General features: G+C 27.5%; 13 protein-coding genes and 1 long non-coding RNA gene across 18 annotated transcripts in view; 8 read left to right on the top strand and 6 right to left on the bottom strand.

The window, feature by feature from the left end:
• Positions 1-3,441, top strand: part of LOC127276701 (vasopressin V1a receptor-like) — a 6,919-nt gene extending 3,478 nt beyond the window's left edge. The window contains exons 3-6 of the mRNA XM_051297311.1: positions 341-435; positions 1,013-1,311; positions 2,196-2,342; positions 3,151-3,441. Coding sequence (XP_051153268.1) covers positions 341-435; positions 1,013-1,311; positions 2,196-2,342; positions 3,151-3,278 — 669 coding nt within the window. The 3' untranslated portion in view covers positions 3,279-3,441. The remainder of the gene's footprint in view (positions 1-340; positions 436-1,012; positions 1,312-2,195; positions 2,343-3,150) is intronic.
• The window catches only part of LOC127276712 (uncharacterized), a 152,258-nt gene extending 115,956 nt beyond the window's left edge, over positions 1-36,302 (bottom strand). The window contains exons 1-4 of the long non-coding RNA XR_007842242.1: positions 36,158-36,302; positions 35,396-35,614; positions 34,158-34,461; positions 6,077-6,170 (exon numbers count right to left, since the gene is read on the bottom strand). This is a non-coding gene — a long non-coding RNA (uncharacterized LOC127276712). The remainder of the gene's footprint in view (positions 1-6,076; positions 6,171-34,157; positions 34,462-35,395; positions 35,615-36,157) is intronic.
• Positions 4,595-9,923, top strand: LOC127276703 (uncharacterized). The gene is made up of 4 exons (XM_051297314.1): positions 4,595-4,833; positions 5,886-6,024; positions 6,434-6,631; positions 9,318-9,923. The coding sequence occupies exons 1-4, from the start codon at positions 4,786-4,788 to the stop codon at positions 9,761-9,763; spliced, it is 831 nt and encodes a 276-aa protein (XP_051153271.1). The 5' UTR covers positions 4,595-4,785; the 3' UTR covers positions 9,764-9,923.
• On the bottom strand, positions 7,467-9,103 carry LOC127276699 (putative mediator of RNA polymerase II transcription subunit 24). The gene is made up of 2 exons (XM_051297309.1): positions 8,925-9,103; positions 7,467-8,788 (listed from the first exon to the last, which is right to left on the bottom strand). The coding sequence occupies exons 1-2, from the start codon at positions 8,947-8,949 to the stop codon at positions 7,653-7,655; spliced, it is 1,161 nt and encodes a 386-aa protein (XP_051153266.1). The 5' UTR covers positions 8,950-9,103; the 3' UTR covers positions 7,467-7,652.
• LOC127276700 (RAB6A-GEF complex partner protein 2) lies at positions 10,235-12,316 on the bottom strand. The gene is made up of 6 exons (XM_051297310.1): positions 12,058-12,316; positions 11,616-11,737; positions 11,396-11,503; positions 11,160-11,309; positions 10,982-11,094; positions 10,235-10,829 (listed from the first exon to the last, which is right to left on the bottom strand). The coding sequence occupies exons 1-6, from the start codon at positions 12,177-12,179 to the stop codon at positions 10,299-10,301; spliced, it is 1,146 nt and encodes a 381-aa protein (XP_051153267.1). The 5' UTR covers positions 12,180-12,316; the 3' UTR covers positions 10,235-10,298.
• Positions 12,446-20,113, top strand: LOC127276690 (variant-silencing SET domain-containing protein-like). Its single transcript, XM_051297293.1, has 8 exons — positions 12,446-12,602; positions 13,057-13,632; positions 14,104-15,120; positions 15,205-16,668; positions 16,729-17,484; positions 17,574-17,696; positions 17,805-17,903; positions 18,008-20,113. Exons 1-8 carry the CDS (start codon positions 12,536-12,538, stop codon positions 19,978-19,980), a joined length of 6,075 nt encoding a protein of 2,024 aa, XP_051153250.1. The 5' UTR covers positions 12,446-12,535; the 3' UTR covers positions 19,981-20,113.
• Positions 20,455-26,635, top strand: LOC127276705 (deoxynucleotidyltransferase terminal-interacting protein 2). 4 transcript variants are annotated; one of them, XR_007842239.1, is made up of 5 exons: positions 20,455-20,640; positions 20,981-21,655; positions 23,847-24,139; positions 25,311-25,501; positions 26,197-26,635. XR_007842239.1 is itself a non-coding variant. In XM_051297316.1 (3 exons), the coding sequence occupies exons 1-2, from the start codon at positions 20,547-20,549 to the stop codon at positions 21,634-21,636; spliced, it is 750 nt and encodes a 249-aa protein (XP_051153273.1). In that variant the 5' UTR covers positions 20,455-20,546; the 3' UTR covers positions 21,637-21,655; positions 23,847-24,609. The 4 variants fall into 4 exon arrangements, 3 of the variants coding, with proteins under 3 accessions (XP_051153273.1, XP_051153274.1, XP_051153272.1); XM_051297316.1 differs by lacking the exons at positions 25,311-25,501; positions 26,197-26,635 and having other exon boundaries at positions 23,847-24,609; XM_051297317.1 differs by lacking the exons at positions 23,847-24,139; positions 25,311-25,501; positions 26,197-26,635 and adding an exon at positions 21,934-22,038.
• Positions 21,651-23,594, bottom strand: LOC127276706 (estradiol 17-beta-dehydrogenase 8). The gene is made up of 4 exons (XM_051297319.1): positions 23,271-23,594; positions 23,056-23,172; positions 22,428-22,803; positions 21,651-21,998 (listed from the first exon to the last, which is right to left on the bottom strand). The coding sequence occupies exons 1-4, from the start codon at positions 23,308-23,310 to the stop codon at positions 21,785-21,787; spliced, it is 747 nt and encodes a 248-aa protein (XP_051153276.1). The 5' UTR covers positions 23,311-23,594; the 3' UTR covers positions 21,651-21,784.
• LOC127276695 (raf homolog serine/threonine-protein kinase Raf) lies at positions 26,793-33,305 on the top strand. Its single transcript, XM_051297304.1, has 3 exons — positions 26,793-26,935; positions 28,170-28,376; positions 29,244-33,305. The coding sequence occupies exons 1-3, from the start codon at positions 26,913-26,915 to the stop codon at positions 31,309-31,311; spliced, it is 2,298 nt and encodes a 765-aa protein (XP_051153261.1). The 5' UTR covers positions 26,793-26,912; the 3' UTR covers positions 31,312-33,305.
• A 6,107-nt stretch (positions 36,303-42,409) lies between the features above and the next one.
• On the bottom strand, positions 42,410-71,495 carry LOC127276702 (uncharacterized). Of its 2 annotated transcripts, XM_051297313.1 has the most exons (5): positions 71,059-71,495; positions 64,174-65,461; positions 46,285-46,456; positions 45,626-45,683; positions 42,410-44,801 (listed from the first exon to the last, which is right to left on the bottom strand). In XM_051297313.1, the coding sequence occupies exons 2-5, from the start codon at positions 64,259-64,261 to the stop codon at positions 44,118-44,120; spliced, it is 1,002 nt and encodes a 333-aa protein (XP_051153270.1). In that variant the 5' UTR covers positions 64,262-65,461; positions 71,059-71,495; the 3' UTR covers positions 42,410-44,117. The 2 variants fall into 2 exon arrangements, with proteins under 2 accessions (XP_051153270.1, XP_051153269.1); XM_051297312.1 differs by lacking the exons at positions 64,174-65,461; positions 71,059-71,495 and adding an exon at positions 58,717-59,249.
• A 1,800-nt stretch (positions 71,496-73,295) lies between these two features.
• Positions 73,296-86,180, top strand: LOC127276689 (DNA-dependent protein kinase catalytic subunit-like). Its single transcript, XM_051297292.1, has 11 exons — positions 73,296-73,475; positions 73,646-73,990; positions 74,218-74,786; positions 74,849-75,027; positions 75,098-75,342; positions 75,410-77,688; positions 77,752-82,197; positions 82,267-84,597; positions 84,703-85,393; positions 85,479-85,690; positions 85,751-86,180. The coding sequence occupies exons 1-11, from the start codon at positions 73,352-73,354 to the stop codon at positions 85,826-85,828; spliced, it is 11,499 nt and encodes a 3,832-aa protein (XP_051153249.1). The 5' UTR covers positions 73,296-73,351; the 3' UTR covers positions 85,829-86,180.
• Positions 86,181-86,282: 102 nt separating this feature from the next.
• On the top strand, positions 86,283-88,882 carry LOC127276696 (ATP-binding cassette sub-family F member 1). Its single transcript, XM_051297305.1, has 5 exons — positions 86,283-86,893; positions 86,978-87,203; positions 87,287-87,932; positions 88,009-88,187; positions 88,276-88,882. The coding sequence occupies exons 1-5, from the start codon at positions 86,547-86,549 to the stop codon at positions 88,768-88,770; spliced, it is 1,893 nt and encodes a 630-aa protein (XP_051153262.1). The 5' UTR covers positions 86,283-86,546; the 3' UTR covers positions 88,771-88,882.
• Positions 88,883-89,384: 502 nt separating this feature from the next.
• LOC127276691 (protein transport protein Sec31A) lies at positions 89,385-96,189 on the top strand. The gene is made up of 13 exons (XM_051297295.1): positions 89,385-89,526; positions 89,995-90,205; positions 90,525-90,945; positions 91,135-91,380; positions 91,491-91,784; positions 91,862-92,230; positions 92,314-92,437; positions 92,519-92,824; positions 92,920-93,977; positions 94,828-94,902; positions 94,990-95,274; positions 95,365-95,436; positions 95,724-96,189. Exons 2-13 carry the CDS (start codon positions 90,003-90,005, stop codon positions 95,910-95,912), a joined length of 3,642 nt encoding a protein of 1,213 aa, XP_051153252.1. The 5' UTR covers positions 89,385-89,526; positions 89,995-90,002; the 3' UTR covers positions 95,913-96,189.
• Positions 96,190-97,023: 834 nt separating this feature from the next.
• LOC127276697 (integrator complex subunit 10) lies at positions 97,024-100,454 on the bottom strand. The gene is made up of 8 exons (XM_051297306.1): positions 100,160-100,454; positions 99,934-100,001; positions 99,622-99,865; positions 98,843-99,350; positions 97,989-98,305; positions 97,666-97,830; positions 97,343-97,601; positions 97,024-97,239 (listed from the first exon to the last, which is right to left on the bottom strand). The coding sequence occupies exons 1-8, from the start codon at positions 100,310-100,312 to the stop codon at positions 97,073-97,075; spliced, it is 1,881 nt and encodes a 626-aa protein (XP_051153263.1). The 5' UTR covers positions 100,313-100,454; the 3' UTR covers positions 97,024-97,072.
• Positions 100,455-138,763: the final 38,309 nt, after the last annotated feature.

Below are 138,763 nucleotides of genomic sequence, written 5' to 3' on the forward strand. Positions count from 1 at the left end.
ATAAATAATTAAATAAGAATTAGTTTATATAAATAATAGGCTTAATTGAAATTAGGCTAAATAAGAATTAGAATGAATCAAAATGTCGGATCCAATATGGCGGACATTTTTTAAAATTCGTCAGATTCACTTAAAATTTGTTAGTCGGGGATTTTCGGGGTCGCTGATTACGAATATGATAGCAGATTTTCAAAATTCAAAATGTCGAATCCAATATGGCGGAAATTTTTTTTAAAAATCTATCGGATTGACTTGAAAATTGGTACTTAGAGGTTTTTTGGGATCCCTAATTACAAAATATGATTCTAAATTTTCAAACTATTTCTTTAACCTTTTACAGATTTTTATATTTTCATATCAATTAATTTCACCAGGAGTTTGGGATTGTTGGGCTACATTTACAGTGCCTTATGGACAAGAAGCCTATGTCACATGGTCAGTCATAAAATTTAAAATTATTCAAAAATTAATTAATTTTTTTACAAATATGACAAAAAAAAATTCGTTTCAACTAAATATGAATTATTTGTAGAGAATCTAACGGAAAATCTCTTCTCAAAGAAAAAATATTTAAATAAAAATTTTTGAAAATTATAATCATTCAGTACGTTAAGATACAAACAAATATTTATCTCTTTCTCTCTTTTTTTCAATCTCGTAAAAATCTGTGTGTGGGGAAAAACGTTTTTCTCCCATGTTAGAAAAAATACAATTTCCATTAAAATTATTTTTATTTCATTATTTCCTTACGTATAGAGAAAAAATCTTTTCTGCATATATTTTAACGTGAGTTTTCATTTGATTATTTTTCGCAAAAAAAATTCTTTTTTTTCTTTTTTGATATTCCTTTTACTCAACGAAGGGATTCAAGTAATTTTCTCTCTCGCTCTCTCTTTGCACGTTATATATATATTTCTACACACTAGGATATGATATAATAAACCATCGTTCCATTTCCGTTTCTATATATATATATATATATATATATATATATTTTCTGTTTCACAAACAGGTACAGCATTTCTGTTTTTCTACTTCCATTCACTGTTTTAGTCTATACATATACAGGAATTTGCATTGGAGTTTGGAAAAACAGTGGAGTATCGGACCCATTAGAAATTGGATATAAAAAAAATTCGAATATTATTAAAAAAAAACAAAGTCCATTAATAACAAAAGCGAGGGTAAATACGATGAAGCAAACAATAGTTGTTGTTACTCTATATTTTTTAACTTGGAGTCCATTTATTGGCTGTGAACTATGGATGGCTTGGGATCCAGTAAGAGCCTCAAATTCTTCCATTTTCGATGGTAAACAATATTTTGAGTAAAAATTCGTTTAAAAAGAAATTATTGAGAAAAATTATTAAAAGAAAAATTCTAACCATTTATTTATTACAATTATTAATAAATAATAAATTTTTTATTCTTTTATTGTTATTTAATTATATTTATATCTGTTGTATTTTTTTGAATATGAATTTTTTTTTAACAAATTTGAAATATATTGACATTGTATACAATAACTGATTAAGTCAATAATAATGATTATAAATGATAAACTAGAATTACTGTTGAAAGAAATAAATCTTTACTTATAGAGATGCATTAGCATTTATGTAAATCAATAACAATTGGTTGAATTATTAATTATTATTATGTCTCCATAAGTCAATTTTTATAACAACAGAGCATACAAAAGTTACAATTTTTTTTTAATTTCTTTTTTTTTACGAAAAAAAATTCTATTTCAAAAGAGAATAAAAAATGAAAAATGTCTCATAAACAAGTGATTATATCTTTTTTTTTTTTAATTTCTTACAATTGAAAAGTTGAAACATTACTGCTTATCAAGTGTTTTAATATTAATATTCATTATTATTAATTATTAATTTATAATCGTCGATTCAATAATATAAGTTTATTGAATTAAAAATCTTTAAACAAAAAAAAAAGATTTCTTTTTAAACGATTTTTTTTTATTTTTCAAAATTTTTAAAAAACCAAAAGATCAAATAATTGCAATTTTTGGAACAATAATTGGAAAATAAATTCAGAAGAAAGAAAATAAAAAATACCTAACCAACAATTAAAAGTAGACATAAAATTAAAATTTTCCCAAAAAAAATTATTTTTCAACTTTATATCCGAAGTAAGAAGAAAATATAAAAAAAATTTCGTTTTTTTTTTGACAGGTCCATTATTTACTGTTCTTTCACTATTAAGCTGTCTGACGAGTTGTGTAAATCCATGGATATACATAGCATTTAATTCTGAACTGCGAATCCTCTTATTAAATTTTCTACGGAAAATAACAAGACATAAATATTCACCAACGTCAGGTATAATTGAAATCAATTTAAAAAAATATGTTAACTTTTTTTATTTAATATTCCAGTTTACCTTCAAAATCAATATATATGATTTTATGTAAAAAGAAATGAAAATTAAAAAAAACATTTCCCAATAAATTTTCCCCGGCTGAAAATATTTTTATTTTTATATTTTAAAAAATTTTGTTTAGATATAATTTTTTTATGCATATTAAAATTCTCCTTTATACAAAATGGAAGTACAAATTAAAAATATACTACAATATGTGAATGTAATAAATTAATAATACAATTATGCAAAAAAAACTTTTATTACAATCATTGCCTTATTAATGTAAATTAATTAAAAGACACACTTAATTGGCCTACTTCTCTCATTGAAAATGAGAAACAAAACTTTTGAATTCAATAAAATTATCTTTGATATTAAATAATATTAAACAAATTATTTAATTGGAATATAAATCAAAGAATTTAAGAATGAAGTTATGTAACTAATTAAAAAAGTTTTATATTATATTATTTTATAATTAGTTATTTTATAATTGATTTATAATTAGTTGTATAATTCCTGAATAATTTAAATAATTATTAAATTCTTGAAATTAGTTATTAATTAATAAAAAAATTTAATTAAATCCAAAAATTTTTATCTTTAATTAATTTCTTTTTTTAAAATTCTATTTAAAAATTAATTAATTAATAATTTAATAATACACAATTATACATTATTGATTAATTAATTGACTAAAATTTTATATTTCACGTATATTTAATAAATAATAAGAGGATAATTTTAATGATAAATTATTTTCAGATGATAATTCAAAAATTGGACATTCAAATGAACCCTCAACAACGTCCTCATTGATCTCAAAAGTATCAACGTGTCCAACTACGGTAAAGCCAATTTACACGGAAGTAAGGGAACGAAATATTTCATAATTTTATTTTTAAATATATGTGAAAAATAGTCAACAAAAATAGTTTTACTTAGAAATAATGAGTTTATAATTTATTTAATTATTTATAAACAAAAAATAGAGATATGACGAAATTGAATATTTATTAATTTTTTAATAAATAAATTGAAATTGAATATAAATAACTTAATTTATTTTCATTTAGGTATACTGCCCCTCGAATTTATTATTTTAAATTTATCTTCAATTTTTTAACAATTTTTTCATAAAAGAAAAAAAGGAAAGTAAAACATAAATGAAAAATATAAAATATATTTATTTGATTATAAAATATAATATATATATATTTAAATTAAAAATTTATTTTATTTATTTAATTAATACTATACTACTGGACAATTTATTTATTAAAATAAATAAAATAAATTCAAAATATTTAAATATATAAAAAATATATTTTATATTAATATTAATATTTATTTATTATCATAATCAATTCTATTTTTTAAAAAAAATTAGTCTGCTTTAGGGAAACAATGAATTATTCTCTTATATTATTATCATTATGATTATTCGTATATATTAAAAAAACATTTGAATACAAAAGCCTTTGAAGATCATTTCTCTATAAACTAACAAAACTTGGTCACTTTGCCATTTATGTTTTTTTTTTCATTTTTTTTTCTTCTTTAGTTTGCCCCGTTTTACATTCCTTTACAGTTCTACTCATTAGTATTTCTATCGAATGTACCTCTATTATATTCCATCGTTTGTATTATCCATTTTTATCCCGATATCCCCAGCGACTCTCATATTTATGTTAATATTTTTCCGTCAGTTGTGACCCCTCGTAATTTCCCCCCTTTCCCTTCCACAATCTCTCTAAAAAATATTCTATAAGCTGAATATATATTAAACAATTAAATTAATAATTAAATTATTATTTATTATTGTTTATTTATTTATTATTTATTTATTAATTATTATTTATTTTTTATTTATTATTTATTATTTATTATTTTTTTATTATTTATATTTATATTGATATTGATTATTATTATCAATTAATTGAATTAAAAGTAATTGAGAATAATAATTGAAAAAATTATTTAAAAAAACTTTTTACTGCAAATATTATATTGTAGAAAATTTGATTAAAAATATATTAAAATTGACAATTGCATAGAATTAGATAATTCAAACTTTGATATGTGCGTGAAAAAAAATTAAAATAATTAAAGACACGTCCCTGTATTGAAGATGAGTAAGGTAAGTAATAAATATATAGATATATATATAAATTATGAGAACCTCTGTCAGAACACCTGAATACTTAATAAACGGATAAAATGAACATTATTAAAGTCTATTTGTGACCGATCCACATCTCTTCCGAGGCCAAGTTCTTTAGTCACACGTGACATTTTACCAGAAGTGCATGGGGTCTCCCCCATAAGAGATCATCAAAGATCAAAAATTCACGGATAAAGTGTACACAGGAATTTTCAATTTTTTTTTTTTTTTTGATAATGGACATAAAACAAGAGGAATACCAAAGGAAATATTGCAAAAAAGAGGTACCAGATTGATACAAAAAATTTAAATAATTAAAAAAGAATCCGACTAAAAATTTTAATTAATTTTTTTTTAAATTATCTATTTCTCGATTAATAAACTTTTTACTAAAATAACATTTTTCCTAAAATAAAAAAAGAAATCAAAACTTAAAATGCAAATTAATTTTCGATACCATTAATCGAAAAATCGATGTTAATATAAACCGTTGATGTGTGAGAAAAAGAGAGAAAGAGAGAAAGATATTTATTATAATTAATCAGTTTTTAAATTAGAGCACTAAATTATTAGTATTTCCATTACTGGATTCAATTTTGATATTAAAAAAAAAATTGTATTTTTATTAAATATTCAACCAGAAATTAAATAAATATAATAATTTTATTTTTAAAATCCATCAAAAGATGAAATTATAAAAAATTTAAATTTAAATTGACATTATTTTACATTTTCTTTTCTTCAATTTGATTATATATAAAATATTCAAAACTTCGATTAACCATTTTGGATTTTTTTTATGACGTCTACAATAATGACGTGATCACGTTTCTTTGAACAAAAAAAAATATATATCTCACTTATTAAAATATTTTCAACTTTTCCATATCGTTTAAAAAAAATTCCGGAAATTATTCTTCAAATCTGAATTATAATTCAAATTTTAATTATAATTCAGATTTATTTCAATAAAAATTTAGAATAAAACTTAAATTAAAATTCCATTTTAAAGATAATTAATTAATTAATTAATTAATTAACAATAATAATTTATAAAAAAGAAAAAAAACGCGTGTGAAATAATTTTTCTTAAAATAGTATATTATTAATTGTAGAATAATAATAATTAATAATTTATTAATAATAAATAATTATAATAATACAGGTAATATTATAATTGTAATAATTATTAATTATTAATAAATTATTAATAATTTTTATTTTTTCAAAATGAAATCAAAATTTAATTTTCCATATTTTCCTACTTTTCCCTGAATGGAAATTTTTTAAATTTCATCTAAATTCTATCCTATAATAATTTTTAATTCTATTCAAGTCGGACAAAGAGAGCAATGACGAGGAATATTCTCAACCCCGAGTTTTGCTTGATCTCGACGAAAATTCCAAACATCAACAAATTTTACAGCAGGATTTAAGTTCTTCCTCAAGTCATTATGCGGAGGATCCGCGACCAGGTGAGAAAAAAAAAGAAATTTAAGAAAATCAAAATAAAAAAATTAAACTCACATTAATATGAAGAATCCAGAATCCTGTGTACTTCAAGATAAGATACCTTCTTCTTTGAAGAACACGTGACATCAAAAGCCATCGAGAATAAAATCTGCAAAAAAAATAAATAATTAAAATTAGTTAAAATTTTATAAGATTTTTATTTAGTATTTATTTTGTACTGAAACATAAAATTAGAATAAGCTGAAAATAATTTCAAAAAAATTAAAAATTTTGTTGTCACATCAAAAAATAATTTTTTCTCGATTCAAAAACTCCTTCCTCCATTTAAAAAAAATACCTTTGGAATTTATCATTTTAAAGGGGGAAAAAAAAATGAAAAATTAATTTAAAAAATTCTTTTCTTTTTACAAGACCAATATACGAGTAGAAAACAGTTCTTGAGAAGACGTTGGCACGAATCAGACTTTGAACAACGTTCACAAACTTCAGAAGGAGTGGTTGTAATAAGAGTACCTGAACCTGAAGTGGTGGAAACTCCGTCTAATTTAGAGTTGCTTCACCAAACAAGTATTAAACCTGTGCATCGTGAAGCTTCACAAACTGAGAAAGGTAAGTAGCTTATATTCTGCGTCAATATCTAATTAGGCAAAATGAAAATAAAATTTCCATTCGACAAATTTTCAATTTTCAATAATAAAAAAAACCTTGTAGCAAATAGAATTCATTTCAAACAAAAAAGCCCGAAAAAATAATATAAATTACCGCAAAAAAAAAAATTAATTTACTTTTAAATTTATAAAAATTTTATTTTAATTTAGCAACTATTTATAAATTATTCAAAAATTTATTTTTATAATATTAAAAATATGTTTTAATTTTCAAAATGAAAATTCTTCAAATAAATGCATTGCAAGTTTAAATTGAGCAACGAACATGGTAATTGGACTAATTAAAATCCTAATTAAATTGAAGTTAATTATAAAAAAAAGCGCATAATTTAATTTCACCCGAGGAACGTTTTCGAAACCAATTTTCCATGTAATAAAAATAAAAAATTATTAAACATACAAAATATTTTAACTAACATATGTTACTGACAAAGAAAAACAATTTGGAAAATTCAATGCGACATGAAACATAATAATTAAATATAAATTACTTTCAGCCGATCATAATAATATATTATTTGAATTGTTTTCATAATACAATAAAATTCACATTTAACTAATAATTTTCATGCAAATGACAATATTTCTCTCTAAATTAAATTTTTAAAAAAAGAAAATTTTGCGGAGGCAAATAATTTTCTTTATTAAATTCAATTGATCGCATCAAATAATAATTATTTTATAAATTAATTTCAATTTATTTATTAATATAACTAATTGCATTATTTTATATTGTAAAAATTTTATTTATATTTTTATTTATAAATTTTTGTATCTATTAATTTTTTATTTTTTAATTATATTTTAAATAATTTTAAAATATTATATTATTTTTTTATTTAAAAAATTGAAATATTTTCATTGATTATATAATAATGGAGTATATAATTTGAATAAAAAAAAAATATATTTTACTTTCGGACTTAAAAAAAGAATCTCATTATATATCTTCTTTCTCTCTCTTAATAAAAAGGACTGCTACTCTGTCGGGTTTTCAATTTCTCAGCTAGTTTCTTTCTGAATCGTGCATTTTCCTCCTCGAGAATTCTCATTCTCATTGCCTGTTCTAAAATAATGGCTCGCAAATTTTCATCCTGGGTCAATTGAATCAAATCAAAGAAAAGTTTCTCCTCTTTTCCTAACATAATTCTTGTATTAGTTCGAGCATCATTATTATCATCATCATCAAAAGAGTTTAAAATCTTTTTATTATTAGCGGATATTAATTTTACACTATTTTTTTTTCTATCACCTTTGCCATTATTTTTTTCCTCATCATCATCAACATTAGTATTATTATTATTATTATTATAATTTGACGTACTTGTTCCAATAGTAAAAAATTTTTCCTTCATATTATTTGAAGATTTACGCGATGTATTTTTACCCAATAATTGGAGAAAAAAATCAACAATAAATTGACGAAAAAAATTTCGCCACCATGAATTTTTTTTTTCATTATCATCAGCATTATTATCATTTTGAAAATTAAAATTTTTATTATTTGACAATGCAATAAATTTATTATGATCGGAAAAATTTTCTTGCAATGATAAGAAATTATAATTAACATGAAAATTAGAAGAAATTTCACTCTCTAATTCCTGTGAAGAAATTTTCATTTCCTTTGAAGAAAATTTATCCCTTGAATATAGTTTATCATGTGAAGAAATTTTTTCTTCCGATGAAATTTTATTGATTGAGGATAATTTACGATTATGTGAAATTTTATTATTGTTTAATGATATTTTACGATGAGAAGAAGAAATTTCATGTTTAATTTCATTATGAAGAGAATGTTGAGAATTTACAATTAAATCAGTTTGAATTTCTTGACTTTTCTTTTCAATTTTATTTGATATTATTGTACTATCGGAATTTAAACGTTCATTATAAGTGATAACGGCAATTTCTTCTGATTGTTGATTAAAAATAATTTTTCCCAATTTTCTCGAATTTGTCATATTTTCCGATGAGTGATCCAATTTTTTTCTCGATTCCGAAATCAGATGTCTTGGAATTATTCTCATTATTGACATTTTTTTACGTATATGTGGAGGATAATAGCAAAAATAACAAGCTTCGTTTAATCGGACACCTAATCATTAAATGATTAAAATTTTTTATATTAATTAATTATCATTTTAATTGACTTTAGTATAATAATTAATAATAATTATAATTAATTAATTTATATTGTTAATTAATTTATTTTTTATGTCAAAAAAAATAACCTTTTCGACTTGTTTTCATAGTCATTATTCTCTCGTCTTAAAATCCTGGTGTTTAAAAAACAACCCCAAATTTGAGGCATGATTTTCTTTACTAATCAATTTTTTATTTTCAAATATCATCATGTATCAAAAAAAAATTCTAATTAAAAATTCGTTTAACTAAATTTTAATGTCGAGTCAAATAAATTAAATTGTCATTTGTTTTTCCAGAAAAATTTTCTTTACAAAAAGAACAAATTTTTTTGCATAAAGAGAAAACTCTTTTATGAAAAACAATAAAAATTAATTGATATTATTTATTATTTTTATTATTATTATTAGAAATAAAAAATAATTTTCCTGATTTAAAAAAAGTAAAAATTCACATGAAAATTTTCTTTTTTTTTTTTGCAGATTACAAGAAATCAGCATGCGATCGTGAGAGAACACGAATGAAAGATATGAATCGTGCTTTTGAATTGTTGAGATCGAAATTGCCGATTTGCAAGCCACCAGGTAAAAAATTATCAAAGATCGAATCATTGAGACACGCGATACAATACATCAGACATTTGCAAAGTCTCTTGGAACCTCAATGCACCTACATTCCAAACATTCCAGACAGATCTAGTTACTATGGTGGAGCGCCGACAACGACAACGTCAATGACATCGACAAACAACTCGACCTTTGAGTCTGCACAGCATCCAAATAGATGGGAATCTTTTGCCTACTATCGTTACGATTATCATGCTCCTTTTACCACCCTTCAAACGCCCGCTTTACCACCACCAATACCATCTCGCCTTTTACATCACGAACAAGATATTCACCACTATCGTTATGATCCACATTCCTAATATATATAAATTTTTTGCCATATATAATATACCAATATGAATAAAAAAAAAATTCAAATATTTTTAAGAAGAAAATTCAATTTATGTTACCAAAGAATTATAATAATAATTATAATACAAGTTTATAAAACTGAGGAGCCTCACACATTAAAAAGAAATTATTATACTTTGAAATAAATAAAATATTAAATAATTAATTTGTGTAAATTTTTATATTTATAAAACCTTAATCTTCGCCTGGAACAGCGATAAGTTTCTCTGGAATAGCAAAAACTTTCGCTGGTTTAGTGAAACACATCGCTGTTCTAGATAAATAAACCGAGGCCTGCATTAAGCAGAAATTTTATTAAGTCAATTTTTATTTTAATCGACTTTTTATTGAGCCGAATTATTACGAAGTATAATTACGAATTGGTCATAAAAAAAATAAGAAAATTAAGAAATATATTTTTAAAAAATAACAAAAGAAAATTCTGTAAAGTTATTTTATTATCAATTTGAATAAAATATATATATATATGTATTATAATCAAGACTAGATAACAGTATTGTATTTCGTTTGTTGAGCAATATTTGGCGGACTTGCTGTTGGATGTATATGAAGTGGTAAATCCCAAATCATTGTTTCAACATCGAGTGTTGTTGGTCCCTGCCAATTTATTGTATTTTCATTGGGCATTTCAACTAATTTTGTCGTGGTGACAAATTCAAAATGTAAACGCCATTTCAATGTCATTAAATCGGTACTAAAGTCAGGCGTCACATGAAGTGGTATTGGCAATACGAGCTGTGAATATTTCAAACCAATGCAAACCTCATGATGTTTATTGTAACTGACTAATGTTGGTAATGAATTTTTACCACGTCGATATTTTTCCATGACAATCTCTTCTGATTGTAATGAAACTGACACCTGAGCACAAGAAACAGTTGCATTTGAAAAATCAAATGTCCCAACAATATCCTCGCCAAGTTTATAGGAATTTTTAAAAAGACAAAAACGAACAACACGTCCACGTCCATTTGTTATATTGTAGAAATTTGGACTTCGTCTCGCCGTCAAATTCTAAAATGAAAAAGTTATCGTTTCAATTAAATTTACTATCAAAAGATTTATAATAATTAAAATTTTTATTAATTACTATTTATATTAATTAATATGTATAATAATTAATATTTAGTATTAATTAATATTTTTTTTGTAAATTATTCAATTACCTGAAGAATTTGTAACGCAATGTCCAATGGCGTTTCTCTGTTTTGTGTTTCCATAAATGGATTATTTGGACTTAAATCTACACTATCATTACATGGAGTTATTTCGGATAATTCTAAAACAAATATAAAACATATTTTGTAAATTTTATAAATATATTATAAAAGAAAAGATACTTACCACTTAATGAAAGAACTCTAAATGGTATTCTGAGTAATTTAATTGCTGTATTAACGCGTTGAGTACCGACTGTAATTTTATAAGAGTATTTAACAGCTTGCCCTCGATACGAAGGAGGTGCTTCATTCGGTATTGTTTCCCGATAAATATCTGCAATTTAAAAATGTAAATTTCAATTAAAAAAATAATAAAATAAAAAATCATTATTATCAGGCAAAATTTAGGAAACTACTTACAAGTTTTATTTTCGCCAGGTGATAATCGGAGATCACAGAATAATATTTTAGGTTTTGTATTCATAACAGCGTGACCATTATCATGTTGCCATGGAGCAAATGTTGTATCTTTAAATATTTAATTTTATTTGTTAATTAATTTAATTAACTGTGATAATTAAGTATTTCTAATCATAAAAATTATGAAAAGAAAAAAAGTAATTAAAAAAAAAATACTTACTGGCATTTATTGCGGCCAATTGAGAGGTCGTGTTTAATTTTTCTGTTAAAACCACTTTTCCATTTGCTGTACATTGACAGTGAATTTGGGCACTCGCCCATGCTAAACTTTCAAATACATCACTGGAAAAAATAAAGTAATTAATTTTTATTAAAAAAAAATTAGATCGTCATTCATGTTTAAGAATTAAAATAACAACGTTCAATTAAGTTATTTAACCAAATATTTAATAATTGGTAAAAGAAAATCTTTGTGGTAATAAATATTTTTATCAAGTTAATAATATCGTTATCCCTTTAAAACATTATATAAATAAACAAAAAATGTAAATAAAAAAAACCTTTAAAAGTAAACATAACCTCTAAGTGAATATTTTTTATATAAACAAAAACATTACTATAAAGTTATAATTAAAATTATTAATTAAAATTCTAACACTTACCTGTGACTTTGTGAAATTTGATGAATTGGATTATGAGGATTGCTAAATGTCACTAAACACTCCACCATTTCACCCGAAAAATAAACGGGCCCTCTTATTAATTTTGCTGTTATTTCAATCATAATTGCACAAGCGATGATAATTACTAAGTAAAATATTCACTATTTTTTGTCAACTTGTCATTATTTTATATTTCAATTAATTAATTATTGAAGAAAAGAAAACATATGTTTATAATTTCTTTTTTTGACATCAAAACACACATTTGACAGGTGTGATCAGCTGTTATGTGAAGTTAGTAATTATCATTTATCGATGAAAATAACGATACGATAGTTTTCGATTAATATCGAATGTTTGATGTGAAGTTGGTGACATTTTAGATAAAAGTTTGGTTATGAACTATATTTACATATATTTCGCAACGAGAAAAATAATAATTATTTATTATATATGTAATTGAATTTTTCATTAAAAAATGAATAATGAAACAGATATTAATTCTGTTTTAAAGTCATCTACCGTGTCATGCATTACTATCGAAGGTAAATCATTACTGAATTACGAAATAAAAAATTTGCATATAATGATAATTTTTTTTGGTTTTTATCACCTGTAAATCATATTAATATACGAAAAAGAATATTTTTTTAAATACTTATTTAAATGTATTTTTTAAATAATAATAATTTTCCAAACTATTGCAAATTTGTGTGCAATTTATATTTTTCTGCAAAATTTGAGGTTAAGTTGACATAATTCTATTATGGCGCATTAATGACAAAAAAAAGATTGTAAAACCCAGTTTTTTTTTGTAAAATTTTTATACTCTTCGGAAAATTTAAAATTATAATTATTATTTATTTAGATCTTTTATTTAATTAATTAATATGGCTTCAAAAATGTCTTCAATTATTATTATTATTTTTTTTAAATCATTTAATTTATTTTGCATACGAGGGAAAAATTTATTTTTTGTTCTAATTTTTTTTTAACCAGATGACAGCGACGAAATAGAAGTAATAGATCTCGATGATGAAATTGAGAATGATGTGAAAACTTATTCATTCCATGAAAACAATGCTTCGAATACATTTATTGATATATTAGATACACAATCTAATATTGAAGATAATAATTTACATCCCTTAGATGATCCTCTAGTAACTGAATCAAATGAAAATAATGAAGAAAAAACAAAAGACAATAATGATATCGATGACGAAGATAATAATGATGTTGATGAAGATAATGATTGCGAGAATGATGCAAATCAATTCAAATCACGTATTTCATTATGTTTACATAAATGTTATTTAAAAGTATCTGAGATTGATCGAAAGGAAGCATATAATGAATTTCGTACAAGAAAAACGCAGGATTTAAAATTTCAATTAATGAACGAATTAATTGAAACTGAATTTAAAACAACGAGTAATCGTCATTATTCAAGATTTTTTCTCAGCACAAGAGCAGAACGTAAAAATGTTTGTAAAATGTGTTTCATGTGTTGTATGCATATGACAAGGGATTTTCTCAATTTGTATTTTCGATATAAATTTAAATACAGCAAACGTAAGTATCAAAAGAAGAAAAATTTAATTTTCAAATTTCGAAAATAATTTTTTCTTTCTGATTTATTAATCAGGATAGCCACAAGTCACGGAAGTTAGGGAGATAAAAAAATATTTATAGGAAATTGAAAAAATTATTGGAATTTCAATTTATCCAAATTTTTGATTAATTTAAGTTTCAATGTATCAAAAATTCAATAATGCCTTAAATTACCTGAGTAGTCTGAATGCAATTGGAGATTTTGGTATAAGTCAGCTCAACTCACCTGAAACATATAAAAAAAAAATACAAATTAGTTATATTGCACGTTAATTAATTTAAGTTTAAAATTATTAGATTTCTATTAAATTAAATAACATTGGTTTGTTAGGAAAAATTTTTTTATGTCAGGGAAATTGAAAAATATTATTCTTACGGCAACTCTAATTATTTCTATTTTTTATTAATGGATTTTTCGTTTTCTTTTTTTAGAAATGAAGAAAGCAAATTGTGCCGTCAATAATTCAGGTTCAAATGAAGAGTTTAATGAATTGAAAAATTTAGTAACAACAATTAATATTATTGATGAGGAAAATCTTGACGAGGATGACACTGCATTGAGGGAGAAAATATTAAAACTTGGTTGGATGAGAATTCCTGATTGTAAAAATATGTGTTCAACAGGTGTATCAAAGGAAGAGCAAAAGAAAATTTTCGTCTCTTATTGGTTTAAATCAACAAGAGAAGAGAGATATAAATTTATCTCAGACATGACAGATGTTTCATATAAGAATTCAAAAATTACATTTTCCTATCATCTTTATACAAATATGGGAATTGTTAATGTTTGTCGATCTTGTTTTTCAATTGCTCTTAATGAACAACATTCATTTATTCATCAAGCATTGCAAATAAAATGTTTTAAATTACAATTATCAAATACAATTGAAATATCGAAAAATGAGACATCGGAAAAAATTATTGATTTGGATATGGAAATTAATCAGGAAGATAAAAAAGAATTGACAGATAAAAATAATCATGAATTAAAAATAATTGATATGGAAAAAGAATTAAAAGACATAAACGAAAAGAATGATGATAATGATGATAATAATGAGGAGGATAATTTTGATGATATATTTGAGACAATGGAAAATTTAAAATATGCATGTGTTAACAATTATTTAGAGGATAAATATAATATAAGATTATCAGCGCGTGGTTGTGGTTGTTATTTAAATATAACAAGAGACACTAGTAAACGTAGTTTTTATTTATTTTGGAATAAAAAATTAACATCGAGAATCAATTATATCATTGAATTAACTGAATTACCAAAAAATTCATGGAAAATACCAAAATTAGCTTTACAACGTGCAAAATTTTTATTTTTCAGTACACGTGGAAAACCACGTCGTATTTGTAAAATTTGCTTTCTTTCTGTTCTTGATATTTCAAAAATATTTTTGGATTCAGTTGTGGAGGAAAAAATCAAAAGAGTAAGGGGTAAGTCAATTAATATATTGAAAAATATAATATAAATTATAATTTAAATGTATTAATTTTAATTTCTTTTTTTTATTTCTGCAGAAAATGTTACCTATGTGAAACAAGTAGTTGAAGAATCAAGAAATTTTCAAACAATATTAAAAAATGACAAAGTCATTGAAAGTAAATTATCAAAAGGTTGGCGACGCTTGGAAAATTGTAAACATAATTGTGTCACAAGAATAAGTGTAAACGATCAGGAAAATATATTTAATTCCTATTGGCTGAATTCAACACCTGAATCAAGATATGAATTTATTGATTCAATGGTGGTAAGTGTAAAGAAAAAAAAAGTTTTTTGGAATGCATTTTATCTCAATACAAGTAAAGGTAGAGAGAGAGTATGTAGAAGTTGTTTTCGTTTAGTTATTAATGAATCGCAAGTATTTATGTTGGATGCTTTACAAAGAAAACCACGAATTGTTGAACCTGAACTTGAATTTAATGAAAATCATCTTCAAAATGTTAATGCCACAGAGTTTGAAATTGACGATAATAATTGTCATTCCACAACTTCGGTAAATAATGACAATGAGGATGATGGTGATGATAACGAAGATGATGTTGAAGTTGATATCGAAGATGATAACGAAGATGATAATGATGATGATAATTATAACAATGAGAATGAAGATAATGATGATTCGACAATTACAAAACGTTTTCATCAGCCTCCTTTTGAAATATTACTCAACGAATGGACACCATTGAAACCATGTTCACGTGGTTGTAATTTATTAATAACAGATGATAGACAAAAAGAAATTTTCGTATCCTATTGGAAAGATACAACAAATAAAATGAGAACAAAATTTATACTCGAAATGGTTGATGTTAAACCAACGCTATCATATCGTAGTCACACACCATCAAATAGACGTTACCATACATTTTTCTATTTTTATGTAAACACAACAATGAGAATGCAAAAAGTTTGTAAACTTTGCTTTAAAACTGTTCTTCTAATAAGTCATAGTTTTATAAAAAAAATTCTCGATGACATTTACTTTTCCATTATTGTAAAATCGAAAAATAAGAATGAAAATAATGATGATGATGATGATGATGATTATGATGATTATAATAGTACATTGATAAGTCAACATTTACAACCAGAACACAATGAAGAGACAATGAATAAAATGTATTATTTAAATGAAAAATTTTGTAAATGCCCAACAAAACAAAGACACAATTGGAGTCCATTGCTTCCTTGTATCAATAATTGTCATTTAAAATTAACCGACAATGAACAGAGAAATATTTTCCTCACTTATTGGGAAAAGAAATCATTTGATTCACGTTTTAATTTCATTAATGGTCGTACGGAACTTATTCTTCATGAAAATTGTGATAAATTAAATAAAATGATATTTCGTACTGGATATTATTTTGTCACACATCAAGGTCGTCAGAAATTTTGCAAATATTGCTTTTATCATATTCTCGATGTGTCCGAAACCTTTATGTCCGCTATTTTTCATCAAAAACTTTACAAAATGATAGGTAAGTTATTTTAAAACAAATTGAAAATTATTTTACTAATTCATTTTTTTTCGTTTACAGAACTCAGTATAATTCCTCTAAATTCAAATATGACATTTGTATTTTACGAAGACGAAATACTTCAACCACGAACATTAGAAACAAATGAAATGGAAAATCAAATTACATGCGATAATTGTATTGCACATTGTGAAATAAAAATGAGACAAGGTGTTTCATTACTAAAAAATTGTTATAAAAAATGTTGCAAGAAATTAACAAAAAACGATAGGAATCGAATTTTTTATGATTATTATTGTCAGGATAAAAGTATTGATGCACGTGAGAAATTTATTTGCGATATGATTAAAAATATAACAATTTCATTTAATAAAAAAACAAATTGCGTTGATGATTATAATTATGAAAATAAAATGGAATTTTGTCTTCATACTGAAAATGGAATTGTTACAATTTGTCAATCATGTTTTACAAGACTTATTAATGAATCATTTGAATTCATTGTAAATACTGTAAAAAATAAAATGAACAAATATGGCGTTCAGTTGAAATTAAAAAATAAACAAATGATTTCTTCTTCTTCTTGTCAAAAACAAAAAAAGATAAAATCTGATGAATCCAAATTGGAAAGTGCTGTAAATCATGTTGAGCAAATAATGGTATTGAATTCTTTTGTAAAAAATGATGACAACGAATTCGAAGATAATGATTCATTAAATGTTAAACAAGAAGTAATTGAAAACACAAATTTAAATCCAATTTCTATTAATGAAGTTGTATTAAAAATGGAATGTACAGATGAAATTAATATTCCGGGTAAGTTTAAATTTTAAATTATAATTTTTCATTATGTATGAATTAATAAATTTGAGATAATAATTTACTTCTTTATTTTCTCAATTTAGATGAAGATGTGGAGATGAAAAGCAATTCAGAAAATAATGCAAATCAAGAAAATGTGAATGAAACAAATTTTTCGAATTATTGTATTGCAAAAATGGAAAGTCAAGAAGAAGATACTGTCACAGGTTAGTTTCACAATTATATAGATGCATTTAAAAACTAAATTTTTGTGTTTAATTTAAAAATTTCGATTTTAATTAATGTGAATAAGTAAATTTTAATTTTATTTTTAGATAAGAAAGAAGAGCTTGAAATTTTTAATTTAAAAAGTAATTCAAGTCAAGAAAGTATTAAAATAAAAACAGAATGTGAAGAAGAAAATAATATTTTAGGTGAGTTTTTCTTTTTAACATTAATTCTAATTTATTTATACGAAAATTATAGTCTCATATTTTATTTATTCAATTTGCATTAAAATTATTAACATTTTTTTTAGATAAAGATTCGAAGAGCCCTTTAAATCAATTAACAGAATCATCATTATCGCCTTTAAAAAGAAAATCAAGTCAAATTTCCATCGAGAATAATGAACCATTTCTTGGATTATCAATAATAAAAGAAGAAGTTGATCTTGAAAATGACATTGAATTGGAAACAGAAAAATACACAGGTCCACCGGAAAAAATTGCCAAAATCATTTCAAATAATAATTCAAATATCAATAACACCAAAGAACAATTAAATATTCAAATACCAACAATTAAACAAGAGCCAAAAACAAAAGAACAGAAAACAAATGAGAAAAACGAAACAACAAATAAACCAAAAAAAAAACGTGTAACTAAAAAGAAAATTGATAAAGAGGAATTAAAATTAATGCCAAGAATGAAGATACCAATTGTTAATTTTCGTCTGAAATCAAGACGAGAAAAATTCATTGAACAAGAATTGGAAAAGATATTACAAAAATATGGTAAAGAAACAGTAATTGAAAAAAATATTCTTTCAACATGTGAAGATCCATCAGAAGATGATATAAAAAAATTTCATGAACATTTAAACAAATTTCCACTCTGTGAAAGTTATCATTATAATGATAAAAGTTTAGAAAAATATTTACCAATGGGTTTAACAACAAAAATAATGTACGATCTTTATAAACAAGAAATGACACAGCCAATTAGTAATATTTGGTATAATAAATTATTAGAGAAAACTAATTTAAAATTTCGTTCATCATTTTTAACAAAATGTAATGTATGTAGCGCAGCTGCAATTCAATATAAAGTAGCGCGTGATTTAAGTGAGAAAAGTAAAATAAATTCACATCGCACGGCACATTTAATTGATTCCGAAGAAGCAAATAATGAACAATCATTAGATGAGAGTAATACAAAAAATGAAAAACAACTTCTCGTCTGTTCTTTTGGTTTTCAACAAAGTTTACCAACACCTTATCTCACTGAACCAAATTCCTACTATAAACAACGTCTCTGGACCTATAATTTCACAATACGCAATCAATGTTCAAAAAAAGATGAGAAAGTACGTAAATTTTATTTATGGAATGAAAATGAAGGTAAACGAACAATTAATGAAATTGCCTCCTGTTTATATTTATATTTAAAAAATTTACCATCACGCATAACAAAAGTTATTTTCTACTCCACATGCAATGAGGATACAATGAGTAAAAATCTTGCCGCAATGTTTTTATATTCAGTAATAAATCATGAACAACTCGAAAGTGTTGAACATAAATTTTTAATAGCCGGACATTCACAAATTGAAGTGAACCTCGGTAGTAAAAATGTACAGGAAATAATAAATTATCATCAGAATAAAATTCATGAACCAAACGATTGGTACGTGGCATTTCGAAAATATATGCAAGATTCAGAATGTGAAATAAAAACGCGAAATAATTTTTATAATTTCAATATTATTCGCGATGAAATTTTTCCCAATAATCATGAATTTATTAATGAGAAAAATGTCAAATGTCTACGTTATACAAAACAGGGAATTTTTTATAAAACCGGATGGTCATCAACTAATCGTTTTCAAATGATTAATTTAAATGATTCACTGCAACATCTTAGGACAATGAAATTGGAAATTTTGCCAAGAGCATCAATTAGCGAAGAGAAAAAAATGGATCTTTTGTCATTGATACCATTTCTAAGGGCAAAAACAGACAATTTTTATAAACAATTATTATACGATGAATTAGATTTAAAAAATTCGGAAATTACCGAAAAATGTCAAAAGACATCTGGTTCAACAAATGAAAAATGTGAAGAAATTAAAACAAAGAAGAAAAAGGAAAACTCAATGGTCAAAAATAAAAAATGTGATGAAAATGATGATATTGAGGAAATTTGTATTATAGAAAACAAAATTCAACGAGAAGAAAAAACTACTAATAAATTTGAATTAGTTTTAATTAAAGAAGAAGAATTCGAATAAAGTTAAATGAGAAAATACGAAATAATATATTTAAGAAAAAACCAACTGTAATTGTTACTTGTAAATTAAAGTCAAACTTCTTTCAGTGTGTATTTAATTAAAAATGTTTCGATTAAAATAATTTTTATTTAAACTATGATGTTTTAATTAAAAAATTATAGATAAGTTTTATATTTACATTATTATTTTGTTAATTATTTAATTTTTTTCAATAATTTTTAAAATCCAAAATAAAAAAAAAAAATTCAAATAAAGGCGCGAGAAAAACAGCGATATATCGAATCGATGTTCTAATGGCGCACTCACACCTTTTTTGGCTGCCTGCCTGCCTGCAGGTTACCATGGCAACGCACGAGTGTGAGTGAGACAGAAAATTTGAATATTCAAATTTTTAAATTTTCTGTCGCACTCACTCTCATGCGTTGCCATGGTAACCTGCAGGCAGCCAAAAAGGTGTGAGAGCGCCTTAATAATAACTTCACATCGTATTGTCAGTCAATGTGTTTTGCATTATAATTTTCAAATGTTAATTTAAAAGGTGCTAATTAATTTATAAGAAAAACACAATGGATATAATAATTGATACAAAAGGTCAAGATGATCTTAAAGAAAAAACAAAATTAGTGGAGAGCGATGATGATCTTGATTACGACGGAATTGGTAAGTTCATCAAACGAAAAAAAATTATAGGTTATGTTTACCACATGTTTCTTTTATAAAAGTCAATATTTTCAAGAAAAAAAGCATATTTCTCTACAAATAAATATTTTAATTAATTTTCCACACTTATATTTTAAGAAAATAATTTTTTTTTCAATCAAGAAGTATTTTTATTTTCTAATTTATAAAAATGGTTTTCATCTTAAAATTATAAACAACCCATTAAATCAATGTTTCCAATATTTTTTTTTAAAATATAAACGCATATTTTCATATACCTCAAAAAATTAACATTCTTTTCCGCTATTATAATTCTCAGTAATTTAAAACAAATTTTCAGAATTTGATCCAACGAGGATAAAATTACACACCCGTAAGGCAAAAAAAGCGAAAATAAATCCGGCAAAAGATTTTGATCTCGATGAATTTGAAAGAGACATGGGTTGGACGAATGAAAGGCGAAAACAACCGTTAAATGTAACAAATGTTGAGGAAATGTTACAAGAAATGGATCCATTAAAAAAAATACTCAAAAAATCGTCAATAAAACCTGGTTTTGAAAAATTAAAAAAAATACCCGGTTACGATGTAAGCGATAAAAAATTAAAAGAAAGACGTAAACGACAACGTGACAAAACAAAAGGAAAACAATGGTTCAATTTACCAGCAACACCAATGACCGAGGAAGTAAAACGTGATCTTGAAATAATTCAAATGAGATCGGCTCTCGATCCAAAACAATTCTACAAGAGAAATGATATGAAAACATTACCAAAATATTTTCAAATTGGCAAAGTTATCGATTCACCATTGGATTATTATAGTGGTCGTATGACAAACAAAGAACGTAAACGTACAATTGTCGATGAATTAATGGCAGATGCAGAATTTGCCAAATATAATAAACGAAAATATAAAGAAATTATTGAGGAGAAAAATAAACGTAATTACAAGGCACATCGACACGCAAAACGACTCAAGGGAAAGAAAAAATAGTTTTTTTTTTTAAATTTTGGTATAGTATTTAAAAATAATTTCTATATTTCAATTCGTTGTTATATTTTATATTATAAGTATACAAAAAAAAAAAAATATTCCCCAAAACAATGTATAAAATTATATCCACTAAATATAATATTTAAATTTAAAGTCCACCAGTAACTTCAATGCTTGTTCCATTAACATAGGAACTTCTGTCCGATGCTAAAAATGTTATAACTTCCCCAACTTCCTCTGGTTTCCCTGTTCTTTTTAATGGAATCATACCAATAAACATTTCTTTCACTTTATCAGGAACACTAGCAATCATTGGAGTTTCAATAAATGCAGGAAGAATTGCGTTCACCCTAATACCAAACCTGAAATAATTTTAGACAAATAAAGAGCGAGATAAAACTATTTTTATAATTTTTTTTTTTTTTTTTCATTTTTCGAAGCGATTTTTTAATACTTTGTAAATTTAATTAATCAGGGATCACAGGTCATTTCAATTTATTCGATAAATCTATTTCAGTTTCAATTTGAAATTTAATTTATCTAAATTTTGATTGATTTAAGTTTCAATTTATTTAAAATTCAATTTACCTAAATTTAAAAATATTAATTTTCAATTAATCCAAATTTGAATTTATACAAATTAGTTATTTTTCACATTAATTTAACTTTTAATTTTTTATTACCTTTTTTTGGTAAAAAATAATCTTTTCACCTATTTTTAAAAAAAGGCACTATGATCACTGTAAATTAATTAAATTTTAAAAGTATTTTTCTCTTTTTTTTCTAATTACATTCCAAATTCCATGGCAGCTGTTCTTGTTAGAGCGACAACACCGGCTTTCGATGCCGCATAATTACATTGTCCCATATTTCCTATTTTGCCAATAATCGACGATATATTAATTATTGATGCGCCATTAGAAACACCGGCTTCAATCATTTGATTAGCAGCAATTTTACATGTGCTAAAAGTGCCTTTTAAATTTACTTTCAGCACTTCATCGAAATCATCAACATTCATTTTCAAAAGGAAATTGTCACGTGTTATACCAGCAGAATTAACAACAACAGTTGGTGGTTTTGAAAAATGATTTACACATTTTTTAAATGCATTTTCTATACTTTCTGTATTACTGACGTCAATTTCCATTGCCAAATGTCCTGAACCTAAATTTAATTTCACGAAAAATTTAAATAAACTGATTTAGTTCTAAAATAATTAGAAAAAATCGTATAAGCCTAAAAATCATCCCTTAAAATTTACAATCAGAAATTAAAATACTTTTTAAAATTATCATTAAATTCTAATTATTTTAATTATTTAATCTAAATTGTTGTAATTTAAAAATTTTAAGTATTCTAATATTTAATTTATAATTTAATTGACAACCCTCTGGCAAAAAGCTAACGAAATCAAACCTTCTAAAAACGATGCAGTTTGTTCGGCGGCTTTTAAATTTTTATCAGTTGCAATGACTTTTGCTCCCTCCCTAGCCAAAATACGACACGTGGCTTTTCCAATGCCACTACCGGCACCTAAAAAATATACCACAAAATTCAATGTCAACTATTCGAAACGAAATTTATGCTAACAAAAAAATTCCACAAAAAAAAAAAACAATAATGAAAATAACCTGTGACAAAAGCGATCTTTCCTGCTACAATTTTCGACATCGTTATTTTTAACAATAATACGGACTTTATAATGTATATATGTAGATATAAATAATGACGATCACAAAAATTAAAAGACAGAAAATAAAAATTTAATGAAGAATTAACAAAATAATCATCCAAAGAAATTACTTTTCTATTTCACTTAAGTAGAAATTAAACGTGATTAAATATTCGTTATTTTTTTAAATCCACCTGTTTTTATTCACTGAAAAAAAGACCGAAGCAGACCAAAGTACACTATACAACCTTAAGGCAAATCTTCACTTAAAACTTTTCTCCCACTCAAAACTAAATCGAAAACGAAAATTAAAACAATCTCCTGATTAAAATTAAACAAAAAATTTAAAAATTGCAAAATTTACTATTTAAATAGCAAATGTGTTTAAAATTTTTTTTTTAATTATTTAAAAAAATATATTTTTATACTATCTCAATTTGAAAGAAATTGAGAAAAGGTTACAAAAAAATAATTAGCAATTTTTTTTCTCCAATTTTGTATAAAAATCTCTTTCTAATATGAATTTTGTTTTTAGATTTACTGCTCCAAAATTCGCAAAGTTGAGGAATCACCTTAAAAGGGAAAAGATCTCTTTCTCTCTCTCACTCTCATCCAGCGTAACCCTTAGCAACGATATCATCTGCGCGTTATATACTGACGTCAAAGCCGACAGTACTGACGTCAAGGAATGCAACGTGAGTGGTCATGTTTACAGAAAAATTGAACTTGAGTTATTCGCTTCATAGCGCGACGATTGGAAGGATATATAATTCGAGACGACGCAACTAGTGGAATAATGATTTTATATATTGACGAAAGTGAGATGAGGTATGAGAAGAACTAATAAAAAAAAAAATGTCTACACCGATTTACTAATTTATATGCGACGACAATTGAAATTCTCCCTTAAAAAAAAGTAAATAATTTTTTTTTTAAAGAAATAGAAAAACAAAATAAAAAAAGTAGATCCTCGAGGAATTTATTAAAAAAAAGAAAACTCCGAAAAGAGTTCTCTCATCTGTAAAAGGTTAAACGTGACGTAATTTAGCCCGCGCACAGAGAAAAAGAAAGAAAGTCTTCACAATTACCATAGAATTTAATATCTGAGACTTTAGTCCTGGTGAAAATAGTAATAAATGTAAAAAAAAATTAGAGTAGATTCTTTTTAGAGAGAACATTTATAAAGGATCCATTTTTTTAGAATGTAATTATATTATCTTTTTTTTCACTATTATTTTACTTTATATATAAATGTAATGCAATACCTATAAATAATAATAAATTAAAATTTTATTAAATTCGCTTTTAATTTAAATTTTAAATATAAATTATTTAAAAATTTCTATAGAAAAATTTTTTGACGAAGATACAAAAGAATAAAAAATAATTAATTCAGTTGAAAAAAAATTTCCATATTTTATATAAAAAAAGAACATAAGATAAATAATATTTTATATATGTTAATTAAATACGTTTTGAATATCGCTATTGAATAATTAACAAGTAGCAAGTAATGTCACGTGACACTTTTTACTTTTGTAACAAGACGCGGGTAATTTTAACTAAAGAATTTACTATAAATATATATTTGACAAAGTAGTGACGATCAATTATACAATGGCAAATTGTAAAGAATATTTAAATACGAATATTGACTTCTTTTATAAAAAAAATTCATTTAAAACAAAATTTTTCATCTAGGTATATTGTTTAAAAAAAAAAATAAAAAGGGGGTTCTCGAACCCGAAAACATGTGACTGTGATCGTAATCCGTGAAATCGGAGTTGCGCATTCGAAAGTAAATTTCTCAACAACGTAACTATTTAAAGAAAATTTGGGAGTCTTTTTCAAAAATAAAATTAAAAAGAGAAATAAATAATCCAATTTTTTAAGATAATGAAAATAGTAAAATAAAATTGCAAATTTCATACATAAATAAATACCGCAAAAATTTTGTATAATTAGATATGTATAGTAAGTCAAATTTTATATTTTGTAGATTTTTGGAGGCGATATGATATTTTTTCAATGTGATCAAATATGAGTTAAGAAATAATAAACTTAAATGAATTAAGAAGAGTCAATACAAGATTGGAAACTATTTTCGAAAAAATAAAGTCTTAATTATGAAATTTTAAAAAACCAAATTTCTTCTCGCAATTTTAAATGAAATACGTACCAATTAATAAGGTGAGTATTACGGATAAATTATTCAATTTCGTTTCATTTAATAAATCATTTTTATATTTAATTTAATAATTATTAACAGAATTATTCTTTTTTAAATAATATAAATTTGTAGAAAAAAATTTTATTTTAAAATTTTATTTGCATTTATTATTGATTTTGAAAACATTTTGTAAAAAAATTAATTAATTTTATTAAATATTAATAATAATAATTTACTAATTAATTATTATTACAAATATTTATTTATAGATTTACAGGGGCTTAAAATACTTTGGTACAAAGTATTTAAAAATATAATAAAAGTAAACAAAACATTTTTCAATTTTCAAAACATTTTCACAAACAAGTAAAAATTTATTGATGATTAATTACAATTGTCTTATTTTAATTAATTTAAAATAATAATTATTTTAAATTAATTAAAATAAAATGATTAATCATCAATAAATTTTCACTTGTTTGTTATTCAGCCTTTTTTAAATTATATTATTGTTAAGTACTTTGTACCAAAGGGTTTTAAGCCCTCGTAAATCTATCAATAAATAAATAGTGGATCAAATCGATTTTCATCAGAATTAATTATTCGTGAGAAGAAAGTAGCTATTTCATAATTCGAAATACCCTAAATACCCTAAATTAATAAAAATCTATTTTTATTTTTATATAAATAATAAAAGAAATCAATTTTTTTCCAGAGTGATGAATTTTCGGAGCATCAAATAAAAGAAACAAAAATCAAGATAATAGAAAAATATTTATATCCTTCTTTGGATAATCGAAGAAAAAAATAATTCTCCTGTCTGAATAATAATAATATAATCGACGTTTTTTGTGCTCGCGAAAAAGAGAGAAAGAGAAAGAGAGAGAGAAAAAACGTCCCTGCTATCACAATTGAATATCTACGGCACTGACCTCGTCCTCGGCTCTCTCTCTCGGCATCTCGTGCCAGTTTTCGTTCGGTAGCTCTCCGAGAGAACCAGGTAAGGAGGCATATCGAAGACCTAGTGCATGTGTCACCGATGAGAATATTAACTGACGAGCGTGCAAATGAATTTCGCGCGTACAAAAATTGCGGCATATAAAAAAATTCTTCACTAAATCTACTTTATAAAAAAAGAAAAAAAAAAGACAAAATCCTATAATCACAATATAGGGATCTTTATACAGAGAGAGAGAAAGAGAGATAGAGAGAGAGAAAGAGGGACGAAAAAAAGGAAGACAACAGTGTTTTAAAATACGGTGAGCGTCTTTTGATGTGTGTATATATACATATATTGTATATATCGTTTAGATATCAAGCGACAACAGATTGATTTGAGGGTCAACCGGCTCTGGCAGCACCGGTTACAGGAGTAATTTGAGTACCGCAAACGAGGAGACACAAAATCAGGATGTTCTATCCTTCAGGAAGATGGCCGTGATCGGCGAATCCAGGTATATTTAGAAAAAAAATTAAAATCAAAAAAGAATTCATATCTATTGTCTTCGAATCTTCCTTTTTTTGAACAATTAACTTTTTTTGTTCCAATCGGTGTTGGGGCAATTTTTTATTCAAGGATATTCATCTTGCAAATTTACTTCCTTTCTTTCATCACCAATTTATTATTAGCAGTGTGGCTTTCTTTTGCCTTTCCATTTTTCGAATAAACAAAGGGGTCAAAGAGAGAAAGAAAGATTTTGGAAATTCCGTCTGTGACAAATATAAATTTGTAATTTAAAATAATTATATTAGAATTTTTCTAACGCTATGTAAACGATATTTTTATTAGTTTTAAATATTAAATTTATTTCAAATTAATTTATATTTTCATAACATATTTTATTAAATATTTAATAAGTATTTATTAAATAATAATAAAAATTGTTTTTTATTAATTAATTGTAAATTGTTTAATGATTTTGTAATTAAAGAATCGGAGTAAAAATTATAAGAATAAATAATAAAAATACTATTCTACGAATTTTGATTAAATCCAAATAATTTGTTTTTACGTAAAAATAAATCTAATCTTTAAACAATGACTTTTTCAAAATAACTCGGATAGAAATTTTAAACTATTTGAGAGAAGAAATAAATGTTTGAAGAGAGAATGGAAATTTCGAAATTGGCAAATTTTTTTTGTTTTGTTGTCTATATTATAATCAAGGAGAAAAATGCTGACAAAGCAACTTGTCAATCCTTTCTAAATTAAATGTTACTTTCTGTCAGAAACTTGATCTTTGAAAATGTAAATAATACAATCTGTTTACTGGCCTTTAAATGATTATCAATAAAACTTATATTTATAGATAGCACACAACGTAAAATGTCAGAATAATGTAAAATGTTAATTATACACTGTATATATAAAATTACCTACACTTAATTACAATATAATGCCTATATATAGTTATTTTTATCAAACTAAATTAATTTTACAATATTATAACCGTTTTCCTTATTTTATAAAATGAATATTTTTAATATTATTATTTTATTAAATTACTTTCTTTAATAAAAAAAATTAAATAATAATAATTATTATTATTAGATTATTATTAATTTTTAAATTAATTTATTTAAATTTTCTTCCTTTAATTAATTAATTTTGTTTTACTCAATTTCTGCTTTTATTGAATAATTAGTTTTAAAAATTATGAAAATAAAGGAAAATTTTTTATTCAACAGGTTTCGGCCAGTAGTCCACGTGAAAGAACAAAAAGAAATTCATTGTCGTAAAAATAAAGGAATTACAAATATATCCTCGCCGTACCGTCATCATAGGAAAAGAAAGAGTCGATCGGCTCTCGAGAGCACGATGTCGTGTTCGCGAAGTGCTGATCAAAGTGAACTCAGTGATCCAGAGGATGGATGCTTGGAAACTGATCCTCTGAGGTGATTTTTTTTTAATTTCTTAAGAATTTCTTTCTTTACTTCGTAATTTTTTTTTTTTTTTTAATATTATTTTCCATTTCTTTTTTATTTATCTCAGAAATTCCTCTAAAAAATTGTTCAAAGTAGAAAATACCTGTTCTTGACAGACAGAGATTGTCTATATTTAAAAGAAGTATCATGAAATTAATTTTATAATTTTCATTAAATTCATTAGAATAATAATTGAATTTGAATAAATTTTTATAAATTTAGGAAGAAATTTAATTTAAATTAATTTAAATTATAATTAATATTTTATTAATAATTTACATTTCTCTTTGAAAATCAAATCTTTTTAATAGACTTATTCAAAGTAGAAAATACCTTTCTTTGTCAGACTCATTTTTAAAAATTCTACGAAATTTAAGATTCTAATTTAAATTAAAATAAAAAAGAAAACAAATTAATTTTTTTTTCAAGTGTAAAATAAGGAAAATTGATTCAAATAAAAATATAAAAATCTTTTTTTTTATCTTTTACTGTCAAATTGTTTTTAACTGAATTCATAAGATTATGGAGATTGTAAAATGATAAGATGTTTCGATAATTGAGGAATGTATTATAATTTTAATGGTTAATATAGGAATTTAAAAAAATTAAATAAAAATAATTAAAATTAATTAATTAATTTTTCCAATGAAATTTTTTTTAAATTGTTGATCATGTGAATTTCACCGTCGTTGTAATAATAGAAAAAAATCCCTAGAATATTTGTCGAAATTATCGATAACTGAATGAAAATGTCTAATATAATTTTGTGTAATAAATAAAAAATCTCATTCGAATATTAAAGAAAGAAAATACTAATTATATTATTAAAATCAACAGATACGAACTGCGCAATATCCAGAGCGTGATTCACGTGATGCGTCAAAATATTGAAGCGCTCAATAACAGATTTGCTGGTTTTCAAGATCCACCTTCAATCTACCTAACAGAATATCAAGAACTCACCAGTAAATTACACGAATTGGAATCCAAACAACAAAAGTTAAATGAACTGCTCAATTCGACAATTACAACAACAACAACAATTGAAGTTCCTGTACAAATAGATAACGATTCACATTCATCAAATAAATTTCGTACACCACGAACACCATTAAAATCACTATTACGAGCTTATCTACCAAATCAACAACGTACAAGTGTACAAGTACGTGAGGGTCTTTCATTAAAAAATGCTCTCGCAAAAGCAATGAAATTAAGAAATTTAACAACCGAAATGTGTATGGTTTACATTGTAAGTACAAATGATTCAAAACATGCAATACCATGGGACACGGATATATCATCACTCGAATGTGATGAAATATCAGTTGAAATACATGACAAATTTCCCATAGCCACATCGATATCACATAATTTTGTTCGTAAAACATTTTTTTCCCTCGCTTTTTGTGAATGTTGTCGTAAATTATTATTTCAAGGATTTTATTGTCGCACGTGTAATTATCGTTTTCATCAACGTTGCGCCGGTGGTGTGCCAGCACTATGTCATCAAACAAGAATGCAAGATACATATTATCAAGTATTACTTGCAAATAATCCAGAGACAACTGCTGGAATATTACAATTACCATCGGGTTATGGTTTATCGACAACAATGGCTACTTCCAGGAGTACTAGGCAACCTAGACTACTTGGACAACAGGATCGATCAAGCTCTGCGCCTAATGTCTGTTTTAATATGGTAAAACCAGGAATTGGTGGTGAACATATTAATTTAGACGATTATTCAAGGTCCCAGTGTCTTAGCCGACCTGTTGGCACAGCCCAGAATCCCATGTCTCCTGCAAGTAGCCCAACAAAACACAGTCAATCAACACAAGCAAGTCCAACAAGTACATTAAGGCCAAAACGTCCACGTGCAAGATCAGCTGATGAATCATCGAAAAATTTATTAGCGCCACGTGAATCAATTGAAGATTGGAAAATACCGGCTGAAGAAATTCTCGTTGGACCGCGTATTGGTTCGGGATCATTTGGAACTGTTTATAAAGCACATTGGCATGGACCAGTTGCTGTTAAAACTTTAAATGTAAAAATACCCACAGCTGGACAATTACAGGCATTTAAAAATGAAGTTGCAGTATTGAGAAAAACACGTCACGTTAATATACTTTTATTTATGGGTTGTGTTAGTGAACCGCAATTAGCTATTGTGACACAATGGTGTGAGGGTTCATCGCTCTATAAACATTTACATGTTTTTGAATCACGTTTTTTACTATTAACATTAATTGAAATTGGTCGACAAACAGCGCAAGGAATGGATTATTTACATGCAAAAAATATCATACATCGTGATTTAAAGAGTAATAATATTTTTCTACATGACGATTTAACGGTAAAAATTGGTGATTTTGGCCTTGCTACGGCAAAAACAAGATGGTCGGGTTCATTACAATATCATCAGCCAACGGGTTCGATTTTGTGGATGGCACCCGAAGTTATAAGAATGCAAGAAGAAAATCCTTATAGTTTTCAATCAGATGTTTATGCATTTGGTATTGTTCTATTTGAATTATTAGCCGGACAATTGCCATATTCGCATATTAATAATAAAGATCAAATTCTCTTTATGGTTGGAAGGGGTTATTTACGGCCGGATTTAAATAAATTACGTTCTGACACGCCAAAAGCATTGAGAAGATTGACTGAGGATTGCATTAAATTCTCGCGAGATGAGAGACCGATATTTCGGCAGATCTTGGCAAGCCTAGAAGCACTCCTAAGGGGACTTCCTAAGATTACTAGATCTACCTCGGAACCAAATCTTAATAGAACACAATTGCAATCAGACGATTTTCTCTATACTTGTGCATCGCCAAAAACACCAGTTAATTTTCAATTTGGTGGTTTTCCATTTTATCCAAGTGGAGGAAACATTTAAAGCAAACATTTTATCAGACTGTCAATTTTTTTGAGAATTTAGAAAAAGAAAACGATGAAACATAAATTTTAGATGAAAATTATGTATAGGATTTTAATTTTCGATAATTATTCGCACTTTGATTAATGACTGCTTGAAATTGTAAAGCAATTTTTTTTTATTTCGATAATTAACGAAAATGTCAGTGTGTATATAATTGACACCGATAAAAAAAAATTGTTTAAACATCATAATTAAATTCATTTCACGAATTGGGACAGATTCTCACACATTTTATTTTGAATAATAAAAAAAAACTTTTATATCGAAGATAAATTAAATAATTATAAATTGAGGACAATTTCAAATTAAAAATAGAATATTTTTGATTTTGTTATAATATAAATTTAACAAAAAATGTTGTAATTTTACTACCATTAATTTTTATTAATAAAATAAAAATAAATTATTTAAAAAATTCAATTCCTATAAATTTAATTATTTGTAAAATTCAATTTACGATTAAATTATTTTTAAATTTATTTTTAATTTATAATTCTTTAATTAACAGATTTTTTTAAAATGTTTATTCAAAATAAAAATCGTGAGAATGTTTTATCCCTTCATGAACGACAAAAAAAAATATCTCTCAAAATAAAACTATGACCAAGTGGATCGAAAATCAATTTTAAATTTTAATATTTGTATATTTTGATAATTATTTTGTATTTAATCTCAAAATTTGAGATATTTGTATTCATTATAGCGAATGAAATTTATTTTTAGAAAATAGTCTATTTAAAAAACAAATTTTATCCAAAATTAATAATTAAGAAAAAATTAATTCAATTTTAATAAAAATTTCACGAAATTTAATAAATATTTGGATAAATTTTAATTCGATTAAGTTTAACGGAAATTAAACTAAATTTCCGATATTAAAAATTGAAAAATAAAGAATTTCTGTATATAATTCATTAAAGAATTTTGTAATCAATTTTACAAATTTGTGAATTTATTTTAAACAAATAATTAAGTTGAAGACAAATTATCAGCTTTTTAGAAATAGCTTTTAATTTGAAAATTTGTAATTACTAGAATTGTGACGAGAATAAAAAATAATTCAAATTATATTTATAAATATTATAGAAAATTGTGACTTGAAAATATTGATAATAAATTTATCATTTTCCGTTATGAATAAACAAGAAGTCCTTATTTATAAATTTAAAAGTGGAGGAATTTTCGATCTACTTTTTAATAACTTGATTCTAACTTTCTATTTTTCATATCTACACTTTTTCCAACAACAAAAAAAAAAAAAAAACCATTTTCTTCTTGTAATAATAACTGCACATAAACACACAACAGTATGTGAGTAAAAAAAAATATCTCATCACTTTTTAAAATCCTTCAAAAGGATGTAAAATTGTAATAACTTAAAATTGCTAGAACTTATTCGCGTCGGCCTTTAATTAAAATTACAAAATGTACATTTTTTTTAATCCAAATTTTTATATTTATTCCGTATTATAATTTCATTCATTTTTTTGTGAATTTTACTAATTACTGCCGGTAAATGAAAGTTGCGATTTATTCAAATCAATAATGTAAAAAATAATTCGATATTTCGAGAAAATTTAGTTAATGTTATTAATTGTAACTCGATTCATTTAAATATTATTTTTTTTATAATATAAAATATTTAATTAATTTTTTCCATTGAAAATTAATTGAATATTATTTTTAAAGAATTTTATTTTAATGTTTCTAATTGAAATTTTGAAATAGGAAAGTTTGTATACAAATCTAAAATACATACTAAGATTGAAGGAGAGTGTGTGTGTATATATTATATGTATTTATAAACATAAATGTAGTTAGAAACTTTTTGCCCGTATTACAAAAAAAAGAGAAAACGTTGAAACTCAAAAAAAAGGAAAAAAAATAACCCGAATATGATGAGAAAATTTTAAATGATTTCGAAGAAATTTCTGTTTAAGATAAATTTATGTCACAGTTTTAAATCTTTTTACAAATTACACGAAATATTTGTCAAAATTTAATATATCATTTAAAATCGGTAAATTATTATTTTTTTTTTTTTAAAAAAAAGAACGGTTGTAAACTTAACAAAATGTCCATGAACGATTTATTATGAAAGTGAGTTAAAAATATTTATGCTCAATCACTTTTTTTCATCACTTATATCATTTAGACAATAATTTCAATTTTATCTATTGTAATATGAAAATTTCAAGCATTTACCAAAACTTAAATGTCTTAAATTATTGTTCTTATATGTATTTGTTCCTTGTAATTTGGATATAATTAAAAAGAAAAAAAAATTGATTATCTGGATTAAAAAAGAGAATTGTAATTATATGTAGTTATTATTGTTGCATTTTCGTGATATAGTCGTTCATAAAAAATTGTTCAAGTGGGTGGACTTAAAAAAAAAATGTGTTTGTCATTGACAAAAAAAATATGTATTATGCACAAAATTCAACAAATCTTGTGAAACAAAAGAGTTTTTCGAAAGTTAATATTAAAGAAAAAAAAAACCTAATAATGAAAAATGTGTTATTTTATAACCATCCCTTTATTATTAGCATTATTTTTAATGCCAAACAATTTAGTTTGCTTTTCAGAATTTGGAGGAAAATTCCCTGATTTTAATAAAAAATTTTCCTAACTTATAAAATTTTTTGACCTTTCAATTAACGTGTCAACACTGTTACAACCAATAAAAAATGGAAATTCTTAAAAAATATAAGTGTGGAAAATCTATTTATTATAAAACTGAATAAATTTAATTTTATGATTAAATAATTAAATAGATTAAATTTAATTTTAATTAAACTCACCATTTCGTAGATTTATGTAGACTTCTCGCAGATGGGCAGCTGTTCTTCACATCAATTTCTGTGTGTTTCCTTTCTATTGTAAACTCCTTCGACATTGAATTTTGCACTTCACATTATTTCACTGCACAAGAATGATAATCTTCAAGTCATTTTTCCCCAGAGATCCCTCCTCTAGATTGAAATCCAAATTGGAAATTTGAAAAATAATCCTTACAAGGAGACCGAGTTTTAATGACTTGAATTTCTCATATATCGCGGAGGGTGGATTTTCTGGCTAATAGTGCTGTTCACCAGTTAGGGGAAGCTGCAAAATAATAATTTATACAATACAAAATTATAATTATTATTGTAATTAAACAGATTTTTTTGTAAATTTGTATAAATAAATTATTACTTTTAATAAAATTAAATTTATTATTGTTTATATACATTTATTAAATTAAATTATATAGTACTCAAATTTTACTGTTATTAATTTTTAGAAAAAATATTAAGAACAATGCATGAATTTTAATAATAAAATAATATTATAATAATAGAATAAATTATTATTTAAATATTTGAAATAAAGTATGAGGTAGATTAATTATTTAATATCATTAACATAATGAATACTGTATAAATAAATATGCATTATTGAAATTGTATTTAATATTAAAATTGCATGTGAGGATTAGAAACAATTATCTTTTATTAAAATAAACGCAGGTAATTAATAATTGTTTCAAGTTTCTTTCGATCCCAACCTTAAATTGTATTTTGAAAATAGAGCAAAATCTTTCAAGTTATTATATAAAAAATAATAAATTTAAAAAATTAATATTAGTAATATTTCTACAATTTTATAAAACAATTATAACCTAGAAATGCAGTTACTATATATAAATAAATAATTATATAAAATCCAAAAGAATAATTTTATTATTATTTATATTTGTTTTTATTAATATTTATTATTTTATTTTTTTAATTTATTATTATTATTATATTATTAATTGATTAAATAATTACTTATTTTTATTAAAGAAATAAATTAATATAATTAACATAATTAATATATAATAAATTGTATTTAACCTCAAAATTGTATGTGCGAGGATTAGAAATATATTTATTTCAATTGTTTGTTTTTTTTTCCCTAACCTCAAATTTTCTTTTGAAAATAAAGCAAAATTTATCCACTTGATATAAAAATTCTTATTTAAAAATATTTAATTATCAAATTAATAATTACTCACCATTTTATTATATTCCCTTGAAAGAAGAGTACCAACCACGGCAGGATGATAATCTACAAGTCACTTTTCCCCGGAGATCCCTCCTCTAGATTATAATCCAAATTGCAAATTTGAAAAATAATCCTTACAAGGAGACCGAGTTTTAATGACTTGAATTTCTCATATACCGGAAGTTGGATTTTCAGGCAAACTGGCAAACAGAACACCACATGAGGGAAGCTGAAAAGAAAAAAAATTTATAGTCAAACTATATTATTTTATGCGCAAAAAATCACGAAAAAAAATTAATACATTTTTTTCAAGGTTATTTAATCGCCGCCATCTTGTGAAATATTTGTCATTGTTATAAATCTCAACAATCGACAAATTTTCAACAAACAATTTTTTGAAAAATCTTGAAAATGAGTAAAAAGTAGAAATGCACTGATTAGTTGAATGCATTTTAGCCGCGAAAACGAAATGCATTGTGTTGCCCTATAGTGTATGTTCATTGAACAACTGTTTGCTCTTATATTACCTACCGGAAATGGCTTTCCCATCGGTCGCCTGAGAAATATTGCAGGAATCTTGCTTTGAAGTACGTAGTATTATTATCGACTGCTCATCATTGCTTTGTAAAGATGGTAATACTGATGAGAGAATTATGTTCAATGAACTGACGATGAAGGGCAATACAAGCTATTTTATTTTCGCGCTCATATTGTATTCTTCCAATTATTGCATTATCACTGTTAATAATTGTAAATAATTCATATTTTATACCTGTTTCGTTGTATTTCTTGGTGTAAAAGGACTTCTTTTTTCTTTTGTCCTTGAATTCTCCTCATCTATTGCTAAAAAATGGGGCATATCGATGATGCAAAGCTAAAAATTATTGAAAAAAAAATTTGTTGAAGCGACACAGATCTTGCCTTCAAAACATCCAAGCAGGATCTAAGCGCGCGCTTGCTTGCTTTTTAAAACCTCTTTATTTATCAAATTAAATACAGTAATATAATAAGAAAATATACATAATTTATAGATTTAAATTCTGCACCTGTTAGTTTATAAACTTATCAGAATATTTATATTTAGCTTAGTTTACACTTATTATAGAGTTCCTAAAGATAATTCTTATTTCATGAATTCTTATATTGGTAAAAAGGTCCATTGTAAAAAACCCATTAGATGATTATTATATAAATAAAATCTAAAGAATCAACAGTTATTAAAATATTAAATACAATAAAAAAGCTTACTAACTAATCTAAGCGCGCGCTGCGGGGAGTCTACTTTTTATACTAGGGCTCCGGCTGCCGTGCGCTGATTGGACGGGGCACTCGCTGCTGCAGCTAAGCGCCCGGCCAATCAGAGCACGGCAGCCGACGTCTATAAATATATGTGATTTTTCTCCCACCACTTCAGTGAGCAGTAGACTCTTCTAGACGCAAGATCTGCGCTGCTTAAAGAAATTTTTTTTTAAGCTTTTATCAATTGTTGGCACTGGTCTACCACTAAAGGAAGCTAATCGTAAACACATCTCTATTTCTTTTCTACTTCAGCATCATTATATGGTTAAAAAAAAGAATTATATGTAAAATATATTGGTTATTGTTTCAGCTTTCCCTCACTTGGTGGACAACACTCTATTTAATAGAAAATCCAACTTCCGGTATATGAGAAATACAAGTCATTAAAACTCGGTCTCCTTGTAAGGATTATTTTCCAAATTTGCAATTTGGATTATAATCTAGAGGAGGGATCTCCGGGGAAAAGTGACAGGTAGATTATCATCCGGCCGAGGTTGGTTTTCCTATTCGTTGGAGGGAATTAATTAAAATGGTGAGTATATATATATGAATTTTATACAATTATTTTCAGATATAGTACAATTTGAGGTTAGGGGAAAAAAATACAACAATCGAAAAAAATATTTTTAATCCTCACATGCAATTGTGAGATGAAATGCAATTTAATAAATACAAATTAGAATAAAAAAAAAACTTTATATTAAATTGTACGTAAATATTATGTATTTTTTGTGCTTATATTAACAGCACTTCATAATAATTATGATAATTAGCATTATAATAATTCTATTATTAAAATTTTTATAAAAAATATATATTTTATAATTTTTTTTATTAACGGCTTTATTTTAAACGACAAATTAGAGTAAAATTCTAGTTGGTAATTCAGGCATTTACATTATCAATTCTATAAACGGCCGATAGGTGTCAGAACAGAACATTTTCTTTTAACCGAGACTTGCTGCATTCAGCCAATCAGAGTATTTCTTTTCATGTCGTTACATTGTTGTCAAAAGTTTTACGAAGCTTATATCGGCTCTTATTTTTTACATATTTCTTCCAAATATAGTGAGTTTTCTTTAAAAAGTTTTGTGACTTGATTGTTTTTTTAATGTGGGGCAAATAACAATTAATATCCAGCTAGATTATTTTCGACAAAGTGTGTCATAATCGCCAGTGTTTTCTTTTTCATTGTTGCAACAACATTGTCTTCATATGTTCTCAAAAGTGAAAAAATTGAAACAATTTACATCAAATTATTATAATTGAATCATTGTGCTATGATTTTACATAGTATTAATATTTTTAGGTTAGGATTCTTATTGCCAAGTTGCATATTGTTAAATAGTTACGATTCATTATTCGCAACAATGAAATTTGTTCCAAAGTGACAATGTGTCAAAAATGTATTCATTTATTTTTTCCACTTTTCAAATAAATTAATATAATTGTATTGATATTTTGTTTCAGTTCCCTCGTGTTGGTGATCAATATTTTTGCTAAAAATCCAAATTACGGAAACAAAATATGAAATTTGAGTCATTTTGACCCGGTCTCCTTAAAAAAAGGTTAATTTCCAGATTCTAACCTAGATTTTAACCCAGAGGAGGGATCTCCGGAGACAAGTGTCTTAAAGCTCATTATCTTGTTAGGAATTTTCTTCATTGGAGGGTATTAATTAAAATTGTAAGTATTTATTATGTCAATAAAATAATTTTTGAAATATATATGTAAATTGTGATATTAATTGATAATTACAAGTATTGTTGATTTTTTTCTATAAAGTAATATATAACCGAAAAGAAAATTAAATTTAATAAAATATATGGCAATTATTAACTTAACCTTCAATTTAATTGTCTTTGTTTAATTTTAAGGATTTATTTTTATTTCTATAATAAACAATTTGAGGTTAGGACATAAAAAAATAATTAAACAATTTAAATAAGAAGAAAAATTATTAACTGGAATTTTAGAAAACTGCAATTTCAATTAAATTAAATTTTAATTAAAAATAAAAATCCTCAACACATTATTTTGAATAAGAGGATATTTTGATGGAAAAAATTTACTATTATGATAAATATCTAATTCTAGATATATATTCAATTAAATCGGTTTTATGAATAATATTATTAATTAATATTTTATTAATTATTATTATTATTAATCAAAATTAATATTTTTTAAATTTGAAATTTACTTTCATTTATTTTATAATTTGTTATTTTTATTAAAAACTCAATATCATTTCAAATTGAATTATTTTAAAAACTACAGTTTATTGAAATTTTTTCTATTGTTAATTAAGTATTGTTTTTTGTGTTTTTCAGAGCCAACCTAGACAGAAGAGAAAATTAAATATAAAAAAAACAAAGTCTCACTCTAAATTTTATTTGTTTTGAGTTAGTGCGCGATTTAAAATCGTCTTGTTTTATTTAAGTATTGATCAGTTTTTTATTTTAAAAAGTTGTCTAATTTAGAAGATGCTTTCTAATAATTAAACAGTGTTGTGGATTCGTTACAATTTACAAGTAACTACACTTATTTATTTTTTTCAATTTTTTGCAAAGTTTAAAAGTTTGGTTTTTCTTTTTGTTTTCTTATTTTAAAGATAGCTTTTGAAATATAAAAGTATAACATTGTTTTAATTATAATTAAATTTTTGAATAATCTACACTGAAAAAAACAATTTATTTGATTCAAATACTCGATTACTTGAGTATTATCAAATAAATATTTATTTGAACCAAATAATTTTTAATTTAATTAAATAAATTGTATTTGAAACAAATACCATTTAATTGACTTAAATAATAATTATTTGATACAAATAAATATTTATTTGATAAATAGTCAAGTAATCGAGTATTTGAATCAAATAAATTATTTTTTTCAGTGTAATACAGATTAACTAATAATTATTGTAAATTGTTAATAATTATTATAATTGTTACTTTTAAAAATTGTCAATCTATTAAATTTTTTATAATTATAATTTTTAACAGAATTATTATGAAATTATAATTATAAAATAAATTTTTAGAGAGAACAAAATCAATAAGATTTATTATGTTACATATGTAATTTATTACTACTCAGCACTTAAATAATTTAATTAAATTTAGAGTCTGTGCGCGTTTAAAAATTTACAAATAAAATTTAGTGAAAGTTGTGTGTGCTATGCTTTGGAGTTGGAAAGCAACGTCAAATATAGAATATTCAGGACAGGAAGGATGAAGGATCGAGGATTTTCAAGAGGAAAAGCGTCTGACTAAATGCTGTTTTCACTACTTGACTGTAAAATAGGAGGAGGAGGAGGATCTATGAGCAATGCTGCTTTAGCTCTTCAACAAATTTACAACGTGGGAATTGTTGGTTAGTTTTTTTTTTTAATTTAAACAATATAGTGACACAACTGGCACAAATAATTTAATTCATTTCGATAGTAAATTACATAATTAATTTAATTATTATGTATTTCTTATTTTGCTCCTTTTAGAGTCGATCCGAAGCCTGATTTTAATTTATTGTTATATTTCGTATATATTTTTTTAAATATATATGAAATATTTTTAAATATAATTAATACAAACAAAAGCCATTATCTATAAACTAAGTCACACTATTTTGGACCCTTTTTCGATTGCGCTCAGCCCCTCCCGCCGACATAAAAAATTAAACCCTATCTTTCCCGGGAAAGTTGATCCCCCCTTACCCCCTTTTTAATAGGATGACATGGTTTATAGGAAGTGCCTTTAAATTTTTGTATTTCCGGTTTAAAAATAATTTTTTTTCTTTTAGAAAAATTGTCATTTTCTATAAATTCAAAAAAATTAAAATTTGTGCCAGTTTTAAAATTTTATTCGCAATGTATTTTATGTTTTGTTTATATATTTTTGTTTTCTTTTAAAGTAAATTAATTTTCTCTTATTAAAAATTATAAATTAAATTATAAAATTTTTCTTTCTTTATATTAATTAAATCATATTTGTTATATTTTGGCTAAATTTTTCTTCTTTAATCATATTTTAAATTTCACTACTTAAGAAATTAAAAATTCAGATTTTTCATTAATAAATGTAAATTTTTTACTTAATGACAATTTAAATTTTAATAATTTATCTTTTCTTTCAGCTGTGTGGCATGCAATAATATTGATTAGTGTATGTGTGTTGATGCGTTTTAGTAAAAAAGATTTTTTTAGATATAGCTAGGGAGGAAAAAACTTTTTTTGTGTATGAAAGAGGTAAATTTTATTCGTATTAAATATAGCTATAGGTAGGAAAATCGTGAATTTTTTTTGATATGCAATGTGTGAGTCTTAATTTTTTTTGTGTCACTATATTGTTCTCTTTAAAATTTGAATCAGCAATAAATATTATTTGCTGATTGAAAATTCAAAGAGTTTACATATTATATAGTTAAATGTTTTTCTTTTCCAGTAGGTAGGATGTTTAATTATTTTTCTTTTTCTTTCAGTTCAATCATTGTGATGAGAAATTGAATATTAAATAATGTTTTAAAAAATGTTTTAAATTATTCTTTTTTTTTGTCTAAATTTATCGTTTTTGTGTTGCAATGTGCCATTTAAGCACTGAAAAAAATTTATTTGTTTCAAATAATCGGTTACTTAACTATTATCAAATAAATATTTCCTTGAATCAAATAATTTTTATATTTGAGTTAATTAGACTGAGTTTGAAATAATTTTTTATATTTAAAACAAAAATACCATTTAATTGAGTTAAAAAATAATTATTTTCAAATATTTCTTTGATAATAGTCAAGTAATCGATTATTTGTATCAAATAAATTTTTTTTGAATGTCGGTAAATTTTTGTAAGCATTCGATTTTTGTTTTTTTTCAATTAATTTTTTTTTAATTAATTGAATTTAACTAAAAACTTACTTTGATAAATTTTAATATACAATATTCGGTAAAAAATATATATTTTTAAAGCCATGACCCAATTTAAATAATTGAAGTTAGGTCCATGTACTTACCCCTATACATGCATAGAAATATGCAGGTGTATAAATGCGATTACGATACTATCATAAGGACTTCGGGCCATCCGGATCTCGTTAGCGAAGTATTCAATTGGATTATGTGTAGTCGACAAATACTTGTACTTTTACAAAAGTTTGAAATCAGTTTTAACTGACGTATTTTATTTATAATCTCTTTAAAAATTTATTATTTAAATTTTTCTGCCTGGAAATTATGATTATTATTTCTAACTAAAAAATTTACTAAATTAAAGTTATAATTCTATATACTGAAAAAAAATCCATTCAAATATTCCGTTATTTGATTATTATAAATATTTACTTGAACCAAATAATTATTATTTGTGTCAATTAAATTGTATTTGTGTTTCAAATACGGAAATTATTGGACAATTTATTTAATTCAAATAAAAATTATTTAGTTAAAGTAAATATTTATTTTATAATAATCGAGTAACCGATTATTTGAATCAAATAAATTATTTTTTCACTGTATATTATAAATTGTTAACAAGAAAAAAATTTGAATTTCAAAAAAAGGTACAAATTTTTTTCCCTTTAAAATTAAAATTTTTTTTTACTCTTTTTTGGGTCAATAAATAAAAATTCTGTTTTTTCATTTTAGGAGAAATGATGAATTTTTATTTACAAAAGAAAAAAAAAGAATGAAACGAATTCGTTTCAACGAGACGAAAAACATATTACAGTCAGATATAGTTAAAATAATAAAGCAATTTTAATGGTTTCGACAGCTTAATGAATTGTAACATGAAATATAAAACTCTCGTATCATCAACTAGCTATATATATATATGTATATATATTATTAATATTGAATATGGTCAACATATAAATATACAGTCATCACGTTAATTTAACGAATTCGTACAATATAGATATACAGCGATTCTATACACAATTTTATTAGGACCTCTAGATCTTTAATTTGTTTATCGGTCACTTAAAACATACAGATTTTTATATTTATTATATTTATATATATATATTTATAATTCCTCATATGTAGTCCCAGGTACCTCGCTAATCAATACAATTTTATATTTACATAAAATCTTTTCACGGTAATACTCTCGATATTTTTTCTTTTTTTTTTTTTTTTGCTTTTTCCTTATGAAAAATTTTTTTATATGAAGATTTCATCTCCGTCGTTTGTAATAAAATTAAGAAAAAAAACTTATACTAAGAAAAAAAGGTAACAAAAAGAAAAGGAAATCCCGCATATAGTAAAACGCAAACATTGAAAACTTTCTACATATAAATTATTATAATTTAAAAAATTATCGCTTTGGCACTTATACCGTTTGAAGGTTTTAGCCTAAATGCCCCATAAAGAATTTTTGTGAGAGACGGATTTTTACCTATTTAGAGTGATGAATTTGAAAATTTCATAGAGAATTATTGAAATTTTCATATTTTATTTTTAAAAGATGGTAGAAAAGATGATTTTTGAACACTTTTAGTTTAGAATTTCTCAGTCTAATATAATATGCAAATTAAAATGAAAGGAATTATGTATTCCTTTTATTTTTAATTAAAAAATCACAGTTAAAAATTAAAATTTTTTTTTTTTGTACCATTTTACAAATCAGTCTCTTTTTCAATGTTTTAAATTTCAAAAGTCGTTTTCGTTAAATTGAAAGTACAAAAAAAACTACTTTAATAAAAATTAATTTCATTGAATTAAAAATAATTAATCCTTGGTCAAATTTACAATTGTCTCTAAAATTTTTTGTAGCATGATTTACAAAAATTTTCTTTTCGATTTAAAATTTTTTTTACGGAGAAAAATAGATATTAATATCTCAATTTTTATTAATTTTTTGAAATTGATGATTTTGATGTAAATAGAATTTATGTCTCTAAAGAAGGAATGACGGTCTAACAGACCGGGAGTGTATTATAATACGTGATGTTTTTCGCGCATAGCTGTTTAATTGTTATATCTATTGTTCTCTGTGTGTTTTTTTATGAATCGAAAGATATTATTAATATAGTAAAAGCGTGACTGACAAATATATATTCGACTTTCTGTCTCAATATATTTAAAAATAGAAAGAGTTGCTCCAGGTGTTAAATCCGTCTCTCTGTATTTGCCTTAGGCCTTCCCTTTATACATATATATTTCAGAGAACGTCATTTTCTCTTTTCGCTCTTCTCTTATATATCCTTAGGAACATTATTAATCCCTGGAATTCTGAGTAATTCCGTCTCTCTCTCTCTTCTTTCTCACTCTCTCTTCTCCCCATTCCCACCGACTAACCCAAAAAAAGTCATTCTTCTTTCGGAAGCTGATCATTCGGAGATCCTGGAGGATTGAAAATTCCCCCGAGAGCTTCTTCAGTGGTTTTTTTTTTTATTAGTATTTTTCAGTCTTATCACGTGGTTCTGGCCCGCGCTGGTCACGTCATTTGAGCCGCATTGAAGTCCCTTTTTCTCGGTGCAGGAAAATGTTTTGAATTGGCAATTTGAAATTGTTGAACGTAGGGATTATTTTTACCACCTGGTGAACCATAATGCGTTGGAATGGAAACCATGCCAGTTTGTTGTAAATATTGTTCACGATAGAGATTTTGTTGTGTGACAAAATCACCATTTAATGAACTCGGCATATGCGAATATTGTTGTGTTGCTTTGGTAATTTTTGGCATTTGATGATGATGATAATTGTTGTCCCTAGTATTGTAATCATGATGATAGCGTTGATTAATTGGCGACATTCCAGGTGGTGTCATACTTTTTAAACTTTGCGTTGGACTTTGACTAATTGATTCAAGAACGTGTCGTGGCATATTTGGCGATGCCGATGAATGTGTCTCCTGAAGACCGTCTATACGATTTGCTGTCATATAAACAGGTGCACTCTCAGGACGACCACCAATTATATTTCTCATTCCCTCACGATCCTTGGCACTTAGACTTTGTCGAGGTGTATACATGATGGTTGTGTGATTTTTTATTGTTGTTACATTCTTCATGTCGGCAATGTTCGAACATGAAATACTGGCCAGTTCCCAGCGACGGAGCAAGCCAGTTATTCGATCCGCTGATGCTGATGCATCGATACTCTCGTCATAGTCTGGTCCCTGTAAAGAAAATTCAATATTTCTATTAATTAGGTCGTTTATTTTTCTTATGAATTCTTTAGTAGAATTCTCATATTTAACAGAACTAATTTTAAGTGATTCGAATTTTTAAATGTCAGAATTTTCAATTTATCGAATCTATTTGTCCGAATTTTTATTTACACGAATTATTATTTAATAGAATTCATAAAACGTCGAATTTTTTATTTGTCCGAAACTGCAAATGGCCGAAAATTAATTGACAGAAAGATTTCGGCGCGAATTTTAAAATTAACCAATCACAATTTTCTTAATAATTTACGATTGGTCAATTTTAATAATCGCGCCAAAATCTTATTGTCGATTATTTTTCGGTCATTTGCAGTTTCGGACAAATAAAAAATTCGACGTTTTATGAATTCTATTAAATAATAATTCGTGTAAATAAAAATTCGAACAAATGGAAATTCAATCAATAATAGAAATTATTCTAAAAAAAAATTTTTTAAAACAAAAAGAAGTTAAAAATATATTTTAGAACGTTAACTCTGTGGTTCTGTGATTATGAAAATAAATTAGGTATTCGTCTGACGTGTTTCGTTCTTGGAAGACTAACACTGTAGACTTTAGATTTAGTCAAAATTAGCAAAGAACGGTCAAGTACGACTGGTATGTATATTTGAACATGTGGTAGAAAATGACACGTACATATCTCTCGACAAGTTGACAAGGATATAAATAAATTTTTTTTTTAAATTTAATTTTAAAATTAAAATTTTTAATTTAATGGAATATATTTTTAATTTAATGGAATATATTTTTAATTTTTCTTTTCTTCAACTTACATTTTCAATTTTTTCGTCAAGCATCTTGAAAAAGTCCAATTGACTAGAAGATATCTCTCTGTAAATAAAAAAAAAGAACATTGTTAAAATATTTATAAAAAATTAAAACTATATTTCGAATAAATTAATTAATATTAGTAAGAACTTAATATTAATTAATAATATAATATTTTTAGAAATTTATTTTTATTGAATAAAAATGCGGAGGTTAATTATTTATTTACTGAATTCATAATAAATTCACAGGTCTTTAGACAAGAACAAGATTTTTAAATGGTTTCTTAATTAAAAAAATAAGAAAAGAATTTAATTAGAGACTTTAAATAGTGAGGTAATTATAGAGTCGGAAATGTAATGAGTTTCATTATTAGTAGTTGGCACTTTGTGCATTTAAAAAAAAAAACTTGAAATTTAATAGGTTTACAAAAAATCAAAGCTCCCGGTGAAAAATGAATGACAACAAAAGCAAAGTATTAATTATAAAAATCGTATTTTCTTTCGAGAAATCATTTTATTTGTACAATAATTTTTGAGGGGAATTTATATTTTATTTTTGAATAAAATATTTATTAACTTTTAATTCTATTGAATATAGTTGGCTCAATGATTTTTCATTAATTACCTTTACTAATGGCTGAGAGAATCGTAAGTGAACTTACGCTTGTTGTAGCAAAGGGCCACTTCCAGGTCCTCCTGATTTCTTCTTTGCCTGTGATTTGATGTCAATGGAACCATTTTGTTCTTCATTTCGATTAACCTCGGCCCCGTTGTTGTTCGTCTTGTTGCCCTTGACGCTGCCATTTCCGTTTTTCTGTTCAATTGATGCAGAACCTGTAAAAATAAACATCATTTTGTCATTAGAGAAAGTGATTTAATTTAAAATGATGACAAAGAGTGTTGCAAAATTTTTTCTTTATAAATAAAAGTTTTCTTCTTTTTTATATAAGAAAAGTTACAAAAGTTTTCTGTATACGTTTTTCTTTGTAAACAAAACTAATCTTGTGTCAGAATTTCGTATAAGTGTAAAGTAAGAGGTCTTCATTCACGTGACTCGAAAACAAAGCATTCAAAAAAGAAAAAGATATGCATTGTAATGTAATTCAAAAAAAAAATGCTCGAGTTTGTTTTACAAAAGCTTAAACTATATTCCGTCGAAATGTAGATGTAGAACGAGATGAGAATAGAAAGTATTGAAGATTATGAGATGTCGTGTAGAGTAAAAGGTTGAATACGTGAGGTGCCACACGAACTAAAATATATGGATCTCCTAATAATACAGTATTTCAGATCAAGAAAATAAATCTTTCCTGGTGCGCCTTTTAAAATCAGTTTTCTCCAAAAAAAAAGAGTTCCTTTATTCAAATATAAAGAAGATTATTGAATTTTCTCTGCGCCTTGAATAAAATTAATCTGAAGTGTTTTGACTTTTGGTATTTAATTATTATCAAACGCACTGAAATTCTTTTTAGATATTGTAATTTGATGCACAAAGCATCTTCTAATACCTCGCAGACTCGCTCTCTCTCTCTCTCTTTTAGCAGTTTCATGAAAGCACGATTTTCTAATCTCCCTAACAGTGCAAAACAGTAATGAGGGCAATACCACTTCTCTTGATGACAGAAGGCTTTAAAAAGAAGATCAAGGGCCAAAGATAAAGAGCACTTTACATTTTAAAGCTCCCGCATTTTTTATGTTTTTCACTTTTTTTAATGAGATATATTAAATAAACTTTCGAGGAAAACTAATTTATTCCCCAACTGTATCTCGTTAAAAATAATTTCATCATGAGGGTACAATTAAAACAGTTTAGTATTGTATATCATAAAGTAACAGTTATTTATATATATCAAATTACTTTACTGTTTCCATTTGACAAAAACTTTCGCTTTGTTGATAGTGTTCCAGATTTCTCTGTCTTTAAAAACATTGTGTTTTTCAGTTTTTGGCGTTCTTGTTTCTGTTTATAAATTTTGGGTAACTCGCAAAAAATTTTTTTAGAAGCAAAATTAGATTCTGCATCAAAAAAAAAATTCTTATATACTTTGGAACATATTTTAGAATATTACTTAAATTCAGTATATAACATTCTAATTTTAAGAATATTGGATATTGAATTTAAGTATAAAATATGTGCCAATTGTATATTCTAAATTTCATAGAATATTTTTTTTCGGTGTGTACATTTGTGAATTAAAGTGGCGCTTGTGTATTATTATAGTGTTGTGTAACTTCTATTTTTAAAATTTCCTTGGAATGATGATGAGAATAATAATACATTCAAGCGGAAGCTATATAGTATTATGTAGAGAGTTGGGAAACTTAGTTTCTCTATCTGTTTATTGGCACGCGCAAAACACCTAAGGAGAATGAACTTTTAAACACAATACAAACGACAAAAAAGTTTGTTATTTTTTCTAAAAAAGGCGGGATTTTTTTTTTAAATTACTGTTGTGCTTTGTAAACTCATATTTTTACTTCCATTAATTCTATTTTGATACCTAAAATCGGTATTATTTTAGTACTTTCTTTTTACAGTGTACCCAGATAGCACGAAAGCTTGCAGCAACCTTGCGACAAGCTTGTCGCGCAATATTGCCAACCTTGCATGGCAAACTTGCCGCAAGCTTCAAATGTCCCACCTGACACAAGCTTGCATGGTAAGGTTACCGAAAGATTGTACTATAAGGTTACTGCAAGATTGCTCAGTAAGCTTGCAAGGTAAGCTTCTAGCAACCTTACAGTACAATCTTTCGGTAACCTTACCATGCAAGCTTGGATCAGGTGGGACATTTGAAGTTTGCCATGCAAGGTTGGCAATATTGCGCGGAAAGCTTGCTGCAAGGATTCGTGCTATCTGGGTATTAATTTCATTAGTTTTACTAATTCAAAAGCAAAAAGTGAGTGGAAGTGTAAGAAAAAATAGAATTTCACAATCGACATTCAGTTTACAGTTATTTTTGTTAAAAATAATTACCTCAACTTTTGTTATAAGTTTAAATATTAAAAAAAAACACGTTTTACTAATTGCCTCTAGATAAAATTTAATTAAAAATAATTGTTTTAACCCAAAATATCGCTGATAAAAATAAGTAAAATTGATATTGTTTTATTTTTTTTTAATTAATAATTAGTTATTTTTCACGTTATCTAAAATCAATTTCTATACTAATTTTAAAAATAAATAATTTTTGTTAACTACATTTAAAAAAAAGACATTATATATATATAATTACAATAATCTATAGGAATGTGAAAGAAACATAAACATTATATAATAAAGTTGCCTCATTCATTGGCTCTATGATGGCAAAAGAAGGGGAATGAACTCGAATTACAATAGGACATAAATAAACTTGAAATATATTGCAACCGCGAAGTGCTTGAGTGTTTTGATCATATATACACATAAGTCGCTCAATAAATATAAGTATACTATATGTATTTGTGTAGGGGTCTTTCGTTATTCGTTATCAACAGGTACTAAAAAATATAGCGCGAATACGTATATACATATTAAAAATCAATAATACGAATCGAATGTCAGTTATAATTATTATTGTTAGGCAGAAAGAAAATCAAATCGATTTGAAAACTTATTTCATTTTCCATTAATGCAAAAGCTACTCGACCTGGAAAAGTAGACTTGATGCAATTCGGAAATTGTATTGAGTGTTCAATATAGCTACAATATATGCCTCGAAACAATAATGCATAAACAATGAATAAATTCAAATAAGATTGCTCGCAATATGGTTATAATTGACAATAAATTTATCATTTTATGACTAACACATTATTGTTGATAAAAAAGTGGATCATATTGGATTTTTTTTATTAATTCGTTATGTAGTAAATTTTAACTAATTCATATAGGAAAATGTCCACTACTAGTTCAAATTAGTTAAAAATTTTACTAATATATAAAAAAATTATTTGATGCAAATAATCGGCTACTTGACTGTATTTATCATATTTGTATCAAATAATTATTATTTGAGGTATTTATTTTAAATACAAAAATTATTGACTCGAATACAGTTTATTTGATTCAAATAAAGTTATGAAGTAACCGATTATTCGAATCAAATAATTTTTTTTAATAGTTTACTTTTTACATGTGAAATATTTAAAGTATCTCCCTTTTTTGTAATTATTCTATTTTCTTATCAATAAAGAATTATTTAGAGGTCAGGGTTATTGAAAGGATCGACATCATCTGATTCAATTACTTTTCTTGCGGGCTTAAGTAAAAAAAACCAATAGATAGGATTGCAGGTTTCTGAGAAAGTTAAAATTGATTAGATTACAACAATCAGATATAAGGTATATACATATATATATAATTTTTCTAAAGACTTGAAACGCTATCGTTGATTGAAAGTACATTTAAAAAAGATACGCGCAATTGAATTTCAATTTAAATGAATAAATTACTATTACTTTGAAGATGCAAAAATTTATTCAATTATACGTTAAAATGATTTTTATATTGAAATCGCTTTGAATTTGATATATGTTTCGATTTTTAACGAATTTATTTCTTTTACACGTAAAAAACTCCTTTCAAGTTTAATATTAAAATAATTATTAACTGTAAATAAATATTTACTAATAATATTAAATAATATAATTTATTAATGATAATAATTTTTAAACATTATTTGTATATATAACAAAATTATATAATGAATTCGGAGTAAATTAAAACTCGTATATGTAATTAATAAAGTTACAATCATAAATAAGTTGCTTTCGTTGAAGTTATATTTTGCTAGTTAGTAAATAAACTTGTGCAATCCTCTCTCGAAAACATATTCAATATTCAAATGTATTCCTATATTTACAGGAATGTGTAAATATTAAATTAATTTCCTCGTTGAGGACCATAGATGAAAAGGCGGAAGTAATTTAACAAACGATTCCTCATTAAATTTTTTTATCAATAAATGTCATTTATCTTCAAATTCCATTAATTTTTGATATCTTTAATTTTATGTAAAAAAAATTTTATTTTTAAATTTTTCAAATATAAAGAATTTTTTTTTAATTGATTCGTTAAATTAACGATGATTTTTTTAAAATAAAATTCAACAGATGAAAATTAATGGAAAATTGATAAACGCTTTTGGTTAGTGACTTTATAATTTTTTAATTATAAAAAGTATAAACCGAAATGCGTCATTGAAACGTATCTATTTTTAAGAAATTGAAGGGAACCGTGCCATAATTTATAATCATGTGTGTATGTATGCATATATATTTGTGTGACGATGTATGAAATACACGTATATACATATATCTGGAAACAAATTATCGTTTAACTCTGTTATATCTACGTGTAAACACGTGCAATCTAATTACAAGTCCTGATATCCTCGTGAGAGTTCTGTTTATACGTTTAGACACTCTTCATGGTCATCTCAAACGTCAGTTCACTGATTGATCATATATTGAACTATATGTTTTAATGCTCAGGTTATTCAACATTTTCATCCTTACTTTACATATATATTTTCCATAAATTCTTTGCCAAATAAACCAAAAACTGAATATTATTTAAAACGTAATTTTTCAACTAGTTTCATCTTCTGTAGATTTTAAAACGAATTTTTCCTAACATAATTTTTAGGTATAGAGAATTTTTATTCGGCTGGGGCAGAATTCCTAAAACGCCGAATTTTGTCCGAAATTGCAAATGACCGAACAAACAATTTTGGCGCGATTTTTAAAATTTGCCAGTCATGATTTTCTTGATAATTTCTGATTAGTTAATTTTAAAAATCACACCGAAAATCTTTTCGATTGTTTTTTCAGCCTTTTGTTACTTTCTTTTTTTTTTATTTGTTTGACTTTTTTTCTCCAACTTTCATTTTTGTTCTTTGATCCTTTGGTATATGAAATTTCAGTGTGAAATTCTTGACATTTTCTCGTGCTAGCTACAAATATTGTTAAGTTCCAGGGCGTGAAGGAGAAAATATTTTCAAGCATAGAAGATATTCTGCGAAATTAGTAAATATTGTTTCAGGCGTATCTCGCATTTTGTTGCAATTTTACTTGTACAGTTATATAGCAGAGGGTTAAAAATCCAATTTCATATACAGAGATTATTATAAAAAAAATGTACTTTTTTGGTTAGAAAGTTTACAAGTATATTTTATCTTTTGTTATAGAGATCTATAGAGGTGAAATTTGTTTATAGTGAATAATATTGTCGTAGAATGTTCTTTTTTATGATTCATGAGAATATTATTTTTTTATCAACCTTGACAATTAAAGAGATTGTATATAGATTAGGTTTACTATAATAACCTTGACCAATTTTGTCCAGTTTTAGAATATTATTAACGTTCTGAATCGATTACCCTTGGTCTATAGATTTCTAAATAAAATAGAAATAATTTTTTCATCAATTAATCTTTTCCTATCTATATTTGTTCTTGTTTTCTATAGTTGTTTTGTTATATTAAATTATTAAAATATAAATTATGATGCAAAATAATGCATATATATAATCATCATTTTTTAATACGCGTACCTTTAGGAGAATTTTTTTCTCTCATATAACTTTGAGTTTTTAATAGACTGGAGAAATACAATTTTCAGAATCGTTTTAAAGTTGAAACTGGAAGTTTCATAAAGTTCAGCCATCACGTTATAAGGTCGTGAGTTTTTCTTTGATTAATCACATTTCACGAGTAATTGACTCTGTAAATCTTTCTTAAAATTGCAATAATTTACACGCGAAATATATTTGGATTTATTATTATTTATTTTTTCTTTATACTAAATATTGGACAAATTTTTGTCAAAATTTTATTAACATTTTTCTATTGTATATAGATTCTAAAACAGGTGTGACTGAGGGAAAAAATGAATGCACTTTTTTTTTTTTATCAAATCAAAGATGACTCATTTTATATAATAAACGCGTATATATACGAGTTTACTTGTAAGTGCACGTTCACAATTATAGACGGAAATAGAAGCAAAAAAAGATTATCGCAAGTCCAGTGAACGTCTGCGAGAGAAAATAGCCGCGGTGAATAATAATTTAATAATGCGGTGTAAATATAAAGTCATTTTTGTCGTATAGAAAAGTTAAAGGATTAAAAATTAGTTATTTATCGATAAAATTTCAATAATTTTAACCATTTTATTTCGATGCATATCTTAAATATATAATTTAGTTCTTTATTTTTTTTATCTCATTATCTGAATCGTTTTTGTGTTGAGAAAGCAGTTTCTGAATTTTTCTGGGTTAGACAACCATGGCATATTTTTCGCTAAAATTTCTGAATAATTAAAGTTCTTTTTTTATAGTCAATTAGATGAAACAATTTGGAAATTGAATTACTTTTTTTTGTGTTTGTTTATTATTTAACTTAATATAAAAAAGAATATAATTTACACACGTGTTCCACCCTCTGGTATGTATGATATATACCTGACACATTTCTCCATCACACATGACGCTTTACCGGAAGCTTTTAACTTGAGAGAAAATATATTTCTGATGGTATATCCGATATCCTGAAGTATCAAATTAACAGTTGATTGTGTACATGACATTTTACACACACATATATATATATATAGTAAAAACAATTTGACATATATGCTCTTTTGATATTTATTTCCAAAATTTTATTCTCTTATAATCAATACCAGGTAATAAAATTATTACTTTAATGGTATTTAATGATAATAAAAAATAAAATGTAAAAATAAGCTCTAAAATTGGATATCACAAAAACTAATTTATTAGAATTTGACAGAATTTTATTACCTAGAAAATTTTCTGAATTACATTTAGGAAAGAAAATTAATTATCAAGTCTGTTTTCTTCATCTCTTTTTTATTTTCATCTCCTTTATATAGAACATTGACATATACATAAACTTTTATATATTAACCTTTAACTTTTTTCCTCTATCTCTCTTGATAATATAGTTTTTAATAAACAATGTTATAATATGTTTATTATATATATTTTGCCTGACACCTCTACATACTTTGACATATTACATCGTCGCATACCCTCAATTCGACATAAGAGCAGACACCGATAATCTATTGATTCTTTTTTATACCCCTTATTGGATAATCGATGACCTTCAAGCTAAATTATCCTTTAAGCTTTGTGACTGAGTGGAAGTTCTTATATTTGACATTTATAAGCAAGTGTGATAATTGAATTATTATTATTCGTTTCTTTTAATGTTTATAATTTATAAAAAGTAAAACACAAAAATATCTGTTTTTGCATTCATTTTTTATTTTCATTTAGTTAAATGTTTATCAGTTAATGAAGAAGGATTTTCTTGGCTTTTACGATTGAGATACGATTTCATTTCTGAGTATTCAAAAAAAAGAAAGATTTTAAAAATTTTAATTTTCTCATTAATAATTCATTAATTAATAATCATGATTCTTTATATAAGATTTATTGATTAGTGACGTGGTTTTTTATTTTGAGATTTATATCAAAAAATTGGAATCTTTTTATAAATGATGAATCATTTCTCGTTTATAAAGTTCTATTTTATTATTTCTGTTTTCATATCTGTCTTAGAAGCATTATAAGGAAAAACATTTTTCACCATCGTCAATTTTTTTTTTCAACGCTTGAAAGATCTGTATTTTCCTTTCTCTCTCTATCTCTCTCTTAGGATAAGTTTTGATAAACAAGAGAGTAGAAAAACAGTTAAAAATTTCCAACAGTGTTGATTAATATTGTGACGTTTCGCGCGCGGCTATCAGATATAAAGTCTTTTGAGATCTGCAAACCAAGTATGTTGAAAAACATTGCGTAATGAGTCCTCTTTTATCTGTAAATATATATACCCTATATGTATATTTTTATATATGTGATCAAAAACCTGAACCAGAACCAAAAAAAAAAATGTTTTAATGGTTAATTTTTGTTTATATGGAATTCCCGTAACAATTTTGTGGTTTAAAATAGGAAATGAAATCATCCGGTATAGCCAGGAATAGCTCTCTGAGAAATTGATAGGATACAATTACGTCTTACAGTAATGTAACTAAAAAAAAAATGCGATAACGGTATTAAATCCCATAATTTCTCTCAACCTGTAATTATCTACAAGGAGAGGTGCGAGATCGTAATTGAAAATTTATCTTACTGATAATGTTCATATTGCATCATCATCATTTGTTTACATAGTTCATTTATACAATGAAGTCTTGAAAAGAATCAACAGAGGAACATTTGCTTCAATTTGAACCAAATATATAGACATATGGTCTATTGCCTTGAGACATCTTCAATTTTACGATTGTTTTGCACCTTTGAGAATAATATATCTATATATACATTATCTAACAAAAGAGACGATAAAAATTTATGCTATGGTTTTGTAAATATTTTTCATCTATTTTTTGTTTCTTCTATTACATTTTCTTACATCGCAAAAAAATATTATGTGAAATTTAGAATAAATAATTTTATATTTAAATTCAGTATGTAATATTCTAATTTTAAGAATATTACATACTGAATTTAAGTACAAAATATTCTAAAAAAAGTATATATTCTAAATTTCATATTTTTTTCTGTGTATTTTCACCATTTTCCCTCGGTATTTCTATCTTTATTATAGTATATTCTTCTTAAGTCGCACATTCTCTTAAGACGTCATTGAGATATTTTTCTGAAAAAAAAGAATACTCTAACGCGAGGATAAGATATCGAGTATAATGAATTATTGCGAATTATTCTTAAAGTTTAGTAACTCTTTAGGAAACATATATATATATATATATTCATCATCAAGGACAATAGAATTTAATTATTGTCTTAGAGTTTAACTACTTCTAGTTTTCATTAAAGAATTTTGTTTATCACGTTTATAAATAAAATGAAAAACGTGCTATTGTGTAGATATAAAGCTGTTTAGTCACGTTCGCAATTTCAAAGAGATATTTTTCCCAAACATTTGCGCTAATACACGAGAAACATTTGTTTTTTACGTCGTTATTTTACTGTCGCGAGCGCGCGCGCTCAACACATTTGACGAGTTAGACAAACTATTATTTTTATTGCTTATTTTCTTTTTTTTATACTTTTTGAAAAGTATAAAATGTTGAATGGGACATTTTCTTTGTATGCAAAATTGAAGAGATAAATTTTTTTAATCTCAAATGCAAATTGAACTCTTATTGCCAGGGGCTATCGACACTTTATGTATATTTCAATGGTATAGACATATATATTTTAAGTAGGTCGGGCAAAAAAAAAAAAAAAAAAATGTTTCATATCGGAACATATACTCTTTTCAGACAGTAACCTTTCAGGATGACATTAATAGTTAGCGATGAAGCGTGTCTGTGGAATTGCTTTTTCTTTCGTTCATTAACTTTTAACAAATGAAGAGGGTGTATAACAATCTTTATTATTAGTGATTTTTATCTCAATATATTGCGCACATGTTAACTTTTGACTCTCTTCTTCGAGGAAAATTAACGTTTATGAATTTTGTTTTCTATTTTGATTATAAAAATTATTCTTCTTTTAAAAATATACTATATAGTAATAAGTATTATAGTTTTAGTATTAAATAACAAACTACTATAAATAATCGTAATAAAATATCGTTCTTAATGATTTTTTTAGCGATATTGCAATTGATCTAGTCAATATTATATGTGACATATTATCATATTGCCTCTATTAATATCAGTAGATTATAATATTTATTCGCACAAATATTACATATTTAATATTTATTCTATTTAAAATTATCGAAAATTAAATTGGGTCAATTATTTTAATTTCATATAAATATAGAAGTGATAATTTCAGTCAATTAATTAATTAATAATAATTGTTACCTCGGGGGTTATAAAAAGATATAATTCGATTCAAAAAGTTATGAATTTTTAAAATTAATTTCAAAAATAGTTAATAATTATATATTTTTATTAATTTAATAATAATAGTAATAGTAAAAAAAATATTTTTAAATTAAGATTAATTTTTATTTTTAAATGGCTTTTAATTAATTAAAATTAAATTAATAATGTTTATAATTAATTGATAAAAAAAGTGTAAAAATTGTTGTTTTCAAATTTCTTTGAGTAAATATACGGTTCACATTAAGGTTAAATGACTTGAAATCAACAGGACTTATCGATATATTTACAATAAATAAATGTTTGATCCGCATCCGATTAACCTTATATGCCATTAGCTATTTATTACTAGAAAACGAGCTTATATACGTATAATACTACGCACAATATACTACGTGATGTATTTCACGTGTTACACGTTTGATTCAGTCGAAAACAACAAGATAAATATATATCGTGAAAAAAATATCGTTCATTTCTTGTTCGGTAATCAATGATAAATGTTAAAAATTCAAAATAGAGAATGATCCCATTACATAATGTATATATAGACATTGTTTATAAAAAAGAAAAAACTTTTGTTTATAACAAATTATATTTCTTTTTTAATGTTAAATTAAACATTTTTTGATGTTAAAATTATTATGACGATATTTATTTGAAAAAAAATTAATTATTAGTAAATTTATATAAACTGACCCAAAATAGAAAACTCGTTCGGCGTCAGTGCATAATTCGCGTTGCAATTTGGCCCGTCACATGCAACGTACATTTGTTTACGACTCAACTAACGTGCCACACGTGAAGTGACCTGTGTTCTATTCTTAGTTGAAATTCACTATATTTAACTCTTTCTCTATTTTAATTGCAAATGCAAAAAAATACAATTTGAGACAAAATTTTCTTCTTAGTTTTTTCTTTTTTAATTAACAAAAAACATTTTGCGGACAAAAAAATTATATTTAATTTAAATACTCCGCTTTTATTTTAAAGAAAATTTTATTTTTGAATTAAACAAATTAAGTCAAAGAAACAGATTTCTTTAAATCAACAAAAACTTTTTTCTAAGTGATTAAGAATAATTTAAATTATAATTGGAAGCTCGCTTTTAATAATAAATATAGTTATTAGTAATATAAATTTCTATAAAAATTGTAACTAAATATTATGATGTTAAGGGGGATTTAAAATATACACCGAAAAAAATATTCTAAAATTTAGAATAGAGGAACCAATTTAAGTATAAAATATTTTAAAGTAGGTTCCTATATTCTAAATTTTAGAATATATTTTTTTCGGTATATATATATATATATAAAGTTTCCAGTATTCGTGAAATTAAATAACACATTTCGATTCGAATCCGGTTCGAGTTTTAATGTAACAGTAGGGGATAGGTGCTGGATGTGAGCCAGGTCTGAAATTTCTGTGAAACTCAATTTGAACCGGATTGCGGACAAGAGACGTATCAAATACAAGAAGTCTTCTTCGAGAATTCAGTTAGCATATACTATTGAAAAATACATATTGTTTTAAGGGAAACATGTTTTTTTTTGTAATAGTATAGTCCTTTTATAAAATTTTCTCGGGTTATTTTTTGTTTTAGGCTTATTAGGATATCTTTTTGAGAAAATTCACAAATGCAATAATTTTCAAAAATATTTAACAATTTAAGCGCTTGATAGGGTAGAATTCCTTCCGAGTTTATGAATAAATTAGATTTAAAAGTAGAAATGGTACTTTAACACCCACTTATAGTCAAGATGATATAGAACTTTGCATAATATTAAAGGAAAATGCCCAATATATGTAGTTAAGCTCTTAATGAACGGATGAAATATTAAATCCATATGCTTTTCTTCAAAAAATATTCTGAAATTTAGAATATAAGGACCTATTTTAGAATATTTAACACTTAAATTCGATATTTATTCTTAAAATTAGAATATTTCATATACTGAATTTAAGTATAAAATATTCTAAAATATCTCCCTATATTCTAAATTTCAAAATATTTTGGTGTATCGATATGTATTCGAGAAGTATTTCTTTTTGCGATAAAAAAGAAATATAAAAACATGAAAAACAATATAGAGGAATTTCAATTTATAATGTACAATGCAGACATCTGGCAGTACTTGTTCTATATATATGAATAAAAATATATTATTTACCCGCGTATTCATATATGTTCAAAAATTTATTCTGAAACATACCTCTGGCACGTCGAGCTAGATGATTTATATTCTGTCTCAAAACCTTTAACCACATCATTGGATTTTCACGTTTCTTCTCTGTCTTTGTGTTTGAAATTAGACGAACCATATAAAAAAAAAGCGATCACTTTTTTTCTCTAAAAGTTTTTGATTCCCAAAGGAAGGTATTTTTTTTGTATTGGTTATTTCGTTCAGGCACTGTTCAAAGTTTTTCCACAAGAAAACTTTTGTCACTAAACGAAAATTGAAATCATTTAACAAGTGTGAAAAATTTTTCACTTTGATCAATAGACCACAATGGATGTTAGTTTTTTTTTTTTTTTAATTAAACCGATTCACAATTATTTGATGGTTTAAAAAATTGTATACATGTATTATACTTTCTCACTGAGTAGGAAAATATGCTTTGCGATCGATTCAAACGACCGTTGAAGACTGAGAGTCGTATGCCGGGCTCAACATCAAATTACTACGTGAAACAAGTTGGTTGCTTCTTGTCACACGACGCTTTATACGGCACGTAGGCAAGCTGTGCGAAAGCCGGCAATACACTTCAACACTATACTACCGAACTCGATAATATTGGCTTTGATCCTTGGAGAAGTGGTAGTGGTGCTCGCGCAATGTTTACCCGCGGTTTACCCATAGCAAACTTTATCACACATGTTTGTTATATGCGTATAGGCAGGGCCGCTATTTCATTATTAGATATACATGAGGGGAAAAATGTTCTTCCATTATTTGTAGGATCTTTTTTTTTCGCAATCATTTTGCGAAAAATATCCATAAGAATTTAATTTGATTTTGAGTTTCATACAAAATTGTTTTTAATTTAATAAAAATTCTATTGCTGATTCAGAATGACACATCCAGATGGCGTCTCTCTCGTTTTCATTGGCTGTACTGCTCAAGGTCATAGGATAGCCAATGAAATCGAGGACACGTGACACTAGAACTCCGTGTGGGCGTCTCCATTTCATAAAGAGGTCACATCTGAATCTCTTATCAAAGGGGTTTCTTTCTTCACTGAAAAATAATTCTGAAATTTAGAATATAGGTACCTATTTTAGAATATTTTACACTTAAATTCAGAATTTATTCTTAAAATTAGAATATATTCTTGTTACTTAGTATTATAAATTCTAAGAATATATTCTAATTTTAAGAATAAATACTGAATTTAAGTGTAAAATATTCTAAAATAGATCCCTTATATTCTAAATTTCAGAATTATTTTTCAGTGAAGAAAGAAATCTGTTTCATAAGAGATTCGGATGTGACCTCTTTATGAACTTGTGTAAAAGTGGAGACGCCCACACGGGGTTCTGGTGTCACGTGTCCTCGATTTCATTGGCTGTCCTACGACCTTGAGCAGTACAGCCAATGAAAACGAGAGAGACGCCATCTGGATGTGTCATTCTGAATCAGTATTTGGTTAAATTTTACTAATTCAAAAGCAGTGAAATTCTATTAAATAAAAACTAACAAATTAATTTTAGACATTATCCATGCTTAATAATTATTTAGAAATATCATTTCATAATCGAATGATTAACAAAATTGAGTTTAAAGGATCGAAATAACGAGGATTTTATTTTATTTTTACTTTCCTATATTGTCGATCACATATATTATCATATAGACGAGTATCTAGGTGATGGAGAATTGAAAAAAAGTCTTCCGCGACAAAATTCAATCTTCTTATATACATTCCTTTATAGAATCATTTTATATATGAGAGATAAATAAGTCGCTACTTTTCTTCTAGATAAATAGGAATTGCAATTTGAATTTTTTTCGCAATGTTTTTTAAATAATTATTGCTATAGTTAATTTCAATAATATGGGAAATTAAATATTTTATTTCGAAATTTATTTTTCGTTTTATTATTGAAAAAAAGAGAGTTTTTTTCTCTAAAAAATGTTGCATATATCCACAAAGGCAACAGGAAGTATTGATTTTTCTACAATCTTTTATATCTTATAACTGGCATTGTTCCATCGTAGATGGTTTCATGAAATAAAATAAATAAACAAAAACATTTTTAAGCATATTCCTATAGTCTTCAATATTTTTATATTCTATTGTTATGAGTTTTATGAATAGAAAAGTAGAAGAAACGAACTTATAAAATCTGTTTTACAGTAAAAAAATGAATTTTTTTATTGAAATATTTTTTTTATTAACGTTTGACAATTTTTTTTTTCCTTAAATGCATTGTTTGAAATATACATATTATTCTTTTTACAAAAAAAAAAAATTCCTCAATCCCTATATATGAAATCCCAAAAGATTCAACAAGACCGACTCATGAAGCCTTTTGAAACACAACAAATGCTGTAATACTTTTTAATACCCTTTGAAATCCAAAGTTTTTAAAGTGACTTTTCCCTTTTGTGCGAAATTCTCTATATATTTATTTCCCATGGTCAAAAGTTTCATCGTAGAATTGACAAAACTTTTAACAAGTTTCTTCTTTTTTTGCCATAAAAATTTTTGTTCTTTCTAAAAGTTCAAATTTTTATTTTTTTAGTGTCCTATATGAAAAAAAATTTAATAGTCTCAAATATTGGAAACAAAAATATAGTAACGCAAATTGTATTTTTTGAATATAAAGAGAAAAAAATTATTATTTTTTTTTTATTCGGAACTAGGGCAATAATTAAAACTAAAAAAAAAAATTGTTTTTAATCGATTTCGTCCCTGGAGAACAGAATATTTTCAAGACTGATAATGTGGATGTTAACGTGCTTCACACGTGAATGAAAAACACGCAGTGAATGGTAGAGTGCATTTACGCATGTATTATTGAAGTGATGAATCTATAATTGAAAAGAATTTGCAAAATAAAATTCCCCATTTTTCGAATAATAATTTAAATATATTTTATTTTTTTCAAAGAAATTTGTTTATTATTCGAAGATTTTTCAATTAAAAAGCAATTAAGTTGTTGATATTATTAAATAGCATGCGCTAATGTTGAGTTTATTTTTAGATTATTGTAATGTAAAAAAGTTATTTTTTATCTTAAGTATCTTTAAATGCTTCTTTTTTTTAATTTAAAGTTTATATTTTTATATTCCCTTAAAAATTTGAAAGATTCTTTTATAAAACATTTTATCTTCTAATAAAAATTTTCCACCTTTTTTTGTGTTAGAAAAAAAATGTCGTTGTAATTGTGTTATTTTGTCATTATTTGGGTATTGCTATATTGAAATAATTACCGTCGGATATATAGATAAAGTCACAAGTTCTATTTTATATAAAGACAACAATAAAACGTATATTATTAAGGCTTAAGATGAGTTTGACATTTTAATCATTCTAATCATTATGATAAATCAGTGTTCCATTTTATTGTAGATTATCTTACAATATGTGTGGCGCAGTAAATGTTTAAAAAAATTTTTTTTTTTATATCCTATATTTTGCCAACAAAAAATCATTTGATTAAAATTTTCTTTGAATATATATTTTTTTTTATCAAAACTCTATTAATAATGCAATAAATTATAAATAGTTGTGCTATTGTCATTTCCTTGCGCTTGTTCTTTATTTGGTAAACAAGAAACCGCAATTAAATTATAGACATGGCTTTAATTTCTTTTTTAAATATCATAATAATTTTTATCTATTGTAAAATATAAATAAAGTTTATTGTGGATAAAAATGACGTAATTTAAAAAAAGGAAAAAATATAAAAGATTGCGGTGGCTCATTATTGGTTTATATTAAGAGCATTGATCTTCTATCAGAGAGCAGAAATTTCTCCTGTCAAGGATTATGCTTTTAATAGAAACTTTTTTATATAATAATTAACTTATAAATTCATATAATGATCGATTCATTGTGAATTATGAATTAAATGTTTGAATTTAATCGTTTTTTAAAAATTGCAATTAAACTCGTTTTTTTGTAAAAGTTTTTAAATGAAGAAAAATGGAAAACAAAAATAAAGTAATTTTTACTATACTTCCAAAGTAAATTTAGGCTTTACTTTGGAAGTATAGTAAAAGTTACTTTATTTTTGTTTTCCGTGTATAGGTAAATCGTCGCATATTATAAATAGATTTGTAATTATGAAATCTTTATAATAGCAAATAAAAGATTTTTTAATTCCTATTAGATAATATAAGACAAACGGCAATTAAGATATCTGAGTTTAATCTTGTGTCTTAACTATCATTATATATAGAAAGAGAGAATCCCTCAGTAATTAGCAGATGTGGTGAGATTAATCTAGATTTGAGACGCGCCTGTTTTTGAGATCAAAAGGAACGAATATAATATTGAGTTCTCTTTGGAGTTGGTTTAAAGATAGTGGAGATGTTCAAAGTTAAAAGGAAATGTCGTGTAATATGTATAATGTAAGCATTTTTAGTAGAAAAGAAAAACTATTTTAGTTACTAACTTCAATATTATTAGCTTTGTTATTTTATTTTATTTTACTAATCATTCATTGTGCCAATTTCTCGTTACATTCAAAGAATAAGAACGAAATGTTTGCCCTATTACAATGAATAGAATTATGCATCCGGTCCAATTCCATTTTATTTCATAAGTCTTAAAGAAGGCCAACAGCTAATATTCTCTTTATCTACTTAAATTTCAAGCAAATTATATACTTTTTCCTCTCTCCCTCCTCTTTAAAAATTTATTGTAGGTTTTTGATACTTGCGACAAACACTTGAAGAAATTATAGATATAGGTCGGTATATTATTGATAAGCGAATAAACAATGCGATGATCATTTTTAGATGATGGATTATACTGTGTCTAACCTTTATTTAACCTGATAAGAAACAGTATCGGATCGAAAGATCATAACAAAACAAATAGAATTACACTAAATTTTGTGATTTTTTTTGCGATTAAAACAAATCCTTGTTTTCAATACTGAATGTAAATATTCTGTTTATAATAATGACCTTTACGAACGTAGAATTTTTATTTCGTTTTGATATTTGTAACGAAACGAAAATAGTAGTTTCGATTTCGTTTGGTAAACGAAACGAAAATCCATCAGATTACTTTTCATATAGTAAACAATTCGAATTCACTTGTTTCACTTACAGAACCAGAAGTAAATCTGACGAATTATTGTTTCGTTCACCAAACGGAATCAAAAGTACGTTCCACTTTCGTTTCGTTCAACAAATCAAAATTAAGTTGATTTTTGATTCTGATTTTGGAATCATGAAGCAAAGCAAAAGTGTTTTTGTTTTGACTTCATGAAGGTTCCTGATGAAAACAAAATTTATGCCAAATGAAAATTATATTCATTTCAAAAACATAATACAGAATTTGTAAAATTAGTTCCATAATTTTTGGCAAAGATCTTGTTGATTTAGGAATTTTCTTATTTGGTTTGATGAAAATCGAAAAGAAAAGTTTTAAAAAATTGGCGTTTTTTATTTATTTGTTACACGTGATAGTGAAAGAAAGTCAATACTCACGTATTGAGTCTCCATTCTTCTTAGAGCTACTTTTGTTCTTCTTATTCTTGGGATAAATGTTACCAATCTTGCTCTGCCCACAACCCATTCTGTCCGATTAAGGAGGCTTTCCGCTCTTCGCAGAATCAGTCACCGACACTCACAAACACTTCTATTACACCTCTTTTTCACACTTTCTTTCATTTTCATTCGATGCCATTTAATTGATATAAATAATCCGAGAGACGAAATTTTCAAGTATAATCTTCTTCTGCAATTTTTATTTTCCTTTAGACAAATATAGATTTTATAAATATTGTTTATTCTGTTCGCGAATTATTATTTTATATAGTCACAATTTTTTAAATATGTGTATAAATATAAATTTGTACTTGTGTAACATTGATGTATTTTATATATAGGTATTATGTACGTAATGTATATGCATAATTAAATGTATGCATTTAAAGAGAGGCATTTGTTCTTATTGTTAGAGATATTTATTTTGAAATGTATTGTGTTATTTAGTGTATCGGTAAGAGAGAGGTATTTCTTTGAGAGAATTTTTCTTTCTAATTTTTTTCGTTTAGATATGTAAATGTTGCAAAAACGATAATATGTGCACACAATCTAATTTTCAGTCTTTCCATATCTTTAAATTTCTCTTGTCTGTACAATCTGTTCAGTGTTATATTTACATATAGATTTCTTTTTTTGGTCACCTTTTTATTAGTTGTTTTTTTGGCTACCTAAGTAAAGGCAGCCAATCCATTTTTGGATCTTAATACCTCTCTTTTCGCCTCATTCTTGATTTATCATCATATCATCTAACCAATGTCAAGCTTAACAAGTGAATCATCGTTCCCTCTTTCGTCTTCGGCGCACATTCACAATTCCTTAAATTGGCAATATTTCAAACCAAAAAAAAAAAAAAAAGTTTCCTTCCCTTTTGTGCCTGGGAAATAATTGTCAAGGCAGAACTCGTAATACGTGGAGAGGGATTGACATTTATTTATACTTCGAGAATGTTCTGTTCTCCCCTATTTGGAGGAGATATGGAAATTTTTTTTTCCCTAATTTTTTGTTTTTGAACTTTAAATTGATGACGTTCTGATTTTTAGTTTGTTGATGATTTTTTCACCTTGATGATGATGGATTTACGGTTTCAGTCTTGAATATATTTTGTTAATGTCGAATAGAAGGTGAAAAAAACAAAAATTGGAGCAAGGTGGTTCTCTCACACAATGAGCTTTTCTGAGGCGTCTCTCTCTCGCTATGATGGTCCGGCAGTAGATTGCAATTATCGGATCTGCAAAAGAAAATACACAATGGTTATCCACGTTCCGGGTTTAGGTTTATATTGGAGAATTCTATGAATTCGTGCATGTGTGGCTAGGATAAATAGACGATTGTGTGTGTGAAATTTGGAATAGCATCGCAGCTGCAGCTATTTGATCATTGCAGCTTTTGCTGTAATATATATATATGTGTGAGAGGGAACTCGATTGAGGAAAACACGAAATGAATGTATAGTGGAATGCGATATTCCACGATAGAAAATGATCCGTTTGTTCCAAAGATTATTCTACTATGACGTATTATAGTATTAAATAGAAAGCAATAAATTAATCCCCTTGATCAGAAACAAAGATTTGCGAGCTCAATTATTAGAAAATTATATTAATATTTTAAGAAGGATGTTCTAACAAATTAATTTTAGCCATTATTTATTCATGCGTCCCTTTTTTATCGTTGTTTTCTATATATGTGTGACTATTTTTTGACCCAGGTGATATGAAATTATATTTAATTAGCAAATTTAAATGTTTTTTTTCCGAAACAAATGAAAAAAAAAATATATTAGCACATACGAAGAACATTTAGGGAAACTGACAGTGATTTAGATCACTAAATACATCAGTTTTGCTCGATATCTTCAAGGGAAACTCGAACGCGTTACCGATGTGTAATTAAATTCAAGTACGTCAGGCCAAACTGAGTTATAGTTCCACCACACGTGTTTATGTACACAATTTCTTCGAAAGAAAAACTCGAATTCATTATAGTGATGTTGCTAAATTGGAAAAAATTAATAGAATTCCAATTCGTAATTAAAATTGCAGACTTATAATATTTATTTTCTTTTGTATTTATTATCTTAATGTGACGTAATTATATACTTAAAAAAAATTTATTTCTTACTATTTTAGTTAACAAAAAATAAAGTTTACTCAAAAAAACAGATAAATAGACAAATTACAGTATTTAAAATTCGAATAAATAAACAGTTTTGATTGCATCATTTTAAAATTTCTTCGCAGTTCAATAATTATAAAAGATAAATTACAAGATGATCTTTGACCATACGATAGACATTAAATAACGCGATTGAAGATACATATATTAAATATGCGCAAAGGAATTGGCAAATAATATCGTTTTAAACATTTTTATTGTTTTTATCTTATCTATAAATATATATGAAAAACGATCAGTTTTAGACAATGACAAATTTAATGAAACGTATTAAATTTTCCTTTTTTTTATTATTATCGAAAAATAAGAGATGAGATTTTTTTTCTTTTGTTAAAAAATTGCCTGAGCTTTCTTACACACAATTAGATTAATCATTAAACTTCCATTATATACGATTTAATTGGATAATAAAGAAGAAGATACTTTTTTTTATATGAAACTTTTTTATATGAACTGAAATGCTTTAATTTGTTTCGACTTCCCCCTATATAGATATATACACGTTCACTTCCGTTTATATAACTTATCTTCTTCCTTTTAATCCTTTTTCTTTGATGATAAACATACAAACTCATTACTGACTTTATATAATAATATATTTTATTTTTTATAATATTCCTTTTAAGTTTTAATTATAAATTATATATAATAATACAATAATAATTATATTATTATATTATTAATATTATATTTAATATGAAATATAATTATTATTTTTGTCAATACCTTTTCGCATATTATATATATTAATTAGGATACTAAACTCGCTAATTAGTTGTAAATCCATCTAATTATTTTTTGCAATTGAAAACGACTAAATAATTTCTTATAAAAACAAATTCCACACGTTTCATATAAACTCATTTTGGTATCACGAGAAAGTCACTTATAACTTTGATCAAATTTTCCGCTAGTGACCATGCTATATAATTGTAGATAATTTAATTATTTCGCATCAACGAACAAAGTATCGGTATATGACGTATCGGAAAATTTATGAGTCCTAAATATTGTGATATTCTACGTAAAAATAGTTTAATCGAAAAAAAAATTTTCCAAAAAATTATTATTACGTAAATCTAAATTAATTAAGAAATGTAAATTACCAAATTTAATGTTGCCGTTAACTATAAATATATATGGGAAAAAATTTTTGGAAAATCATAATTTAATAAAATGATGTTATTTTCTTTTTTGAGATATTAATTAATTAATTAGTTAATTAATGTAATATTTTACGAACAAATAAAGTTATTCGTGACTCTAAATTTACCAATCGAAAGCTTATGTAATTTCACATCCAACGAGCCCTTTATATGAAGTATTCCGAATTGATGAATTTTAAATAAACAATTGCAATGCTAATTGTTTATTTAAAATCCACCAATCGAAAATACTTCATGTAGGGCACGTTGGATGCGGAATTACATAAACTTTTGATTGGTAAATTCAGAATCACGATAACTTTATTTATTTGTAAAATTAATTAATTAATAATATTTTTTTTTAAATTTGAATCGCTTCAGAAATTTTGCCTCTATATATATATATAATATATACGGTATATCATGCTATGCAATGCATTAGGATTGTTACACGTTTGATAATAGTAATCTTAATGTACTTAGTGAAGCACTTAGTGAAGTGCATTATTATTTCATCCAATCACATGTCTTGGTTCATCTGGCAGCTGATTTATTGAATTGCAACCGCCCTTTTTAGCGCGCATCAATAGAAATATTGTCTCTTTGTAATTTGTCATTTTTGTACATAAACAATTTTATCTCTTATTTCCATATTTTCAAAATGGAAATTTCAAAATTATACTTTCTATAATTTTTTTTTTCCAATTGATATTTCATTAGTTTAATAATAGAGAGTCGCACAAAAGAAAAAATAAAAACAATTCGTCCAATTAGTATAATATACTTTTTATTTTTTCTTTTTGTTATAACATTATTTTGAGAGATGGGTCAAAATACGTGATATTTTATTTAACCTCAATTTATCTTACAAATGCGATGACACGTTTTGTTATATAGATGTAGTCACGCGATTACTTGCGACAAATTACAAACCCAGTCCCATTTCCCATTGCATAGGTCAGTAATGCGCGTATATATATGCATATGAAAATATTTGCCAAAATTTCCTGATATATATGTGTGTAAGTTGCCATTTAAATTGCTTTTGACTGAATTAAGTTTAGTTGGCATTTAATAGAATTATCATTTCTCCGAATTGCTATTAAGCTGAATTGACATTTAGCCGAATCTCTATTTAACAGAATTGGTACTTAAGAGGATTAAGACAAACTGCTATTAAGCCGTATTGACAGTTATAGCTAACTGCAAATATAGCTAAATAACAGTTCGCGGCTAAATTCAGTTAAGTAGCGATTCGGTTGAATGCAAGTTTGGCTAAATAAATGGCCAAATTCCAATTCAGCTAAATAGCAGTTCGGCTACTTAAAAATTCTGTTAAATGGCAACTCAATTTAATAAAAATTTAGCTAACTGTCAACACGATTTAATAGTATTTCGGCTAAATGACAATTCTGCTAAATTCAGTTGAGTAGCAATTCTGTTAAATGGAATTTAGGCTAAATAAATGGCTAAGTGTCAATTCAGCTATTATTGAGCTGAATTGACACATAGCTATTTATTTAGCCGAACTTCAACCGAATTGCAAATGAACTGAATTTTGTCAAACTGATATTTCGCCGTATTTCGTCGTTTAATTGTCATTAAATTGAATTGACATTTAACCGTCTTGTATTTGGAGATTGTTGAGCCTTCCGTAAATACGTATTACAGTTTACATAAATTATGTTTGCCGTATATAATACATATATATAATTCTTGGTGCCAAGTCGTCTCGTTTCTCGTCATACACCTTTTACCCTACCTTTTCGTCAGCGGTCTCAGAGTCTCTACCTAATCCTGCGATCCAATTACGTAATAGGATTTTAGATTTAACTCTAGATGCGCGTATGTGACAAGAAATAAATTTCAAAAAAAAAAAAAAAATCGAAAAATCATTATTTTTCCGTGACAATATTTATTATACTCTCGTGCTCCAAATCCATTTTGCCAAAGTTATGTTTTCTTTATGATAATATTTGGTATTTGTTGAAAGAATTATATTATTAATTAATTAAATTTCTATCAGGGAGAATTTTTAATTTCTAAAATATTAATTTACGAGTCTAAAATAAATGTTTTCCTTTTCTGTACCGGAAAATTTTTTTTCTTAATTTTCTTTTTCCGTGTTATTTAAAAACCAAAAAAAGGATTCAGAATTTTTTAGGGGGGAGGATTCCTGTACATTTTGATCACCCTGTATAGATATACAATATATCTTACGTCTTTATAAATTTAGAAAGGAATTTGATGAAGATTCAAAATTAACTCATGTGTCCTTGACTTGATGCCATGGATGGAAATCAGTCCTTTTTGCCCCAGGTACAAAGACCCTTCAAGTTATTTATAAAAAAAATTCTTCTGAATAAAAATTTGCATTCCAATATTTAAATTTATATTTTATTCGAATTCTTATATATATAAAGCAAAAATATTGTTTTGTATATTAAATTCCACGTGCCATTTTTAAAGGCCTATATGTCTAACAAAACTTTTATAGTGGAGCTTTTTCTTTTTTTTTAATTAAATTATCTCCCAGAAAGGAATATTGCGTCTAGTGTTTTAATAAAAATTAGATTTTATTTCATGTTCACTCGGACGTACAACTCATTAATATTTTATTATTTCATTACATTCCCCCCCCCCCCCTCTCTCTCTCACTCTCTTTTTCTCTGTAAAAAATTTAAAAGGATATTTTTTTAATGAGTCTATAACATCATTAAAAATTCTTTTATTTTGTTTTCAAATAAATAATGAGTATTTTATAAAAAATTAATTTTTAGTTTTTAACTATAAATAATGAGCACTTCAATATTTTTTCCATCTGCCTATCCCCACTCTTTCGGTGACAGTTTGATTTCTATATAGTCTCCCCCCCTCCACCATAGAAATCATATATAGTAATTTTTTATATTACTTAAACAATGTTTTATTCGAACATTGATTATTTTTTATTATCATTTTATATCATCAAACTTTTGTTTTTTCAATCGATCTTTTTTATTTAGTACAAACATTTTCTACATACCTATTGCACTGAAAAAGAAATTTATTTGATTCAAATAACCATCAAATAAATATTTACTTGGACTAAATAAATTTTTATTAAAATGTTTAGAACATTTTTTTTCATCAAAATAATTTTTTATTTGAATTAAATAAATTGTATTTGAACTAATAATTTCTGTATTTGAAATAAATGACATTTAATTGACTCAAATATAAAAATTATTTGACACAAATAAATATTTATTTGAATCAAATAAATATTTACTTGAACCAAATAATTTTTATTTGAATCAATAATTTCTGTATTTAAAACAAATGCTATTTAATTGACTCAAATAATAATTAATCATTTAATACAAATAAATATTTATTTTATAATAGTCAAGTAATCGATTATTTGAATTAAATACATTTTTTTCAGTGTTAAATATTTCACTTTATAAAAAATATTACCTAACAAAATCAACTTAATCATATTCATGAATCTTTAAATACATACTTTTGAGAATATTTAACGATGGAAACAGCAACAGTTTGTGTGATAATTTAAAAGAATCCAAAGATCACTTGATCACTAAAACATTTTTTTTGGTATATAAAAAATATATCAGAACATTTGAAAAAAAGATTTTAATTAAGCAGCAGGATTTTTTTTTTAATTCTGGTTCTTTTTTGTCCGGGAGATTTTTATTTATTGCCTTTTGGTATAACAAAAATGTAAATTATTATTTATTTTGAATGCAACAATTTTAAAATTTTCACCGCGACGACAACGTACGTGAATGTACGTGTGTCGATGTGATTGTATGCATACACATCCACGAGGTATTGCGTTAGTTTTTCTTTCAAATATTTTCTATTTTAAATAAGCAACGTAAATTGCGCGATTTTTTTTTATATTTTTTAAAGAAAGTGAAGATACACTCAGGTCGAGGCTCCAGAATCGACTGGCAAAGAATCGTCAGGAAATTTTGCACATGCGCATTTGTATTAACAAAAAGTTCGAACCTTGTGGTGTCACATGAAACGTACGGCGCGAGATAAATACTATGAAATTTTTATTATTTTTTTTTTTATATCCCCCTATGTCACCCACATTATATATATATTTACAATATGCGTTATTTCAAAAAGAAAAAAAAATTAAGAAACATTTTGATTATAATGCATGAGAATTAAAAACAAATTTTCATGCAATTTGAATTTTTTATTTTATTGATATTTAAGAAATATTCTATTTTTATCGAGGCACTGTAAATTTTTGATTGATTGACAAATTGAAAACGAAAATTTTATCATTGGGAAAAATTGATGATGAAAATATTTACAATGATTTTTTCATAAAAAATAAAAAGACTATTTTTTAATATACCTTTTATTTTTTGTTTTAAAATTAAATTTTTATTAAAATAATTAAAATAAATTTATGTTTCTGGTATTTAATTAAAGTATTTTATGAATTACGTTTTTATTTAATTATACTAATTATTTATTATGAATTATAAAAATTAATTAAATGATTAAAATAATTAAAGTAATAAAAAAATGTTTCTTTAATTTAAAATCTAGATCGAAGCAAAGGTTACTTTGGTTTAAGAATTGACCTGATTGTCAATAAATTAAGTTTAGTAAACCGCAGAGAATGGCTTAGGAAAATTATATACTGCGCACAAACTGTACACATGTATTTAATTTACAAAAAAAGAGAATTATTTTCAAATTATCCAATTATGTACTTGAAACAATTAATAATTTTAAATATTTTGAAATAATTAATTATTAATTATAATTAATAATTATTTATTAAGTACTAATAAATATTAGTACCTAATAAATAATTATTATTTGTCCACTGAAAAAAATCTTTACCTGAAACAGCGATATATTTCACTAATAAATTGAATGTTTTCGCTATTCCAGAGAAACATATTGCTGCTCCGGATAAAGATTTTTTTTCCTGCCTCTTTGTATTTTTAATTCTATTTTATAGTCAATTATTTTCTATTTTGAAAATTTTTTCTAATAATTGTTAAAATTAATATTTTTTAATTTTAAATTAAATTAGATAAAAAAAATAAAATACTTTATTTTTTTTCAAAATTTTGTTTTAGAAATTGACAGATCTCCACTCTTAATATATTATTCTAATCACGTGCAATTCAGGAAAGTCAGCAATCGATAAGGGTTAGTGTATTTGAGAAAAAAACGTGATAAGAAAGTTTAAGTAAGACATTAGGTGAATGTATAAATAATCAATGGTTTTTAGCGAAATTCCCCGTGTTTAATATTTTAAAAATAAAACGAAAAAATTTTTTTTTACAGAAATAGAAGTAAAAAATAGATATTAAATTAATTTTTTTAGGGGAAAAAAAGAAATTTATTTTATTTATTATGCAATTATTATTATTAAAACAAAAATGTAAAAAAAAATTATTAAGACTAATTCATATTAGTTTTTATTTAAATAAATTAATTTTCTTTTCAATATTATTTTTGTTGAAAGTGACATCCTTTCTTTATACTTACATGCATAACGGGTTGCAGCCTATAGGCGCCTGGTGCAAAGAAAAACATTAAATAAAAAATATTAAAAATGTCATTAATGACATAATTTGAATAATCATAGTAAAAAAAATACTAATCGCGATTTTAATTGTCTAAAAATGAATAATCTCTATATTTTAAAAAATAGAGATCTACTTTATTTTGACAGCAGTAGTGTCAGTGTGATTTTGTCAGTGTGTTTACAATCTTACGATAACAACAGGTGATGTGTTATTTTGAAATAAAAAATGGATTTCCAAACTTTCTTCAGCATCTTTGAAAGATGTAAAAAAGAAAGAAATGGAGAAGGACTTGTTGAGATTTTTAAAGACAGTCGTAAATATTTTCAAAATATTTCCGGCAGTGAAAGCGGTAAGTAAACATAACCTATATTAATGCGTATTATATTAATTATTTCAATTAAATAAACAAATTTTGACTCTAGTAATTTAAAATCTTTTTTAATGTTAAAAATTAAATTTAATTTAAATTTTTTCTTTGTATTATTAATTAAGTTATTAATTTAATTTTTTATTTTTCAGGTTATGTACTGGCAACTCTTTTTGATATTGATACCGGTATTCTTCGTTTTCTCCGAGATGAATTAGATAATGGTTTGAAATTAAAAATTTATGAATCTGTAATTATTCAAGGATTTCGTTTAGTTGAATTTGTCATGGAACAATTTCAAAATGAATATGAGCCATATATTATCAGTACAAAGGAACTTTGTGAATTCACTATTAAAGTAAGATGTGTTCATTATATTAGAAGAGCAGCTACATCTGTTTTTAAAAAGATCATAGAACTTTTCAAAGATTTTGAATTACTTCTCGGTGAAACTGTGGAGAGTTTTGGAAAATCATTATATCGTTATGATGAAAAAGGTATAATTTATAATAATTTCTTTTAGCTACGTAATTTTCAGGTCTCGGATTACATGAATTTTTTTCGAACTAAAAATAATTAACTAATTAAATTTAGTTAAAATAACAAAATCGCCTTTTTTTGGAATGTAAATTGACTAAAACGTTTTTTTTTTTAATCGATCCGAGGCCTGAATATTAAATAATAAAAAAAATACTAATTAGAAGGAAAATTATTAAAATTTCAGAACGAAGTGAAATTTTTATTATAATGGCAGCAATAGCTAAACATAATCCTCCTGATGTTGAAAGATTTTCAAATGCAATTTTTAAATATATTTTGGAAGACATGAATATTCAGTACAAAGATCTGTCTACAACTCAATCGGCAAGATTTCAAGAATATTTTGAAGCTTTAAAAGATTTAATGGAATGTTTTACACCATATCATAATGAAGAAAAAAGTAAACAATATTACGAACATGTTTATAAATATATAAAAAATATTTGTGAATTTGATGAACAAATTTATGAATCAAATCCTGGTAGACGTGATTATGGTGTTAAATTTTATGAGAAAAAAAAAGCTGCAAATCGAAATACACAATTAGCCGTTGAATTATTGATAAGACATTGGTCATTTTTTGGTTCATTAATTTATAAAGATTATAAATTTTGGCAAATGAAATTTGAATATTTATTGAAACAAAATGGAAGAACTGGCGAAATTGGTTGGCGTGCTATGAAAGCTTTTTATAAAGCAATTGCACAAGTATTGAAAAATAGTGATGCAAATGATGAAAGAAATATACTTTTGGTAAGAGATTAATTAATTAACTAAATTGTAAATTATTTATTATTTACTTTTTTTATTTTCAGTATTTTCAAGAATATTTTTTGAATCATCTTAAGAGGCTTGATTTAAATTCAAGTCTATTGCAACTAATTGTTTGGGCTTATAGTCAAATGGCTGAACCTTGTAAAAAGCATTTAACTATCAATGAAGTTTACGATATGTATTCGTTGATATCGAGAAGATCTATTTCACTCTATACGAGGTAATTTTTAAAATTGTACAAAACATTTTATTTTACAATTTAGTTTACAAATTATTTTCTTTTTTTTCAGCGACGATGCAAAAATTGAAGAAATCTCCTGTTATGTGGAATCAATTTCTGAAATTTTAATTCACTTACCAAATGTGTCTGTTAATCAAATAAAGTTACTATCAAAACTTGCGACACTTTTGATTAAACGATTTCCTGAATTAAAAATATTCATTCAACCAAGTGCAATTAATGGACTTATTAAATCAATCACTAATATTGGATATCTTAATCAAAATCTTCAACAGGAATATTTTTATGATCTAGGTATGTTTATTAAAATATTAAATTTTACTTAATTTTTGTTTCAATTTAACAAAAAAAATTTTTTCAGTTTACAATGGAATAATATGGTCGTGTTCACATACTTTGTACATTGATGCAGAATTGGTACGCAGTACATTAAAAGAAAGGCCAATTTGTTACAAAAATTATCTACCACTTTGGGAAGAAATATTTAATATAAATTATTACAGAATTGAAACTGGTCCACAAGTAATGAAACATTTATATAAGGAATTATTTTCAACATTAATATTGTTAATGAACAATTTAAATCTTCAAGTAAAAACAAACAACGATATAATGTTTTCCGATATCGCTTTAACAATGATACCAGAAAATGAAACTGATTTTCGAATTTTCATCAACATGGTCGATTTATATGAAGAATTATTTAAAAAACTTCATTTTTCCCAAATCAATGATTGGTTACCAAAAATTTTATATGAAATTGTAAAAAATTCCTATAAACATCCAATGGTCTCTGGATTTTATAAATTGGCACACACAATTCTTCGAATATCGGAAATTTATTGGAAATCATTGGATATAAATAATGAAACATTTATATTAATGTCGAAATTTTTATCAAGTACTTTGGATTTAATTTGTGGATTTAATCATGAATTGCAAATAGCGTGCGTTTATTTGATTTTAGATGCGCCTTTAAATTTAGTTGAGAAGAAATTAAAAGAAACAATTCCTGTTTTTAAAATTGCTTTAACTATTGGTTTGAGTGATTTTTCATTGGCTGCTTGTGCACTCGATTCACTTGAACAATGGACACGTGAATTAGCCGATGCTAATTTATTGAAAGAATTTTTGATGGAAATAATTCCAAGTCTCGAACCATATCTACAAAGTAAAGAAAGTGAAACAGAATTATTGCAAGATATTTTAAAAACACAGCGAAAAACAATAAAACGTGTTTTATTGAAAGATGAGACAAAAACTTTGGAAGAATTTCAAAGAAGAATTCTCTTATTTCTAGGATCGATATCATCGGAAATAACACAGAATTTCATTCATAGAAGTTGTGAGGATAAAAAAGCAACTTGGGATAAAAAAGATTTATTGGAATATACACTATTTTTTCCCGATCAAAGACTTTATATACATTTTGATAGAATTTTACCACGTGTTATTGAATTGGCATTAAGTTCAGGTGACAGAAGAACAAGAATGTGTGCCTGTGAAGTACTTCATTCGTTAATTGTTATTATTCTCGGTAAAACAAGAGATATTGTCAATAGACCAAATCCAGATCGTTTTGCACATTTATATAAAATTCTTTGTCCAGCAATGTTAAAATTGGGTTCTGATTCTGATTTAGTTGTGAGACAATTATATTATCCAATATTTTTACAATTAACACATTGGTTGAGTTCAAAATTAATGTTAAAATCGCCGTCAACTATTTATTTTGTTGATTCACTATTTGATGGTTTAACTGATAAATCAAATTCGTCGTTAAGAGATTTTTCTGGATTATGTTTAAGGGAATTTCTCGATTGGTCAATTAAACAATCATCGGATAGAGATTTGGCAAATTCAGCAATAAATATTCATACAATTGTGAGAAAAATTTGCACATACGCACAACATCCATCACAAGAAAGAAGAATTGCTGCTGCAATTGCATTTAATCATCTTTATTCAAGTTTACGTGAGCGTGAGGAAATTGTCAATATTTATTGGTTGGAAATTTTCTATTGTATTGTTAAAAGTTCCGAGGGTTTAAACGATTTGGGAATTAAAAATGCAATTGGACATCTTGAAAAAGTTATGAAAATTAAGGCAAAACTTTTTAATGGAGAAAATTCGAAAAGAAGAAAACCAATTGAATTTGAGAGGGGAAATTTAAAGAGTACATTAATTTGGCTTTTGACACAATGTGGATCTGTTGATCGAAATTATCGGCAAAGTTGTATGAAATTATTTGAGAATATGCATTCATTTGTAGGAGAAAATTGTGTTGAATTATATTTGAAAAAACATGGAATTGAGGGTTTTAATTCAATTTTTTTGAATAAATTGAATGAACAAATTTTTGATATTTCTCTCGAAGTTGTGAAACCATTATTACGATCACTCGATTGTTATATTTGGTTTTTGGAAAAGAAATGGATTGATTTCAATTTAATTTTTAATGAAGAAAATTCAGAAAAGCTAATTTTTTCCTATACCAATGATTTTATTAAATGTTTTATGAATCGAAGGGAAATTGAAGAAAATTGTCTATTGATTACAAAAGAATTGGAATTGTTAAAAACACTCACGTGTGAAACTATTGAAACAATTTTTTCATTTTGTCACAAGATTCTAACAACTGTAAGTATTTTATTATAACTAAATTTGTTTAAAAAAAAATTTATAATTTTTGTTTTTTTTCAGGACGTTATTTCATTTGGAGAAATTCCGAATTATTTTTGGAGTGAGGATTTATTTTCTTTAATATCGATTTGTGTGCTAAATCCACTAAAAGTGGGATTCGATACAAAAAATTTGGAAATTATTGAATCGCTACCACTAAAAATGAATGAATTATTGAATGTTTTAAAAAATAAAGCACCAAAAATTCTCTTGGAAAATTTTTTACAAGAACTAACGAAATATGTGGAAAATTATTATCAAACAATTATAAACATAAATGAAAAAATCGAAATCGAAATGGAATTGAAATACAATGTCAAAGGATTTATTTTATTGGAGAAGGAAAAATATTTGGATATTATTTTAAAGGATGAATTTTATCAAGTAAAGGAAAAATTATTTGAAGAAATTTTCAATGTACTTCAATGTGAAGAGGAAGGAGAAAGAAATGCAGTTTTTTTAAAACCTGATAAAGTGGAATATTTGGAAAGTGTTTTAGAACTTGTATTCACAAATTATGAATCTAATTTAATTACATCTTTAATTAATTTCATAATGAAGGATGATTTACTGATTAATCAGGATATGACAACTTCTAAACATGGTGAATATTTTTTGAGTGTTTTTAAATCGGCAATTTTTAATGGAATGTTGAAAAATATTCAAGAAACAATTAAAATAATGGAAAATTTACTTGAGAAAAATCCGGATAAATTATTAATGATAATTGAAGAGTTAGTGATATTTACATACAAGAATAAAAAAATTTATCCCATTGAATCTGAATTATTGGCAAATGAAATTCTTAAACTTTGTTCTTTACTGGAAAGAATAGTAACGAATTTTGAACATCGTAGGAAGCAATTTTTGAATATTTATCGAATTGTCGTGCGTCTTAAACGAAATCCTTTGGAAATTACAAATAATAAACATGATCTTTATTTGTGGATTTTGAAGAAATTACAGGAGAATATTGATTTGGAGAAAAAAGCGGCAATTTTGGATGATTTTTTAATTTGTCTCACTGATATGAATAGTAATAGTGATGTTGTTTCTTTAACATTGGGAAATTTGAAAAATGACAGATCGGAAAATATTTCTGATAATGATATTAATTCTCTAAAAGCAATTGCGTGTTTTCAAACAATGCTTTCACATTTACCAGTAACAAAATCTGTTATTCTTTATGAGGCAATAATTAATTTTGCCGCTGGTTCTTGCGATCAATTATATAACGAGAAAACATCAATTGTGATGGAAAATTATTTTCGTCTCATTCCTACTAATAATATTCAAAATTCTTTAGATATTACTTATAAAGCATTTATGAATTGTGGAACATTAATCGCAAGATTTGATGTTTTAAGAAAATTTCTTTTACCAGCGTTTCAATATTGTAAATCATTTGATATTGAATGTTTTTTTGAAAAAAATTCTAAGGAAATTTATTCTTGTTTGTTAATTGAACTTAAAGGTGATTCAGAAGATGATTTAAAACGACAAATTGTTTCAAAAATTGGATCCTATAATCTTTTTGAAATAATGTTTGCTAGAGTGAAATTGGATAAGATCATAAATGTTGAGAGTAAAATTGTGAAAAATATTTTTCAAACACCCATTGAGAAGGAATTAATGATAAAATTATTGAAACAAACACTTGCGGAGAGAAAAACAAAATGTTTGCTTCCAAATATTAGGGAAATTACGAGATTACTTCATTGTGCTGCGTATAATTGTCATATTTCAATTGTAAGTTTGAAGGAAGAGGAGAAATTTTATTCGTGGATTTTCACGGAAAATAGACAAGAGGAAAGTTTAATTTGGGAAAATATTGTTGATTGTGAAAAGCAATATGCATTGAAGCAAACGTTTAAAGAATATCCAAAACAGAAGAAAAAGTTAATTAATATAAGAAAAAAGAATTTATCTGAGAATATTGATAATTATTCTTATATTCATAAATATAATATCGCTTCTTCTACATTGGTTGAAAATATGGATTCTTATGATTTTAATGAAGCAACACTTGAAATTAAATCGAATAATCAAATTGAAGAAACAATGAGTTTGACATTTGAATGTGATGATTTTAATGAACACGAATGTATGGCATCGCTTTCGGGAATTTTGGTTCATATGGTGAGAAATGATATTTGTATTTTGGATACGGAAAATCTTCAATTACCAAAGTGGATGGGTAATTTTTTTCGTTCAATGAATACAAATTTTAATAATGTTCGATTATTTTTGTTAAAAGTCATTTGTAATACGCAAAATATTTTTAAACCGTATGTGAAATTTTTTCTTGGAATTATATTAAATACCGTGAATGAATATATGAAGGATAATTTGTTAAATTATATAATTACTGATATTTTGCTACTTTTAATTGAATGGCAAGTGAATTTAGGGGAAAATCACATTGAACAGGCGCAAATTCTTTTGAATAATTTAATACAAAAAGCGGATGGAATTTTAAATCGAAGTGTGAGAACATATAATGTTGAAATTATTAAAATGATTCTTCAACTTTGGGGTGATAAATTAAAATTACCAATTGGAATTGATGGAAAAATACAAACGGCACCGGAATTTTCGATACAATTGATTTTGACATTTTTGGAAAATAAATTGGAGGATCAATTGGTAGCTAGATTGGATCTTGTGGAATTTGTATTGAAATCGTTTAATGAATGGAAAAGAGAGGAGGATGTTGTTTTGCAAAATTGTATGGCTTTGGGTTTGATTGTGAAAAATTTGGAAAAGGAAAATAATATCGAAAATGAGGAATATGCTGCAATGAAATTGAAAATCAATGAAATGTTTTCTTCAGTATTTTGTAAAATGCAAGCCGCTGATAAGAGTCGATTAATTAAGTGTATCAATACTTTGGTTAAAAGTTATCCGCCATTGATTGAAAATTTTTTTGAATTTGTCAGAAATTATATTGGCGATGTTGACAATATGGGAAAAGCAAAGTGTCTTGAGATTTTTATTTCAAGAATTTCTTGTCTAACCACTGACGAAGTCAAACGAGAATTGGGATATTTGAATTTTAATAATTTATTGAAAAATAAAATTCTTACCTGTGAAAAATTAGGACTTGTGATCATTGATAAATTAGTATCGATTTTTAATGCAGGCGATATGATTCCAATGGCAGAATTAGTGAAACCATATTTAAAAAATAATTCTTCTGAATTGAGAGAAATGGTCTATGATATATTTATAAAAATTAAGAAAAAATATGAAAATTACACGATTGAATTTGATGAGAATAAATTAATAGAAATGAGTAATGAAATTTTACTTGTTGGTTTATTAGATTCGGCTGAAAATTTGCATGAGAAATTAATTAATTTTTGGACGGAGGATGTTGGATTATCGGCAAAATTATTGGATCGTCTCATGGATCTTTTGAAGCAATATAATCCCGATGTGGAACAAGTGTTTTTACTTTATTTTTGTCTTTCAATTTTGCGTCTTACGAATAAATCGCGAGAATATAATGAAATGATATTTAATGAAAAATTGGAGGAATGTTCTTTTGTTGAATATGAAGTTTTATTAAATTGGAGAGCAAAAAATTTGGGTTCATTGGCACCACTTTTTGCAAAATCATTGTCAAGTCAAATGTCACAAATGATATCGAAAACATTCACTCAGACATCAACTTCTTCATTTAGAGGGCAATTATTGAGAGCAACTGTTGGTCCTGCTTTTGAGCCAACTGTCAATGATTCACAATTGTCCGATGCACAATTTTCTCAAGATACAAATTCGGATGTTTTTAAAATGCCAGATCCTGCTTTTAATAAAGTATCAAAACGATTTCTCGGTCATAAGAAATTGAGTGATGAATTTGTGCAGAGAAACGCGAAGAGTTATCTTAAACATGACGAAATGGTTAAAGAGGAAGTTGTCAGGCAAAGTAATGTTGTGAAACTTTATAGAAAATATCGTCATGGCGATTTTCCTGATATACAAATATCTCATTCGAGTTTATTGGTTCCTCTTCAAGAATTGGCAAAGAAAGATTCATTGATTTGTAAAGATCTTGTTGTGAGTATTGTTTGTTCATTGTTAAATGATTTGAGAAATGAGGAAATTATTTCTGAAATTTTTAATAATATGAAAAAAGTTTTGGAAAATCATAATGCAAATTGGACACTTGCTGCGGTTTTAGAAATAACATTGGAAAATAAAGTTTATTGCTATGAGCCATATTTGGTTGGAAGAGCTTCAAAAATTAGTGGTCTCTTTTCATTGGGTGCACTTTATTTGGAAAATTACATGATTCATGGCGGGGAAATTATAGCTGAACCGGCACGAAAAAAAAGAAGAAAAAACGAAAATCTTTTGATTTGTGAACCATCAATTTATTTGGCGAGAATTTATAAATCGATGAATGAAGCTGACATTGTTTTGAGTATTTTCAAGAGTGGACAATTTAGCGAAAAACTTCAGGTAAGTAAAAAAAATTGTTGATTTTTAATTGTAAAATGTAAAAAATTGTAAAATAATAAATTTTTACAGGAAGCATCGCTTGCGCAGAGTTCGGGTGATTATTTACGAGCGAGAAAATATTACGAGGATGCTTACGAGATGGAAAATGATTTTGTTAAAGAACACTGTCTTCAGGAATCGTTTGAATGTTTATGTCAACTTTCACGATGGGATGTACTTGATAAAAAAGTATATGAGATATCAGAGGGAAATTTTGATAACGTTTGGAATAATTCTGAACAAAAAGAATGGCTTCTTCCATGGATTTATCGTGTTTATTTGCATAAAATTTTGAAAGGTGATTTATTCAAAAATCGTGATATCGACAGATTGTTACAATTTTTAGAGTCTGTTGATAATTGGATAAAAAGTGATAAACTAATGGAAATAAAACAACATTTTGGTGAAGAAATGTCACATATTTTTATTAATCCAGAAAATGAAAAATTGGAAATTGCTCGCGAATATTTGAAAAATAATCTCGATAATGTAAGAGAAAATTGGTTAAGATTAAATCCTCTATCAGAGAAACTTCGTTCTCGTCTTTTGTTGAAATTGAGAGGAATCAATAGTATTGATTTGTTTTTTAAAACATTAAAATCTGCCGATTTATCAAATGGAATTCAATGTTTGATTAAGGAATGGAATCAACATTTACCATCATCAAATGATGATCTTCTACTTTGGGAAACACATATGAATTATAGAATGTATTTTTCGTCTATTCTAATGAGTAAATATGAATCTGATGATGAAAATATTTTACCTCAATTAAAATCTACTTATATTGAGCAAAAAATGAAATTCTTGGATTTTGCTATTGAACATAAAAATAATTTTGTGGCAAAAAAATATGTTGTTGATTTGGAGGAAGCTATTAAAAATACTGGTTTAAAAAAATTAGAATTCAAACTTTCGACTTCTAAATGTTTTCATTTGATGAGCGAATTTTCCAACGACATGGGAAAAAAACTTTCGCACATTAATAAATCTTGGAAGCATGTTCATAATTATCTTGATGCTAATGATTCTGAAATATCATTGAAAATATCTGCTTTACAACATGTCACAACATTGACAATACTTTTGGAAAATATTCTCAATGATGGAGGAGAAAATGCTGAGATGATTATGAGATTAGATTTTTCATCAAAATTACCAAATAAAGAAGAAATCATTGATGTGGAGAGTTTAAGAAGAAATATTGTTGATTATGGATTGTATACATTAAAAGAATGTTGTGATATTGCTGAAACTGGTGATAAAGCTGAATGTTATTTTAAATTAGTGACACATTGTTACAATCGAATTTCGAAAGGAGGAAGTGTTGATATTTTTGAAATTCGTGAATTTGTCAGTGCAACACTTAAAGCAATGATTTATGGATCATTTAAAGCTGCTCATTATTTTCCATGTCTTTTGAAATTGGAATATTTACAAGATGAAATGACGAAGAATATTTTTATTGAAGAGTGTAAAAAAATTGAAACCTGGTTATTTATAACTTGGCAATCGCAAATTTTCTCTCATCTCAGAGGATCATTCGCGGAAATATTAATTCCTCTAGTTGATCGATTAGTTGAAGATTATCCAAATGCTGTTATGTATAATTTCCGTTTGACAATTGAATCAAATCCGGATTTATTGATAAATCCGGGAATTTTATTAATTAAAGAAAAATTGTACAGTAAACCAGGTGTTGAGGCATTTTTATCAGCTATGCATTATATTTCTCAACCGGAATTATATTTAATTTATCATCTTTTGGAAATTTTAAAAACTGTTCAACAGGGAAAATCAATATCAATTGAGAAACTGTTACAGACTTTGTTTCCTGAAAAACATTTTGAAAAGCAACTATGTGGTTCTCTTTTTAGGCAAATATTGAAGAAAATTGATGTGTTTAAAAGTGATATTAAAAATATGAATGGAAAAAATTTTACAGAATTAAAACCAATAGTGAAGAAAATCAATGATGTTTTAAATAAAAGTTTAAAGGAAAGAATAGAAAATGAAAGTATTTTCATGTCAAAATTAAAAGATTACAGTCCATGGTTGCAAAAATTAAGTGCATCTGATATTGAAGTTCCTGGTCAATATTCATCAAATCGAAAACCATTGCCACGATATCATGCGAAGATTGGTAAAATTGAGTCAAATGTTGTTGTGATTCAATCGTTGCGAAAACCAATAAAATTAACAATTGTTGGAAATGATGCGAAGAATTATAGTTTTTTGGTGAAATTTGGAGAAGATTTGAGAAATGATCAACGAATTCAACAGGCGTTTGGTATTATGAATAAAATACTTGAAAACGATATTTCTTGTGCACAACGTCATTTGGCGATTGATACTTATCAAGTGAGTGATTTATTTTAATCAGCTAATAAAATAAGAAAAAATTTCTATCAAAATTAAATTATTTTATATTTATATATTAATAAATAATTTAAAATTATTTTTCAGGTCATTCCCTTCTCGTTGAATTTAGGACTAATTGTATGGATCGAAGGAATGAAAACACTTGAAGATTTTATTCATTTTACACTCACCGATGAACAAAAACTGGAGTGTATATCTAATATTAATAAATACAATGAATGGATAAGAAAATGTGCAACGGGAAGAAGTTTAGCGTATAAAGAATCAACAATTAAATATAGTGCAACAACAGTTTTAGCAAAAATGAATGAACTTATTAATTCAACTGAGAATGATGCATTGAGAAAAACAATTTTCACATTATGTCCATCTGTTGAAAGTTTTCTTTCACTTCGTCATAATTTTATTTCAACATATGGAACAATGTGCATTGCACAATGGATTATGGGAATTGGTGATCGTCATTTGGAAAATTTACTTATTTCAGTGAAATCAGGAAAATGTCTTGGTATTGATTTTGGTTTAGCATTTGGTGCTGGTGTTGATATATCTATTCCTGAATTAATGCCATTTCGTTTGACACCACAAATTCAGGATTTATTTAAACCATTTGCTGAAAATGGTCCATTTGAAACAACAATGGTTTTTGTTTTAAAAGCATTGCGAAAAGAGAAAGGACCATTGTTGGCTTGTTTAGATGTATTTATTCACGAGCCTTTAAATTGGTTGGAGAATATTAAACAATTTTCGAATGAAAATCAAGAGGAAATTGAAGGTATTTTTATTTATAATTATTTTATTCTATAAATATTGAAATAATTGATTTAAATTTTAAATGGAATAAATGTTTCTTTTTTCAGATGTAAATTGGTTACCAATAAAAAGAGTAGTTACAGTCGCGGAAAAATTAGATGGAAAAAAACCGTCGCTGATAACTTTAGAGGAATTAAAACTCGTTCATGGCGATCAGAAATATTATTGGCGATATTTGGATATTGTTAATGGAACTGAGGAGGATCACAAAACTCTAAGAGCTAAAATTAAAAATGATAATCTTACACCTGAGGAGCAGGTAAGAATTATTGTTTTTCTAATTTAGAAACAATTGTTTAATTATTTTAATATATTTTAGGTGCAGTGTTTGATTGATCAAGCATCAGATTTTAATATTTTGGGTCGTACATTTTATGGATGGCAACCGTGGATGTAAAAAAATAAATTAATGTTTCTAAGATTTATTAATTTCAATTTGAAAAAACTGCGCTGAAAAGTCACCAATCAAAATTTTATGCCACGTGTTTATTTGCGCGGGAAAAAAGCAATTCTTAGAAATGTAATTGGTTTCTTAATCCCCGCAAAAATTTAAAACCGACCAATGAGAACGATATTTTTCATTGTAAATTTGAAAAAAAGTCGACGTTCCCGCCACGAACTAAAGCTTTATTGTTGCATTAACAGATGGCGCCACTTAATTTCCGTATTAATTTGATTTTATTATTGTAATATTTAATTTTAAACAATTTAAATTATTCGCACATAATTAAAAATTAATTTAATATTAATTGTTTGTAGAAAAAAAAATTAATTATTTAAATAATCTTGAGAAAATTAACAAACATATTCCTTTCTATATGTTTGTACATCCATGTTAATTCTAAATCTGTCACCGTGTGTGTGACATACTTGTCCCACATTTTTTATTTGACCAAAAAAGAAAACACTTTCTAAACTTGAATTGAAAGTTAATTTCTAAGTGTTTTTTTTCTTTTAATTTGTTTATTAATTTAATCTCATCAGTGAATAGTGCGAAATATTTTATTTTATTATATTGTCAATCAGTACATTTAGAGGTTAGGTGGCGCCACGTGCTTTTGCACAAAAATTTTCTCGAAGAAGCTGTCCAGGTTCGAATAAGTGTATATATAAAAATGTCTAAAGTAACCGAGGAGGTGACGGAAAAAATATCCGATATGAATATTGAGGAGACGACAAAAAAATTGACACATAAGGAAAAAAAGAAATTGAAAAAACAACAGGAATATGAAAAAACTTTGGAGATGATGACCAAAACTGGTGGACAGGGTCATAGTGAACTTGAATCAAATTTTACTGTTTCACAAAGTGCACCACAAACACGTGGTGCACAACAATTGGATAATGCCGTTGATATTAAAGTGGAGAATTTTAGTATTGCCGCGAAAGGTAAAGAATTATTTTCCAATGCCAGCTTGCTCATTGCTCAGGGTAGACGTTATGGTCTTGTTGGTCCAAATGGGTAAGAAAATAATTCTTTTTTTTTTAATTTTTATTCTGTTTAAAGAAATTTTATTTATTTAAAAGAGATTTTGTAAATTTTCAGACATGGTAAAACGACATTATTGCGTCATATTCAAAAACGAGCTTTTGCAATTCCGCCAAATATTGACGTTCTTTATTGTGAACAGGAAGTTGTCGCTGATGATACACCTGCTGTTGAAAATGTTCTTAATGCCGACGTTAAATGTAAACAATTGCAAACAGAATGTAAACAATTGGAGGAAAAAGCCGAACAAGGAGACGAATCTGTTCAATCGAGATTGCAAGAAGTTTGTATTTTTGGGATTTTAGAAAAAATTAAATAAGATTTAAAATTCGAAATTACAATGTAAAAAAAAAAATTTGTTTTCAGGTTTACGAGGAATTAAAGGCAATTGGTGCCGATTCAGCTGAACCTCGTGCACGACGAATTTTAGCTGGTTTAGGTTTTAGTCGTGAAATGCAAAATCGAGCAACAAAAAATTTCTCCGGTGGTTGGCGAATGCGTGTTTCTTTAGCGCGTGCACTATTTCTTGAACCAACACTCCTCTTACTTGATGAGCCGACAAATCATTTGGATTTAAATGCCGTTATTTGGCTTGATAATTATTTACAAGGATGGAAAAAAACATTGCTTATTGTTTCTCACGATCAAAGTTTTCTCGATAATGTTTGTACGGATATTATTCATTTGGATCAATTGAAATTATTCTATTATAAGGGCAATTATAGTATGTTCAAAAAAATGTATGAACAAAAAAGAAAAGAAATGATAAAAGCTTATGAGAAACAGGAGAAAAAAATTAAGGATCTTAAAGCGGCTGGACAAAGTAAAAAGCAAGCGGAGAAAAAACAAAAGGAAGTGCTCACAAGAAAACAGGAGAAAAATCGGACAAAAATACAGAAACAAGAGGAAGATACTGGACCACAGGAATTGTTACAAAAACCAAGGGATTATATTGTTAAATTTAGTTTTCCTGATCCACCGCCACTTCAACCTCCGATACTTGGTCTTCATAGTAAGCGAATCGATTATTAATTTCTTTTTTCAATATTCCGGAAAATTTTAAAGTGTAAAGATTAAATTTTTTTCAGATGTGACATTTTCCTACGAGGGTCAAAAGCCACTTTTAATCGAAACCGATTTTGGAATTGATTTAAATTCACGTGTTGCCATTGTTGGACCCAATGGAGTTGGAAAATCAACATTTTTAAAACTCTTAATGGCTGATTTAACTCCCCTAAAAGGAGAATTAATAAAAAATCATCGCCTGGTAATTTCAATCAATTATTCAATTTTATTTTAAAATTAAATTATTATTTAATAAGAAATGTTGTTTAAAAATAAATTCTCCTTCACAGAGAATAGGAAGATTTGATCAGCATTCGGGTGAGCATTTAACAGCTGAGGAAACACCATCGGAATATTTAATGCGTCTTTTCGATTTGCCTTATGAAAAAGCGCGAAAACAATTGGGAACATTTGGTCTCAGTTCACATGCGCATACAATTAAAATGAAAGATTTATCAGGTGGACAAAAAGCACGCGTTGCATTGGCTGAACTTTGCTTAAATGCACCTGACGTTGTGATTCTTGATGAACCGACAAATAATTTAGATATTGAATCAATTGATGCATTGGCCGATGCAATTAATGGATATAAAGGCGGTGTTATTATTGTGACTCACGACGAAAGACTTATTCGTGAAACAGAATGTTGTCTTTATGTTATTGAAAATCAACAAATCAATGAGATTGATGGTGATTTCGATGATTATAGAAAAGAATTACTCGAGAGATTGGGTGAAGTTATTAATAATCCTAGTATAGCTGCCAATGCAGCAGTGCTTCAATAATATTTTCATAATTAATACAAAAAGTAATAAATTAAAATCAAATTTTAACTCAAATTTGTATATTATACTGTTCTGAAAAAAATAGGAAAAGGATTATTAACTATTATTATTATTCTAAGAGAGAAGGAATTTTAAATTATCGTATTATTAATTAAAAAAAAAATATTTATATTCAGCGAAAACATTCATTATAAATTTATTCATTTGACAATTTTTTTATGGAAAAATGTTTGCTAATTTTATTTGCAAAAAGGACATAATTAATTTTAAAAAGTTAAAAAAAGAAAAGTATAATTTAAAAATAAAACGAGTGATTTTTCTCATCTTCATTATTAAATTTGTAAATAAACTTGTGAATATTGTACAAGAGAATTTAGAATTTAATTTCTTTTTGTAAATTAAAATTTGTAAACAATTTTTCTGCTTTTTTTAAATGCATTCAAAATATTTTGTAAAAATTCAATTAATGAAATACATTTTGTTCATTGTTTAAAAAAATATTCTATTTATTACTTTAGATTACTATTTTTTTTTTTTATAAAATATTTATTTAAAAAATTGTTTTTTTTATTTTGACAGGCGGCAATTTGTTGGAAGTAGTAGTTTCATAATTTTGTGTAAGATGTCAACACTGATCATTTCCTTCAGTTCGCCACGTTGGAAGAGTTGACGGATGGCTTTGAGTGTGAAGTTTTTGTGAAATTTTTATATTATAATTAATTTCTATTATTTATCGTGGAATATAAACACACAAGGGTAAATAAATAATCTTTAATTTTTCTTTTTCAAGAACAATTTTCTTTGTATATGAAAAACTAACCTACAAATTGTCTCAGAATTTTCAATGACAGAATGTATGGAAAAATTTAATAACATGTATTGTTTTTTTATTTTATATTTTTAATGCAAAATATTTATTGGGAAATTTTAATTAGCAAAAACTGGAAAAATTTGTCTAAATGCTTTTAGTTTTGATATAATTAAAATAAACAAATTTAATTCAGTTGTCTTCATAAAGAGGTTATATTTGACGTGTCAAATGGAATGTTAAAAATTTTTTTAAATTTATTTATTTATTCTTTTTGGAATTTTTAAATTTATTTAAATTCGATAATTAAAAATGTTTTATTAAATATAGAAAATAAAAATATTTTATTGTTAAATAATTATTTTTTAAATCTTTTTTTTTTGGTATAATAATTAATGAAGTGTATTTTTTATTAGATTTCAAGATGAAGGTGAAAGAATTATTAAAGAATGTTAATGTAGCATGGTCTCCACAAGCTCAGCATCCAATTTTGTTGGCTGCTGGAACTGCAGCACAACAGCTGGATGCAAGTTTCAATACTTCAGCAAGTTTAGATATATATGCACTTAATCTTCAACAGCCGGGTTATGAAATGGAGCATAAAGTCAGCGTACCCAGTGATCATAGGTCCTTATCAATTTTTATTTTATTAAAAAAAAAAATATTCATGAAAAACGAACTAATAAGAATCAAAAAACAAACAAATAAAAAAGAGAGATTTCTACTTTTTGCTTTGTAATGATGACAATTTTTTTTTACACAATAATTCTGTCTCAAAAACTAAAAAAGCTAAGATTATTAGATATTTATGAAATTTTTTTATTTATTTTCATATAAACTTATTTTTAATTAAAATTATTATTTAATTAATAATCTAATTATAAAAATATAAATTATTTACTAAAACAAAAAATACATAATCAAATTAATTTGTAAAAATTCTCAGATTTCATAAATTAATATGGGGATCGTATGGAGATAATCCAAGTGGTGTTATTGTTGGTGGTTGTGATTATGGAACGATAAAAATTTATTCAGCTGCAAAATTATTGGCAAATGAGAGTAATTGTTTATTAAGCAGTCCCGATCGACACACTGGACCAGTACGTGCATTGGATTTTAATCCATTTCAATCGAATTTATTGGCAACCGGTGCATCGGAGAGTGAAATTTATATTTGGGATGTAAACAATACAAATACGCCAATGGCACCAGGAACAAGAAGTCAACCTGCGGAAGATGTGCAATATATTGCTTGGAATAAACAAGTTCAACATATTCTAGCATCAACATTTTCACAGCGTTGTGTAATTTGGGATTTAAGAAAAAATGAAGCAATTATTAAACTCACTGATGCCAATTCTAAGGTATATTTATTTTTTTATAAAATAATAAAAAAAATTTTGATTAATTAATTTTAAATGAAAAAAAATGGTACAATTAACTGATTAAACTATTTTTAAATATCGAGATACAATTCGTAAATAAATAAAAAGTATTAAATATTTTGAAAAATGTTTGTTTTTTCTTATAATATTTGTATTTTGTATTATCAGGTACGATGGAAAGTAGTTCAATGGCATCCGGACGTGGCAACACAACTTTGTCTAGCCTCTGAGGACGATCAGGCGCCAGTTATTGAATTATGGGATTTGAGATTCGCCACGTCGCCTTTGAAGACACTTCAAAGTCACCAACGTGGAGTTCTCTCAATCGCTTGGAATCCTCACGATCCCGATTTGCTGTTGAGTTGCGCGAAAGATAATCGAATTCTCTGTTGGAATCCAAATTCCGATGCTCCGGTAAAAGTCCACTTTTTTATTTATTATATTTATTTTTAATAAAATTTATATAAATATTTTTCACAAATATATAATTAGTTAATAATTTTATTGTAAATTTGAATTAATAGAATGGCGAAGTTGTTTGCGAATTGACGCAAACAAATCAATGGAACTTTGATGTTGCCTGGAGTCCAAGGGATCCGGGTCTAATTGTAGGAACAAGTTTCGATGAACATGTTGTTGTTTATTCCTTGCTCGGCGGAAGAAATCAAGAATCTTCCGAAACATCGAATAAAATTGTCGACTCATTTCCAGGAATGGATCCATTTACTCAAGCGCCACCGACAACAGAAACGGAAGCCGCTGCAATTTTGAAAAAGGCTCCAAAATGGATGAAACGTCCATTTGGCGCATCGTTTGGGGTAAAAAATTAATTATCTTATATTTAAATATACGGAACTCACTATTTTTTACTGTAATTTTTCTTCTTTTTTTTCAGTTTGGCGGAAAATTAACGACTTTTGAAAATGAACCCGTTGATCCAAATATGCCATCGAATTCAAATAGAAAAGTATTTATATCGCAAGTTATTACAAATCCAGAATTAGTGAAACGATCGAGTGATTTGGAAGCTGCACTTAAATCTGAACAATATAGCGATTATTGCAATGGAAAAGCAATGATGGCGAGGGATGAGCATAATAAAAAAATTTGGAATTGTGTTGGAGCTTATTTCAGTGATAATGTAACGACTGGACTTTTAGATTTATTAGGATTTAATATAGAAACAATGAGTAATAAATTAAATCAACTTGTGCCTCGTCAGGACATTGATAATATCACGGATGGTATTGCAAATTTAGATAATGTGAGTTAAATTTTTTTTAAAAATATTTTTTTAATCTTGTTAAATGTTTATTTTATAAAAATACAAAGTTTATTTTTCATTAGGTACTTAATGGAAACAGTATCGATGGAAGTGCAGCATTTGACGCCATAGCTGAACAGGAACAAAGTAGAATATCGTCGCCTAAAAAGACGCCTGAAAAAAATTACAAAATCAACACATCTGATGGTAATTTGGGAATATTTATTATTTATAATTTTTAATATTTATATTTTAATTTATCATTTATTGTAATATAATAATTTTCAGATGAAGACGGTCTCATTACACAAGCAATTCTTCTTGGCAATATTGAGGCAGCTGTTTCGCTTTGTTTCGCGAATAAACGATACGCGGACGCTGTTATTCTTTCGATGGCAGGTGGTCCGGATTTATTGGCTCAGACTCAATATCGATATTTTATGGAACATTCAGGTGCTCTCAATTCGCTCATCAGTTCTCTAGTGAGCGAAAATTGGACAGATATTGTCAGTAATTGTGACATCACTTGTTGGAAGGAGACATTAGTTGGAATATTCACTCACACCGCTCCCAGAGAACGAGCAATTCTTTGCGGTGATTATTTTATTTTTAAAAAAGTATTCAATAATTAAATTATTCCTTTTCGATTTAGAATTTAATTTTATAATTTAAAAATATTTTCTCCGCAGACATGCTGGGAGATCGTTTAGCATCGAGTGACAATTCTGAATTATCGAAACAAGCCGAAATTTGTTTCCTTTGTTCTGGGAATTTGAATAAAATGATTGAATCATCAGATTCGTCAATTCAGGAGAAAGCGGAACTTGTCACAATAATGCAAAAGGCATTGGAATTGCAGGGAACAAGCGAAGTTGTTATCGAGGGACAAATTGCGTCGATTTTATCACAATACGCCGAAATGCTTGCATCTGAAGGTAATTTTGAATCAGCTTTAAATTACCTTGGTAACAGTCAAGAACCGCGAATTGCAATGCTTCGCGATCGTTTGTATCGTGCATTGGGTTACATTCAAGATGCGCGTCCAAGACAATCACAAAGTTACTATCAACAACAACAACAACAACAACAGCAACAACAGAGAAAATCTTTGCCAACAAATACCTATAATCCAGTGCAAATGGGAAATAATTGGAATACAACACCTTTGAAACAATCTTATCCAAGTACTGCAAATCATTTTGGAACGCCTCTTGTTCCATCATTATCATCAGCTCCGCCGCCTCTCGATCAATTTTCAAATCAAGCATCGCCTTATGGACAAATTCCAGCACCTCAAGCACCACCACCTCCTCCTCCTCCAACTGCAAGTAATCTCAGTGGTTCGCGACCACCCAGTGTTGGACCACAATCGAGATCGAAATATATTATTGATCCATCGGTGAAATCTGCTCCCACTTATGGTGGGATGTCGAATTATCAACAGCCGTCAATGTTTGGCGCTCAGTCAAATTCTGTTTCGAGTTTTCCGGCTCAAAACACGTTTCAAGCCAATCAAGCACCATTGACTAATTCACCGTATTCGAATCCAGTGCCAAATTCAATGTTCAATGCACAGGAACAATCGGGATTAATGGCGGGCAATCAACAAACACAATCGCAAATTTATGATCCCAGTAGAGGTCAAGTGATTAATCAACCGCAGGTTTATGATAATCCTTATCAGCCGATACCACAACCTGCCGGTTGGAATGATCCACCGATTAGCAACAAACCAACAAGAATGCAGGTAATTAAACATTTTTTTTTATAAATCTTATTGATAAGAGAAAAATCAAAATATTCTGTAGGTCATTATTTATTCGAGTGGGTGACAATTTGAATTTTGTTAATTTAGAAAATTTTTCTATGCGAAAATAAAATTGATTTTGTATTTAAATGATCTATAGCCAGTTGTGGCTTTATACAAGAAAAATGAAATGTCAGCGGAACATGCCGGCACAAGGAAGTGGAAAGCAAAACACTCGAAGAGTAGAAATGAGGTAGAGATCTACTGAATGGTGTGCCTTCTTCAATTTTGTGAAGTACAATATTTCAAGGCAAATTTACCTCGATAATAATATTATAATTAGTTTTTATGAAAAATTTTCCGTTTTAGTCATTGGCTAGAAAGACAGTCAAAAATAAAAATTAGTTTAGCATGTCTTTTTTTTCGCTTTAATATAATATATTCCAAACAATCATTAACATTCGAGTATTGTTCTTATTAACCTTTAATAATTATTAAAAGAATATTAAAAATTGTTTCCAAAAATTTTGTTTTGCAATTTTTGTAGGTTTTTTTTTTTTTTTTTTTGAAACAAATATTAAAAGAGGAATATCACCAATTTTAAAAATATCTATTTGAAAATAAATAATTAAGAAATAATTGAATATTAATTTTTACTATTATTGTTTTTTAATATATAATCTACTTTTTTTACAGGAAAATTTTTTTGAGAGAGTTAGATTTTTTTTAGAACACTTCCCTCGATGGCTTTGAATTTGTTTTCATAAATTAATAATAATTTGTGAATTATAATAAATCATGGCAAATTGAAAAAGAAATAAAGTTTTATAAATGATTTTGTTTTTTACAGCCAAAGGCAGAATTTCAACAACCAGATCCGATTCTCCATCCTTTGAGAGGCGCTGTTCCTCAACAAGAACCGAATGTGAGTTTTTTTTTTTTATTAAAGAAATTAATTTTTATGTAATTAGTTTAAAAAAATTGATGATAATTTATTTTATTATCTTTTTAGTTTATGCAGCAACAAGGTTTCTATCAAGAACCCCAAATGCAATACAATCAGCAATATAATCAGAATGTTTTAAATCCTGCAAATCAATATATGCAGAATGTTGAACCTCATCAACAAATGCAACAAATTCAACAAATGCAACCAATGCAACCAGTACAAACAGTTCCTCCTGCTAGGATTGTTGAACCAGAAAAACCGAAAGCACCAATTCCAGAAGAGCATATTCATCTTAAAACAGTTTTGGATGAATTACAATCTCATTGTTTTGAAAATGCAAAGAATCCTGTGAGTAAATTCAACATTTATTTTTAAACAAAATTATTTTTTCTTAATTAAAAAATAAATAGCAAAAATCAAAATATTTTACATTTTCAGCAAACTAAACGAAAAATAGAAGATGTTGCCAGAAAACTCGAGGCTCTTTACGATTGTCTGAGAGAAAACAAGGTATAGTTGTGTTGAAGTTCTCTTAATTTGTTGTCATATTTTTTTCTTTCCCTTTCATTATTTTTATTTGAATTATTTGGAATTTTTACAATTTTATTATTAAAAATTGTTTTCATATCTTTATAATTTGTTTTATATTGTTTATATATTATTTTTAGTCTTTCAGTCATAATTTTTATCACCCATGTCCGGTAAGTTAGTAAATAAAAAAATAAATAACGTTGATAAATTTTGCATGAAAATGTTTTTTTTAATGAAAGAAAATAAAAATTAATAATTTTTTTCAGCTGACTCAAAATACACTTCAAGGATTACATCAAATATCGCAAATGATTCAAACCGGAGATTACACAGGTGGACTGGGAATTCACACACAACTTGTATCAGGACCAGATTTTAGTCAAATTGCTTCATTTATGCCAGGTATCAAAGTACTGCTTCAAAGCGCTTTACAATTAAGCGTCTACATCAGATAGAAGACTACTATTATTATTATTATTTTTTTTTTAAATTAGGAAACTCGATAATAAATTAAAATGCAGTTTCTCTTATTTTTCTATTAATCTCTCAATGCTTTTCTAAAAGGCTTTGAGTATAGAAATTTTTTAAAAATTACCGAAAATAATGTTTGTACAAAGTGAAATATCAAGGACGATTATCATTATTAGGGAAATTCAATTGACAATATAGTATATAGATATAAAAAAAATGCGGGAGTGTGAAAACAAAAACTTTGCCAAAAAAAATGTTTCTTCAGACGAAACTTTCTTTTTGTTATATAAAAAGTTAGTTTATGAAAATTTTTAAATTGTTACAATTTTTCAAACTATATTTTCAAATTATAGAGTAACTGTTTATTTCTTTAAATTTTCTTCTTTTTTTCTACTAAAAAAAAATTTCTATTTCCTAAACTATTGTCTCTAATTCTATTTTTTTATTTTAAATTTATTTTTATGTAAAAATTGCTCTTGTGTTCATTTTAATAGCTGTGTTTCTCTTTTTTTTTTGCTCGAATTTTGTCTATTTTATTGATAGATTATTATTGTTAATGGTTATAAACGAAAAAATTGTCGATTATCATTTTTTTTTTCTAAGAATAATAAAAGTGAGAGAAATATATACATATTGTATGTACGTTTAGGTGCGTTTTTCTTTGCTTTAATTAACAAACAAAAATATGAATGTAAAAAATAGTTTTATAATGTGTGTAAAAAAAAAAATTGTGTAAGTGAAGATCGAAAAAAAAGTTGTGCATTTACCAGTTTTTTCATCAAAATTTTTGCGTATTAACACATCTAAAAATGCATGTATTGATTCATTAAAAAAAACACATTTTTTTATGAAACGCTTAATATTATTATATTAAGCAATATTATTGTAAAAGAGAAAAATTTTCTCGAAAAAAAAAGAAAAAAAAATGTAATTATTATTATCTTCTATATATGTATTATTATTATTATTATTATTTATAGCTTATAATTTGTATAATAAACTTTTGATTGAAAATTTATATGCAATAAATTGTTGATAATCTTGTCTTAGATAATTATCAAAGTGTTGAAGTTTAAAATAAATGATTTTGTGAACTTTATGTTAAAAATCAGTTTATTTTTTTTTTTTTGATTGATTTTTAAATTTATTGAATAATTAAACTATGTAAAATAGCACTTTTTTCGTGAATTATAAATCTTTGAAGAAGTTCATCGAGTTGATCGACTCCGTCACGGGCGGCTTGTCGTCTCATTGCTTGTTTTACTTCTTCCCGAACTCCTTTGTCCGCGCCTCGTGTCGCGATTCTACGATCTGAAGGAATTTTTTTTTTATTAATAATTGTGTTAAATTTTATTTTTAATAATATTTTGATTTTTTGTTTTAAATTTATTAAAAATAAAATTTTCCTACGCACTTTGTAGCATTCCGGAATTGTTTCCAATATCGAGGGAAACACCGCCTCCGTGTTCGGTCCAGAGATATGTTAATTCCTCTAAAATATCAACATTTATAATGTAGGCCTGAAAAAGAGGATAAGAAAATGATCCTCGAGTTCTAATTCTTTCTGTGATTGTTGACAGAATTTCTGACTCTTGAGGCCAGTCAATTTGCATGAGAACTAAAGCGTGACCTATCGCCAAATCTCCAACACCTCCAGGAATTGTAAAATGCTCCTGAAATTGAAAATTTCATTTCAATTTTCAAAAAAAAAAAAAAATTGGCAATTAAAATATTTACCTTTAAAGTAGCTAACAATAAACGACAACAATATTGCAAAATTGGAAATCGAGCAATTGTGAGATAATGCAAATGTCGAATTGCCGGAACTGCTAAACTATTCGACACTTTTCCGCGAACAGGTGGCAAAATATTTGCAACCATTGAAATATATTCTAGCATTCCCTGTAGGAAAAAAACAAAACAAAAATTTTCGTATAATTGAAAATAAAATGAATTTCATTAGTATTTCTCTTTGTTTAAGAACAGAAATGAAATGAAATTTAATTTTAAAAACAAATTTTACAAATAAATAATATTTGAAATATTAAAAATAAAAATACCTTAAAATCTTTAACAAAAAAGCAATTGCTCGCCATACGAAGATGAGAGCATAATGTAATTGGTTCCTGAGGAAGTCTCGCTAATACTTCATGATGTAAACCTTTGTACATTGCTAAATCAGTGAGGAAAAAATTTAACCAAGGATCCAAACGAAATTGAGAACTAAGTTTTATTATTTCCCTTTGTAAATATTCTGTGCTATGAAGTAAATCCCATAATCTCACTGTTAAAGCAAGTCCATTTCCATTATATTCACCGTCACTTGTTATCGCAATACTCATAGTTTCCTCGCGTTTTCGTTTTTTTAACTTTGGTTCTAAAAAGAAAACAAACTTATTTTATTTAAATAAAATAAATCTCACCAATTTTAAAAATTAATTAATTATTAATAAATAATTGAATATTAATTTTTTCTATTACTGTTTTTACATTATACTTTTTTTACAGGAAAATTTTTTTGTTAGATTTTTTTTTTTTAGAACATTTCCCTGGATGGCTTCGAATTTGTTTTCATAAATTAATAATAATTTGTAAATTATAAGAAATCATGGCAAATTGAAAAAGAAATAAAGTTTTTTATAAAGGATTTTGTTTTTTGTTACAGCCAATGGCAGCATTTCAACAACCGGACCAAATTCTTTATCCTTTGAGAAGCGCTGTTCCTCAACAAGAACCGAATGTGAGTTTTCTTTTATTATAGAACTAAACATTTATTTTTTAAACTAATTTTTTCTGAAATTTTACTTTCAAATTTGAATAAAATGAAGATATTTAGTTAAATTCATTTAATTACAATTATTTAAATAATTAAATATTAATTTAATTATTAGAAAAAATAATTATTAAAATATACCTGAAGGAGATAAATTCGGCTCCCCGAAAGCTTCAATGAGGCAATATGTAGTTTCACCACCATTCACCAATGTTGAATGCTCATTCCATATCCTCAATAAAACGACAATTGTACAAACAAGAAATTGCCTTACAATTACTTCATCGCACATTCCAGGACTATGAGTTACAGCGTATTGATGTAATCGTTCACAATATGAATCTCGATTCCATGGCGTTGTAAAAAATGTACTCAATTCCCAACCTAATTTTTTGCCAATTAATTCAACAACTTGAAATAATCTCTCCCATGGTTGAATAATTTGAAAATCCTGTGGTTGTTGAATAAATGCCAAATAAAATTCAACTGCTTTATAAAGTAATCGTAAACTTAGACGTGGATTTAATTCAACGGGCGCTGCACCCAATAATGGTAATGCCTCGCATGTTAATAAACGACGAAATCCATTGACAGCACGTCCCGGATGACTGTGTTTCTCCGCGGTTAATAATGTCTCCACCAAACGGGGCTGAAATTTAATTATTAATTATTAATTAACAAAAATTAATTTGAAAGTTTATTTTACCTTTTTTAAAAAAAAATAAATTTGCAAACATTTGGAAAATTCTAATTAAATTTACAAAGTAAAAAAATATTTTTAAATCAATTTTTGAAAGTATTCAATTATTTTAATTGAAATTTAAAGTAAAAAAAATTAATAAAACGAAATATTTTCGTGAAAAAGTTTAATTTTTAAATTGCATTTTAGTTTTGATAGTTTAAAATTAAATTTTCTTTACGCCATGAGTTGAAATAGTTTGGGGAAATTTTCTTAATAGTAAAAGAAGCAATTTGCAATGTTCCATTGTATCTTCACTGTGATCTGCTGTCATAATTAAAAGACGATGCTGTAAATCTTGAGGAATGTGTTGAAACATTTGACACAATAATTCCGATTCTGTATCATTTTGCTCGGAACGAAGGCACGCCGTTACATTTTCAATTTCTTTCCATATATCCCGATCATCTGGAAAATTCTGAAAGCTAAAAGAAAAAATTAAATTAATTTCCTCAATTAATTAAAATTAAATATTCCGTATATTTAAACGTACATTTCGCTAAAACATTTTGCAGCCTCCTTGACATTCTTGGCAAGTTTCTCTATCCTATAAGCTTCGAACTATAAATAAATAAAAATTTATAATTTAATTAAATTATTAATTAATTAATTACTAGTGTTAAAATTGAAATAAAATAAATAAAAATAAATTTTAGGATACGGTGAATAATTATCAAAAAGAAATTAAATATATACTTTAAAATACAAAATAAATTTACCTGAACTTTTGCACTGTGTGGAAATAATGATTTTGCAGTAATTAACCATGTTTTTGCGGCATAAATATCAGTGGCCAAAGCTTCTTTAGCACGTAGAATTAAATAATCTTCTTTTGATAATTGATTATCGGATGTTGCCGCTTTCTCCAACATTGTTAGAGAATTTCTAATTAATTAAACATAAAATATTAATTATTTTCTCTATGATTTAAAATATATATTTTAGTTTTGTAAAAACACTTTTTTTTCCCCCAAAAGTTTATGTCAATATAACCAAACTTTTTTCTGACGTTTCTTTAGTCTGTTTTACCGACAGTTGTTACGATGCAATACCGACAGTTTCTTCGTTACCACTGTTATCGAAAGTACACGACAGAGGGCGACTCTGCCTCTTTCTTATTGGTTGAAAATTTGCAATAACGGAAAAATTAAACATTGTTGAAGCTCAGCTCATTTCGTCATAATTGTTGTTACAATTAACAAGTTAATGATTTATAAATTTGTTCAGATATAATAGTTTAAACAATATAGCCAAGTATTTTACAACCTTCGATAATAAACAGTGCTCAATTAGTTTGTCTATCTATGCAGCAAATAATGTTTTTAATGTGAGTATAAATTTATTTTCGACAATTTATTGAAAATATTTTCCAATTGAAATTGGACGCCATTTTTATTTCATTGTTGAATTCTCATTTCTCGCGTGAGTGTTGATGAAGAAGTTTGGTTATTTTGGCGATTAAGCTTTGCAATTTATATCTACTCATTTTAGTCAATTTTTTGTGGTTAAAAGATGAATACTCGTGAAATATATATAGAAAGCTATTTGATGAAAAAAAGCATTGAATGTTTTAGTAACGAAAAATTGACAAAACGCATTTACGTGTATGGCAAAGTGCAAAGTAATTTCAGTGAAAATTCAGGTAATTCAAATTATACTAATTTCTCCTTGTTTGTAATTTTTATAAAGTGTATTTGAGCAAAATTGAGTTACTGAGGTTAAGTAACATCTTTTTTTTACAATAATTATTATACAATTAGTAGCGCCTTTTTGTGCGATACAAATCTTAACCTATAAATTTGACAATTTTTACTCATGATATATTTTTGCCATTATCAACAATTAAGTTTGTATATATATTTAATTTGTTCAAATTATAAAATTTGCTTACATTTTGTAAGTATTTATATATTGTATATTTATATATTATATACATTTATTAATTCTTGAAAATAATTTCAAAAATTCTTTAATATTTTTTCACAATAAATTTATCCCTTTCAATAAAAATATAAAATCAAAAAAATCAAAATAAGAAAAATAAAATGAAAACAATTCACAATAATGTGTTTGTATAGAAATCATGTTTTTTGTTTTTGTTTTTTTTTTTAAATCGAAATTTGCTATTTGTGTAAATGCAAATAAATCCTAATCTAAATTTGATTTTTTTTATATTGAGAATTAAATTTGTATCTATTATCAAAATTATAATTTTATATTAAAATATTTATATCCCTTTTTTCAGAAATAAGACGTTAAAAATTAATTTACAAAAAAATTATTATTAATTAAAAAAATTAATTATTAAAAAACTAAAAAAAATAAAATTTTAGTAAATAAATTTTTAAATAAAAAAATTGATGAATAATAAAGTTGTGTAATAAAAAAAGATTTATAATAATAATAAATATTGAAATAAATAAATATTTATATTATAATAATTATAATTTTGATTTAATAATATTATAATTATAATAACCTCTATTTATAAATAATAAATTTATATAATAATAATTTATAATAAATTCAAATAAAGAAATTATTGATTCGAATACAATTTATTAGATCCAAATTTTAATTAATTTGGTTCAAATAAATATTTATTTTATAAAAGTCAAGTAACTAATTATTTGAAACAAACAAATTTCTTGTGTTTTTCTTTTAAATTTTTTAATTTTTATTAATTACACTGAGAAAAAAAATTTGTTTTAAACAATTAAAGTTTTATTAAAATAAATCAAACGTTTATTTAGATCAAATAAATATTTATATAAATATTTATAATAAATTTTCTTTAAAAATAAGTAAAAAATTATTTACTCTATATAAAATTTTAATTGTGTTAAATAATTTTTTTTATTTAAACCAAATAAAATTGATTAGACTCTGAGACAAATATATTTTTATTTGATTCAAATAAATTTTATTTTTCTTAAATAAACGATTTCTTTGGGTGTACAAAAAAATGGTTTATTTCTTTTAAATCAAACAAATCTTTAAAAAAAATTTATTTAATTCAAATAAATATATATTTGAAGCAAACAATTTTTTTTTAATAAATTTTTTCGATTAAATAAACTGTATTAGAATCAATAATTTCTGTATTTGAAATAAATACCATTCAAATAACAATTATTCGAAACAAGTAAATATTTAATAAAAGTTAAGTATAACTGATTATTTGAATAAAATAAATTTTTTTCTATTTTTTCTTGTCCAAACATTTTATTTATAATTATTAAAAAAGAAATTGTATACTAAGAAAGTTGGGTATTTTTTGGGAATGTAGAAGAAAGAAAACTTTTTTATTTGTATAAAATATTGATAAAAAAATATATTAAAGTTTATAAAACAGAGGAGCGCACACATATGCAGCTTTATCTGAGGAACAAAAGCATTGAACTTTTGCAAATCTTAAGAGCGTCATGAAGCTTCTCTTTTATATCCTATATAAAGTTGAGTGGTTCCATTTATAAAGATATAACCGCAGGCACTCTATGAGCAAAAGCCGCTTATTTCTTACGTATAGACGCCATCACTTCTTCACTTGCGAAAGCTCCTAAGTGGTTATGGCGCTTTGGCTTTGTATCCTGTGGCTTTCCGGGTTCTTATAAAGCACCGGAAATAAAGCTCCATCAGCGTTCTTCTTGATTTATGTGACAAGAATATAAAACAGATTCTTGGATATCTCAAAATCTTTTTTCTTTTATTGTTATTTATCATTATAATATACATTTTTCTATATAGATAAACGTCTTTTTAGTTAAAATACTATAAATTGAAACAAATTTATTTCATCTAAATAATCAGTTACTTGACTAATTATTAAATAAACTATATAATTGCAACGTAATGTGACTTGGTTAAAAATCTGAAAAAACAATTTTCAAATATTTGTTGCAAAAAAATATTTCTCTATTGTATAGTAAAAGTTGTCTAGAAAAGAATTGAGTTTAAAAAAATTTCAAAACGATCGAACTTGGTCTCTTAAATTACTGACCACTAATTTAAAAAGTATTTAAAGTTTTTATTGCAATACTTGAATTTCTAAAGGCAATAATACTTAAAAACTCTCAATCCTTGATCCTGAAACATATTTATCTTTTTCCTTCTTTGTTTTCTCAAAATCCTGTTGCGATTTTTTCTAATTGAATAGTGAAATAAAATTACTTTAATTTTGAAATATATTGATTAGTTATTATAAGAAAATTAACATATGGACAATTTTGACCATTAGTGCATAAATTTTCTTTCTGATGAATAAATTCTCCCCCAAATTCGAATCAACTGAAATGAAGCAAATCTTAATTTCTCGACTCAAAAGTATATATGTACATTAGGATATATATATATATATAGGAACATTTGGAGCTATATGGTAGAGCTGAATTTGGTTTTAGTTGACGGGTTAGTCACCCTCTGTCGCAGAATATACGCCGTTGGTCCACAATGGCATTAAAATTACCGCGGAAATTCAATTCCCAACTGAAAATGTATCGCGCTCGTGTGAATTGCGACGTGTGTAAAGGGAAGACATGTACACCCGTAGCCACAGATGCTCTCTCATTTACGTGTGCGTGGAAGCTATGTACCAACCTACGAGCAGCATAGCTTATGTTGGTTAGTTAGCGTGCAAGTACACGTATCAAAGGCACTCAGAATCCGAGCTTAACAAAGCCAGCTTCGAGCTTACCAAACCGTGTCACGTAGAAACGTGTATACCTTACCTGCTCACGCTTCGCGAGACTCTATACATATATACACACCCCTTCTACCCCCTTTACCTCTTCAACCCCTTCATCCTTGGCTGCCTAACTTCCAAGCTTAATGCGCGAGTAGAGACGAGCCAAAGATAAGTGGGGATGAGTTCCTATACGGGCAACAATTAAAACTAATTTCCAACCTTCCATCCCTTATACGACGACCCCTGTTATCCTGCAGAGTAATCCTATACCCTAAGTAAGTGATACACTAACTTCATTGCTATGAAACTATTTTGTCCCAAATTATATACTATCAGTAGTTTTTCTTCACGAGATTCTCGTTTTTATTTTTATTGATATTATTTTAACCAAAAAGTTAGCAAAGTGTTTTATTTAGTCTAGCTTATCTACTACAGCCTCCGTATGAGTGCGAAAAATTAATCCTAGAAAGGAATACCTGACAGTATTCAGTTTATTTTTCGTTCTTCGGTATTGATTCAGTTGGTCTTGTCAGGAGGTTGGTTTTTAATTGGATAACTTCATTAAAGAATTTTTTAACTTTAATTTTTACTTCCTTTCAAAAAGAAAATATAAAATTTTTAACCCATACACTCTTATATCCATTTATGTATAATATTTATTATATTATTATTATAAATAATAAAACAAAAATGTTAATCATCAAGTAGAAGAAAAATTAAAAGCTGAATTGTACAATAGTACAATTTCAGTGAAAATTAATTATTTAAATTAATCATGCAATATTATTGATAAAACAATAAAAAATGTTAATCATCGAGTAGAAGAAAAAAAAAAACGCTGAACATTGGTGCCTAGTTCAATTTCAGCAATAATTAATTATTGAAATGAATAATTTCCATATTAATAATAAAATAACAAAAAAGTTAGTCATGAAGTAGAAGAAAAAGAAAAAGCTTAAAAAAAGTTAATGATAGAAAAGAAAGTAAAGCTTATTTAGTAAATATTTTAAATTTTATCGAAATTTCATATAATTTATTTTTAACAGAATTTTACTTTTATATTTGTCCAATTGACGTAATTCATAAATTATCACATTCTAAAAATGTCTGATAATCAACAATATGAATGAGACTAAAAATAAATATATATTATTATTTTTATAAATGACCCTAAATTATTATTATTTGTAGGGTGTGTATGAATAAAAAAAAAAAATTCTTATAAAAGGGGAAACTAACTTTTATTCGTCGTTAAAATTTATACTTTTAGGGACATATTATACAAGTTAGCTGAAAACTATAATTAAAAATTGATCTAGGCACTAGGGGAAATTTGTAAATTCATATATATATATATAGATGTTGAATTCGTTAATACTTAGATCTTTGTACTAGATAGCAATTTCGTCGCCAGTGTCCCATTAGTATCTATTTACATGCGCGCACTTTTCATTGGTGAATATGATCACATATGGACGATGAGAGAATATCTTGTCAAAAAATAAAGAAGAGGGGGGGATCAAAAAATTTTAAGCCAAATGTGCAACTAAGTACCTACTTACGGCGCATTTGACGCAGGGGGATCGCGATTGCATTTGAATTGAGGCTTTAGTGAGCGGATTTTCGCCTGGGATTGAGCCATTGTGCCATTTAAATCTGCCACCTGACGGCCCTTGACACGCTATGATTTGCCTTTCTGAATTTTAAGTACCCCACCAGTTCTTTGATATTTTTTAACTTTCGTTTCTATTGATATGCGACTTTGTGTTTCATTTAAGAGGATTTATTGTAAACTATATTTGATATATTTTTTTCTTTCAATTCTAGTTTAATTTTCTCTTCAATTATTGCTTTTATTTTCTTAATTTGGTTTTTTTTTGTAAAAATGTACCAAAACTAATGAAATAGAAATTAACCGTTTGGAGGGTAAATTATTGATGTAAAAAAAATTAAAATGTATGAATGCAATTTTCGAATCACCCAATATTTTGGCCTGAAGGCCTATATGTATGTGTATCCTTAATAGAGTCGTCCACGCCCAAAGAATTAGCTCAAACGAATAAATACGTTCATTTCTTTCGCTGATGAATTATTGACGAGATTCCAATTCGCGATGGTTGCGTACGAATACGCTTTTTGTGGTTGATCTTCAATAAAAAAAATTGGGGAGAAAAACTTTGGATGATCCGCATTATGAGTGACGAACTTTAGGTCGTTTCAGGTTAACGAGTTTTTTTTAGCAGCCGTAACAGTTTTAATCCTTGTGACGATACTTTAGCCAAAGGGATGTTTTAGCACGTTCTATACCCCCCCTCAAATGTATTCGACACGGTCACCCCTCTTATAATACAAGCGTCACCCTATCTATCGAATTATTTTGATTCTGCGATAATTCACCCTTAATACGGTTTTCGCCTCGTTCGAAAGAGAGAGAGAGAGATTTTGTGTTTTACGTCGCAATTTTCATCGTTTTCATATTTGAGATTGTTAAAAAAAATTAAAGGAACTAAAAAAAATAGCAAAGATTTGGGTTTTAGGTAGCAGTTTTTTTCTGGGGCGTGATTTTTATTCCATATATCAAATAATACAGGCGTATATATATTTATGATTTCTGAGTAATTTTCTGATCTGAAGGAAAATTTTCTACAACTCGATGGTTTGTATTGTCGAGGTGAAATTGAATTTGTCAATTAGACATTCTGAGTTTACGGTTGGTTACCATTAATCGGACACAATAGTCGTCCATTGGATGGACAGCTGTAGTTGTAGTTATATACCTTAGCCGCGAGGCATCTGATTTCACATTATAATGCCACTTCGGGGTCTAATTGAAGCGAATCACGAAACCGTGGCAAATTTTTCACGTATGCTCTTCTTCTTCTTCTTCATTTCCTTTCCACATTCAATTCGATAATGTTTTAGAAATTAATTTTATTGTTTTTGTACAATTTTGATATCTTGTAAAAATTCGATTCGACTTATTCTTAAGATGATTTTAATAGTGTTAGAAGCTTGAAATGCGCTTGAATTTTCTAATCGATTTTCTTTTTCATCAAGTTTTGTAAACTCGTGGTTAGAATGAAAATAAGAGAATAAGAAGTGATTGAAATGCCTTGAAGAGAACGAAAAGGGAAGAGAATTTGAATATCCGCTGCCAATTTGCGAGAAACAAAAGATGTTATTCGGCGTTGGCGTCTTGTTCTCTGGGAGAGCGACTTCATTCTCTCTTTCTCATCATCGCGTCCTCCTTCTTCTTCTTCTTATTGCCGGGGAAGTTTACGCTCGCATTGGACGTCTCGGTTAATCACTATAATTGATATTCCGCTGATATCACCTCGAGAGAGTAACGGAGTAACGCGGTAACGAAGTAACCCGATTAAAGGGAGGCTCTTATTGGCTCGCTCGTTCGTTCCTTCAATCAAATTATATTATTATCTCGACGTTCCCCGTGCGACTTGACAATGATCTCTCTCAGAAGAGCAAAATTCTCATTCCAAACTTGTTTCAAACATTTACGATATATATTTCATGTTTAGCGTTTCCTATAGAGGAAGTTTTCTTTTATAAATCCGTTAAGGCAAGAAAAAATTCATACAGGTTTTTATTAAAATTAAAGGGGTTCTAGGGTTGTTAAAATTATTATAAATCCTTTGTATGATTTTATTTTTGAATTCTTTAAAAAGAAACATTCTACTCGTATTTTATTTTCTTTTCTTTTTAGTAAAATACATTGTATTCTCAGTGTGACTGCATGTTGTGACGTATTTGTAACTTCCGGTTGAATCAACCGCGCGGAGACGTTCCGACGCCGGACCGCCGGTGCAAAATCTGAAACCGCATCACGCAAGGCGGTTATAACGGCTCGATGCTTTCCGACAGTAATAACATATTTGCGACAATAATGTTCTGTGTAAACGAACATATTATATAATGACAAAATATACAATATTCACTATAAATATTGCGTTTAATGAGCGCTGTGAGTTTTAATAACTTTTTTATCAGCTTTCATGTATATGAGAATTCTTATGATTCTTAATTAGTGTATTTCTATTATGACATTGAAATATTATGACACAATGTTTTAAATTAAAATCTCAGTTCGCGCAATTATTTTATTATATATATATACCTATATAGAAATTTAAAAATGATGATACTCATGGTCGCAGGAAACAGCACATCATGGTAATAACCGTCATCAAATGGCAACCACTTTAGAAGCATCAGAGTTGGAATTCGTCATTTCGGAAAATTATAATTGCGATTCTTTTTTTTTTTTAATCTTATTTTCGCCTGAAGTCACTGAAGTTATAAGAGGTTACAATCAAAATCTAATTATTTCAAGTGGTACAGTTGTATATAAGTTTTATATATAATTGAACATATATAGCTCGAGGATGCGGGAATTTTTTTCTTTCCTTTTTCATTAACTTTTATTACTAAATTAGATCAGTATTTACAGGTCTCTGTTTCTACTTGAGCGATCGTTTTGTTTGAAACCTGTTTTTAAAATGAGTTTAAAACATTTTGTTATTTATATTTCCTTTGCGAATTATAAAAAAAATAAATAATAATATCTGAGAAAATTATTTCTGTATTTTTTTTTGAATAGGTTTCTTTTTTAAAATAATATGTTTGATGAAAAAAATAGAATCAGAAATGATTTTATGTATGACGACAGTGCGGTATTAAACTGTCGACGATATCCGCCATTTCGAAACAAGCCGCGCTGGAAATGGAGAAAAAACGAACAGAAAAAAAAAATCAGTATATATAAAGAGAGGGAGAGAAATTACCGCCGCATGTCGCATTCAGGAAACGGCGCATTCTATTGTGCTTTTGTCATAGTTAAACTGTCAGGACAATTTTGGCCAATTTACGTTGGTTCGCGAGTAAATATGCAATATAGAAGGATTCATGAGATAATTTCATGTTATATGTAGAGTGACCACTTTTCAGTATTTTGAAAAGAAGATAAGTTCTCAATTCCCGAGTCAAAAGCAGTTAAACGATATATATTTAAGAATTTAGATATTTACAAATATAAAATGTTTTTGCGATACGGAGAAAATTAAATTAATCTCACACTGAAAGAAAATTCATACTACTAAGTATTAAACTCATATTAGAGTTTAATATAAATGTTACAATTTAGGGAAAAAGTGCACCTATACTGATTACTATTACAGTTTTTATGAAAATATATAATGAATTTAAGAGTAACTATTATTTTAAGAAATAAGAATTAGTATATTTATTTTAAAAATTAGTATTTTCTTTATGAATTCACAGAATACGAAATATTATAATAAATAATTTCACAAAATAGTAAGAAAAATAACATATATCCGTATACTTATTTCACATTTTGTAAAACTTTATATTAAAAGTCACGGATTTTCCCGAGAGACTACGAATTTAACCGAAGTTCTGTCTGTTTGCGGCTTCGTGTCCTACTCGAACTTCTACGACTTGATCCGATTTTCGAAAGTGTTGTTAACCAGCAGAACGTACCTATCAACTGTCAACACACGTGTTTCAAATGTTTATAGTTAATTTATTATTAATTATGAAATTTATTATTATTTTTATTAATTTTTATTTTTTGATGTCATCTTTACAATTATTTAATTTTTATTTGCAATAAAAATTTTTATAACAATCATAATTTTTAATCTGAAAAAAAAGAAAAATCTATATAAACAATTAATAATAAAAATGAACCCAGCGTAACCTCTATAAAATTACACCATTGGCACTAGTAAACTATTTTTTATTATTAAGTTATTATAAGTAAACTTCTTTCTCGCAAGTGATAAAAATATTCAGTAGTTAGTATATAAGAAAACGATATATGCCGACCCCCAGCGAAATTTATCGTTATGCGTATAGAATTGTAAGTGTAGGTTTCGTTGCGATCGTGTAATGTCTATGTATAAGCGAAATGAACGTGCGTGTTCATTAGTATGTGTATTAACCTGTATCGTAAGTGTGAATGTGTTGTTCCTAGTCTCACTCCTCGTCCTCCCGAGAATTAACGGAAACGTCCGACAGTTTCCGCTTTTTTTCCCTTTTCTTCCGACATTCTGAATTTTTCGTATAAAGTTTTACAAATATTAGAACGCTACATTCCATATAATGCAACAACTCTATGAGAATTTAATATAATATTTTCAAATATTGGTAATCTTTTTACGTTCTTTCTACAATAATTATTAATATTTGAAAAAAGATTTTAAGTTGGAACTTTAATATAAAGTATATTGAATTTTAATAAAAAGTACACTTTTCCCTAAATTCTAAAAGAATATATTAAAATGTAATACGCATTTTGTTATTTTTTCCTATGAAATTTCTTTCAGTGCACTTATATTATTGCAAATGTGAATTAGATGATTGCGTCATATTATATTGCTATAACTTATACCATATATATACGCAAAAGGCCTTCATTCATATTTGCAACAATTACCGAAGGCGTTAAAATATTCTATAGTTTCAGGGAAAAACGTTGCGCGCTTCTTGTAAGTGTGTAGGCAGTTCCGACGGTTTGCACGTTCTCTATAACGTGTCTTATCTATGAATAAAACATGGGACTTGGAGAGAGTCCGGAACCAAAGTAACTTTGGTTTGTTTCGTTAGCGCGTCATCCCTATTGCTAATTGCTGCTTTGAAATTTCTCGCTTCCCTTTTAAATATGATAATTTGAGACGCGCATTGCATAACTGTATCAACCTATATATATATATATTTTAATGTTAGAGTTGTCTAAATCTCAAATTTACATTTTATTTACTTTTCAGATCTCTAATGTTGGCATTTATTTTTTTTTGTTACAGATTTTGAGAAAGAAGAAATTCTATTTGGGTCCATAGGCGAATAATTCTGCGGACGATTCTGATGACGTGGGAAAGTAAAATGTAAGTTGGCTTTTAAACAAACTTTTGTAATAGTATTGATACTATGCTCGGGTTTAGTTGAGGCTAGACTGATACCAGTCTGGCTTATCCATAGGTGTTAAATCTGGAATCATCTTAATCTCAGTCTTGGTTTTTCTCCCCTATAATATTTTTGCAGATAGGAATTTAAAGTAGATGATTTTTATTCGTGAATATTATTCGGATAATATGAAAACCCATAAAATGACTAACTTATGGATTGTAAAATTGCCTTTTGTATCAAAATGACAAAGCGAATTCGAAAGATTTTACAAGTTTGTATATACTATATTATTCAGACTACATTTCCTTTTGAGATCATTAAAATAAGATACAACATGTATTCGGATTAATGTATATACACATCAGTAATCCTCTCCTTATCATTCGAAAATTTGCATCTTAACATCCCTCTAACCGCGGAACGAAGCAATAAAGGAACCCATTGGTTTTCATCGCGCACGAGTGTGAAATAGACACTGCGTGTCGATAACTCGCCCCATCCCATTGCAAATGAAACTGAAATTTGAGAGACATAGATAGAGAGAAAGATAGAGAGAGTGGGGAATGGATAGATTGTATCTTAAAGTGGTAACTTGGATCTTCCAATGAAAATCGCGATGTTATATACAAGGGAGTCTCGTGTAGAGCGCAGTCGCGCATCGCCGTTCACCACCCCCAACTTATGGAGTGGAAATGCCTCTCGCTAGCTCGGGGTGTGAAAATCAGAGTGGCTAAAGGAGGGGTTGAAGTTTGTTGGGTATGAGAAACTGAAACACCCCGGGTCCAGCAATATATAGAGCGATGAGGGAAAGACGAGAAGGGGGAGAGATTTTGAGTGAGAGGGAGAGATTGCCGCCATTTTACAGTGGCGCGGATCTGCATAACGATCAGAGACTGTCGTGTTTATCAAAGCTTTTCTCCGCCATCTGCATAATTTTCTGCCGCGCCGCGAAAGAGAGGACCAACCTCCAAAGAGAGAAAGAGAGAACGCGCAAGAACGAACGCTAGAGAGAGAGAGAGAAAAAGAGAATGAGAGAGTGGTATATCTAAAAGGGTGTGAGGAGGCGCAAAGCGCTCTCCAAAGAGAACACTCTCGAACTCTCACTACTCTCTCGACTGCATTTTATGAGCCCGACTTATAAAAGTTTAATACAGACGTGAATAAATTTGGCAAATGTGTTAACCCTGAGCTGTTGCCTTAGTCCTCTTTTTTTGCCATTTCGATTTTATTATCAGAGAAGTATCAGAACCATTAGATTGACATTAATTCTGTTTGCAAATAGATTATCGTCTTTTTTCAACCAAATTCGAACCGTATTATTGTGGAAAGATTTTCATTATTAGTATTATTATCATTTGTTGTTTGAAAATCAATAGCGTGATTTTAGGGGCGATTATATATTTGAATTAGGATGACTATCACGATTTTGATTTTCACATATATTGTCTTTTTTCTACAATGTTTAGTTTATTTTTTATGTCCGATGTTTTTTGCATTATTAACTGCTTTTGAAAAGAAATTTCTAAATTATCCGTAAAGAAACAGAACCACGAGTTTTTACAATTTATTTTTTCAAATGTATTCTAATACAGACACGTATTGATAGGGACATATGTAGCAATTCGCGACGAAAAGCTTAATATACGGACGAATTCCCAGCGCGACCGTTGAGGAAGAAAAATATTTAGTGACAGGCCCTTGAAATAGAAGGGTGATTCGGTTATTAGGGTTCTTATTGACCCAGCATATGGACCAGAAGGGCGCTTTACAAGATAACTATCTTTTTTTGTGTAACGATGAAAAGATATACAGTAGTAGTTTGCAAGTAACAGGTCCTATTTCAAGGGATTACCGATATGAACAATCTTTACTGTTGATCTTATATGGTTATAATCCTCTATATGAAATGCAAATTATTATCCTCCTTTGTTACTTTATATCGCACCCAACTAGACCGCAAAGTTATCAAATCGTAAATTTCTTTATTTTTCAACTATTTTTGTGACAATAAATCTTTAATTACTTTCAATTACTATATGAAATGTTTTCGTATATCGTTACCATGGGTACATAATATAAAAAAATATAGACTCCTGTATAATGGATATATGAATAAATAATAAGAAGTAAGAGAAATTAATATTGTGTTTCTTATGAAAGAGTTATTTTGTACACAATTACGATTTTCTGTAGAAAAATATTAAATATTAATAATTTGTAGCGCAGTTATTATTTACTTTGAACGTATATATATAATTGATTATTATATATTTTCCCCATTATCTGAAAGTGGAATTTGGAAACTTTTAAGAGCGTGTAATTACCAAATAGCGTGTAACTCTCCTTTCTTTTTTTTTCTCTTTCAAAAAAGTTATTATGTTTTGGTGTTTATTGTTCATATGTATTGTTATATAGCATTAGTTCACCTGATTTGGAGGCTTAATGAGCCCGTTGACACTTTGATGCAGGGTGCCGCGCGTGTCGCCAGGGAATTGCCAGCTCAATAATTCAGTGGTTGCCGTAATGGAACATGTCTACGGAACTCGATCTATCATAGAAAATTGCGTTCTCGAACTGTTTTACCCCACTTATAAGAAACATATCATATTAGAAAAATAACAGCCGGCTTACTCGCTCCTAAAAAAAAAAAAAAATAGAAAAAACCACCCTCCCCCATATAAGAATTGATTGGAATCCGGAAATAAATAATCAAACTTCTTGGGAACAAATTCATTTTTAAAGAGTTCGACTAAGAGGTTTTATGGATTAATCCATTACATTTATGACAAAAGAGAGGTAATTTTTATCGAAAAGCAATTTTTATTTAGATGGAAATTTTCCTTATTGTGTCGCACCTTTGCGTGACGCGTGAATAAATAATTATTCATTTAATATCTGAAATATTTTTGAACATACTTTTTATAGGCAATTCTTAAATTACAACAAATTTTGTTTATTTTTTTTATGCCGTATGACACTTTTTAAATATTAAACATAAGGGACCACAAATGTTAAAAAAAAACCTTCAATATATTATCGAAAAAAATAATGTTTTTTTAATACCGGGTTAAAACTTATTTTTTAAAATAAAAATCCATTATCTGCACAGAAATCTCCATTATCGACTGATGATAATACAAAAAAATGAAAATATAAAAATTACAGACATAGAAATCTACATTACCGACTGATGGTAAAATGAAAATGTAAAAATTACAGATACAGAAATCTACATTAACATTTTACCATCAGTTGGTAATGTAGATTTCTATGTCGGTAATTTTTACATTTTCCTGTTTTGCCATCAGTCGGTAATGTAGATTTCTATGACGGTAATCGATTTTCATTTTAAAAAATAAGTTTTAACCTTGTATTAAAAAAATATTACTTTTTTCGATAATGTTGAAGGTTTTTTTTTAACATTTGTGGTCCCCCATATGTTTAATATTTAAAAAGTGCCATATGGCATCAAAAAATAGAAATAATTTGTTGTAATTTAAACCCATTAGAGAACTTTTTTTAATTAAATCTTTTCTAGGGGGTGTCTTTTTGATAAAGAATGCCCCGCATATATATATATCTGTGAAAAATATTCATAAATAATTTTGTTTTAAAAAGACGACAGAATAATAATGCGCGATGAAAGAAATTTAAAATGAGATACAGTATAGTGCAAAGGAATATAGTGAGACTAAAGAATAGAATGCATCAGGATGAGATTTTATATGAAAATACTCACTGGGTAGATTTTGTGCCATTTGCTATATTTGTATATAGTATCCTTTATTATTTCTCTATATCTATATATACCGAAATTCAAAGTATATATATATATATATATATATATATATATATTTATTTCAAACTCCCAGGAAGAATAATGCTCAATTCCGTTTGTGGAGATTTTCCCGGGGATGAAATACATTCGCTTATATAGAAACGACTCTACGAAACACACCGGAGCTGTCGCGGATGTGCCAACGTCAAAAGCAAAGCTCAGAGGCAATCATGAGCTTTCGAATGCAAAACAGCAGCTTTCCTAGGCACTCGCGGCACTTTTACATTTAAATGTAAACTCGTAGAGTGCGCGAGCGACATTCTACGTATCGCGCGAGCAACGACGAGAATACAGTCGACACTATATATATATATATTCTCCATGGGGGTGAGGCGAGAACGAGAGGGAAAAAGGGTGAGTGAAAGATATGCGAAAAAGAGAGATTTCAAGGGGTCGGTGTCCCCGGATTTAATATTTTACACCTCAAATGTTGGAGCACGCGAGAAATGCAAAACAGTCGCCCCTTTCAGCTCGAATTGGATTTAAAACGTGCTAATTTGCCGAGTTTCGTCCGCCCGCGTTCACCTACACTCTTATTTTACATTTATATATTTCCATACATCAGATGACATTTTTCATTCTTTCTCTTTGAAAAATATGGCTCATTCTTTTTTTCTTTTTTTTTTCTTTGAATATTGAATTTTTGTGTCACATTACCCTGTAAAACGTGGGGTAATGTCGACACTAGTGCGGGGTAATTATAAAACAAATTTTGTTCTAAAATATATGTATATAGTTTTCCAATTACCCCGCACTCATGTCGATATTACCCCACTTTTCGGGGTAATACTTGAATTTAAAAATTATTGTAGGGAAATTTCTGTTTTTGTACTACTTAGTCGCATAATTTTCCGGTATCATTTGAAGTTAGAAACTACATTCCAAATAGAACAAAAACCAATTTTGAAATACATTATAATTTTTGAAATAAACATTCGGATTTTGTATATATGACGACCACATCTAAATTTAAAATCTGTTTTGCATAATAACCAAGGCGTGAGGGTCGCCTAATTGCGACTACGTTCAAGGTTCGAAACCCTTCGACACCTACAGCAGCCATTAAAAAAAAAAAAGAAAATACAGCTCTTTACCTTTTTTTTTGTGAACTTCCACTACAACGCGCTTTCGACAAAATCCATTTCCGACACCCCCGCGTTTACTATATATATACATATATGTATATATATACACACGGTCGTTTCAGATGAACGTAATTTCATCAATTGCGAAACACTGTCCGTGAACACACACCTGTTAAACCAATTCTATAGAGTTGTTGATTAGTAATTGCTCGCTATTATATATATGCAACACGCTATATGTATACATATATAGTTTCGAATCGCGGAATTAATGATCTCACTTTTCATTCATTTTCATATAAAACACCTGTTTTTGCAAAACTTGTAAACGCGGCAATCAAGCCTGAAATTGTTTTTGAATTGAAAATCATATTTATTCTCTCTGTGAGGTGGAATTTTTTTTTTGAAAATTCCGGATTTATTTTGCACTTTTAAAAGTTTTATATTTCCTTTGTTGGAAAATTAACACAATTTTTGTTTTTACTATTTATGTAATGAGAAACACACTGTAAAGTGATATTTTTGAGCTTAAACAAAAAATTTACATAAAATGACTGTATTTTTTTAAACATTGTCCTGATGTATTAAAAATAATGCCTCCCTCCTTAATTTTTAGAATTTTTTTTTTACCTAGAAAGTTAAAATTTGGTATGAAGTTGTACTTTCCTTTGTAGATTACTTGAAAAATACAGCGGAATTAATTGCATTTGATTTTAATAAGATTCTTTGTCGATAAATTCAAAATTTTGCCTCCCTCCATAACTTTTACCTAGAAAGCTAAAATTTGGTACAATGTTGTATATCTTAAAAATCTTAATTTAAATTTTGGTGTGAAATAGATTTTTTTTCTTAATTTACAGATTCCATTATGTGAAGGATGGGTGTTTGTTGCGGAGCTGCTCCTGGAGGAGATCTTGCATTGCTGAGTCGCAGTTCAAGGTATCTTGATAAATTTTTTTTATTAACTTATGTTTATTTTAAGATGAATTTTATTAACAAAATTAATTTATTTAAATATTTACAAATATCATACATGTAATGTAATGAATTTTTTTTCAGTCAGTTGGTCCAGTAGCAGAAAGATTTGTCCTTCAAAGAGGATTTGTCATCGTATCTCTAACACTATGCAGAAATCCCCTCATACAGGTGAGTCTTTTTCAATTAATTAATTAATTTAACATTAATATGGAACTAATTGAATAAAAAATAATAACTTAGCATTTCATAGTGTTTTGAGAAAATAATTGTATAATTTAATTTTTTAATAAATGTTTTTTTTTTTTATTTTTTCAGCTACATACCAATTTTTCAAATACCTGAAGATGACTAGGAAGGATGTGGAAGAAGAAAAGTGGCCCCTGCAACATCTTTTTTTTTATAAATTTTTTTTTGTTTTTTCTTATTTTTTTATAATATTTTTTTTTGAGCTCCCGGCCTCACGCAGAAGTGCGAACAAGAAAGAGGGATCCTCGGGAGCTGGTCCAGAAGCGCTCGAGAGTGGCAATGACGTTATTGTCCCGACGAGGGATGATTCGCCGATCGGTGAGTCGTTTTTTATTTAACCCCTTCCCTGTTTAAAATAGTTTTTTTATTAATTCAAATTAAAATAGATTTATAAATTGAAAATTAATATTTTCAAATATTCTTAATTTATGTAACAAGTAATCGGGCGTAAATTTTGGAGTTTTTTTTTGATTTCTTAAAAAAAGTAGATACAATCCAAATGAATTTTAAATAAAACAGGGAAGGATTTTTGATAACATAGTGACACCATTGACAAAATTTATTATTTTCTAGTATTTTTTAGGGGTAATCAAAAAAAAAGTATTCTAACACTTCCTAGATTCTAAAGTATTACATATTTTTTGTAGATTACTACCTTAATACTATACGTAAATTAATAGTTTTGTCAATGTATTTTTTGTACTGTTTATATATGTATGTTATTTATTTACTGTATAATTTTTTCAATGTTTTGTAATTTTTCTTATTTAAAGTAATTTTCTTTTGTATTAAAAAAAGTAAATAAAAAAATTTTAACTTTAAATAATTTAATCTTCTCAACTATTTTTCAATTTTGCACAATTTTTTTTTTGTTTAATTCTTAAAAGTTAAAAATTAATGCATGTGGAATTAAAAATTAAAAGTTTTTGATAATTTTTTTAAATGATGAACTAATTTAATTTTTCCGTTTCAGAAAAGATCGCTCAGGTGACGGTTGCGTCCCGGGACGTTAACCCTAGTGTAGGTCATTTTGCACCTGGGCGATATCGGGAAAATTAGTTAAGGAAAATTTTTCGTTTTAAATATAGCTGTAGGCAGGAAAATCGGGTAAAAGTAGGCAAACATTTTTTTCGTTTTAAATATAGCTGTATAGGTAGGGAAATCGGGTTTAAAAAAATGTAAGTAAAAAAACAATAGTAACTGGAGTACCAGTGAAAATGTACCTTATTTTATTTTTTTTTGTCACTATGTTGTCTTATATTTTAATTTTCTGTGAATGTTTTGTATTTTTAAATGTTTTGTGCATGTTTTCTAATTGTTTTGTGAATATTTTGTTTAATTGATCATTGTTTTCATAGTTCAATCATCGTGGTGAGCAATAATATTTATTTTTAATTATAATAATCGCATTTATTTTTTCAGAAATATTTAATTCTTAATTTATTATTTTGTTCGTTATTTGTATTTACTGTAGCAAATTTTGACTGCAAAAATCAGTTTGCTAAAAAAATATTTATTTCATTCTAATAATCGGTTACTCGACTATAATCAAATAAATATTTACTTGAATCAAATAATTTTTATTTGAATTAAATATTTGAACCAATAATTTCTGTATTTGTAACAAATCAATACTTATTTAAAACAAATAAATATTTATTTGATAATAGTAAAGTAACCAATTATTTGAGTAAAATAAATATTTTTTTCGAATTTTCTACAGTAAAAAAGTCAAGACAAGTGTTCGATATTTTTTGTCTCCTCTAAACAAACTCTTATTTTCCGAATTTTTGAGTTTAGTTTTTTTTATATATAACAATAATGCTTTAAAATATATGGAAAATTTAAATATTAACCAAAATGCATCAATCGCATAAATTGTTGAATTTCGATTTTGGCTTCCCCGATGGGAAATTTCCAATGAATACAAATATATCGGACGCATTGACGATAGGATTTCCCGTGACCAATAAAGCGCGTTTCTCTTTCTCTCTCTCCCTCTCTCTCTCTCTCTCTACTCTCTCATGTCCGAAGAAAAATTCGTACCGCGTTGTCACGGCGGTTAGATTCACATCAGCTTCCGCTTGTGCTTAATGTACTATTAAATGTAACCATTGTGTTCATCGTCCATCGCATTCACAAATTTACTTCCTTTTGGACCAGGGTCCGAAATTTCCCCTCTTGCGAGAAAAAAAAAATTGACAAGGAAAATAAAAATGAAGCTGGCGCTCGTGTGTCGAACGTCCCCAATAAATTCTAATGTAATGTGATTCACCCCGCCTATGTTCTTCTTTTTTTTTTTGAATTCAATCAAGTGTGCGTAAGTGCATATTGAACTCACTTATACGTGTAAAAAAAATAAAAGAAGAAATATATATATATTTCTTCAGATTTTATGCTAAATGATTTAACTGAGATGCATGAAAATTTTATGAAAATTTCCATGACAGAAATTCAATGTAAATTTTTAACGAAAACTTTCATTTGGCAGAATTTTCGCCCTGTGGAAGTATAATAGACAATAACAATTTCTGCCGGAGAGAACTTTGGCAGAATTTTCACTCAGCGGAAATAATTTAAAATTTAATATGGCAGAATTTTCATTTTACAGAATATTAGTACTTTTACTCTGGACAGTTTAGGCTCGGCAGAAGTAGGCAATAATAGAATTTTCGTTGGACAGAATTTTCATTTAGCAGAAATAGCATTTAACATTAATTCAACGTGGTAGATTTTTTTTGGAGCAGGGAATATACTTCTTCATTCTGTCACGTTAAATTAATGTTAAATGCTATTTCTGCTACTTCTGCCGAGCCTAAACTGTCCATAGTAAAAGTACTAATATTCTGTAAAATGAAAATTCTGCCAGATTAAATTTAAAATTATTTCCGCTGAGTGAAAATTCTGCCAAATTTCTGTCCGGCAGAAATTGTTATTGTCTATACTTCCGCCGGGCGGAAATTCTGTCAAATGAAAGTTACATTTATTTTTAAATTTCTGTCACATGAACTTTTGGGAATTTTCTAATGTGTTTTTAAAAGAGGGTACAAGAAGTAAATGGATATTATAGGTGTTGGTCCACTTTGGCCTTTTGAATATTTATCATCGTCATCTTCACTTTTTGAACAGTATATATAGACTCTCTTAGGCAGAAACTTTTTATGTGCATAAATTTCGAAAAATAAATATATCATTGCATGTAGTGTTTAGTATATGATACTTTTTGAAATTACATCTACCTTTTACGGTGCCGTTACTGGCAGTTTCCTGCGTGTGATAAAAGCCCCGATAAAAATTATGCGTGAAGGGCTGCTTCATGGAGATTCCATATATATATATAATAGATTCCACAATGACTCGGCCAACATTATATGAATTAGGCTCGGTTACGCGTTTATTGCAGATTCCGGTTCTGTTTGTGTATATTCGCATTGGTGTCAAATCAAAATTTCTCAATTTTCTCATTTGAAATTGTAATTTTTTTAGTAAAATTCAAAAGCTCCGCCAATGCGGAGATGCGAAGTATTAGCATTGGTTAGCTTTATGGGGCGTTCAGTTCCGGCCTTCTCTCTCTCGCATCGCAGATCAATAAAATCTGTCTGTCTGGAAAAGTCATACCAAATTGACTGGGCTATTTCCAAATTTACCCGCGATAAATTCGATATTTTTTCCCCCTTTCCAATTCCAATGATAATAATAAGTGACGCTTCACGAGAGCAGAGGGACGTTACGTTAAAAAAATTTTTTAGGTTATGTTCAGTGATGGTATCACTTTGATAAACAGTTTCTTTTTAATTAGGTAAAATCAATCTGTTGCATAAAATACCATTATTAATATTATTGTATTAAAAAATTGTTGTTTTTTTGTTTTTGTTTATCGCATATAACGGAATTGGGTCGTAATTATTATTAATCTATTTTACATTAATTGTTTTCTCGACGTTGGGTTAAGTGGGATGTTGTGTTAGGTTTCTGGCAAAGTATGAGTGTCGCACGAGAAGATTAATTGCCCTTTGAGTCCTTTATACATAGACATATATATATATGAAAGCTGCAGCAAAGCAAAAGAGGTCAAGGGAAACTTTTTCCAAAAAAAAAAAAATAGTCGAGAATTTTTCAAAACGTTGATATAACAAAAATTATGTTATAACTTACCGATCTTGGACATTTATTTTAAAATTTTTGCTTTTTCCTCCCATTGTTAATTTCTCTAAATAACTGATTTATAATTCTTTCAAAAGCTTTCATAAAAAGCAAATTTTATTCACAAAAACCGTTAAAAGATTTCAGAGAGGATTTTGTTTTGAAGGAATTTGATAACGTGAGTAAAAGTTTCTTTTTGAAAGACAAAAAAAAAGAAAAGAAAAGGGTCTCTTTCGCGAAATGAGATTTAGCTGGTACTCAGTTCTCAGCCACGAAAGAGCCAAGTTAGTTTTATTTTACAATCCATCGGCTACCAAGATGCAGAGGGTGTCTCTCACCCCTCATTCCTCAATTTATTTTTCTCTCTTTTTCTTGCTCTTTCACTTGCGAAGGGAAAGGTTGGTAGAATCCTTCAGGGTTGGTTCGTTGGTAATATATATATATATATATATATATATATATATATATATATATATATATATATATATATATATATATATATATATATATATATATAGAGAGAGAGAGGGTGGTCAGACCGGCTGTCAACTAGTGTTTTAAAAGTTTGCGACAGCCTACAAATTGACTCGCTCAGTTCTTTTTAAAAGCACCGTCAACCAACCACGGCGTCTCCTTTTTTTTCCACCCCTTCAATTCCCCCACTCTTCATCGAACCCCATAAAATACACTGCATATTAGAACTGTCCTGTATATCTATGAATTTTGAACGATACTCATCGATTCAATAGGGAATATATAAAAAAATAAATAAAAATAAAACAGATCAACTCTCATTTTGTGATTGAAATCGATTTCTTTCTATACACACGACACATTGGAATGAATAATTAATTTCCAATGGCCATTGAAAGGACCTTTCAAATAATACTTGTATATTTATATTATAGAATTAATGAAACTCTATAGCAAGTATCAATTTTTGAAAATCTTCTGAAATTTCCAATTTTAAAAATGCTTTCATCAAATTAATCCAAATATTTGGAAATAATCCGGAAATTAAGATCACTTTTTGATATCTAAATTCTTGTCAGATTTAGGGTCAGTTCAGATATTTACACTGAAAAAAGGATTTGGTTTTGACAACAAAAGGTTTGGTTGGTATTTAAAAAATAATTTTTTTTTGTTGGCTTTTGATTCTGATTGTCTTAATCAAACTTTGGTTAATTCAACCACAAATTGACAAAGGATTTTTGGTTGTCTTAATTAAAGTTTGGTTGGGACAAACAAAATGGATGCAACAGAAAAATTTTCGTTTCTTAAATACCAAACTTATAAATACCAACTTCTTACTTACGAAACTCCCCAAACATTTTGTTGTGATAACCAAACCCTTTTTCAGTATTCTTAATCTGTGTATAGCGATTCCAAAAACCCCCGGAATAAAAATGCAAATATTTTGATATTTATTTTTGCCTAATCTTTACCTGGACAAATTTTTATTTGGCCTAATCTCTGTACTGCCTAATTCTTAGAAAGCATAACCCTTATTTAACTACTTTCTCATTCAGTCCAAACTTTCTTTAAATCTAAACAGGATTAGAATAAGAACAATCAATTTTATTCCATTTTTTTAGATAGAATGTTTTCCTGGAAAATAAAAAAATCCCTTACAAAGTCAAATGAAATTAAACAGCATGTCTCCATTATTTTTGCTTCCTCGTGGAGGAAGCTTTGTAGTCCTTTCGTTTATAAAACTTTTCAAAGTGGCGGAAAAAAATTTTTTTCTTTATAGAAACATGTTATATGAGATCCTGATCAATTGTCCGGATGTATGTATGTGTGTGTGTGGATCCCTTTTTTGTTTAGAAGATAACTTTAACAGGTTTTAATGGATTTAGATAAAATTTGGTAGGCTCATTTATCATATTAATTCCCGAACGATTATCTCGCGAATTAAATTTTTCTAAAATTTTTCCGAATTTGTTTTCTAGTTTAGCTCAGCATCCGCTGGACCAATCAAAAAGTGCGGCATACATTTTTTGTTCGACACTTTTTGCTCAATTTTTTGGCATTATTCTTGAGTCATTATCTGGCAAATTTTTTTTTTCCTAATTTTTTTCCCAGTTTTAGTGAGTGTAGCTCAGCATCCGCTGGACCAATCAAAAAATGCACCATACATTTTTTGTTCGAGACTTTTTGACTATTTTTTTGGCGGTATTCCGGAACGATTATCTCGCAAATTTAATTTTTCTAAATTTTTTCCAAATTTATTTTCTAGTGTAGCTCAGCATCCGCTGGACCAATCAAAAAGTGCGCCATACATTTTTTGTTCGCTACTATTTGCTAAAGAATTTGGCGGTATTCCCGAACGATTATCTCGCGAATTAAATTTTTCTAAAATTTTTCCAAAATATTTTGCAGTGTAGCTCAGCATCCGCTGGACCAATCAAAAAGTGCGCCATACATTTTTTGTTCGAGACTTTTTGCTCAATTTTTTGGCATTATTCTTGAGTCATTATCTGGCAAATTTTTTTTTCCAAATTTTTTTTCCCAGTTTTAGTGAGTGTAGCTCAGCATCCGCTGGACCAATCAAAAAGTGCGCCATACATATTTTGTTCGGAACTTTTTGCTCAATTTTTTTGCATTATTCCCGAGTAATTATCTAGCAAATTTTTTTTTTCGAAATTTTTTTCCCAGTTTTAGTTAGTGTAGCTCAGCATCCGCTGGACCAATCAAAAAGTGCGCCATACATTTTTTGTTCGAGACTTTTTGCTCAATTTTTTCGCATTATTCCCGAGTCATTATCTGGCAAATTTTTTTTTTCGAAATTTTTTTCCCAGTTTTAGTTAGTGTAGCTCAGCATCCGCTGGACCAATCAAAAAGTGCGCCATACATTTTTTGTTCGAAACTTTTTCCCTATTTTATTGGTGGTATTCCGGAGCGATTATCTCGCAAATTTAATTTTTCTAAATTTTTTCCAAATTTATTTTCTAGTGTAGCTCAGCATCCGCTGGACCAATCAAAAAGTGCGCCATACATTTTTTGTTCGCTACTATTTGCTAAAGAATTTGGCGGTATTCCCGAACGATTATCTCGCGAATTAAATTTTTCTAAAATTTTTCCGAATTTGTTTTCTAGTTTAGCTCAGCATCCGCTGGACCAATCAAAAAGTGCGCCATACATTTTTTGTTCGAGACTTTTTGCTCAATTTTTTCGCATTATTCCCGATTCATTATCTGGCAAATTTTTTTTTTCGAAATTTTTTTCCCAGTTTTAGTTAGTGTAGCTCAGCATCCGCTGGACCAATCAAAAAGTGCGCCATACATTTTTTGTTCGAGACTTTTTGCTCAATTTTTTCGCATTATTCCCGAGTCATTATCTGGCAAATTTTTTTTTTCGAAATTTTTTTCCCAGTTTTAGTTAGTGTAGCTCAGCATCCGCTGGACCAATCAAAAAGTGCGCCATACATTTTTTGTTCGAGTCTTTTTGCTCAATTTTTTGGCATTATTCTTTAGTCATTATCTGGCAAATTTTTTTTTTCCAAATTTTTTTCCCAGTTTTAGTGAGTGTAGCTCAGCATCCGCTGGACCAATCAAAAAGTGCGCCATACATATTTTGTTCGGAACTTTTTGCTCAATTTTTTTGCATTATTCCCGAGTCATTATCTAGCAAATTTTTTTTTTCGAAATTTTTTTCCTAGTTTTAGTTAGTGTAGCTCAGCATCCGCTGGACCAATCAAAAAGTGCGCCATACATTTTTTGTTCGAGACTTTTTGCTCAATTTTTTCGCATTATTCCCGAGTCATTATCTGGCAAATTTTTTTTTTCGAAATTTTTTTCCCAGTTTTAGTTAGTGTAGCTCAGCATCCGCTGGACCAATCAAAAAGTGCGCCATACATTTTTTGTTTGAAACTTTTTCCCTATTTTATTGGTGGTATTCCGGAGCAATTATCTCGCGAATTTAATTTTTTGAAAATTTTTCCGAATTTATTTTCTAGTTTAGCTCAGCATCCGCTGGACCAATCAAAAAGTGCGCCATACATTTTTTGTTCGAGACTTTTTGCTCAATTTTTTAGCATTATTCTTGAGTCATTATCTGGCAAATTTTTTTTTTCGAAATTTTTTTCCCAGTATAAGTTAGTGTAGCTCAGCATCCGCTGGACCAATCAAAAAGTGCGCCATACATTTTTTGTTCGAGACTTTTTGATCAATTTTTTCGCATTATTCCCGATTCATTATCTGGCAAATTTTTTTTTTTGAAATTTTTTTCCCAGTTTTAGTTAGTGTAGCTCAGTATCCGCTGGACCAATCAAAAAGTGCGCCATACATTTTTTGTTCGAGACTTTTTGTTCAATTTTTTCGCATTATTCCCGATTCATTATCTGGCAAATTTTTTTTTTCGAAATTTTTTTCCCAGTTTTAGTTAGTGTAGCTCAGCATCCGCTAAACCAATCAAAAAGTGCGCCATACATATTTTGTTCGGAACTTTTTGCTCAATTTTTTTGCATTATTCCCGAGTCATTATCTAGCAAATTTTTTTTTTCGAAATTTTTTTCCTAGTTTTAGTTAGTGTAGCTCAGCATCCGCTGGACCAATCAAAAAGTGCGCCATACATTTTTTGTTCGAGACTTTTTGCTCAATTTTTTCGCATTATTCCCGAGTCATTATCTGGCAAATTTTTTTTTTCGAAATTTTTTTCCCAGTTTTAGTTAGTGTAGCTCAGCATCCGCTGGACCAATCAAAAAGTGCGCCATACATTTTTTGTTCGAAACTTTTTCCCTATTTTATTGGTGGTATTCCGGAGCGATTATCTCGCAAATTTAATTTTTCTAAATTTTTTCCAAATTTATTTTCTAGTGTAGCTCAGCATCCGCTGGACCAATCAAAAAGTGCGCCATACATTTTTTGTTTGAAACTTTTTCCCTATTTTATTGGTGGTATTCCGGAGCAATTATCTCGCGAATTTAATTTTTTGAAAATTTTTCGGAAATTGATTTGAGTGTAGCTCAGCATCCCCTGGACCAATCAAAAAGTGCGCCATACATTTTTTGTTCGAGACTTTTTGCTCAATTTTTTCGCATTATTCCCGAGTCATTATCTGGCAAATTTTTTTTTTCGAAATTTTTTTCCCAGTTTTAGTTAGTGTAGCTCAGCATCCGCTGGACCAATCAAAAAGTGCGCCATACATTTTTTGTTCGAGTCTTTTTGCTCAATTTTTTGGCATTATTCTTTAGTCATTATCTGGCAAATTTTTTTCCCAGTTTTAGTGAGTGTAGCTCAGCATCCGCTGGACCAATCAAAAAGTGCGCCATACATATTTTGTTCGGAACTTTTTGCTCAATTTTTTTGCATTATTCCCGAGTCATTATCTGGCAAATTTTTTTTTTCGAAATTTTTTTCCCAGTTTTAGTTAGTGTAGCTCAGCATCCGCTGGACCAATCAAAAAGTGCGCCATACATTTTTTGTTCGAAACTTTTTCCCTATTTTATTGGTGGTATTCCGGAGCGATTATCTCGCAAATTTAATTTTTCTAAATTTTTTCCAAATTTATTTTCTAGTGTAGCTCAGCATCCGCTGGACCAATCAAAAAGTGCGCCATACATTTTTTGTTTGAAACTTTTTCCCTATTTTATTGGTGGTATTCCGGAGCAATTATCTCGCGAATTTAATTTTTTGAAAATTTTTCGGAAATTGATTTGAGTGTAGCTCAGCATCCCCTGGACCAATCAAAAAGTGCGCCATACATTTTTTGTTCGAGACTTTTTGCTCAATTTTTTAGCATTATTCTTGAGTCATTATCTGGCAAATTTTTTTTTCGAAATTTTTTTCCCAGTATAAGTTAGTGTAGCTCAGCATCCGCTGGACCAATCAAAAAGTGCGCCATACATTTTTTGTTCCAGACTTTTTGATCAATTTTTTCGCATTATTCCCGATTCATTATCTGGCAAATTTTTTTTTTTGAAATTTTTTTCCCAGTTTTAGTTAGTGTAGCTCAGCATCCGCTGGACCAATCAAAAAGTGCGCCATACATTTTTTGTTCGAGACTTTTTTCTCAATTTTTTCGCATTATTCCCGATTCATTATCTGGCAAATTTTTTTTTTCGAAATTTTTTTCCCAGTTTTAGTTAGTGTAGCTCAGCATCCGCTGGACCAATCAAAAAGTACGCCATACATTTTTTGTTTGAAACTTTTTCCCTATTTTATTGGTGGTATTCCGGAGCAATTATCTCGCGAATTTAATTTTTTGAAAATTTTTCGGAAATTGATTTGAGTGTAGCTCAGCATCCCCTGGACCAATCAAAAAGTGCGCCATACATTTTTTGTTCGAAACTTTTTCCCTATTTTATTGGTGGTATTCCGGAGCTATTATCTCGCAAATTTAATTTTTTGAAAATTTTTCGGAAATTGATTTGAGTGTAGCTCAGCATCCCCTGGACCAATCAAAAAGTGCGCCATACATTTTTTGTTCGAGACTTTTTGCTCAATTTTTTCGCATTATTCCCGATTCATTATCTGGCAAATTTTTTTTTTCGAAATTTTTTTCCCAGTTTTAGTTAGTGTAGCTCAGCATCCGCTGGACCAATCAAAAAGTGCGCCATACATTTTTTGTTTGAAACTTTTTCCCTATTTTATTGGTGGTATTCCGGAGCAATTATCTCGCGAATTTAATTTTTTGAAAATTTTTCGGAAATTGATTTGAGTGTAGCTCAGCATCCCCTGGACCAATCAAAAAGTGCGCCATACATTTTTTGTTCGAAACTTTTTCCCTATTTTATTGGTGGTATTCCGGAGCTATTATCTCGCAAATTTAATTTTTCTAAATTTTTTCCAAATTTATTTTCTAGTGTAGCTCAGCATCCGCTGGACCAATCGAAAAGTGCGCCATACATTTTTTGTTCGGAACTTTTTGACTATTTTATTGACGGTATTCCGGAGCGATTATCTCGCGAATTTAATTTTTTGAAAATTTTTCGGAAATTGATTTGAGTGTAGCTCAGCATCCGCTGGACCAATCAAAAAGTGCGCCATACATTTTTTGTTCGGAACTTTTTTTCTATTTTATTGACGGTATTCCGGAGCGATTATCTCGCGAATTTATTTTTTCAAAAATTATTCGGAAATTGATTTGAGTGTAGCTCAGCATCCGCTGGACCAATCAAAAAGTGCGCCATACATTTTTTGTTCGAAACTTTTTCCCTATTTTATTGGTGGTATTACAGAGCGATTATCTCGCGAAATTAATTTTTTGAAAATTTTTCGGAAATTTATTTGAGTGTAGCTCAGCATCCGCTGGACCAATCAAAAAGTGCGCCATACATTTTTTGTTCGCTACTATTTGCTAAAGAATTTGGCGGTATTCCCGAACGATTATCTCGCGAATTAAATTTTTCTAAAATTTTTCCGAATTTGTTTTCTAGTTTAGCTCAGCATCCGCTGGACCAATCAAAAAGTGCGCCATACATTTTTTGTTCGAGACTTTTTGCTCAATTTTTTCGCATTATTCCCGATTCATTATCTGGCAAATTTTTTTTTTCGAAATTTTTTTCCCAGTTTTAGTTAGTGTAGCTCAGCATCCGCTGGACCAATCAAAAAGTGCGCCATACATTTTTTGTTCGAGACTTTTTGCTCAATTTTTTCGCATTATTCCCGAGTCATTATCTGGCAAATTTTTTTTTTCGAAATTTTTTTCCCAGTTTTAGTTAGTGTAGCTCAGCATCCGCTGGACCAATCAAAAAGTGCGCCATACATTTTTTGTTCGAGTCTTTTTGCTCAATTTTTTGGCATTATTCTTTAGTCATTATCTGGCAAATTTTTTTTTTCCAAATTTTTTTCCCAGTTTTAGTGAGTGTAGCTCAGCATCCGCTGGACCAATCAAAAAGTGCGCCATACATATTTTGTTCGGAACTTTTTGCTCAATTTTTTTGCATTATTCCCGAGTCATTATCTAGCAAATTTTTTTTTTCGAAATTTTTTTCCTAGTTTTAGTTAGTGTAGCTCAGCATCCGCTGGACCAATCAAAAAGTGCGCCATACATTTTTTGTTCGAGACTTTTTGCTCAATTTTTTCGCATTATTCCCGAGTCATTATCTGGCAAATTTTTTTTTTCGAAATTTTTTTCCCAGTTTTAGTTAGTGTAGCTCAGCATCCGCTGGACCAATCAAAAAGTGCGCCATACATTTTTTGTTTGAAACTTTTTCCCTATTTTATTGGTGGTATTCCGGAGCAATTATCTCGCGAATTTAATTTTTTGAAAATTTTTCCGAATTTATTTTCTAGTTTAGCTCAGCATCCGCTGGACCAATCAAAAAGTGCGCCATACATTTTTTGTTCGAGACTTTTTGCTCAATTTTTTAGCATTATTCTTGAGTCATTATCTGGCAAATTTTTTTTTTCGAAATTTTTTTCCCAGTATAAGTTAGTGTAGCTCAGCATCCGCTGGACCAATCAAAAAGTGCGCCATACATTTTTTGTTCGAGACTTTTTGATCAATTTTTTCGCATTATTCCCGATTCATTATCTGGCAAATTTTTTTTTTTGAAATTTTTTTCCCAGTTTTAGTTAGTGTAGCTCAGTATCCGCTGGACCAATCAAAAAGTGCGCCATACATTTTTTGTTCGAGACTTTTTGTTCAATTTTTTCGCATTATTCCCGATTCATTATCTGGCAAATTTTTTTTTTCGAAATTTTTTTCCCAGTTTTAGTTAGTGTAGCTCAGCATCCGCTAAACCAATCAAAAAGTGCGCCATACATATTTTGTTCGGAACTTTTTGCTCAATTTTTTTGCATTATTCCCGAGTCATTATCTAGCAAATTTTTTTTTTCGAAATTTTTTTCCTAGTTTTAGTTAGTGTAGCTCAGCATCCGCTGGACCAATCAAAAAGTGCGCCATACATTTTTTGTTCGAGACTTTTTGCTCAATTTTTTCGCATTATTCCCGAGTCATTATCTGGCAAATTTTTTTTTTCGAAATTTTTTTCCCAGTTTTAGTTAGTGTAGCTCAGCATCCGCTGGACCAATCAAAAAGTGCGCCATACATTTTTTGTTCGAAACTTTTTCCCTATTTTATTGGTGGTATTCCGGAGCGATTATCTCGCAAATTTAATTTTTCTAAATTTTTTCCAAATTTATTTTCTAGTGTAGCTCAGCATCCGCTGGACCAATCAAAAAGTGCGCCATACATTTTTTGTTTGAAACTTTTTCCCTATTTTATTGGTGGTATTCCGGAGCAATTATCTCGCGAATTTAATTTTTTGAAAATTTTTCGGAAATTGATTTGAGTGTAGCTCAGCATCCCCTGGACCAATCAAAAAGTGCGCCATACATTTTTTGTTCGAGACTTTTTGCTCAATTTTTTCGCATTATTCCCGAGTCATTATCTGGCAAATTTTTTTTTTCGAAATTTTTTTCCCAGTTTTAGTTAGTGTAGCTCAGCATCCGCTGGACCAATCAAAAAGTGCGCCATACATTTTTTGTTCGAGTCTTTTTGCTCAATTTTTTGGCATTATTCTTTAGTCATTATCTGGCAAATTTTTTTCCCAGTTTTAGTGAGTGTAGCTCAGCATCCGCTGGACCAATCAAAAAGTGCGCCATACATATTTTGTTCGGAACTTTTTGCTCAATTTTTTTGCATTATTCCCGAGTCATTATCTGGCAAATTTTTTTTTTCGAAATTTTTTTCCCAGTTTTAGTTAGTGTAGCTCAGCATCCGCTGGACCAATCAAAAAGTGCGCCATACATTTTTTGTTCGAAACTTTTTCCCTATTTTATTGGTGGTATTCCGGAGCGATTATCTCGCAAATTTAATTTTTCTAAATTTTTTCCAAATTTATTTTCTAGTGTAGCTCAGCATCCGCTGGACCAATCAAAAAGTGCGCCATACATTTTTTGTTTGAAACTTTTTCCCTATTTTATTGGTGGTATTCCGGAGCAATTATCTCGCGAATTTAATTTTTTGAAAATTTTTCGGAAATTGATTTGAGTGTAGCTCAGCATCCCCTGGACCAATCAAAAAGTGCGCCATACATTTTTTGTTCGAGACTTTTTGCTCAATTTTTTAGCATTATTCTTGAGTCATTATCTGGCAAATTTTTTTTTCGAAATTTTTTTCCCAGTATAAGTTAGTGTAGCTCAGCATCCGCTGGACCAATCAAAAAGTGCGCCATACATTTTTTGTTCCAGACTTTTTGATCAATTTTTTCGCATTATTCCCGATTCATTATCTGGCAAATTTTTTTTTTTGAAATTTTTTTCCCAGTTTTAGTTAGTGTAGCTCAGCATCCGCTGGACCAATCAAAAAGTGCGCCATACATTTTTTGTTCGAGACTTTTTTCTCAATTTTTTCGCATTATTCCCGATTCATTATCTGGCAAATTTTTTTTTTCGAAATTTTTTTCCCAGTTTTAGTTAGTGTAGCTCAGCATCCGCTGGACCAATCAAAAAGTACGCCATACATTTTTTGTTTGAAACTTTTTCCCTATTTTATTGGTGGTATTCCGGAGCAATTATCTCGCGAATTTAATTTTTTGAAAATTTTTCGGAAATTGATTTGAGTGTAGCTCAGCATCCCCTGGACCAATCAAAAAGTGCGCCATACATTTTTTGTTCGAAACTTTTTCCCTATTTTATTGGTGGTATTCCGGAGCTATTATCTCGCAAATTTAATTTTTTGAAAATTTTTCGGAAATTGATTTGAGTGTAGCTCAGCATCCCCTGGACCAATCAAAAAGTGCGCCATACATTTTTTGTTCGAGACTTTTTGCTCAATTTTTTCGCATTATTCCCGATTCATTATCTGGCAAATTTTTTTTTTCGAAATTTTTTTCCCAGTTTTAGTTAGTGTAGCTCAGCATCCGCTGGACCAATCAAAAAGTGCGCCATACATTTTTTGTTTGAAACTTTTTCCCTATTTTATTGGTGGTATTCCGGAGCAATTATCTCGCGAATTTAATTTTTTGAAAATTTTTCGGAAATTGATTTGAGTGTAGCTCAGCATCCGCTGGACCAATCGAAAAGTGCGCCATACATTTTTTGTTCGGAACTTTTTGACTATTTTATTGACGGTATTCCGGAGCGATTATCTCGCGAATTTAATTTTTTGAAAATTTTTCGGAAATTGATTTGAGTGTAGCTCAGCATCCGCTGGACCAATCAAAAAGTGCGCCATACATTTTTTGTTCGGAACTTTTTTTCTATTTTATTGACGGTATTCCGGAGCGATTATCTCGCGAATTTATTTTTTCAAAAATTATTCGGAAATTGATTTGAGTGTAGCTCAGCATCCGCTGGACCAATCAAAAAGTGCGCCATACATTTTTTGTTCGAAACTTTTTCCCTATTTTATTGGTGGTATTACAGAGCGATTATCTCGCGAAATTAATTTTTTGAAAATTTTTCGGAAATTTATTTGAGTGTAGCTCAGCATCCGCTGGACCAATCAAAAAGTGCGCCATACATTTTTTGTTCGCTACTATTTGCTAAAGAATTTGGCGGTATTCCCGAACGATTATCTCGCGAATTAAATTTTTCTAAAATTTTTCCGAATTTGTTTTCTAGTTTAGCTCAGCATCCGCTGGACCAATCAAAAAGTGCGCCATACATTTTTTGTTTGAAACTTTTTCCCTATTTTATTGGTGGTATTCCGGAGCAATTATCTCGCGAATTTAATTTTTTGAAAATTTTTCGGAAATTGATTTGAGTGTAGCTCAGCATCCCCTGGACCAATCAAAAAGTGCGCCATACATTTTTTGTTCGAAACTTTTTCCCTATTTTATTGGTGGTATTCCGGAGCTATTATCTCGCAAATTTAATTTTTCTAAATTTTTTCCAAATTTATTTTCTAGTGTAGCTCAGCATCCGCTGGACCAATCGAAAAGTGCGCCATACATTTTTTGTTCGGAACTTTTTGACTATTTTATTGACGGTATTCCGGAGCGATTATCTCGCGAATTTAATTTTTTGAAAATTATTCGGAAATTGATTTGAGTGTAGCTCAGCATCCGCTGGACCAATCAAAAAGTGCGCCATACATTTTTTGTTCGAAACTTTTTCCCTATTTTATTGGTGGTATTACGGAGCGATTATCTCGCGAAATTAATTTTTTGAAAATTTTTCGGAAATTTATTTGAGTGTAGCTCAGCATCCGCTGGACCAATCAAAAAGTGCGCCATACATTTTTTGTTCGAAACTTTTTCCCTATTTTATTGGTGGTATTCCGGAGCGATTATCTCGCCAATTTAATTTTTTGAAAATTTTTCGGAAATTGATTTGAGTGTAGCTCAGCATCCGCTGGACCAATCAAAAAGTGCGCCATACATTTTTTGTTCGAAACTTTTTCCCTATTTTATTGGTGGTATTCCGGAGCGATTATCTCGCAAATTTAATTTTTCTAAATTTTTTCCAAATTTATTTTCTAGTGTAGCTCAGCATCCGCTGGACCAATCAAAAAGTGCGCCATACATTTTTTGTTCGAGACTTTTTGATCAATTTTTTCGCATTATTCCCGATTCATTATCTGGCAAATTTTTTTTTTTGAAATTTTTTTCCCAGTTTTAGTTAGTGTAGCTCAGTATCCGCTGGACCAATCAAAAAGTGCGCCATACATTTTTTGTTCGAGACTTTTTGTTCAATTTTTTCGCATTATTCCCGATTCATTATCTGGCAAATTTTTTTTTTCGAAATTTTTTTCCCAGTTTTAGTTAGTGTAGCTCAGCATCCGCTAAACCAATCAAAAAGTGCGCCATACATATTTTGTTCGGAACTTTTTGCTCAATTTTTTTGCATTATTCCCGAGTCATTATCTAGCAAATTTTTTTTTTCGAAATTTTTTTCCTAGTTTTAGTTAGTGTAGCTCAGCATCCGCTGGACCAATCAAAAAGTGCGCCATACATTTTTTGTTCGAAACTTTTTCCCTATTTTATTGGTGGTATTCCGGAGCTATTATCTCGCAAATTTAATTTTTTGAAAATTTTTCGGAAATTGATTTGAGTGTAGCTCAGCATCCCCTGGACCAATCAAAAAGTGCGCCATACATTTTTTGTTCGAGACTTTTTGCTCAATTTTTTCGCATTATTCCCGATTCATTATCTGGCAAATTTTTTTTTTCGAAATTTTTTTCCCAGTTTTAGTTAGTGTAGCTCAGCATCCGCTGGACCAATCAAAAAGTGCGCCATACATTTTTTGTTTGAAACTTTTTCCCTATTTTATTGGTGGTATTCCGGAGCAATTATCTCGCGAATTTAATTTTTTGAAAATTTTTCGGAAATTGATTTGAGTGTAGCTCAGCATCCCCTGGACCAATCAAAAAGTGCGCCATACATTTTTTGTTCGAAACTTTTTCCCTATTTTATTGGTGGTATTCCGGAGCTATTATCTCGCAAATTTAATTTTTCTAAATTTTTTCCAAATTTATTTTCTAGTGTAGCTCAGCATCCGCTGGACCAATCGAAAAGTGCGCCATACATTTTTTGTTCGGAACTTTTTGACTATTTTATTGACGGTATTCCGGAGCGATTATCTCGCGAATTTAATTTTTTGAAAATTTTTCGGAAATTGATTTGAGTGTAGCTCAGCATCCGCTGGACCAATCAAAAAGTGCGCCATACATTTTTTGTTCGGAACTTTTTTTCTATTTTATTGACGGTATTCCGGAGCGATTATCTCGCGAATTTATTTTTTCAAAAATTATTCGGAAATTGATTTGAGTGTAGCTCAGCATCCGCTGGACCAATCAAAAAGTGCGCCATACATTTTTTGTTCGAAACTTTTTCCCTATTTTATTGGTGGTATTACGGAGCGATTATCTCGCGAAATTAATTTTTTGAAAATTTTTCGGAAATTTATTTGAGTGTAGCTCAGCATCCGCTGGACCAATCAAAAAGTGCGCCATACATTTTTTGTTCGAAACTTTTTCCCTATTTTATTGGTGGTATTCCGGAGCGATTATCTCGCCAATTTAATTTTTTGAAAATTTTTCGGAAATTGATTTGAGTGTAGCTCAGCATCCGCTGGACCAATCAAAAAGTGCGCCATACATTTTTTGTTCGAAACTTTTTCCCTATTTTATTGGTGGTATTCCGGAGCGATTATCTCGCAAATTTAATTTTTCTAAATTTTTTCCAAATTTATTTTCTAGTGTAGCTCAGCATCCGCTGGACCAATCAAAAAGTGCGCCATACATTTTTTGTTCGCTACTATTTGCTAAAGAATTTGGCGGTATTCCCGAACGATTATCTCGCGAATTAAATTTTTCTAAAATTTTTCCGAATTTGTTTTCTAGTTTAGCTCAGCATCCGCTGGACCAATCAAAAAGTGCGCCATACATTTTTTGTTCGAGACTTTTTGCTCAATTTTTTAGCATTATTCTTGAGTCATTATCTGGCAAATTTTTTTTTTCGAAATTTTTTTCCCAGTTTTAGTTAGTGTAGCTCAGCATCCGCTGGACCAATTAAAAAGTGCGCCATACATTTTTTGTTCGAGACTTTTTGCTCAATTTTTTGGCATTATTCTTGAGTCATTATCTGGCAAATTTTTTTTTTCAAAATTTTTTTCCCAGTTTTAGTTAGTGTAGCTCAGCATCCGCTGGACCAATCAAAAAGTGCGCCATACATTTTTTGTTCGAGACTTTTTGCTCAATTTTTTGGCATTATTCTTGAGTCATTATCTGGCAAATTTTTTTTTTCCAAATTTTTTTCCCAGTTTTAGTGAGTGTAGCTCAGCATCCGCTGGACCAATCAAAAAGTGCGGCATACATTTTTTGTTCGCTACTATTTGCTAAAGAATTTGTCGGTATTCCCGAACGATTATCTCGCGAATTAAACTTTTCTAAAATTTTTCCGAATTTGTTTTCTAGTTTAGCTCAGCATCCGCTGGACCAATCAAAAAGTGCGCCATACATTTTTTGTTCGAGACTTTTTGCTCAATTTTTTCGCATTATTCCCGATTCATTATCTGGCAAATTTTTTTTTTCGAAATTTTTTTCCCAGTTTTAGTTAGTGTAGCTCAGCATCCGCTGGACCAATCAAAAAGTGCGCCATACATTTTTTGTTGGAGACTTTTTGCTCAATTTTTTGGCATTATTCCCGATTCATTATCTGGCAAATTTTTTTTTTTGAAATTTTTTTCCCAGTTTTAGTTAGTGTAGCTCAGCATCCGCTGGACCAATCAAAAAGTGCGCCATACATTTTTTGTTCGAGACTTTTTGCTCAATTTTTTGGCATTATTCTTGAGTCATTATCTGGCAAATTTTTTTTTTCCAAATTTTTTTCCCAGTTTTAGTGAGTGTAGCTCAGCATCCGCTGGACCAATCAAAAAGTGCGGCATACATTTTTTGTTCGCTACTATTTGCTAAAGAATTTGGCGGTATTCCCGAACGATTATCTCGCGAATTAAATTTTTCTAAAATTTTTCCGAATTTGTTTTCTAGTTTAGCTCAGCATCCGCTGGACCAATCAAAAAGTGCGCCATACATTTTTTGTTTGAAACTTTTTCCCTATTTTATTGGTGGTATTCCGGAGCAATTATCTCGCGAATTTAATTTTTTGAAAATTTTTCGGAAATTGATTTGAGTGTAGCTCAGCATCCCCTGGACCAATCAAAAAGTGCGCCATACATTTTTTGTTCGAAACTTTTTCCCTATTTTATTGGTGGTATTCCGGAGCTATTATCTCGCAAATTTAATTTTTCTAAATTTTTTCCAAATTTATTTTCTAGTGTAGCTCAGCATCCGCTGGACCAATCGAAAAGTGCGCCATACATTTTTTGTTCGGAACTTTTTGACTATTTTATTGACGGTATTCCGGAGCGATTATCTCGCGAATTTAATTTTTTGAAAATTTTTCGGAAATTGATTTGAGTGTAGCTCAGCATCCGCTGGACCAATCAAAAAGTGCGCCATACATTTTTTGTTCGGAACTTTTTTTCTATTTTATTGACGGTATTCCGGAGCGATTATCTCGCGAATTTATTTTTTCAAAAATTATTCGGAAATTGATTTGAGTGTAGCTCAGCATCCGCTGGACCAATCAAAAAGTGCGCCATACATTTTTTGTTCGAAACTTTTTCCCTATTTTATTGGTGGTATTACGGAGCGATTATCTCGCGAAATTAATTTTTTGAAAATTTTTCGGAAATTTATTTGAGTGTAGCTCAGCATCCGCTGGACCAATCAAAAAGTGCGCCATTCATTTTTTGTTCGAAACTTTTGGACACTTTTTGCTTCCTCGTGGAGGAAGCTTTGTAGTCCTTTCGTTTATAAAACTTTTCAAAGTGGCGGAAACAAATTTTTTTCTTTGTAAAAACATGTTATATGATATCCTGATCAATTGTCCGGATGTATGTACGTGTGTGTGTGTGTGGAGCCCTTTTTGTTTAGAAGATAACTTTAGCAGGTTTTAATGGATTTAGATAAAATTTGGTAGGATCATATAATATATTATATCTCAAATCTGACCAAAGGATTTTAAAAAATACACTAAAAAAAATTTTTATCGTCTTTTTTCCATAAACTTTTTTTTAATCGAAAAAATTTTTAAATAGAAAAATTTAAGGTTATATATAATAAAATCGTATACCTTACGTCAAGACGAATCGATCGATATATATAAAGTATACATTTGAGGTAAATTTAAAGAATTAATGAAAGTTAAAAAATTAAAAATTCACATTTTGACAATAAAAGTTTGCTTTCTCCACGAGGAAGCAAATTTTTTTGCTGATCGTAAAGAGGAAGCAAAATGTTCATGTAATGAAAATCTGAAGTTACAACTTGTTTTACCTTAAAACATCACATATTACTATCAAAAAAACCTACTAATTAAATCTAAACAGCATTAGAATAAGAACAATCAATTTTATTTTCCATTTTTTTAGATAGAATGTTTTTCTGGAAAATGAAAAAATCCCTTACAAAGTCAAATAAAATTAAACAGCCTAAACATTTTCTGTTCTAACTCTGTTTTGACATAATTATCATTTTCATATCACCTAATTTTCATATAATATTTAGCCTAAACTTTATTTAATTCTCGTGAAAAATTGAAATATTTCAAAAAGAATAGTGCACATTCGTGAGAGCTTTTGCTATTGTGATCTATGGATAGAGCTCATATACATCCTATATATAGAATGTCATGAAAGTTTGGAAAAATGACCACAAGAGTTGAAAACTGAGAATGCCCCTGGAATGACGATTGGCTTTTAGAATTGTGTACATATATAAAAATAGTAAAAGTAAAATCTCTCTCTCTCTCTCGATTTATCAAAAAAAAAAAAAAAAAAAAAATGCAGGGATGAGTGGTCTAATAGTGTGTATCAAATGCATGCTCGACGGCGCGTGCCTGCATATGAGAAATATGAGAAATGATCGTCTTTTATGTCGAAATACTTTTAAACTTTATGAATTTGAATTTGGATCAACATATTTTCTGTCTGAATTGAATCTCATCCAT

This window comes from Leptopilina boulardi, unplaced genomic scaffold (genome assembly GCF_019393585.1).
Source record: "Leptopilina boulardi isolate dan_hultmark-lab unplaced genomic scaffold, ZJU_Lbou_2.1 LbouV2_151, whole genome shotgun sequence".
Lineage (NCBI taxonomy): Eukaryota > Metazoa > Arthropoda > Insecta > Hymenoptera > Figitidae > Leptopilina > Leptopilina boulardi.

Excerpts from the sequence above, each read along its gene's own strand:
- LOC127276697 (XM_051297306.1), bottom strand. The coding sequence starts at position 100,312 with ATGTTGGAGAAAGCGGCAACATCCGATAATCAATTATCAAAAGAAGAT. Across the intron at positions 97,831-97,988 it reads TTTTTGTTAAAGATTTTAAG|GGAATGCTAGAATATATTTC; the intron begins GTATTTTTATTT and ends TTTTTCCTACAG. Across the intron at positions 97,240-97,342 it reads CAATTCCGGAATGCTACAAA|ATCGTAGAATCGCGACACGA; the intron begins GTGCGTAGGAAA and ends AAATTCCTTCAG.
- LOC127276703 (XM_051297314.1), top strand. The coding sequence starts at position 4,786 with ATGGACATAAAACAAGAGGAATACCAAAGGAAATATTGCAAAAAAGAG. Across the intron at positions 6,025-6,433 it reads TGCGGAGGATCCGCGACCAG|ACCAATATACGAGTAGAAAA; the intron begins GTGAGAAAAAAA and ends TCTTTTTACAAG. Across the intron at positions 6,632-9,317 it reads AGCTTCACAAACTGAGAAAG|ATTACAAGAAATCAGCATGC; the intron begins GTAAGTAGCTTA and ends TTTTTTTTGCAG.
- LOC127276690 (XM_051297293.1), top strand. The coding sequence starts at position 12,536 with ATGAATAATGAAACAGATATTAATTCTGTTTTAAAGTCATCTACCGTG. Across the intron at positions 15,121-15,204 it reads AAAAATCAAAAGAGTAAGGG|AAAATGTTACCTATGTGAAA; the intron begins GTAAGTCAATTA and ends TTATTTCTGCAG. Across the intron at positions 17,697-17,804 it reads AGAAGAAGATACTGTCACAG|ATAAGAAAGAAGAGCTTGAA; the intron begins GTTAGTTTCACA and ends TTTTATTTTTAG.
- LOC127276696 (XM_051297305.1), top strand. The coding sequence starts at position 86,547 with ATGTCTAAAGTAACCGAGGAGGTGACGGAAAAAATATCCGATATGAAT. Across the intron at positions 86,894-86,977 it reads GGTCTTGTTGGTCCAAATGG|ACATGGTAAAACGACATTAT; the intron begins GTAAGAAAATAA and ends GTAAATTTTCAG. Across the intron at positions 88,188-88,275 it reads TAATAAAAAATCATCGCCTG|AGAATAGGAAGATTTGATCA; the intron begins GTAATTTCAATC and ends TCTCCTTCACAG.
- LOC127276691 (XM_051297295.1), top strand. The coding sequence starts at position 90,003 with ATGAAGGTGAAAGAATTATTAAAGAATGTTAATGTAGCATGGTCTCCA. Across the intron at positions 90,206-90,524 it reads AGCGTACCCAGTGATCATAG|ATTTCATAAATTAATATGGG; the intron begins GTCCTTATCAAT and ends AAAAATTCTCAG. Across the intron at positions 92,825-92,919 it reads AGAACGAGCAATTCTTTGCG|ACATGCTGGGAGATCGTTTA; the intron begins GTGATTATTTTA and ends TTTTCTCCGCAG.
- LOC127276699 (XM_051297309.1), bottom strand. The coding sequence starts at position 8,949 with ATGACTATGAAAACAAGTCGAAAAG. Across the intron at positions 8,789-8,924 it reads TATGAAAACAAGTCGAAAAG|GTGTCCGATTAAACGAAGCT; the intron begins GTTATTTTTTTT and ends TTTAATGATTAG.
- LOC127276705 (XM_051297316.1), top strand. The coding sequence starts at position 20,547 with ATGGATATAATAATTGATACAAAAGGTCAAGATGATCTTAAAGAAAAA. Across the intron at positions 20,641-20,980 it reads TCTTGATTACGACGGAATTG|AATTTGATCCAACGAGGATA; the intron begins GTAAGTTCATCA and ends ACAAATTTTCAG.
- LOC127276702 (XM_051297312.1), bottom strand. The coding sequence starts at position 58,825 with ATGGTTCGTCTAATTTCAAACACAAAGACAGAGAAGAAACGTGAAAAT. Across the intron at positions 46,457-58,716 it reads TCTAGCTCGACGTGCCAGAG|GTTCTGCATCAATTGAACAG; the intron begins GTATGTTTCAGA and ends TTATTTTTACAG. Across the intron at positions 44,802-45,625 it reads TTGACGAAAAAATTGAAAAT|GGACCAGACTATGACGAGAG; the intron begins GTAAGTTGAAGA and ends TTTTCTTTACAG.
- LOC127276689 (XM_051297292.1), top strand. The coding sequence starts at position 73,352 with ATGGATTTCCAAACTTTCTTCAGCATCTTTGAAAGATGTAAAAAAGAA. Across the intron at positions 73,991-74,217 it reads ATATCGTTATGATGAAAAAG|AACGAAGTGAAATTTTTATT; the intron begins GTATAATTTATA and ends TTAAAATTTCAG. Across the intron at positions 75,028-75,097 it reads TCTATTTCACTCTATACGAG|CGACGATGCAAAAATTGAAG; the intron begins GTAATTTTTAAA and ends CTTTTTTTTCAG.
- LOC127276706 (XM_051297319.1), bottom strand. The coding sequence starts at position 23,310 with ATGTCGAAAATTGTAGCAGGAAAGATCGCTTTTGTCACAG. Across the intron at positions 22,804-23,055 it reads AACTGCATCGTTTTTAGAAG|GTTCAGGACATTTGGCAATG; the intron begins GTTTGATTTCGT and ends AATTAAATTTAG. Across the intron at positions 21,999-22,427 it reads GCTGCCATGGAATTTGGAAT|GTTTGGTATTAGGGTGAACG; the intron begins GTAATTAGAAAA and ends AAATTATTTCAG.
- LOC127276700 (XM_051297310.1), bottom strand. The coding sequence starts at position 12,179 with ATGATTGAAATAACAGCAAAATTAATAAGAGGGCCCGTTTATTTTTCG. Across the intron at positions 11,738-12,057 it reads CAAATTTCACAAAGTCACAG|TGATGTATTTGAAAGTTTAG; the intron begins GTAAGTGTTAGA and ends TATTTTTTCCAG. Across the intron at positions 11,310-11,395 it reads ACCTGGCGAAAATAAAACTT|ATATTTATCGGGAAACAATA; the intron begins GTAAGTAGTTTC and ends TTTAAATTGCAG.
- LOC127276695 (XM_051297304.1), top strand. The coding sequence starts at position 26,913 with ATGGCCGTGATCGGCGAATCCAG. Across the intron at positions 26,936-28,169 it reads GCCGTGATCGGCGAATCCAG|GTTTCGGCCAGTAGTCCACG; the intron begins GTATATTTAGAA and ends TTTATTCAACAG. Across the intron at positions 28,377-29,243 it reads TTGGAAACTGATCCTCTGAG|ATACGAACTGCGCAATATCC; the intron begins GTGATTTTTTTT and ends TAAAATCAACAG.